Source organism: Pseudopipra pipra, chromosome 11, assembly GCF_036250125.1.
Source record: "Pseudopipra pipra isolate bDixPip1 chromosome 11, bDixPip1.hap1, whole genome shotgun sequence".
Lineage (NCBI taxonomy): Eukaryota > Metazoa > Chordata > Aves > Passeriformes > Pipridae > Pseudopipra > Pseudopipra pipra.
The window spans coordinates 21,155,477-21,277,372 of record NC_087559.1 but is presented as its reverse complement, the minus strand read 5'-3'; the positions used below and the strand labels follow the sequence as shown (position 1 = coordinate 21,277,372).

The following is a 121,896-nucleotide window of genomic DNA, read 5'->3' as shown; positions in this document are numbered from 1 at the left end:
CACTGGGTTAAAAAAAAAAAAATCTGTATACATGAGAGTGTACAGTATGAACAGAGTACACAGTTAGGAAGCGCTGTCAGGGGAGGTTTAGGTGGGATATTAGGAAAAGGTTCTTCCCCCAGAGGGTGGCTGGGCACTGAACAGGCTCCCCAGGGCAGTGGGCCCAGAGCTCAAGGGGTGTTTGGCCGATGCCCTCTGGGACAGGGTGGGATTGTTGGCGTGTCCTGGAGTTGGGCTGGATGATTCTGGTGGGTCCCTCCCAACTCTGTGACTCTGTGGTTCACTCACAAGTAACAATCCACACAAAATTTAATCTGTGTCTTGCTGGAGGATGTCACTCCCCTCCATGGGTTATTATGCTGTGGCACAAACACAGTCCCAAAATGATGGTCAGAGCACAAAACCCAGTGTGCATATCAGTTTATTGTAACATTTAGTACACAGTGACTTGGGTTACAGTTCACAAAATCCATGTTTAATACCTGCAGTCTGTCTTGCAGATTTGTTGGCCACACAGCAAATGAACTTCAGTTGTTATTTCTTTGAGTATCCAAGCAGTAAAGTAGAAAACAGCTGCTTTGGAAACTCTGTCTGCATGAAAACAGGTATTGCACCTCGAAGTTTTTTCTTTATTGAAGGCAGGTGAAACCATCCCTCTGTGTCTCCAGGAGCTCAGCTGTAGAGGAGAGACACTGCTCTGCTCCTTATTCAAGGCTCTTGTAAAACCTGGGTCTGAACTGGGTAACTCTTCATGAGTTTAAGCAGACTTAAAAAAAAAAAATCAACTTAGAATTGAAAATCCATTTAACACAAGCACCTGAAATGTAGTGCTTTCTTATCATCACTAACAAGGACCTGAAATTAGTTCTACTAAGAGCTACTGCTCCAAACCCTTACTGCTTCTCATAAAAACAAACCTCAGAAGAAAACTTTGCCTGATTTAATTTTTTTCAATTACTACGTGTGTTACAGCTCTTTATTCTGCATGTAATGTTAGTAAAGAATTGGGGAAACTGTTGGGCTTTATGGAAAGATAAAAGCACTTACAGACACAGAGCCATATCTCCTTAGTCTCAGCTGCTTTAAGTAACACAAAAGTCAATGGCTGAGCTGCATAATCCCCTTTCAAACTGCAAACAACTAATCAAGTGCTGTATTCTGACCCTGTTCAGCAGAAAAGGTCATCTTGGAAATTTAGTTCCTGAAAATATTATCTTTAGGCCTCAAATTCTTAATTTCTTATGAGATTAATTTCAGGCAATAGATGTTGAATAGGCTGAAAGGTTTTTAAATGATACACTGGTGGAATAATTAATAATATTTACATGCAGCATATTCTATAGCCAGCAGAAAGTGGAAAGGTTGTGATTATGGATACATCTGCAAATGAAATTTTCCCCTTCACGATGCCATCTTTCTACACTTGAATGATATTTGATAACAGTGACAGGTGGAAAAGCTGATTGCAAAACACAGACTGATGCTCTCAAAAATTCTACACTTGTTAATACCAGGGCTAATGAAGACCTGCTATATGTAAATGCCCCTTATGCTCTTACACTTTAGGACATTCAGCCTTGACTCCATCAACAGAGACTTCTTTTTCCAGTGGGACAAGTAAACATGACACCTGATAAGGAGACCTCGAGCTGCTGCTGTCAATGTTATTAATTAGAGTTCTTCCTATTTTAGTTAACTGGGCACTGCAAGTCATGAGGAAACAGTGACTAGAACAATAATCAGAAGAAGTTAAACTTTGAAAAAAACTGGTTTCTTAAATTGATGTCTCGCATTCTTCAGCATGAGGAATTTTTCCCATCCAAAAAAAAATCTTTCTTAGTACAGACTGTAAAAAGAAATGAGCCAAACTCTTCTTTCTCCTCTTGGGAAGCCAGACCTTCATGTTTCAGAATATGAACTGCCTCCTCTCTGCATGATGCATTGCCTGTGACTTGCCCTACAACCACCAGAATATTGAGGAAGTCAGACCTAAGCCTTTGCCATAAGTTATGTATAAAATGACCTTCTGCAAAATATCTTCTTCTCTCATACCTTCAATTTTCTATGGATGAGGCTCAGTGTTTCTGGTGCTGTGATTCTACTCTGTGCCAGACATTTGGAAAAGAATTTGAGAGAAGCGTATTTTAAGCTGCTCTTTGTAACTGAGGCAGATCCTAGAGGATCAGTCTCAGCTTTCCTGTAGATAGGAAAGGCACAGAGATGAGAGAGAGAGTAGGAACTATTAGAAATGTCCTGACTCACCTCAATAATAAATAATTCTTCATGCCTCTGCTTTAAACATCCCGTTAAAACAATTTCACTGCTTCAAAGTTTCAAGAAAATTTTCCTATTGGTAGGAATCTGCCTATTTTGTCTTCTGTGCCTGAATCCTAACACCCAAACTGGTGCCACCTGTGTCTGAAAGAGTGCAGCAGCAATTCATAGCTGTCCCCTCTTGCCCTCCCACATACCCATCGTCAGGCTTCTGAAATCTCTGCCAGCAGAGTCAGGATCCACCTGCTGTTCTTCTTTCCTCTGGCACATCTTTGCACACCTAAATGTGCTGTTTGCCTTTTTATTCTATGGTTCTTCCGTCGCTGATTTTTTCTGTTCACCTTTAAGAAGTCATTGAGAAAAAAAAATTGATCAGCAGGTATGAAATTATGCATAATCTGGTACTTTTGTATCTTCTCCATTTGCCTTTCCAGTGGACTGGAGTCTGCAATAACACAGTCTCTCTTTTAGCTGGGAAAGACAAAGGAGGACTGGCACATGGCTGTACCTTTTAGTAAGGGAATGCCATAAAATGTGACAGTATTCTCTTTTTGGCTCTTGAAACAATGAGATGTTGCTTTTGGTGGGCATAGAGAGGTGGTGTTTTACAACAATTTAGTTTCCTGCTCTGTCAGCTGAGTTCCATTTTGACCCAATTTCAGGTTATAAATCTACAGGTATTGGCTTGAGGTCAACTAAGTGATGATTGGGAATCAACTGCTGATGAGTCACAGATGCAAAGAAATTATTTTAGTAAGAGGAGTTTCTTCAGTACTAAAGTACTGCAACATACTTAAAAATAGTAACAAAAGGAATATATTTCTGGTTCGAAAGAAAATGGCAAAAAACAAAGCAGTAAAAAAAAAAAATCTTTGGATACTTTTCAACACTGCACAGAAATGCAACTTGGCTGGAACATCTGCAGTATCACATCATCTGCTCTGCAGGAACCTTGTTGAAGGCAATTAATTTTTAATTAGCAATGTGCCAGCAGACAGCTCAGGAAAGGATTGTTTGCTGAGTTAGTCCAAGTTGTCATATGTAATTTATGTGGCAGAGCAGTTGCAGTAGCACAGTCTCTGTAGGAATATCCTAGGGCTGCTTCAGGGAACTTAACACACACTACTTAAAGTCTTGTTCCGGTGCTTAAATGCTGACAGTGCTAAAGTATAGCGAAATACTGAATATGATAGGGCATGTTTGATAAGAGCTGATCAATATTATTCAGACAGTTACTTTACTGACATTCAGCTTCAGGCAAAGAGACTTCAATAAAGGAAATATTCTGGAAACATGGGACCTCTTTTTTTAATTGATGTTACACTTTATTTCAAAGACATGCCAAAAATAAAAAATGCGATTGAGTTGAAATTTTTTGGGGGGTAATACGTATTTCTTATTATTTTGCATTGGAGTGGGAAAGGTAAGTCATCTTCCTTATAGATTGACCTGTCTTTTGGAGCTTTTCTCCTGTTTCAGGTCTAAACCTGAACCAAACCACTCCCTCATTCACATCTTAGGATTGCATTTCTTAGGGTAACTTGTCGTTGTTCCTCCTAAGGTATTTTAAAATGACATTTACCAGACTGTGCAGCGTTGCTGCCACCCCTCACTGAACATGAGTATTGCACAGGTCACCATGTTTGGGAGGGACCTGCACTGGACCTTGAAGATTAAACATTGTCTATAGGTGATCATACTGAGCTGTTGAATCAGGGCAGGAGAAATTAATTGCAAAAGATTTACACTTCCATGTTTATTTACTTTAGCTATTGATGATTAGTTTCATCTATCAGATGGAAAATATGTATTTTTTTTTTTTAATTACTGTACTACAGGCTTAGCCTAAAGCCTGAAACCCAAGTCAGGTTGTGTGAAATTCCAGGATTAATCCAGCTTGGCTAGGTGGGCTGTTTGTAAGAAGTGCACTGGAGCACTGCTTAGGGCTTGTGGGAGATGCTTCTTCCTGTCAGGTTCACTCTTTTCCACACGGGGTGTGGATTTAAAGTTAAATTTTTTAAACTTTGTGAATCCCAGCAGTCTTCCCAGATAAACCTGGAGTGCACAAAGTAACACCCACTTTCTTATGCAGCAAGAAAGAATGTCTGGGATGAGATAAAGGACTTTAGGTGCCTGCAGAGAGCATCTATAATCCGAATTATATTCTGACGTTATTCACTGAGTACCTTTATTAGTACAAATTCTGAAATCTTGATATAGTTGAAAATACGTCCAGAGGATCTGAGCACAAACTCTTCTCAGAGTTCACTCCTTTTCCAGGTTGTAACACCTCTCAATAATTATGAGTTAGATGTGCTGATGACACTTATGTCTGCATGAAGACTGGAAATTCAGTTTCTGATCTGGAAAGATGATTGACTGCAACTGTTAGTGGGAAGACAGTTTTGTGGTGGTGTGTGTCTAGTTCTTCTGAGGTGTATAATTGGTATTTTTTTATTTAGTGTCATTTGTAAGTAACATTAGAACACCATTCCATAGGTGTGTTCTGGTTTAGTGCTGTCATTTATAGATGCTTCCAAGGTCTTGATTCAGTTGCAGAGGTGACTGCTCACTTGGAAGTTGTGCATAAACCTCACTATTGGGGGTTCTGTCCAAGTGCTGGCTCTCTGTAAAACTCATGTTTAGGAAGCTCAAGATACTGAAAGATAAAATATACATAGCAAAGAAAATATGGATCTCAGACTGACAGCAAGGGACAAGAAAAGGCCCCCAAAGGGCAACATAAATAGATGAAAAAGTGATTTTTGCTGCTCCCTTCAATTCTAAATTCAGGATCTCAACCATTGTGTGTCACAGGCAATAAATTAAGTAGAGAGATATCTACAATGATAATGGTTAAGCCTTTCTAAATAGAAGCCCATCAGTTGTTGCTTTACTTAAAGTTATCTACAACAAATAAATCTTTTTTTCTCCTTGCAGAAAACTGATTAGGCACAAATCAGACAACCAATTGCTTTGTGACTGAAGTCCATTCTGTAACAGAATAGCTAAAGGCATCTTATATGTTCACAAATTGCTTTGTGATTTGAGGCTTTTGATCCAAAATATTGTGTCAGATTGTTATCACTAATGAAATCCTTATTGTATTTCTTTGCTTTTGTGTAGCTATTTACCCATGAAGAGTCCAACTTTGTGAAGTCATTGTGTAAAGGCTTGTGCAGATTCTGCTTACATCAAATCTAAACTGAAGTTTTTAAATCTGGAGAGGATTGTTGTTCCCTCCTCCCCTCAATTATACTGTCACAGGGTTCTGAATTGCAGAAACAACACAGAAAATAACAGAGTTACAATAAGGAGAAGAAAAGGAGCCAAGGCCAAGGTTTTTAATTTCCAAAGCTGTATCACATACTTTTGCTGCCATTAATCACTTGTGTGAACATTGCATTGATCTCTCTATTACCTGTGCTGGTATTTCCATGCTGTGTGTTTGTGTCTTCAAACTATGGACCAGGCAGAAATCCTAGAACAGAACAAATTAATATGAGCTCTGGAAGTAACCAAAGAGGCTTGGATAGAGTGATTATTCCTCTGGGAATATCTATGTACATCTGGGCCACGTGTTTTAGCATCCTGTCAGAATCCTGTGGGAACGTGGCTTTTCTTGGAGTTTGTTTTCTCATGTTACTCTAGATATAAATTCCCCTAACTCTATTAATTTCAGTTTACAATCTAAATAAATGTAGCCTTAGAACATTTGGTATTTCCCAGCACCAAGTAGAAACATCTAATTTCCACTCCCACCCCTGTACTGTCTGCATAGAGTTGTAAAGTTTTCCTTGGGGACAAACCTGAATAAAGCAGAACTTGAATTGCTTTGTTAAGGCACAGCATTTGCTTTGTGGGGCCTGAAAGCAATGGCCAGGAAACTTGTGGTGAGTGAGCTGGGGGCAACACTCCTAAAGCTTTCTGCAGAACTGATGCTCCATTATGAGGAGCAGACAAGGCAGAAGGAATCTGCTTGGACATAACTGGAATACTTGATGTGTGATACTGCAGGTCCTTCTATGAATATGTACTAATGTTTTAGGTAGTGTACTGATGTTTTAGGAGTAGTTATTGTTTTTACTAGTAACAACCTTCTGATACTGCTGGTTATTGGTCTCCTGCCTTACAGTTCCAAGGTTGCTGTCATCCCACCCCTGAGCTGAGCTCTGATTGCAGGTCACATGCAGGTCTCCCAACATGCTGGAAAAGCAGGCATGAATTCATGATGAGGAGCATGACATACATCAGTTAGTGAGTGAACTGAGACATAGCCTGTAATCCAGAGAATTTTTTTCATTGCTATAGAGAAGATTCCACCTGAATAATAATTAAAAAAAACCCCAGGGTTATCAAACCATTCTAAAATTTGTGAAGTTTTCTGTTGCAAATAAGGTGCTGCATTTCACTGAAGTGTTCACAAAGATTAGCAGCTAACAATTACTTCCATGAACACTTCAATTGGTGGGAGACTGAATGGGAATCAGTGCAAGAATACAGCAGTGGATAAAACACTTGACAACAGGAATTAAACTTTTCAAATACTGAACAAATCATCACTGATTAATCACCTTTTTCATCTGCCCATAGACTGTCCTTTGCAGCAGGACCCTTCAATTTGGTATCATTAGTCTATTTGAAGAAGACTGGTCTCTCCCCTGTATTGGATCATCAGTCAAATATTTACTGCCCCTTAGCTTGCCTCCATTTTTAGAATTACTCACAGGAACGAAATGAGAATTCAGTTTTAGCTTTGATGTTTAAGTGTCTCCTATTGAGCCTGCTAAGCCTGGCTGGAATACAGAAAAACAGTGTCTGTTTTGATCCCTGCTGAAAACTAAAGGAAGAAGGGGGGGGGGGGGTGTAGAAAAATAAAACAACAAAAAAAACCCTCAAAGCTGAGTTTGATTTGTGCAAAGCCAGGTTGGAAAAAATTGATCTATTCCATCCTCAATTAATGAATACCAGCTGCATTAAAAACAAAGACAAGCCACAAAAAACCCCACCCAGCATCAAGCCCAGCACTGGTAATGATATCTCTGGGAAGGATGCTTTAAAAACAAAATCAGAATTCTGCAGTTTTATCAACTCTGGCAGTCTTTCATTTCACAATACAGGTTTGACTGGTGCTATATATGTTGGTAGGAAGAAGAAATGGAAGAGCCTCATCCTGCACCTGTTAGGTGCAAGAGTTTATGTGAGAGAGAGTTGACAGAGAATGTAGGGTGAGGCCCCAGCGCCCACGCCTGTGACATGCATAACTTACAAGCAAAATTCTAAAAACTTAAACCACAGTAGGAGCTTCAATGATAAACACTCTGAGGCTACATGTACAAGCAGAGTATGATCCAGCTCTAGGTTCCTCAGCTCAAGTTAATATAAAATCTATCCATGAGAATCTTTCCGTTGTCTTCCATTAAGCGCTGGCAAACGGATTTCCTAGCAGGGTGAAAAGTCCACGGGGATGTAGAGGAAGAGAATTCACATGGAAGAGCAGGCTGTCTCTGGGACAGCGTTCTCCAGCATGCCTAAATGGAATCCCAGGTTTAGGAGACTGTGTTCTGAAGTGCATCTCCTGGAGTTGCAGAGCAAAGCCTTGGTGATCATACCTGCAACTTAGTGTGGATCCAAGGGAAGATCTGAACCTGGAACCTGCCTCTGGTCCTGCCACTTGCCAAGGAGAAACTGCAGAGACGAAGAACAGAAGAGGTATTTAGTTTGGGTTGAGAAACCTGGGCTGGAAATGAGAGAACTACTACAAAAATAAAAGGGCGTGTGAGATTTAACAGGTAAAAAACCTCTTTCTTTGAGACGTTTTATTTAACCTGAAACAAAACCATTTGCATGCATAGGAGGAAGTATCCTCCTATTCTTGCTTCTCTTTTAGACTCATTTTGCTTGAATTTTAAGCCAAACCCTGGTTAGAAGTGCCCACACGGGCTGCTCTTCTGCATTTTCCTCCTAGTGTAACTGGAAAGCGCCCACATTGTTTCCACACTTTCCAAATGTTCCCCTTAGGTTTCTTTTTTATCCCGTCTGTCCCTCAACCCCTCCTCCTCCCTCCTCCCCCCCCCCAGCCCTTTCCAACTGAAATCGGTGTTGTGGCGGGTTCCTTTTTTTAACCCGCCAGGCCTGCGCTAGACCCCCCATCGCATCCCATCCCATCCCACCCCATCGCATCCCATCCCATCCCACCCCGGCTGCGGCGGGGGCCGGGCCGGGCGGGCTCTGCGGTGCCGCAGGTGCGGGGCGGGCGCTCCCGCACGGCCACAGCGCACCCCCCCCGCCGCATGCGGGACAGCCCCGGCTCGGGGGAGAGAGGAGCGGCGCTGGGAACCGCCCTGAGGACCGGGAACCACCCGCAGGGCTGGGAGCTGCCGGGAGCTCGGCCCTGGCTGGCCCCCGCGGGGCGGGCGAGCGGAGGCTGGGGATGCTCGGCTGGTGATGCTGGTGGCGGAGGAGGAGGAAGAGGAGGAGGGGGGAGCTGGCGGGACAGCCTGAGGTGGGCGGAGGGGGGAGGCGGGTGTTATACCATCGCTCCGGGGAAGGGCTGAGCATTTGCAAATCCCGGCTGCAGCGAGAGCGGGGAGCATCCTACCCCCGCCGGGCCGGGCAGGGCGAGCTTCCCTCGGTATCCTAACGCCGTCCGCCTTCTCCCCGCCTTCCCCTGCCCGCCCGTGCCGCCCCGTGTCTCCCGGGCGGCGGAGCGGAGAGAGGCAGCTCGGGGCGATCGGCGCGGAGCGCAGCGCTGAGCCACCGCCGGCCCCTGTCCCCGCCGCCAGGCACGGGCAGAGCCCTGGGTGAGTAGTCCCGGAGCTTCCCTGCTCCTCCAGACAGGCCAGAACCGTCCAGGCCCCCTCCTCCACATCCCCGTCTGCTTCTGCTCTCAGTTGGGTGCCCGCAAGGTGCAGCTCATCTCTGTCCTCTGGTAGGTTGGTCAAGCTGGGATCCTTGCTTGGGGAGGGATTTTTGAAAGGCTTCACTATCCTCTCCTAAGTTATCTGTCTCAACTTGGAAATCAACTCCTTCTCTTCTATATAAGCTTCTCTTTTCCCCCCCATCTTTTCCTTTTTTGCCTGCTTTACAACTTTTCCAGCTTCCTTCACTTGCACCTGCCAATTTACATGGGTGCCAATGACATGCTGAGAGACTTTAGTCACTGAAGATTAGTACTAGCAAGTGTCTCAAAACATCTGTGTGTTTTCCTTTTGTTCTCCCCAAGGCTGAAAAGACATGACAGCTGAAAAGACTATTCCTATAATTAATGGCAAGCCAGAAGATGCTTTGGACCCGGAAGCCTCAAGCACCAACCTTGTCCACAGCAACGATAAGAAAGTTCATGAAAGAGGTCACTGGAACAATAAAGTTGAATTTGTGCTTTCTGTGGCAGGGGAGATTATTGGGTTGGGAAACGTATGGAGATTCCCATATCTTTGCTACAAGAACGGAGGAGGTAAGATGGCATCATATGTTGATTTACTGCTCACCCTAAACGTGGGAAATAAACAGTTAAGGACGCTTTGCAGTGATTTATTACGCTAGGAAGAGATACGAGCTCAAGATTTCAGCATATGTGCAGAGAGGGAAGTGCAAAACATCTGACAACTAAGAAAAAAAATCATATTTCTCTTTCCTTTTCTAGAAACACTGTGTGGGTTACTTTTACGAGTTGCTTTTACGTTAGTAAATTGCTGTATGTTTTTTCATGAGATATTTAATATAGAAGAAGCCAGTGTTCCCTCAGAGTAATACGGTCTGTGTTTTCTTCTACGTGGCAATCAGACCTAAGCATACTTCAATAAGTTTGTTTGACACAGGAAAGAATGTAACAGTTTATTTTTCAAGCAGAATACTTTGGAGAAGATGCATGTTTTTTCTGATAATGCCACAAAGACGAAATTCTTCATCGTGTAGAAATTTTTGTTACTCAATGTACCTGTTTTCTTCCTCAGTGCTTCCCCAGTTCCTACAGTAAGGTAGGGGAAGATGTCAAAACTGATGGTTGCTCGAAGAAGAGAGCAAACCCTAATAAATTTAAAATATGAATGTTATTTGAGAGAGAAAAGAGCAGACTTAACTTGTACAGAAGTAAGACCACGTGGCATGTACTGTCATAGTTAAGTACAAACTGTGTAAGATATATGATAGTTGAGAATAAGCACATCATCTGTGACTTATGAAGCAACAAAGAAAGAAAAGTAAATTAAAAACTCAGTTTAGAATTCTGTGGACTGGGTTCAACATTCTCCCCGCTTAAGGCAGTGTGAGTGTAACCCCATGGGCTGGGAGGAAAACTGTATGTCAGTGGCTGAGATGCAAAGATCTGTCCCATGAGGGGTTTCCTCGCTAACAACGCTGCACCAAATTAATTTTCCCTGTCCCTCCTTGTCCCAATTCAGGCATGGTTTTGGCCCATTTTGTCTGCTGTTTCTCTAAGACTGATAGTGCTGTGGAAGACATGTTTGTTTGCAGTGCCTTTCTCTATATGTCTGTACTTGGGCAAAACTAAGATAGCAGGAGTTCACCTCTTTCCAGAGTGATGTTACCAAATACTGCTGTTAGTACATAAATATTAACATGCTGGATATGATATACAGGACAGTTTCTCGTTGATTGTCAAAGTGTTCCCAGAGAACTTCTGGAAGAGGAAAAAATAGAAATGTATCTTTGGTGTGTCATTTTCTTGTCCGCACAGCCACCTTTCCATGTCCATTTGTAGGCGTGTGCTACCTTGTCCAAACATCATTTTTTAAAGGCTCTAACATTAGGTAGGAAGAATTCTAATCATGGTTTTGGGTTATTCGATGGTAAAGTATGTACTCAAATATCACATTGAATCACTACTCTATTCCTTAAGAATAGAATTAGTGTGTGTGATCTAGTTGGTCATGTCCTGGCACCTCGGGGAATTTGCCATTGACCAGTTTTATTCAATGAAGGCTTGGTCTGTGACCTGTGGGTTTGTAATTCTCCAGAGTGCCCTGGTGGAATTAGACCAGTTTGTTTTCAGTGTTTACATCTGATGCACCAAACTGCTTAGTGTGTGGTAAGTGAAGACAGTGGTAAAATACATGAGTTAGCCATGAAATAACTTGCTAGATACAGAACAAACCTAGAAGCTCTAGTATGGAACCTGGGAGCTGTGACCTCCCTCTGGCACTTCCTCTGAGTCATGACAGGTTGTGTAAGCATAAGCTTCTATAATTTTAGGTTGTTCTTGTAGATATTTATTTGGAGATTTTAGGAAAATTAATTTCTTTTTATTAGGATTCGATATTTCTTGGGATATGGTCTTTTTACAAGCTGGGAAACCTGACTTTCATGATGTATACCTGCGGTAGAACAGTGTTGGAAAAACAGTCAAAGCAAATACTTTGGATTTCAACAAGTTGCCACGTTAAACTCACTGTGATTGTGAGCTGGATGTGACACTGGCCAGCAGTTCCCCTGGCCTATACAGATCTTGTTCAAAACAATATGCACAGTAAATTCTGCAGAGAAGTCATGTTTTAGCTGTAAGGATTCCAGTCTTTGTGAAATCCTCATGGATTGCTTGAGAGGCAGATGAGATTCAGCTATAGGAAAATTTCCCAGCTGAGGGAAGAGACTACTAGTGAAGAGACCTCTGGTGCTGTGCTGGCTCTGAAGAAACAAACTGCAAGTAAAAGCAATTGGTTTTAGTTGTCTTAACTTTCTAATCAAGATGACTAAAGCACAGCAGTTGTTACTGGTTGTGTTTGAGTTTTGATGTGGTTCATAAGCTATACTGCAGTTTGCTGGGGGTACTGACAGAATTGTTGATGCTTTGTTATTTCCCTAGAATTTCACATTAATGTTTCTAGCTGATCAGGCAAAATCCTGCTTTCCTGCTCTTATAAGTAGTTCTAAAGTCTGTTCCTTTTCCATAATCTTTATCATGAGATTTATGTAAATAATATACAAAGGACTTCTTGGATTTAGTTTCTTCATTCCTTCTTTCCGGGGAAAAGCAAGGAAGAGAAGATAGTGTAGACTGATGTGGTTGATGATCAGTGCAGGACTTCGTGGCTGAGCAAGACTTTTCAGTGTTTGAGAGACACATGAGCAGACTTTAGTCTATGCTGAGGAACTTTGATCTGGCCTTTTTTAGTCCAAGACATTGGCTTACAGGTCAACTTTGGATATTTGGGGCCAGGAGTAAATGCTTCCTGCACTGTCAGCTTGATGCCTGAGAGAGAGCTAAAGGATCCTTCCTTTACTAGGAGAATTCTCACTCAGTTGTCAAGGAACTGCATTCGTTATAACCAACACCCACTCAATATTCCCTTGTAGGAGCTTTCCTCATCCCGTATGTGGTTTTTTTCATTTGCTGTGGAATACCAGTATTTTTCCTGGAGACGGCCTTGGGACAGTTCACTAGTGAAGGAGGCATTACATGCTGGAGGAAAGTTTGCCCTCTGTTTGAAGGTAACAAACACTTCTACGTTCTACTGCAAAAGAGTGCGTTGACCTTGAAGTAAAATGAAATAAATTGTATCAAAATTGAAGTTAAGATATATTTAAAATAGTAAGCATTTGTTTTTAAATTACCTGAAAAGCAGGAGTTTTCTCTCATGTCTAACTTATTTTTTTTTTCTTTAGGCATTGGCTATGCTACCCAAGTGATAGAGGCACACCTAAATGTATATTACATCATTATTTTAGCATGGGCTATCTTCTATTTGTTTAACTGCTTTACTACAGAACTTCCCTGGGCTACCTGTGGGCATGAGTGGAATACAGGTATGACCTCAGTGGAGATTATCCCTATACAAAAACCTTCCAAATAATTGATTAATACATTAAAATGCCATGAGCAAAACTATTCTTGTAGAAAAGTCACTGCAAATGGGCCAATCACATCCCATGATAAAGGAAACCTGGAGTGAACACTTACTCATACCTTTTTGGTTTAGGTCATTGTATAAGCATTTGTTCCTGTAGAACATATTGCAGAAGAAGAAGATTTTGGATTTTTTTAATTCTGTAAGATATTCTGGCTAAATCCCAAGACTCTCATTTGCAATCATACCTATTCTCCCCAAATTCAGTGAGTGAATTCTGCTGCAGAGAGGGACCTGATGACAGGTTGCAATCTTGCTCTTTCACTCTAATGAAATCAGGAGGCATTTGAATGGAGAGAAAAATGTTAGATGTGGATCTTTGGATTTGCTCTTTCAAACGCCAGATGTTGAGGGAAAATGTTCATCAAGCTCCTTCTGGAAATTTAGTTGCATGCATAATTCTTACAGCATGCAAAGTAGCCTCCTGCATGAACAATGTGTGTTTGTGAGGGTTTGCAGCACAGGGCTCTTCATCTGTCTCCCTTCACTGATATTTTTATGTGTAATTCTCTACTTATTGCATTCCTGGATCACAAACACCTATGGGGAGGATTTCCTATCAATGCCCTTATTTCCATTATTCCTGAAGTTTGTGTATTTATTCCTTATATCGCTCTCCTATTTCAAACCACGTACCAATTGTACTGTCTTTCATGTTTTTCTGTTAAATGGCTTTTGAGCATACCTAAAACTGCCTGAAATCTTACAGTTAATGTTAGGGAACTAGTCTTGGGCCCAGTGGATGTGGAAGGCTTTGGTGTCAGTTGTGGCAACCCAGCAGAGGAGCTTGGCCAGCGTTGTTGGCTGTTCAAATACGACACATCAACTCAGCAGTGCTGAGCTGCTTTGGCCTCCCTTCTCTGTGCTGGAGATGATAATAATAAAAAGCCAGAGGAATTATTCACTTGCCATATTAGGGCAAAGTGGAAGCTTGTTGCTGGCCATGTTCCATGAACCATTTGTTGCCATAAGCCACTGAACTTGGAATATGCTGTAATTCCCAATCCATTGCCTCGGTTTCTCAACATGTCTTTCTGCCTGAGGGGTTTTATTGGCCCTTGCCATTGAAATGTGCCTTTGGGAAGTGCTACAGGAGAGTGGTCATGGATGTTTTTCTGGGATAGGCCTGTGGTCTGGTGATCAAAACACAGTACAGCAAATGTATTGTAGAATGGTGGCTTCACAAGGTGCACGAAGAAGAAAAAGATGTACTTGTACTCAATATAACAAACACTTTTTTTTTTGTTCTTTTATAGAAAACTGTGTGGAATTTCAGAAACTTAACATGAGCAACTGCAGTCAAGTCTCTTTACAAAATGCCACTTCTCCAGTGATGGAATTCTGGGAGTAAGTGCACATGAACCTAATGTTTGATCAGACTATTCGTTATCTTCCAATAACTCGATTGTTTACACTTGATTAGATACCTTGTAACCCTATTATGGTACTTGATGTGAGTTCCTTTGGAAATTTTCTTATACAGCCAAAGAGAGTCAGGATGAGGGTTTTTAACTCTTTTTTTTTTAGAGGAGGGGTTTTTTTTAACTCTTTTTTTCCTACAAGGAAAGGAATTCCATATCCTGAAAGAACACAGAACAAAGTGTGCCACTTGCTCGGGAGCTTGGCTCCTGCTGCTGGAGGAAAGAGCCTCAAACCCATACTAATGAGGAGGCAGAGGTGGAAAAAAAGAGGAGGATTTAAAATATTTTTGTAATTTTTTTTTTTTCCCAAATGTTTCTTAAGAGTTTGAGAGTTGCATCTTCATCCTTGTTTCAGCTAATACTCTGTGTTCTGCATCTCATTATATTTTAAAGCACTATGTAAGTGTTAGTTATTCAGCTGGAATAATGGGAGAGTTTAACTCTCTAGTGTCTCCTGGATTCTGATTTCTAGTTAGGCTGTTAGAAGAAAAGTATATCTTTGCAAAGCATGGTCTGCTTTTGTGGTGGCACATTTTTTTTCTCACTATAAATACTTAATCAATGCAGTTCAGTAGCATATTTGTTTCTTGCAGGGCACAGTGTGTGTTCAGACAGTCATAGAAATGGAATGTTACTTTTAATACTCAATGATCTCACAATTTAACGTGTGTCACACAATTCTGGGTAACTAGAATTTCTTGAGGACCTATTAATTTTATTGTTAAGACAGAGCCTTAATCTAAGGTTGTATGTTTAGAGCTCTGTTTTATGTTCAGGACAGCAACAGCTACACTTCAAAAGAACCAAGAATTAAGAGTGCCCTTGAAGGAGGAACTGTACATTGACACAATTACCTTGAATATGGGCATGTGCTATTGTCTCTCTCTGAACCTTTTTGTCTTGCTACATCAGTTAATTTAGCCTTCATGGGCAGTAAGTGTTGCTTTAGTAAATAATACTGTTTTATTTAAAAATAAAATAAAAAACCCCCCAAACTAAATTAAACCTGAACAATGTGAAAGATGCATAAACTCTCTGGGTAAAATTATAACTTCATTTTCTGTTAAAATTTTCAATAATCTGAACGCACTTGAAGTATTAAATCAAAGTATATCAACTCTACCCACTCCCTAGATAATGTTTCAGACTAAATAAGAGTTTCTTAGGGGACATCTTTTATTGCTATGACTTCATCATTGTACCAAAAATATCTTACGGCTCTTTAGGATAACTTGAATTAAGATTTCATATAATTAGAGTAAATGAGGAAAGTATTTTCTCCAGTACTAACATAATTTACCTGCTGTATTTTTTTGCTCATTCAAAAATATTCACAATTCAGCTGCTGAATGGTAGCTCCAGTTATCCAGAGGAGTAAGCAACATTTAATTAAATTATATAGAGGGCACAGACTAAGTTTTGTCTCCTCATGTTTCTAGGGTTTTGTGGGGTTTTGTCAGTGTTCACCTTTGAATTGCCTAAATTCCTATGTCAGTTTATTTTGATGCACATACAAATACATTTTAAGCATGTCCCTTCTCAGAGTCCTCTAAAAATGAAGCAAAACATGAGTCTACAGCTAAACTCGAATGCAAATTACAGTGGAGTTGAAATCCTTAAAATTTGGGGCACATGTGCCTACCTGATTTTGGATAAGTTAGGAATGGCTTATGAAACTAGAAGGGATAATCAGATTTAGTCTTTTCTCAAACTTGTTTTACAGTCTTGTGTATATATATTCCTACACTTTTAAAATAAAAAAAAAATAAAAAAAAAGACAAGGTAAACAAAATAATTTGTCATTTATTTGGAACTTCTTTCTTTGTTGTGCTATGGACAAACTTTTCGTAATACTAACAGCCTGCTGCCTAAAATAGCTTAAGATATTAAACTTATCTACTTTCTCCAAGCAAAACTGAAGTTACCCAGTTTTTCACCCTTAGAAAATAAATGTAGTCCTTTCCTGCTGAGAAAATTACTTGCCTTGTTAAAATTGAAGCAGGTATGATGTTGCATGGCTTCAAAATTTAAAATAGATATGAGACACTAGTTTGAGAATGAGCTTTAATAAGTGTCAGGACTCATGTTGCATTAAAATAACTAATCAGAATTAAGAGAAGATTGTAATTAATTATGTGTCTTAAATATCAGATATAAATGCACAGTGGAGGTTTTTATGTATAGATGTGCAAGGCAGATCAGAGAATAATTAATACAAAGTAAACTAGACGAGTTAATTTGCCCAGAAAATCATCTTCTAATCTGTAGATGAGTGTTACCAGCAATATTATTTCACTTAGCCAGAGGTCTTGTTCCTGTCACGTTGCTTTACTACTTTGTAAATTCTGATTTTTTTGGAGCAGTAAATTTATTGAAAGACTTGTTGAAACAAATAGCAAGAGGAAAGATGCTCGTGTGGACTGCACTGAGCACCTGCTCTTTGCTATTTTCAGAGCTCCTGTTGACAGTGTGTGAGAATCCTCAATCCCCAATCCCAGAGCTGAGTTCATTTGCATAACGACCGGGTTCCTTAGTAGTAATTAAGGTGGTGCCCGTGAGGGGAAGAGGGAAGGCTCTGGGTTTCTTCTGAACAACCGTAGCATTCAGAACCTTTACACTTTGCTCTCTGCCATGCCAAGGCTGCAACTGAGATTTCTCTAAGTTGTGGCCATATAAAGCCAAATTATTGTGTGAGGGGTCAGCTGCTGGGGAAAAAAATTTGTGGCTTTTTGTTTGTTTGTTTGTTTGTTTTTTGTTTTCTTGTGGTTTTTTGGTTTTGTTTTGATTTTTTTTTTTTTAATCTGTTACCATCCAATCTTGAGTTAATCTGTGGATTAGAGTGGTAATTATTGTGAATAGTGATCCTATTTACTTACTGAATGGGGAGCTCGTTTACATGAAGGACTCAATCCTGCATTTGTAAACTGTCAGGCTGATGTTACAGCTTTCCTTTGACAGCAGCTTACCACAGTCTCCTACAGTAGTTACCATATCTTCAGGGTTTTTTTTAATTAACCCCAACCTAACAAGAAAAATGCTTGGGGGAGCCTCAGTCATTACCCAGTGCATGTTTTAGCAGTGCTGTGTGTTGCTTTGAAGCCCGATGGTGTCAGTGTGAGAGTTACCAATGGTGAGGGAGGCACAGGTTCCTGTGTATCACACAGAATTTACATCATAGAAGTGCAGGGGAACAAGATGGATTCGGTTTTATCTGTGCAAAAATGAATACACCAGGCCCAAAAGAATGTCTTCATTTCTGGCTTTGGAAAGGAGCCTTCTCTCTTTTAACTAGTGCTACTGTGTCTTTTTTATTATCTAGTCTATAAGACTCAGCCCCTATTTACTCGTGACTGGAAGCAAATCCAAGTCCTCAGCTGGGCTGGGGATTGCAAACAAAGCCTTCAGCTTTTCTGCTGAAATATTTGTAGCTTTTTTTGCTTCTGTAGCTTTGGTTGCTCCTAAATCTATTCCTCAAGCTGAGCATCATCTCACCCAAGTGCAGCAATGACTGAGAGGATGTTTTGCAGTTTTATGAAGCTTTTCTGGCCTGCAGACCAAGAGTTCCCCTTCCTCAGGTCTGTACAGAGGATGCTGCCTCTGATACTTCAGCATTCTCCACCTGCTTTGATAGCTGGGTCACCCAGAGATTTAATTATTGTCCTGGATGGATTGTTCTTTGTTTAAAAAAATAGCAAAAGACTACAGAGACAAATACTGCAGTAGGTTCTGAATGCCTTTTGCTACGCTCAGAAGAATCTCATTGCACAGGCAGCAAGTTCAAAACTTAAAATATTTTTAGGAGCCCGTAATTGATAACTGGCTCTGTAGCTCTCCAGTGAAAAGGGTCTGATCCTGCTGGAGGAGCAGCAGGCAAAGTTTGGGAGTTTGGACACTCTTTTCTTGTTTTCCTACTTAAAAAAGGCTCTCGCTGTTAATGTTTTAAATGTGAGCAGACTTGCCACTGACCACTGGTATCAATGTTGACAACTGGGAAAAATTAGGAGATTTAAGGATTTTTTTACCATAATTCAAAAGCCATAGCCTTGAGAAGTCTCACATTCCATCTGCACGTACAGCTTTTTAAGGTAAGCATCTAAATTGATAAAAATTCACTTCTTATTCTTCAAACTCTCTGTTGCTGTGTTCCAAAGGACAGGCAAGAGTCTGAAACTTCACTTTTCACTTCTTACTGGTGCCAGCATGCAGAGAATGGCCTGTTGACTCCCATTTATGGCTTTTCCCTCATCCACTGTTTAAGGATTTTCTAAGAAAAAGTAATAATCATAGTTTCTAGGCACAGCACATGGAATTTTCAGTGTCCAAACATTAAACAGTTAACAGTAGCAGCTTCAGTGTTGATAATTCCCGATATGTTAAAGCAGCCCAATGGAAGAGAGCTGTGGCATTAGGTGAGGATGCATTTATAGCCTGGGAAACAGAATAGAAAGGAGAGGATGCTCTGCTCCATTGTTTTTTCTGCTTTCCTAGGAGAAGAAATTGCCTGGCAGGTGTGGGGGGCATCAGCCATGTCTGTGTGCTCTTTTGGCAGCTCCTCCAGTCTGTCACCATGGTCAGGAATTTGAGGTTTCCAGTGCCTGGGAAAGGAGCTGGGCAGAAAGAGGACCCTTGGTTGATTCCACCTCAATAGTTTTTTATTGGCTGTATAACAACAGCTTAGTCCTCTGTTAAAGAAGGTCTAGTTGTTGGCCTGTCACTCTCTGGAGAGGGTGAGACATCCTTAGCGTTTCCAAGTAAAGCCCAGTGAGAAAAAAAACATTGGTTTTGTCTAGGGAAAAGAAAAGGGGCTGTTCTCAGCAAAAAGGAAAAGGCACAAACCCATTCCTTGCAAAGTCAAAAAGAGGTTTTTCCTGTTTCATTCAGGCTGCAAATGAGTGCAGGAGTCACATTGTGGCTAATCCCCACCACACTAGGAGAAGTCATTAGCAAGTTGAGCCTGATCCTGCAGTGCTCAGTACCCAGAGACCTCCAGCACCCCTCAGAACCAGGCCCTTTGTGCAGGTCTTGTAGAACATTGAGTCGTGCCAGACTTGCTTGTTTCTGCTCAGTTCATAAGAGGCCGTGTGAAAATTGCTTTTTTGTTGGGAGTCATGTGAGCTCTTCATCTGGTTTTGCCTCCAGATCACTGACTTTTCCTGAGCTCAGCTGAAAGGAGTAAATGGGATAGGTGACAAAATGCAAAGTGGATTTCTTCTATATCGAGGGACGAACCCTGAAGCAGAAAGATGAACTTCCATGGTTTTTGATTTTTGTATTGAATATTGTACCTAGCAATTTTACTATGGAGAAAAAAAATGACCTTAGAAATTGCAAAGTCAAGTATTTGTGTATTAGGAAATAAAACTGCACAACATCATTGCTATTAAGTCCACACCTTTTATGAACATGATCATCTTGAGATGAAGGACTGCCTAATATTTTGTCAACATATCTGCTTTGATCTTGTTAGAGGATGGATAGGGAGCAAACACTGTGCAGGTATTCAATATTTGTTCTTTTTGTCAGCAGAGCAGGAACCTAATAATAAGGAGAAGATAGAACATAAGAAAGTGAACAAAGTTATTAATTTAATCAAGGCTTCTTCGGGTGCTCGTGGTGTCTGTGGTTGTACCATCATGGTTTTCTTGATTATTTACATGTTCATTCATCCTCACAAAATTTCAATGAGTTCAAATTATTCCCATTTTATAGAACGGGATCTGAGCTACAGAGAGAGTAAAAGTGCTAAGTATGGGGGTGGGCAAGACACTTTTTTAGCATTAAGGTTGCACAATTTTTATTCCAACAAAGGAACAAGAAAATGTATGAAAGTCAGCTTTGGCCAAGTATTAACATAAAGTTACTTAATTGAAGACACCATGGTTGAAACAATAACTGCTATTTCATTCCAAACAAAACATTTTTTTGGTACACTTGCATGAATATTTAAAAAAAAAAAGCAGTAATTTTTGTTGTCTTTTCTCTAGTGACTATTTAGAAAGCTCTCCTTTCTGTATTTTGTTGGCAAAAAATTGAATATATGTTTCACTTCCTTGAATGTGTTCTGTACAGGTTGGGAACTTCACTGTCTTCTCTTGAGCTCACTCAGCCTTGTATAAAAGTTAAATAATCCTGGAGTATGGACTGGGATTTAACGTCTGGCTTCTCAGGGTGCTGCCACAACTAGAATTGGACAGGATCATTCTCTCACTGTCACAGTATTTATTGAGATGGTTCAGATTGAAAAGGTTACCTGAGAATAATTGAGGGGAGACTATTCTGATACTCAATATGTTAATGGGTAATAGTTAGACCATCCAGTTCAGGCTTTGTGGCAAAGAAATTGCTGTTTATACACAGCACTAACAGAAGAGAGGGATAACTCTGACTGAGCCTCCTGCAGAGCAGCAGGAAGTTTAATAGCTCTGGAGTTCTCCTTGTAGCCTTTAGGCTAAAGGAGGGCAGGGAAGGTGGGTTTCCAGCAGGAGGGCTCAGCTTTTTGCCTGTTTCCTGTCCTGGTCTCTTCTCTGAGTTTGTGGAAATCAACTCTTCATTCGGCACGTTTCTAATCTTAGATCTTGGAAAGGTCTCTTCAGAGGGCCCTGAACACCAGCCTGCTGCTGGGCCAGGGGGGAGATCTCAGTGCTGATTTTAATTCCTGAGTTGATGTGTTAACCCCTGATCCATGCTAATGCCTGCATGGCATTTCCACCACAACTATCCAGTTTAGCATCATTCCTTATGATTACATCCAATCCTGCCATTCCCAAATATGCCTCCCACTGCTGCCCCTTCTTTGGGCAGTTCAGTTTAATCTCTTTTCTTGGGCAATTCCTGGTATTCTAACTTGTCTCTAAGTCAGGTATAGTTCTGTTTCCCACCTCCAGCCACCCAGTCCTGATCATTTGCTCCAGCCAGCTGACTGCTTCCCAAAATTACACTTGGTCTCCAGCCTTAGCTCCCTAAACAGTTTGCCTCTGCTCCCTAAATTCCTTGGCCAGCTAATCACAGGCTGCTCTTCCTTCTGCTCATTTCTCCTCCTCCTCTCCCCATGCCTGTGTGCTGCTCTGAGGGCCTGGGCTCCTTGTCCAGACAGACTCACTCCAATTTATCCAGTCTCCCTAATTCCCGCTCCTCCAAGTGTTTTCTTCTTCCCAATATTCTGTAAATTATGCAAAGTTAGTAAACATGCAGCTCTGTAGTATTTTTATGGAGGAATCCAGGAGGGTTTCATCCATCTCTTGATGAAGTCTGTTGGCAATGTGTGCATTTCTTTTTAGTTCAACTATAAGGCTGTGAGCTTATCACAATAAATATTATTTTCTTATGCAGTCAAGAATTGCCATTAGCTTTTTTGAAGCTAATCATCATAAAAAAACCCCTTTGTTTAAACAGTCTGCAACAAGTCTGAATAAATACACTTGTATCTGAATATAGGATTTTGTAATGGGAAGTTTTAAATAATAAAAACTTGGTGTTAGGAGACAACTTCATGTTTTGGAAAAGTAACTCTAAAATGTTACCAACTTCTTTTCAGTAGTTGTATGTACTTAAGGTAGTAATAAACCTTTCTATGATTGTGATTTAATCTGTTATTTGCCTATATATTTAGAATGATACTGTTAATTTTTTATGAGTGATATCTGAAATATTTCACTATCTACTACTTAAAGTGCATTTTGGGAATTTGTAGCATTTGGTTGGTTCTTATACTAAAATATGGCAAAATTTTGGCCTGCACTGTGGCCAAAAATAGAAAGTACATTTTTGTAGCAAAGATCTTACATGAGCTATTTAAAATATCACTTAGTTACAGACTTGTAAAAGTTCTAGCAATGAAATTATTTTCTACTCATAGTTGGAAAACATACACAGGGAGATGAGTGAGGTGCTTAAAAACCTGACCTTTAGAAGCTGCTGGCTTAGACATTCAGTTTTGCTGAAGAATGGTAATTTTTTTTAAGAATTGGGAACATTATGGACATTTTTATTATTGTTATTAACATAGGAAAGTGTGTCTAAAGATGTGTATATATCTGTATATGCACTTTTTTCTATTATAAGGAAAGAACTCCATGAAAAAAGCACAATTTGCTTGGAGGGGTAAAATGAAAAAAAGTCAAAGGTCTAAATTAGCAAAAACTTGGTTGTGCCATGACAGGTTTGGCCAAATCAGTCAATAGCAGCACATGCCAAAATAACCAGGCACGTTTCTTCTGGCTTTGCTGGGGGTTTAATTGGTTTCTCATAAGTTGTTGGTTTGTTGTGTTCGGGGGTTTTTTTTCCATCTGCTTTTTTTTTCTATGTTTGGGGTTTTTTTTTTGAGTTGTTTTTTTTTAATTTTTTTTTTTTATTTATGTCAGAAAAAACCTCTACTGAAAGGCCTCGTTTCAGTTATGTTTGGGTTTGTGCAATTAAAAAAGTGAGCTCATCCCCTCCTCTGTGAGTTATCTACAGCCTCCTACAAGTGCCCAAGCAAACTTTAAATCCAGAAAACTAAAAGCACAATACAATTGGTGGCATTTGCTGCCTGAAACCAATTAGTCCCTCCTGTAACTCCCCTAAAGAAGAGAGGTCTTGCACAGGACAGGCTGAAAAGTTACATTCCAGATGACAAAATGCAAAGTGGATTTCTTCTACACTGAGGGATGAATCCTGAAGCAGAAAGATAAACTTCCATGTTTTTTGATTTTTGTATTGAATATTGTACATAGCAATTTTATTATGGAGAAAAAAAATTACCTTAGAAATTGTGAAGTCAAGTATTTGTGTATTAGGAAATAAAACTAAAAGAACTAATAAAAAAAAAAAGAACTATTTCCTTCCCCAGTTCCCCATGGGAATTGGATTTGTGAGACTAGATGTGCAAACAAATTGCATGTAACTCTTCCAAGGCATGTTTTTCAATAGCTGTGGAATCCTTTAAATGTGCCTGTGGCCTTGTAAATAATAGCCTGTTATTTTCAGCTGTCCAAGAATGCATCCATTAGATTTTCTCCCCATTAGATTTTCTCCCCATTAGATTTTCTCCCCATTAGATTTTTCTCCCCATTAGATTTTTCTCCCCATTAGATTTTTCTCCCCATTAGATTTTCTCCCCATTAGATTTTCTCCCCATTAGATTTTTCTCCCCATTAGATTTTTCTCCCCATTAGATTTTTCTCCCCATTAGATTTTTCTCCCCATTAGATTTTTCTCCCCATTAGATTTTTCTCCCCATTAGATTTTTCTCCCCATTAGATTTTTCTCCCCATTAGATTTTTCTCCCCATTAGATTTTTCTCCCCATTAGATTTTCTCCCCATCTTGAAATTGAGAATCTGAAGGACTTTGGTGCAAGAGATTTTACAGCCACTCGAGCAACTGAAAAGAACATTAAAGAGCAGTCACATTCATCTTCTTGGCTATCTCAGCATGGGGACTGTGTCAAGCACAGAGTTCCATGCAGTTGAGAAAGCCTCTATCTATTTTTGGCTCTTGAAAAAGTGTCATTACAAGAGGAAAAAAAAAAAGTTTAGACATGTTTTAAAAGTGTTTTCTAAGTACAGCCTTGTAGATTCAGGGCATTAACAGAAAGAGTGGTTGCTTGGGGTTTGAAATCAAATTAAAGGAGAGATTTTCTTGTGTGCAAAAAATTAGAGTGAACACAGGCTGGAAAAAAAACAAGCAACAAAACAAAAAAAGAACAACACTTTTTTTTTTGTTAATTTTTTTCACTATTTTCCATTACGTTCTTATATAGCAGCAAAATTGTTTTGCTGTGTCAGGAGGACTTCCTGAGGAAGACTCACTAAATACTGCTATGGAATTCTTACAAAAGCTACAGAATATTCATCAGTGCAGGCCTTGAAATATGCACAGTTGTCCTCTGTGTGGAAAGGGAAATAACTGATGCCTTTCCAAAGTCCCTGCAACAACTATTGTTGAATTATTTGAACTCTAACTATTGGTTTTAGTTCATAAATGAAAAACTGAACCGTTAGAATTTACCTGAATTTAATTAAGAATCATACTGTAATTTGCAACTGGTATTTTATGAAGACCCAGGAGCCATAAATGTGGACAAAGGATTTGGGACCTCCCAAAATAGCTCCTGTCTGTTTGCAGCTTTCTTTTTTCTCTTTTGACCTGTAAGTTTTTCTTTATTGCCTTTTCCCCCTGCTTCTTTTCATGTCTTAGGGGTTATTTTTGTAACTAGGGTTTAGTACAGGACCAGTGATTGTGAGAAATATGTTGACAGAGTAATTTTTTCAATTTTTTTTTATTTTTTTGCCAGTCAGGTAATGGTTTTATTTTGACCTGTTCTGTGTGGAAGAGATAAGAGCTTACCATTACTTTTTACATGAGCTTGTAGCCAAGAGCTCACTATGAAAGACTGTTTTACAAGCTCATGCAATGGTTTGCAATATTTTCTGTCTGTAGTTCTCATTATGAAGGTTTAATCAATAGTGCATGACAGAATACAACTCTACAGACTGTCTAAAAGGCTCAACACAAATTTTGAGAGCCACCCATTTTGTCTGGGTGCTCTCAGTTGGCAGCTGGAGCTGTGTGCTGAGCTCATTTATGCCACTCAAGGTGAATAAAAAGAGAGATTTTTGTCACTGGATGACTCCTTCAGAGATGAGTAGAGGGAAAATTGCAAAAAGACTGAAGGATTCATTGGATATATTGAGAGAGCACCAAGAAACTCCAGAGCAGAGGTGAGTGGAACAGCACAAAGAAGTTATTTGACAGGATTAAACACTCAGGCTTGGTTAAGAAGAAGTTGCCATGACTTCAGTGAAAGAGGTGGAAGGAAAATAGGTCAGGAATGGCTACAGAAGTGGGGTGTTCTGTGTTCATCCATCACTCTCTGTCTCATACAGATATACAAAAACATGCACACATGAAAAAATGAAAAAGGTAATATATGTATCTCCACAGTAGCTGCTAAGTAATGCCACGTTATATTCAGATAATTTAAGTGCTGACTTTAATGAGACAAGGGTTGAGGCAAGAAATGTGGGTTGTTATTTACAATAACAAGTTTTAGAGAAAAATCTGCAGTGGAAAGTTTAATCTTACTTTTTCATTTAATATGCACAGAAATGGGTAATAAATGGAACAACATTGAACCCTATCAGACAGTTAAGAAGAAGGAAGCAGGGTGAATAGCAGCGAATACGGCTCAACTAGAAATAATTCATTGTGTTATGTGTAGGTCACACTGAATATACTGTAAGAGGTAAATATTTTAGAGCTGTGCAGCTCTAGCTCAAGGATCCTTGCTAATGTGACCACTGGGAGTTGTCTGTCTGCTGCTTTGAGGGGAAAAAAAGCCAAGTGTGGAACTAAGTGGATTTCCTGAAATTAAACCTTACGCTTTGAGAGAAATTTATTGGAGATTCTTTAATGTATAACCTATAGATTATCTTCTAAAAGCTGAAATACTTCCTAATCATTGAAAACTGATGGCTGGAGAATACAAGCAGCTATCCAGGATAATTTGTAGCACTTTTAGAAACTGATAGATGGTATATTCTCTATTTTAGAGTTTACATGAAACCTTAAAAAGAGATGTTTATACAGTGCACAGGGTCTGTATCCCTTGCCACTTCTGGATATTTGACTTTCAGAAAAGTCAAAGTGTCAGCCCATGTTGACCTGCAGTGAGAGTTTGGCACCCACACTGTTCATTTCACATGCTTGTAGTGACTAAATCTGCTACAAATTCACCTGGAGTTTGTGTTTGTTTAACTTAACAGTTGTATCCATGCTCGTTCTGGAGGTATTTCAGGGATTGCCACACTGCTGCACTGGTAAAAAACCTGACACAACCAGCTCATTTTTTTAGTTTCCTAAGTACTGGACTAAGTATTCCTAAGTATTAGGGGAAACAAGAAAGCCTGAAAGAAAATGCCTTGAAGAGAAATTATTCTTTTATCAGAGATATATGTCCTCTAAATGGTATTAACACTGTCAGTATGTCATTCTTGCCCATGTCATCATCTGAGCTCCTCAGGTGAGGAAGCCAAAGCAGGTTTCATGCACTGGCTAGTGGTGCAGTGGGTCTTCTGAAAGCTTTTCCCCTTCATTCCTGCTAATTCCAGATTGTATTTTTTGGCAGCAGGTAAGATCAGAACCAATCTCATACGCAGCCTGAGTCACGTCTTGCCATGTTTTGATGTTGGTTTAGGTGATGCAGTGTTGAGGTGATGTTATGTGCACTACAGGAGCAGTACCCAGCTCTGGGGTCCCCAGCACAGGGAAGATGTGAACCTGTTGAAGTGAGTTCAGAGGAGGCACCAAGCTGGTCAGAGGGATGGAGCAGCTCTGCTGGGAGGAAAGGCTGAGGGAATTGGGATTATCACCTAATTGCAGCCTACCAGAGCCTGGGGGGAGCCCACAGGAAAGAGAGAGAGAGACTGTTTACGAGGGCCTGGAGTGACAGGACAAGGGGGAATGACTTCAAACTGACGGAGAGTAGGGTTAGATTGGATATTAGGAAGCAATTCTTCCCTGGGAAGGTGGTGAGGCCCTGGCACAGGTTGCCCAGAGAAGCTGTGGATGCCCCATGCCTGGAAAAGTTCAAGGCCAGGATGGATGGAGCTCTGAACTTGGACTGGTGAAAGCTGTCCCTGCCCACAGCAGATGATCTTTAAGATCCCTTCCAACCCAAACCATCCTAGGATTCTATTATACTCTGGGGCTTGCAGTCATAAGGGTGATCCCTGCTCAGATATACCTTCTCCTCCTATAAAAGGGAGAGGTGTCCCACACATTTTTGTCCGAGTCCCTCATCAGGGGATGATTCTTCTAACAAGAATTTCCTTCACACTGTTAATTTTTGCTCAGGCAGTGAAGCTCAGAAATTTGACAGCTATCTTTCAATATGCAGTCCTGTAATGTATAGAAAAGGCTGTTTGATTTATGTATGAAAAATTATTCCCAGCTTTGATATCGCTATTACATAGAATATTCTTTACCCATTATCTAAGACAATATTGTACCATTCTTTAAGTTTTGAGTGTCAAAAGATAACAAATTGCACCAGAAAAGAGAAGTCCTGGAAAACAGTACAAGTAAGAAATACAATAATAAATTGACAAGAGAACTAACAAGACTCTTTTTAGGTTCATTTTATTGAAGGGTAATTTTTCTTTTCACTTTGTCCTATATGCAATATGTATATTTTTAGTAATAAGTTCTGAGAAGCTTAGAAAGTAAATCACTAGCTTTTTGTTTCATAGAGTTTTATATTTAGCATTCACCATAAATTTTGTTAAAGTTTATCATATGAGTAAGTTAGTGGAGAACACTGTCTCAGATCTTTAGCATCTTGTGTGCTCTGTTGAGTTCTTTTAAAAGTGTGTGTTCCTTCTTAGCTGTTTCTTTTTCACCTGTTCGTTATGCAGTCTGGATGCATGGATCAGCCTCTCCCAGACTGGACAACAATTAGCACAGATTAGACAGTCACAGGGAAATGTTACAACTTCCTAAGGGCATTTCAGTATGGGAAAGCTTCTGTGCTGGTCAGCAGAGTGTAGTGGTTTAATAGAAAGAAAGGAGTGATTTTGCTACCTGAGAGATCCCTTAAAGCTTCTTGAGATGAAGAGAGTTGAGGGAGAGTTGCTTCCCAAGCAGAGAAGGGAAGAGTCAAGTGAGTCTCAACATTAAAGTGTCAAGATTCTCTATGAGATGACGGAAAAGCTGCAGTGACTCAAACAAGAAAGAGCAAATGCTGCTGGTGGTGAAACAACTCCAAACAGCTGTTTCTAAGCTTTCCTACAGTTGTCTGGCTGGCTGATCAGTATAATGTGTCACAAACATTAGGTAAGCAGCTGCCTCTGACCTCTGTGACAAAAAGAATGTCACTTTTTACTTTCTTGTGTGTCTCTGGCAAACATTTGAGCCTTCCAGTGTGTCTGTGAGCACTGCAATGATTCTGGTGTTATGAGTGAAGCTGATTTTATGGCTGCTAACCAGTTGAATAAGCATCTGGCAGTGTAGCAATTCCCAGTGTGGTTGTTGTCTTCATGCAGATGTTTATCAGAGCCTTGGATGCTGGTAGCTGTCTGACCCAGCCCTTCAAGCACCCACAGAGGGTTCTGGAACATGGAATCTGAATCCCACCATTTTCAGAGTTCAGTAATATCTGCTCGAGTTTCTGCACGTCAGAAACTATATTTGCACAGGATCCTTGGATACATTTGGGTATGAAATACTCAAATAAGTTTTCATAGAAACTATAGAACGTTGATTGCAGGAAGTGCAATGAGAGAAGGAAACACGACAGTTTAGAAAACGTGTCTTTAGAAGAAAACTTAAACTCACTTTCATGCAGGAATGGAGAACGTCTTAAAGGTGTGAATATTTTCTAGTAAAAGTAGAAATCTGTGCAGCACTGATACTCAAGTACATTATGTTTTTTATACAAGGAGCTCAGCAACAAGCTTCACAAGGTAAATATGGACTAGGTCTGAAAAGACAGCAGGGATGGAAGGAGCACACCAAAACATAAAATAAGAAAGGCCATTCTACAGTAGCACCAGTTCGTGGCATCATTTTGTTGTCCTTTCATCCCCCACAGAATACTCTGAGGACAGAGTCTGGCTCAGAGTAAAAGGAAACATTGCCACCTGTGTTCCTGGCTGGGCAGATGCAGATGGAGGAGTGACCTCAAGAGGCTGTTTGGGTGGTGTTTGTTCGGGTTTTTTTAAAGAAAAGTGTCTTGGACACTGCTCCAAATCAGAAAGGGAACATGAAGGGACCTTCCTCAAATAGATTGAATCTGTTCTTCATCTTTCCAGATCATGAAATAACGCAATAAGTACCCCAGTACATTCCTTTCAACAATGTGTTGGCAGCTAATAATCCTCTTTCCGTTCAAGAGCCCGGTACAACTCCTCACAGTGGAACACTTGAATAAAGGCACTCTTTCTCAGGGAAATGCAGTGTTCTCTCAGCCAATAATACAGTGCCCTGAGCTCTCAGAATGTTTGTTTTCAAATTGGGATGGAAAGGTTGCTTTTCAGCCAGGAGTATTCAGGAGTAGCAGTTATCTCTTAACATGCCCCTCTTCAGCAATTCCAAAAACAGAGAGGCCCTTCTTCCTCTCAAATGTATTGAGCTACTAAATTGAAAGGGCTTTTAGTACATTCTCGAACAAATTAAAACCATTTTCAGTAAGTATATAATACTCATTGAAATAATTTCCTCATGGGATTTTATCTTTTTAAATTTTGTTAGGTGTACACGTGCAATGATATTAATTGACAAAACAGAGGTAACCCTTAGCAACAGTATATTCCTGGGATGTAGGTGGCTAAAGGTCCTTTCATGTTGTCTAGTTTCTTGTTAGGTGTGTTATTTTGTTTACCCAAAGTATGCTGAAATTTGCTTTATGTCTCTGTTATATCTTCCTGACTGGCCATTTTTATTTTTTTTAATCCACACTTGCATTTAGATTCAAGTTAAACTTAAGGCTTACAATATGTGGTACTGTCAGCAGAATAAATCCACACTGTAGTAATAGTGTTGTGATTTTGTTCAGTCTCACTTAAAGAACCTTATGACCAAACCTCAGCATTTCTGGCAGCCACCCCTCAGAGATGTGTCCTATTATTCCACTTAAAGCTATCTTTTTTTTTCATTAGGCTCCTGTAACTTTTATCACTTTTCTTTTGTGTTATGTGCAGGAAGAAGAGAAAAATCTTTCTCCAGTAACATTGAATCAATTTAATTGTGTGTGACTAGAGGCAGTGAAACCTTCAAGCAGAGTGTCTTTGGGTGTGAGACACACTGCAAAGCCACTCTGGCTGGGATTTAATATTCCACTTGCAAGCAAAATATCCTGTGTAGAATTCATGCTTTGCTAGGACCAAATCGAAGCCCTTGCTCTGGTTTGAGTTAACCTTTGCTTTCCAGACCCACCCTAACAGCAGTGGGGTTTTGTTTGCTGCAATATTCTGCTCGAGATGTTCAAATGCCACCAGTGCCTGGCTCCTTTCCCGGGCTGTTGGATGGTTCAAGGAACTGAACTGCTGTGTATTTTTAAACAACAAAACAACACCCTCCTCATACAACAACAACAACAAAACAAACTCAGTACCTACAATAAATATTTTCAAAATTTCATCAGTTTCTATTTTCAAGGAGATTCTAAAGTAATCAATGATTTTTGCCTTCAGTGCAAGACAAATCTTTCTCTGCTTAAAATGGCTTGTACTAACCAGTGATTTTATGTTCTGGAGTAATTCAAATGGTTACCTACAGCTCCCTTCAGTTTGTTGTACTGGCAGTTATAGTGGCTTTTATTTATCAAGGAATATTGTTGATTTTTTTATTTATTTCTTTAAAAATGTGGCAGTAATGAATTCTAGTGATTAAAGTTTCGAGACATTTCAGTGAATAGCTGTTAAGATACTTCTCATTTAATTATGAGTATTTTACTTAAAGATATTCAGCTTTAGTAAGTCTCTCTATGTATAAGGACAGAGTTATTTCTTTTCACCAAAGTATGATGCAAACCAGCTGAACCACAGAACTCACTGTAGACTTCTATTCTTCAAATGCTTGCCATTTGAAAACAGAGAGGAGAGCATTCAGTGCTGGTTTTCCTGCTCTTGTTCATTCTGTGCATTCAGATTTGAGGAGAACAAAGTACTGCAGGGGACTTGCAGGGCTGGAGAAGAGGAGGAAGGCCTAGAGGAAGCTCCACTATCTTTTATTTTTTTGTTGTCTCTGTGATTTATGTAAGGTCATGACAGCTTTTGGATTAAAGCAGAACTGCTGAGGAGCAAAAAGCTGCGATCTGCCCACTGACTACCCCAACCTCACTTCTTGGATGCAGGGCAGAGTCGTGTATTTTTAAAATGCTCCTCCTTTTTTGTTTTATTTCAGTTGAATAATAAAAGAATAGGGGCAGATATCTACTGTCAGACTTAACTGAGGCTTTGTGAGAAGAATTTCATATTCTGGTTGCCTCCTCTTCTCAAAACCAGCATCCACTGCTGCTATTCCAGAAGGTTTCAGCAGGAGAGTTTGGGAGAGCTGTGTTGTACCTGCTGAGGAAATCACTCCTGGCCACTGGGCAAGACTTTCTGCTCCTTGGATCTATTCTTTGCATACATTGTATGTTATAGTTTAATTATAAGTTCTGGACTTGTTGCTGTAGCAAGGGAAACACTAACCCTTTGTTCTGCTCGAACAAAGAAAATGCAAAACAATTAAATACTCATTATGGTGCTAACAGTTCGAGCAGATTGGCACCACGTGTCTTTTTTTAAACAGGAGCAGCAGGGATAATTGTGTTGAGGCTATCAATTTGCTCTTTACTTTCTGTGGTGCTCTTTACAAAAGTAACAGGCCAAGACTTCTGAATGGGTAAAGGAGGTGTCTCTGATATTTGGGACTTCTCCCAAAGCGTTCAGAAAAGCCTGAGCATTGACTTGGTGCAGGGAGCTCTGAGAAATTGGGGCAGAGAAGAGCAACGAGGCTGGGGAAGGGACTTGAACACAAGTCCTATGAGGAGAGGCTGAGGGAGCTGGGGCTGTTCAGCCTGGAGAAGAGGAGGCTCAGGGGAGACCTCCTCACTCTCTGCAACTCCCTGACAGGAGGGGGGAGCCAGGGGGGGTTGGTCTCTTCTCCCAGGCACCTCTCAGTAAGACAAGAGGGCTCAGTCTTAAGCTGTGCCAGGGGAGGGTTAGCTTGGATATCAGGAAGAAATTCTTTCCAGAGAGAGTGATCAGCCATTGGAATGGGCTGCCCAGGGAAGTGGTGCATTCTCTGTTCCTGGAGGTTTTTAAGAGGAGACTGGATACGGCATCAGTGCCATGGGCTGGGAACCGAGGTGGTGGTGGATCAAGGGTTGGACTTGATGATCTCAGAGGTCTTTTCCAACCCAGCTGATTCTATGATGCTATGATTCTATGATCTTTGTCTCAAGCCTTCAGTGAAAATTTTGTTCTTAAAGGCAAAGATGTCTTTTGGTGTGTGAAACACTTTATTCATGAGAGAGAGAGTAATGACATTTATTTATGAGGAAGTTGTTCTGCAGTCAGGGAAGGACAGGGTAAGAATTGAAAGGAGTGGCTGCTGAACTGGGTTACTTTAACAGCTGGACGTGGAATATGGTGCAAGTTCAAACTCATTCTGCAAGTTCTGCTGCTGGGGGGGTGTCCTGTCAAAGGTTCTGTCATGAAGTTCACCCCTACATGGTGTGATAGTCTTCTGCAGAGGATCCAGGCTGTTTGAACTGGCTCATGCCCCACAGCAGCACAGCAATATCCACGGAATTTGTGCTTCAAGCAAGTAACTCCTGGTGCTGTTTAGCCCAGGCAGAGCTGTGTTAACTTGGCTCTACAGCCATTAGATCAGTGATCCTCCAAATTCCTCCTTAGCACTGGTTTCTTTTACTTACAGCAATCTGACATGTGTTCACACCTCCTTATTCTGGAATATAAACTCTACTCATGTTTAGATGCACACATATATAAACATAACCCCAAAAGCCATAAAAAACCTGGTTTGATTAAAACAGGAGGAAGTTTGTTTGTTGTTCTTTTACGGTGACAATAAAGCTAAATGACAAAGGTTTCCATTTCACAATTTTGTTTTGGTTTTCTTTTTCATTATATTTTTTATAAGGTAGAATGTGACTTCAAAATGAGAATTAGAAACTTTTTAAGCAAAGCAAGACTTAAAATTCTTTAGGATGCCCCTGTCTGTTTTATGAGTTTCTCTTGCTTAATCTGTTTGTAAACTTCAAGCTGAATTTGTGTCAGTATCTTTCCAACCTGCATCTATAGTCAGTATATTATTATCTTTTATTAAGTTGAATAATAAAAGAATAGGGACAGATATTAGAGTTATCTAGTGTCAGACCTTTCTTATCATATTATGCCACTTTTACTTATCATATTATGCCACTTTTTGTCTTGATTCTCTTGCAAGTAACACCCTATTCCAGGTGAGCTTAGAATTCCAGGACTTCTTTTACTTTTTGAATGGGAATTTGTAAAGAGGGTGGACTTAATCCTAAGTAAAATTCCACATGATATCATCTGTCAAACGTCTTAGAAGATCTTGAATGTTCAAGTATCTCTTTCATCAGTCTTTCCGTATAATTATGACTCTATAATGTTATTTTCAATTCTAGCAAATACAAAATATGCTTCCTCTTCTTGATTAAAATCCATCCTTCATTAAAAGCTACTTCTCTTCATTTTTGCCTGAATTTTGATGACAGTACTTCAGGTTCTTTGCAGGTCTTGGCTGGCTGAGGGTGTGCTATGCTAGAACACTTCTCTTCCCAATTAGATGGTGGCAGAAGCTTTGAAGAATAAAGCTATTTATTGGATGAGGAGGAAATATGGATGAGGTGACAATAATTTTACATTTAAGCAGATAACACTTTCTAGTGGAAAAAATTTGAGTTAACCCCCTGCCCTTTCCTTTTTTCCTCTTTTTTTTTTTTTTTTTTTTTTTTTTTTTTTTGACTGGGAAGATCTTCCCCTGTGCTCATTGGAAAATAAGGAGACAAACCTTGGCCTTTAGGGTTTGGGGGGTTTATTTGTGGTTTTTTTTTTTTTCTTTAATCTGTTACATTCTGTCCTCCCTCTCCTCCATCACTAGAGGCAGGTGGAGGAACTTCTCTTCACCCTCCACCTGCTGCTGGTGAAAGCAAAGAGAACCCCACCAGACCCCTCCCCAGGAAGCCCCAACCTTTATTTTAGGAATATCGTGACCAGATTTTATATCCCTGATATAAAATATTTTATATTAATATTTTATATTAACATTTTATTTTATATTTTGTATGCCTGGGACAATAACAGAGTCAAATACCAAAGGAAGAACTCTTCCATATGGATAACTATAGGCTGGACCTTTTTAAACTTAACACTCACCTTTTATCCTAAATGTATTTTACTGCAATGAAATTATCTGTATTCCTTATATATATAAGGAATTATATTTATACTTATATTTATATAACTTATATAATTATATATAATCATATAATTATATAATAATTTTATATATTACTTATATTTATAACACTGTGATTATTGTAGGGTTTTAAACTCTATCAGAGTAGCAGTGAAATTCAGTTAATTTGTTTTCACCCACATCATGGGAGGGAGATTAGTGCAAGTCTGAAGTCCCTGAGGTTGTACAGAGACCTTGTAATATGGATTTCAGAGAAAACCTTGCTCAGGATAATTTCTGTGGAGTTGAGTGTTGAAAACTTTTATGGGAACGTGTCTGTGTGTGCATCCGTTGCTTTAAGGTGTTTAAAAATGCTTGGGTGTTTCCAAATCTCCAAGTGTGTGGAATTTAAATCCATATCAATGTCACATACCGGTTAAATCTTTATTTTTAATTGTTCTGGAAAATTGAGATTCCTCAAAAAAATATTTTAATTATCTCTGGCATTTCTTTCGGGCTTTTAAATTGAAAAATCTCAGGTGAATTCACCAAATATTGAGTGTTATGGGGGTAAATTTTTGCTCTTGCTTATAACCTTTTCATCCATACAACCAGGACTACTCATGTTTTATGTACAGGCTGGTAAATAATTGACATTTTGTTTAATCTGAGTGTTTATTTCAAGTAAAAAAAAAAGGATTATTCATACGCCAGAGAAGAGCATCATTCTTACATAAGAAAGTCACTCTCTCAAATAAAATGCTAGTCCAGATTTATGCAAATTAGAATTTAATTCAGTTGATTTTTCAGTTGCCATAATATTCTTTAACACATCCAACTCCCCCAAACAGCCTCTTCACTCTCTCTCTTTACCTTATTTCCTTAGTTAGTAAATACTTTATCCCCACACAATGACATGTGAGGAGTGTTCATAAAACACAAAGATTTAGTTTCTTTAGAATTGACTGGCTAGTTTTTCAAAAAATAAATGCAATACATATTTCTGCTAACCACTTTTCACAAAACAAGGGCTTGCTTTTGAAATATTAACATTTTAAGAGTTAGCATTTCCTAAATAAAATATCTGGAAAACATCGTGATCTTTGCCAGTTTTGAAAAGAAATATTTTAGTATTATAGTTCCAATTACAAAAGAAAATTAATGGAAGTAGATGTTAAAAAGAAAGAATAAAGGTTAATTTTGTTTTCCTGGAAAACCAGTAAAATTGAAAAATCCCCCATTTATTAACAAAGTGTTTTATTTTTGGCTCACATATGGTGGCAATTATTTCAAACAAATTTTTTTTCTTTGACTTTATAAAAAACCTGTCTTAAAATCTTTTGTATTTTGTTGCTGACCTCAAAAAGTTAAACTTTGTAAGCAGATACAAAATCCACCTGAAATATTCAGCTTTTTATCTTCTCTCTTCCTTTCCACCTCGACGTGGTGCATTTTCTTGGGCAATAACTAGGAGTCCTTGTTTGAAATTAATCTCATTTTATCCCAGTGCTGGTTTTCTTCGAGATAATAATCTTTTCCTTTCTTTTTTGTTTGTTTTTTTTTGTTTGTTTGTTTGTTTTTTCCCCTTGAAAGACGAAGGGTGTTGGCAATTTCTGATGGAATTGAACACATCGGGAATCTGCGCTGGGAACTCGCCCTGTGCCTCCTCGCTGCTTGGACTATCTGCTATTTTTGCATTTGGAAAGGGACAAAGTCTACTGGAAAGGTGAGGTTCAAATCCTGAAAATTATATGTGATTCTTGTGCTCCAAACCTGTGTCGTCCTTCATAATTATTTAAATCAGTGGAACTCCACGTGCTGTGAGCAACTGTCCTCGGGGGTGTATAAATTGTAAAACTAATTGTAACCAAGAATCAGTCGTATGTTTTAGATTGTTTTGTTTCTCTTGCTTTCATTATTTGCCTTTTCCCTAATTCTGGCAGGTGAGGCTGGTTGGTTTGGTTTTGGTTTTAATTTAGCAGGTGGCACTGCTGGCCAGTCCTTGAAACCTGAAACCAGCACTGGGTTGGTTTCTGTGCACAATATACGTAAAATTTGAGTTTTGCTTCGCACTGACAGGAGCTCAAACTCTCAGTCACACAAAAGAGTCACCGAGAGCTTCAACACGGAGGGAATTTAGAAATGCAAACGGAACACCAAAAGCAGAAATAATGAAAGCACCCAAAGGCAGATAAAGATGGACATGTTGTGGGGAAAAAAGAAGAGTATTTAGTACTTTTTGAGTGAATGCCATTCAGTGCTGGACACCCAACGGAGAGACACTGGTTCCCAGCCTCAGCCAGTCATGGGATGATGGAGAGGTTGCCCCTGGAGTAGTATCAGACAGAGCTCTGAGTGGAATCTATGAATAATCAACTACATACACGAAAAGAGACACAGTTCTAGAGGGAGGATCTAATAAAAGCCCTGGTTTCTCATGTGGTAACCAAAGGAAAAAGCTTGGTGGATTGCAACACTTTGTACATTTAATTTTCAGTTGTGTGCTAGTTTGGAAGGTGTGGTTGGGCTTTTCGTTTTGGTTTCAGTGGCCTATGTTTGTAAATTTGAAACTCTTTGAAATGTAGTGGTTTTTTAAATTTAGAAAACGCCAGAGAGAAACTTTTCAGCTTTGTCAGCCACACACACATCTTTCATACCATCAGGATTTTGGCTGAAACTAATTGCTGGGTTCTGTCTGTGTTTGCCAACTGTGTCAGTCAATCTGGTGCCGCGTTTTGCACACACGGATTTCTGCAGCCCACTTTTATCAAGTCACTGCAGGAAAAACGCTGAGAAAGACTGTCTAGGGATATGTATGAGCATGAATAGTTTAGAGGAGAGAGGGGGAAAGATCCTAAAGAGAGGAATACAGAGAAGCAAAAGTGATATAAGTGAATGACAAGATAAATGTCCGCATGTCTTTGATGTGTGGGCTCTGGGGAGGGACAGAAGTGCTTGGGACTTGTCTGAGGAGCTGCAGCCTGGCAGGGAAGAAATAAAACTGAGCAAAACCGATTTTTTTTTTTTTCCCATCAGAAAGAATGTCTGAAGATGGGAGGTCTATTCTACCATGGTATAATGTGACCCAGGGGTGCAGGGGAAAACGTGTTGTGTGGCTGCACACGTGTGCACACATGCAAGGCTGGGCAAGGCTGCTCTGGGCTCCAAACAGGAGCACAGGGAGAGCTCCTTTGCTGGTAGGGAGAGGCTGTGGGGATTTTAAAAAAAAAAGATATATTTTACATTTCTGCTGTTTACTCTCCGAATTTTATCGTTGAGGCGTGAGATTCCTTCGGTTTGTACCATTTCCTCAGAAATAGATCTCGGGTTTTGGAAGTAATTAACCTGTTTGACCTTTTATTTTTCCCCCTTTTTTTTTTTTCTTTTTCTGATAGCTTAGCTAAAACCTCAGCTTACTGGTAGGTGGAATAAATTGTATTTGATTTCACCTCAGTATGATTTTGATAAACATCTTTCTGATGAGATCAGGAGAAACAGCCTGAGAAAGAGATGTGTCTTGCCCACTTGAAGCTTTTCAAATAAGCAGAAAAAAACATAGTCTTGCATCAGAAATGCGAAGAAAACGGAATTAATATCCAGTGTTCAGCTTCAGAGGCCTCAAGCTTAAAAAATTTAGATCAGGGCTCTGTAAGAGGTATACCCATCAAACATTTGCACTCTTTAGATCTGTTTGACACGAGCAGCAGTTCTGTTTCCAAGATCCTGAGGAGTCAGACTGGTGGATCCCCACATCCCTTAGGATACACTGTGCTGTTCACCAGTCTGCCTGTGCACAGGGTCCATGGCTGCTCAAGAAATACGCAGTGAGGGGCTTTCCTAGCCAATATTGATCATTTCTTTTTTCCAGTTCCATTCCTGTAATTAGTAAAGGAAGCTTTTTTCCTGATGAATGTGTGACATTGCAGTTTGTTTCCAGAGATTTTTTTTTTTCGCCCTGGACGTAAGTTTACTGTTTAGATGTATTTAAGAATTTTAATGTTTTTGCCACTTATTACAGCCAAAGTTACTGGAAATCTGTGCCATGCCACTGCCCTCCCAGACCAGCTATACAGAGACAGCAATCAGGTGTTGTGGATGCTAAAAAGGAACTAAATGTTCCAAAATATAAATAATGGAGCAGGTTTCTGGGCTGCAGTTTCCATTTCTGATATATTGGCATTTCTAAAATTCATATTTAAGCTCATCCAATCGTAGCCCTTCCCTCTAAATTGAATTAATTACATGCTCATTTCCAGGAAACATTTAAAATTGACTCCTGGGTTTTTTATCATAACAATAAAAGTGGGTTTAGACCAGCCTGTTAAATTAGTGATATACTTTAACTGGATTGAATAATTTCAATGAAACAACAAATTTATTCAAAGCATACTCCAAGTTTTATCACCTTTGGAAACATTTTCAAAGGAAGGTGTCTGTGGGACAGAATGGAGAGAAAGAGGACAAGGGAAACAGAAGGGTAATGGAGAAGGTGAGAGAGAGATTCATCTTCACACAGTTGTGCTCTCTGAAATATCCCAGAAAAGGATTTACTCTTTTTCCTTTTTTTACTCTGCATCCTAACACATGGTGGAAAAAAAACCCCAAGCCTTAAAAGCTTTCATAAAATAAACCCATCCTTCTCCAACCAGCACTATCACAAAACCCATCTCCTCAGACTATCAATATTTTATATTTTAAGGTATTTAATATGTTAAATGTAACATAAAGTTTAACTCCAACTGAAGTGCTTATGACACTCTGAACAAGGTCTTCCAAACTTTGCCATTACTGTTCTTGAAATTCATTACTTTCTCACAAAGCACTTCAGCTTTTACATTCCAACAGATGTGGAATATCAGAATCATTTCAGGGGATTCTGGCAGCTTTCAGGTGAAATACATCTGTGCCTTTTCAGAAGTTTTTGCCCTTAATTATCCAGTCTTGGTCATCTGTCTGCTGGCTTTCACTTTGAAAACCTTGCACAGATGCAAAATGCAGGGTCTTTCAATGAGAAAGCCAAATTCAAAGGGGGAAAATGCGACAATGCAAAGTTATCATAATGTGATGTGTGTGTTGCAACTTGCCAAGATTATCACTTTCTGATATCCATCTTGTGGAGAAGTGTTTTCAGTAGATGGGATCAAATGCTTCCAAAGATGAGGTAAGAACTGTGCAGAAGACTGAAGGAAGTTAATTTGCTAAAGGTTTAAATTGTTGTTCCAGTCTGTGATTATTAGGGCTTGGTTTAGTATCTTATTTTTCTAAAATATTTTTGATTGCTAGCCAGGACAATTCTGAGTATTCCTGTAATTACATCCCTACATAGTTGCTGAGCCTTGTTAACATACAACATCAGTAAAATCCTCAGGTATAAGGGGACCAGTTCCTTTTTGGATCTTGACTATCCATTTTTTTAATTTAACTAAATATCCTTGTGCTTTAAACTTTGACAGAGGAGTACCAGAAGCTGGTAATGTATTTTTCGTAAATTGCTTACTGAAGGAAGTAATTTTAATATTTTCTTTTTTTTTTTTTCTTTTTGTTTTCACAAAAATATGAGAGCTTTTTCAGGCAGTGATCATTCCACTGAGCTCATAGTCACACCTCACTTACAGCAACTTTTGCCTAATTCCTTTTGACCTGAGGAGTCAGCTGGACTCAGAAAGGCATTTTAAGTCTGTCTTATTCACCAGCCCATTCCTTTCCCCCTCAAGAATCTTGGTTACTTTTTGGATGCATCAACACACCCCTGTCTTCTGCTGATATTCCTCATTTGAAAACCCTGTCAGGGACTTGCATTTACAGAATCACTAAATGATGCAGGTTGGGAGGGATCTTGGAATGTGTCTTGTCCAGCTTCTTGGGCAGAGAAAGTTCAACACTGAACTTGGAACAGTCATCTTAGTGCTTGACTGGCTGCACCTTAAAATCCTCCAAGTTCAGAGATTTCTCATGTCTTGGGGCAACCTCTTCCAGTGCTTAATTTCCCTCATGGTCTGAGTCATTAATCACTTCTTGCCTACATGTGGGTTCATTCCAATATTTAATCTTTTTACTGAATTATCCTCTTTTTTTAATACCTCATTATATTTCTGTTATTCACTCCAGATCAACCCCTGCTTTTGTATCATCTGTTATACCACAGAGCATGGGTTTGAGTGTCTCTAATTATCGATGCCCACAAACTGCCTTGAAAATACTTCTATAATAACAAGCTAAATTAATAAACTCAAGAAAAAAAAAAATCCAGTTTTTTTTCCTAGACAGCATCACTGTCCTATTCCTGAGTGAGAATGACATCTGATCAGTATTTAGTGTGTCACACAGACATGGGATAACTGAACAAAATTGCTCATGTCTTTATATTCTCAAAGCATGATGTGCTTCAGCTCAGTGCTGTATAAAGGAGCAGTACTTCTGCCTGCCCTGCAGATGAGGAAGGGTTGAATCAAATGTGTTAAAAAGTAACCCACAGTCTTGCTATAATTTTCAAGTTATGGGTATTAGAAGATTTTACCCCACCCACAGACATCTCAGGGTCTGTTGTAAAACTGCAGGTCAGGTTTTGTCATTTTATGCCTCAACACAAAGTCAGCATATTCTGATTTGACGTGTTAAAAGAACATTGTTTGTACTGTCAGGGTTTTATTTAGTACTAGAACATCACACTGCTTGTATGACCACTAAGACCAACACTCACATAATTTTGGGGTCTTTTTGAATGGGTTCCAATTAGTATCATAAAGATAATCCTGTACCAGAGCTAATCCTAAATAGTTCTTCCACATTGTTTTGTACTTGCCCGTTGGTTGCTGGTCAATATGTGATGAGAAATCCTTCCCACATTACCAGGATCATCTTAAAGAGGGAAAAATCTCATAGGGATCCATCCCTCAAATTTTTCTGGAACTAATCTACGTCCCACAAAGACTGACTTCAGTAATCACTGAATATTATTCTATTCTGACTTCTGAATCTTTTGATCCTTTCTCATTCTTGGTGTTCAGTTCACTGAAGTTCAAAAGAAACAAAGAAAACATCCCTCTGTTTGAGACTCACTCAAAAAGCTTTTAGGATTAGGATCAGCTTATTCACTGGAAAGCTGCACGAAGTAGTAAGAAAATCAGATTTATGAAATAAATAAAAATAAAAGAAAGAAAAACACCAAAACCGTAATACAAGTGAATAATTTTTTCAATCCTGACTAGAAATAGTGCTGAAATCCTTCCATAGGCCCCCAAACAAGATTTGTTTTTCAATGTGATGAAGCCTTCAAGACAGTGCAAAAAACCTGCAGAATTCAAGCATGTCATCACACATGTGATATGTGTATTGAAATGTTTTAAAACAATTTGGAGCCCTTTCTTCACCACCTATAGAAGCTTCATTTTGCAGCAAATGACATTCCAGTAATTGACAGTTAAATTTAAGGAACTGAAAATAAAAATGAGGTGTTTTTTTTCTACTGACTGACTCACAATAAAGTCATCACATATGTTGTTATTAAAAAGGGAAAAAAAAAAAAAAAGTCATGCTGCTCGAAAGAGTAATTTTCTGTTTGAGAACTCATCCTGCTATTAGAAAGTGTTAATTTTATGTTGTTTCTCCACTTGATGTGCTTTCCAACTCCCACGGGGGCAGGGGGGGAGAGAGGCTGAGAAATCCCGAGGGTGCTGCTGAAAGGGGAGATCAGGAATGTTGCAGACCCGGAGCTAAAAGCTGGGGATGTTGCTCTGAAACAAATCATGATTTTTTTTTAGCTCATAAGCAACCTTGGAAATGTTTTGCACGCTGTCTCGTGAAGCTTCTGACATTAATATGGTTCTGTCTGTCACTTCCTACCCCTTCTCACTCTGGAGCTCCTCTCTCGACCAGAGGGCACTGCTGGAGGGTTTCTCTGTGCTTGTGTCCCTTCAAGTGCTCCATGAGAAAAGGCACTGGCACAGCTCCTCTCTCTGCATAAACATGAGTTGCCCAAGATTCTTGATTAAATAGCCCTGCAAGTCAAAAAGCTAAAATAATAGATTAATGATTGCACAGTATCTCCTCATGAAACATTTATGGCTTTTCTCCTAATTTCTCAGTGCAGAGCCTCGTGTTATCCCTTGCATCTCTGAAAAGGATACTGTGCAGTTTGCAGCCCATCCCTGGAAACTATCAGAAATGACCTCAGGAGCTTTCTTGGTGATGTAGTTGTTGTATATAAAGAGAAAAGGATGAGGTGCTCTGATATTTTACTTGTCGCTTCCATTATTCATTGAAGTTTTTCACTTTCTACTATGACACCAGTGGAAAAATTACAAGCACCTTAGGAAAGCAGAGAACTTTCTTTTCTCAAAGGAGCAGCAGTGCTGCTTCACCTACCACAAATAAGCAGGATATTGGGTTGAATATGTGCAAGTGGTGGCATAATTTCTTATTTAACTCTTATGCTATTGTTTTTTTTTATTTTTCCTGTGTGTGTGCCTGGTGCCTTAACCTTCAATGTTCTCCCCCTGTCTCACTCTAAATGTGATGTTTGCAAACTTGGTTAGATTCCCTATGCACTTCCAGAGTTTTCCTGGTTTGAGTCTTTTGTTTAAACTCTACATGCAAAACTTAGACAAGAGTCTTGTAGAGGCTACTGAGGTGCATTTAAAGCTCTGGTCAGTATGAGGGTTTTAAGATGTACTTTGTGAGGGAGCTGGGGTTGTTCAACCTGGAGGAAAGGAGTCTCAGGGGGGACCTTCTGTCCTCTCCAGCTCCCTGACAGAAGGGGTGAGCCAGGGGGGTGTCAAGTTGTGCCAGGGGAGGTTTAAATTTAATATTAGGGAAAACATCACCAAAAGGGTGATGGAGCACTGGAACAGGCTGGGCAGGGAGGTGGTGGAATCACCATCCCTGCAGGTGTTCCAAAGGATGTGGCACTTGGGGACATGGTTCAGTGGTGAACACAGCAGTGGTGGTTAGTGGTTGGACTGGATCTTGGAGGTCTTTCCCAGCCTTAATGATCCTGTGGCACCGTGAAATGAATTTTGTAACTGCAAGGCTGTTGTTCTTTTCTGAAGTGCTGCACTGTTCCTCACTTAATTATTTCCACTGATCAGTTTGATTTGCTGAGCTGAACGCAGTGAAGGGCCACTTGAGTGTCAAGACATTTTCTGGAAGCCTATATTAATCATACATATTAAAAACCTAGAGATAACAGAAAAAAGTAAGGTACAGCCTGTTTGGCTGGGGCATCTTGACATAAACCTAATAATAATGATAGAAGAAGGGCTTGGTAAGGAGTTTTGACATTATTGTTGATCTATCAATGTGGTGGGCAGGAACAGTCACTGTAAACTGTACCATTTATAATGGATAAATGAGATAGCCATCAAAATGTACTAATACATACTTATTTCACACCCACATCTTGGTAAGGTTTAACTAAAGGTGGAGAGCCCTGGGATTTTTAATTCTATAGTGATTCTGAAGGCTGCCTGTCCCAAGTTGTCATTCTGATAGGCCTGAATAATTCAATATAAAATAGACACCTGAGCTGTTGGAAGGTGCATTAGGTATTACCAGGAAAAAAAAAAATAAAGCTGCAACTGTATTTAACCATTGGTTACGTTTTATTTTGCATTTTTCTGTTAAGGAAAATCCCCAGAATTTATGTGAACAATTTTAAAATGCAAAATAGAAGCTCTCAGGCTCTGGCTAGCTGAGTGTAGGGTCATCTCTCACTGCTGAGCACCACTTTTCCCCCTTAATTTGTTTGTGTGGTCCTGCTCCCTCCTCCACCTGCATTTTCACTGCAGGAGAGTGTAGGATGGTTTATGGATGTTTCACTGTCAATCCCCCAAACAACTTCGTTATCCAGACACACTAATAGTAAATTATTTTCACACCCCCCTCCACACACACTCAGCTTACATTTCTTCTTATTTTGTGAATGATTTATACGGTTCTCAGAAGTTCAAGATTTGAAGGTTTCCTCCTTTTTTTCCAAACTTTAGCTTTTTGTTCTGGTTCTGGGGCAAAGTGCAGTGCACTCAGTTTGAATCCAGCTTTAGTGCCTTTAAAATAATCTATCATGCTATCAGCAGACCTGAATAGTGTTTATGTTTCTGACTGTGGATAATTTTGTATTAATTGAGAGGACCCAATTTTGCATCTCTTTCGTAGCAGTGCCTCCCTCTTGATGTCAGAGTGCCTTCTGATTTACAATTGTGCAAAAAAAGGACTGGCATGTGGACCCAAACCAAGGAAAAAAAACTGAAGAGAGCATATTGATCTGCTTGAAAATATGAGCACAAAGGGAATTCGGGGTATCAAGACTAATGCATGAAAGAAGTGGGAAAACTGCTAGGATTAGGTTGTTCCTTTTCCTTGAGCTAATGACCTGCAAGGTATCCACTGTGCTCAAAGACCCCAAATTCAGAGATGGACTTTTCATACCTTCTACCCATCATTTTCTCTGCCCTCCCCTCAGGAGTTAAGCTCTGCTTGCCAGCAGTTAAGACTCAGTCACTAGTCCCAAAGAAAATTTATTTCTCAATAGCGGGCTATATAAAGGTCTTAATGGATTCAATGAGGCAGAAAGAAGGAGTAAAAGGACAGAAGCAAAAAAAAAATAAGAGAAAGATGTGTGGAAGGAAAAAAAAAAAAATAACTAGGGCCCATTGTAGGAGCCCAGGAAAAGGAACTAGGCAGCAACGATTGTATCTCCTGAAGTGTCTTTTGTTTCAGCCTGAAGTAACAGCAAAGAATAGCCCTTCACGGAGAGGCTTTAACACTCTGTCCAAGACTGATCTCTGTATTCAAAGGGGGAAAGTAGAACATTCATGAGATGCATGCAGATTCCTGCTCTCCTCCTCCTCCTCTGTGTGAGGTTTGAAAACTATTTTTTTCCACCCTCCTGTGCTCTGAGCATTTAAGGACATCTCGGATTTGTTAAAAAAATAAAAAATAAAATATTTGTGCCTCTCTGTGGTTTTACCAAATTTGTGTTTGACAGCTGGGGAAAGTATCAAATATTAAGCTTAAATCAAAATCCTGCTTTCATGGTCTCATTTCTTCCCAGTTGCACCTTAGCAGCAGAGATCCACTTTTGTCTGAATGTTTGGACTGGATCTAAGCCCTGGCCCACAGCTGAAGCAAGTCAAAAGTGTGTCTCAGTGCACTGAAGGACAGTTCAGGGCACATGCAGATGGGAGAGTTTTTGGACAGAGAAATCACCTGGTCTGTCAACTTAATGTATAAAAATGAGGGGGAGAGGTGGAAGGGGGCAGAGTGTGGAAGGCCAGCTGTGATATTTGCAGTGGTAATGCAGTGAGATTGGCTGCAAAATTAAAGGGGAAGCCAAAAGGCACAGATTAACATCGAGGTATCTCTACAGGAGAAATGCATTGGTTGGCTAAAAGTAACATGTGCAGGTTATTTTGTCCATTGAGGTTACCAGGCATTCTTAGCCCATTATGAAAAACTAAATACACCAACCCGACAAAGAGATTTTAGAACTATGATAGTTGAAGTCATTTGTACCTGTACAACCTCTTAACAGTTGTTTTCTCCTTCCACAGAACTTGCCCTTCCTTGTCAATTCTCTTCCCCCCAGCCCAGTAATCAGTGAACAATTCCATACAGCAGAACAGGAGCCAAAGCAGGAGTTGTTCTGGTTACTAGGATCACTGGTGATGCACATGTGTCAGGGCTCAGCATTCCTTCAGGTGCATGACACTGCTCCCAGCTATGATTTCCAACTGCTGTGCTTTTATGAAGCTGTGTTTCACAAAACCCTGTGGTTGCCCCTGTCCTGGTCTCTTTCTGTGTGCCCAGAGGATATTGCTTTTGTTGAATCTTAATTTAATGTGTTTGGAATATTACTTGCACTTTACCTCATATACTTTTGCTGAAGAAATCTCCTTGGTCCCTCAACTGCAATACAGAAATACAAGCCTTGATGTCCATTTATAGCTCTGACTCTCTTAATGATGCTTCAACTTCATGTTTTTTCAGCTGAAGTGGAATAGATATAATCCCCTACTCTCACACAGGTAGTTTGTCCTCAGCTGCTGCAAATGTATGTAGCTTCAGGACTGGGTCATTATTTGCAGTTTGCAAAGCAGTTTTAGGTGTCCATCCCCATGGCACTGGATGCCAAGGTTATATTATATCAAATTTCTGCCCGTAGGAAGGTGGTCTCTTTAGTTTCTGCAGTCAGCACAGGCCAGATTTTTGGCTTTACCTACAGTATGAGGATGTCTTTGTAGTACAAGTTTTGTTTACAAGTCTGTCCTTGGGAGATTTACAAACTTTAATTCTGTATCCCACCCCAGTGTCAGCTCACGTGGAGTGAATCCAAACTCCCTCTTAAGAATGGAGAGCTGAATGAAATAAATTGCCACACGAGCAACAAAGGCAGCTCCAGGCAGCTGCTGGCGCTGTGCTGGTAACTAAAACACATCCCCAGGAGTGAGTTGGCTGCCTTGCACCTGCTATTCACTTCTGCTGCTGGGCAGTTGAAACACTTCTTTGGTTAAAAAAAAGAAAAGAAAAAGCTCAAAACATCCTTTATAAGCTCACATAAAGTGGACACTTTCTGTGTCTACAAGACAACGAGTAGGTAGTTGTGTTGTAGTAAGACACTGCTCTTAATTAACTGCAATAAAAAACCTTCTGAGTTCTTTCCTGTGGGTATAAAATGTGTCCGTTGCTGTTTGAGACAACTCACTGTGGTTCAGGTCAGCGAGGATTTTTGTGGTTTGGTTTGTATGCCCCTTATTCCTGGAGTGCCTTACTGGGATCAGAACCTTGGTGCTGCAGGTCTTGGATGAAAACAGGGAGATACCTCAATTCCCCTGAGCCCTTGCCTTTACACCCACAGAGCAGCCAGGGATCTCTGCTGGGCTGAAGGTAGAGCAGAGAGATCAAAGCATTTGCCTAAAAGAGAAAAATAAATCTGTGGCAGCAGCATACTCTTCAGTCACACTGTCTTCCAGCCTAATCTTTTTATAATGTGACTCCTCTCATTTTTCCTTTTCTTCTCAGACTGAAAATCTGCTCAAAACCACGAGGAAATTGCATCACACTGTCAAACCAGTGTCCTACAAGTCAGCCCCTAGGTGATTTAGAGGTTGGTTAGTAGGGAAGTTCCAGTGCAAGAAACCTTTCATCAGGGTGTGACTAACTGCATCCTAACATATGTGGGAGCTATAGGGAATGGAAATGTGGAGAATGAGGGTCTGGATGATAAGGAGACTTGTTGGTTTAGGTGATAAAGCTATTTATTATACTATTTCATTCTACATAGCACAGAAGTAGTATTGCAAATGCTTTCTGGTGAATACATTTCTCAGCTGTCACCATGGTGACAAGAGCTCATATTCCTCAGTGGAGAATATCCTCTGGGTAGACAAAACCCCACCTTTTTGAATAATAAACGATGAGCTCTTTATTATCCTGTAAATGTCTTGTAGTTCCCAGTAGAATCATGGAATGGTTGTGGTTATAAGGGATTTTTCAGGGTCATCTAGGCAATACACAAGACAGCTCACAGAATCACAGAATATCCCAAGCTTTAAGGGACCCACAAGGATCACTGAGTTCAACTTGCTGGACAAGATTAAATTTGGAAGATTGATAGACCACATCTCAAAACACATTCAGTTTTCAAAACACATTTCGATACATTCCTATTGTATTGATGTTTCAGGTGTTTAACATTTGCAATTATTTATAGTATCATGCATTTATTTGCTGACTTCTCGTGTGCTGCCCATAGTGCCTCCTCATCTCCTTGCCAGTGGCAATAGTAGACTCTGGTCAATATATTGATTTTTGCTGGCTGACACCTTTTACCTTTTTTGGCTACCTGAAGGAGGAGTTCTAGCCGGGAAACCTCACCTATACTCTTTTTTTGGTTGTAGAATTTTATCCACTTCCCAGACTGCATCCTTTTTTCATCAGTGGTGGTGTTCATTTGGGGGTATGTGCTTTGTTGTTGTTTCTGTTTGTTTGAGGTTTTCTTTAAAGACAAGTGAGGAAAATCAAGCAGAACAAGAAACAAATTTTTTTGTAAAGCTCTATGTTTTTTTCTTTACTGTTCTTTGGGTTGGAAGAATGAGTTGGCCAAAAACTCTGAGTTAATTCCATTGCACATTTAAGATCTTACACATTTTGGAGTGACAGGAAAAATCATCTCCTGTCCTGTTCTGACCCTTGCATCTCATCTACTTTAGAGATCAAATGCTTTTAGAATATGTCAGAACCTAATCAGTGGTGCCTGCAGTGACAACTGCAAGGTCTTTTTAGAGTAACTAAGAATTTAAATTCATGTAGTGCCTTATTTGTCTCCCATTTTTGCCTGTGTAAAATCAGTAACACAACTGGAAATACGGGTGCTCGTGTGGGATAGTTCTGACCCACTGGAAATTATTTTCATAGAAGTGGGGTTGTCCTATATGAAGAATTAGTCATCCCATATTAAACATTTTTTAAGCAAAATGAAGGCACCTGTACATATGTGTAATTAATATCAGTATCTGTTGTGTATAAAAGCAAACTAGATGGCCTTCAGAGGTCTGAAAACCCTGCAAGGTTCTGGAGAGGAACAGCTTTGATTTATAAAAGCTTGAACATTTTAAAGACCTTTATAAAACAGAAAAAAAAACCCCTCAGTTGATTAATTAGCCCTAATTTATATTTAAAATTCTTCCTGGCTGATTTTTTTTAAAGTTCATTTTTACTTGATTAAATAGCAGTCTTTAATTTCGAGGTATTTGTGGCTCTGCAAATTCCCTACTTGATGTGAGCTCGACATAAACACTTGGCTTGCAGTGATGAGCCTTAGCCAACATGCTGAGGTTCCCTTCCTCCTCTCCCTGCCCACAACCAGAGGGCACCTCTTCCTCTTTGTGCACTTGATTGTTAAAAAAAAGCCAAATCATTACAGTTATAGGGTGCCATTATTTCATTTGCCATTCTAGTTCTAGGCTGGCCCATTTATGGTGGAGATAAAATAACGAACTTCAATAATGAACTTCAATAATCAGCTTCAATTCAAGCCTCTTCAGGGTAGAAAAACTGTCAAAACCAAAACATACACCCCTCTTAACCAAAATACACCCCACTCTCTACGTCCCAGGGACAATAATTGTACCCACAGCTTGCTGCTTTTGTATTTACACTGCTAGAGCTGTGTCTGCTTGCCAAGTTCTAGTGCTCATTTTGCTAAAGGTTCTCTGCAACTTTCTGCATTTAAAAAATGACACTGCAAACCTCCACTTGCTTCACAGAATTATTTTGGGCACACTGTGTTTACAACTGTTGGAATTTCTGCATTAGCAGCGTGTTAACAGTGTAATAAACACACTTTCTAACTAATGGAGAGCACACTCTTTGGCATGCTGGTGTTGAGAAGTGTTGCAGCCTTTATTTTATTCATCAGTGTAACTCCTCTGAGGGCACTCAGGCAGTTGGTAAGTGTAGGATTAATGTTGATAAATTTTGGAGGCTGAGGAAGCACTGGGAGGAGGGAGGTTATTGCACTGAGCTCCCGAGAGTCCTCTGAGTTGTATTCACTGTAGGTAGTAGTCTTCCTACTAGGAAGTTAAGTCTTCCTGATTTCCTACTTTAGCATTTAATAGCAGCAAAAATGGAATGGCATTAATGAAACAGTATGTCCAAAAAGTCTTGCCCTTTCTGAGTTCAGGCTGTGTCCCTGTTTTTAGGCTGGCAGAGCTAGTGTGGATTCACCGGTGAATCTTTATCTACATATCAGAGCAGAGTCACCAAAAACTACTGAAAACCTCTGCACTAGTTTGCAAACTTAGGGTAAGCATATAAATAGTTTCCTATGAGCTTTACTCTAAGAAAGTGAAACTTTTTCTTAGGACCCAAGGGAACAGCTGGAGCTGTGTCAGGCCAGGATCAGGTTGGATTTTAGGAAGAGGTTCTTCCCCCAGAGGCTGGTTGGGCACTGCCCAGGCTCCCCAGGGCAGTGGGCACAGCCCCAGGGCTGCCAGAGCTCCAGGAATGTTTAAACAATGCCCTCAGCCATTTTTGGGGTGCAGGGCCAACAGTTGGAGTTCAATGATCCTTGTGGGTCCCTTCCAGATCAGCATATTCTATAATTTCCTTGATGCCTTGAATCAAATTTTACTATGAATTTGCCCAAGGCCTGTTCAGACTGTAGGAGATTCTTGAAATATAAGGAACTGTGATTTAAAGACATTCTTTCAGGATCCAGCCCACTGTTATGATCACTCCCACATTTTTAGAAGCTGTTGGCACGTTATTTGTCAGTGATTAGGTCTTTATTAAGCTGTGAATGTATCAGGAAAGAATCTGGGTATCTGCATTTACCATTATTTAGTGCTTAAATGCAGGTGCTCACATAATTAATTTCAATTATATGATAATTTTATCTGCTTCTACATGTTATATAGGCATTTTGGGTCTTCTGGTCCCCATAATTTGGCTTTTCTGAATATGTCTGCATGGAGGGAAAATCTGTTCTTGTAGTCAACAAATGAATGTTTTGGGGCAGGATCTGTTCATTAGAGAATTTTTCCCCAAATATGCCTGAGTCTGTCTTTGCATTTGGTCTAGACAGTATATTTTTTGATTAAATAGGAGGCCTGTAGACCTTATTAAAAGAACCACCAAGCTAGAAGAGCAATTTTAGCAGAACAAAGACAGATCTTGATTTTAATGGTCCTGGGCAACCAGCTGTGGTAATTAGCTGGGAAATAGTTTCAAGTAACAAATATTTAGAAAACCTGACGCTGCTTAAGGAATACTTATGGGGAGAAATAGCTCATCATCTGAAGGAATTGTTCACTCCAATGAGCTGGGAATGTGAGCTGCTGCAGTGCCTGGATGCTGTCTGCCTTTGGTGCTTTCTCACTGATTTCCAGTTTTTTACCAGTATTCCTGAATTGGTCAGGTAGAGGCTATTTTAGAGCACTTCTGGCTCAGCCCTTCACCATACTTTTTCTTCCCCTCCTTTTGGAACTTTTGACTGCAGGAAGGCAGAGGTTTTTTTGAAAGCAGAATATTCGAAATGGAATTTGGGAAGTGCTGAGAAGTGTTTAAAGTCAGACCCAACGTAAAGAATAACCCTTGCTGCAAAAAAAAAACATAGGAAACTTTTTCTTTGCCCATTTTTAATGTGGTATTAAAGCTTCTAAATAATGACTTCTACTTGTTAAAGCATTTTTCATTCTAGAGATACCTCCCACGCATTCAGCAAAAAGGATGTCAAATCAAAATGAAATAGAATGTAGATATTTGTTTTTAGTGACTCAATGAATTTGGGAGTGAAGCTTTCACTTCATTGTAAAAGAAAGTGTTTTAGTGTGACTCAGGCTTTTAGTCACCTGTTTATTGCCTTCATCACCACGTGGATAAAAATAAGGCCTTGCAGAGCTTTGACAGGTACCAATTTTGATGTGTCCCAGCCAATGACCTCAGCGTGGTGTGGTATTAGTAGTGTATATTCCTTTCTGCTCTTATTATTTCATGTAGAATTTTTTGCTTCCTGTGATCACTGTGCATTTAACAAGGTTATTGTACCCCTTCACTAAGTGTCCTCTCCTGGCCCTTATTTTCTGGCTCATCTCACATTCCCAGTGATTTTTGCTTACTTTGATACTTATTCTCAGCTCTCAGATCTCATTAAATTTTCTGAGCTGTTGGTTTTTGAATTTATTTCTGCTCTGAGTGAAGCTGTCTGCATTCACACATGAGTCAGTAGTAATTTAGAAGAAATTCTGCAGTTTACAGGCAATCTGGTTAAAGGATGGTTTACTAGATTATTCTGGAGCAAGATTCCCTCTGTGGATAAACAAAGATGACAAACAGAAGATGATGCTGAATAAGCCTATAAAACACCAAGAGAAAACAGAAAAAACAGCCATTTTGCTGATTCTATCCCCCTACCCCCTCCCAGTCATACAAATCCACTCACCTGGTGTCTGTTGGGTTTTTCTTTTAGTTTCTTTTTCTGCATGTGAAGTTTTAACTTTAAAACACAGGTTGATCTAGAATGTTTTTCTCCCTTTTGACACGCTTTTTTAAAACCTTGTAAATAATTCCTTTATACTGCTTTACACAATTTTTTTTGTAGATCCAATTAATGTGGAAAACATCTCTTTTCAGTTGGCATTTGTATGTAGAGTCAGACCAGCAAAAGCCCCTTTGTGCTGGATGGAACATTTCACAGGATACCATGGCATTTGAAAAACAAAATGTTTTATAGTGTTCTCATCTGCTCTTAAACATCTAGGACGTTAGAATTTGTGAAAGTGGCAAATATTAGTGGAGCCAAGATGCCTGGGTTGACTGTGGCATGTAGGACTACTTTTACAATTTTGATGGAAATCGTGCCCAAATTGGTGATATCAAAGTGTGTCTACACAGACACCAGATGTTGGTGCTTTCAGTCTGGTTCTCCATGGTCACAGTGTCACTAAATCCATGGGCTAAATGACAGCAGGCTGAAAACACTCAGTGAAAAATAAGGATGAGGGGGGTGTGGGGTCAGGTTATATTTTCCATATATGTTCATATACAGTCATTATTTAACATTATTTGAGTTAAGGCAAATCACTGTCAATTCCTGCTTTGATACCACCTGTGTTTATAGCCTGAGGGAGCAATAGAGGATTTTAGGGGTAGGAGATTAGCAAGCTGGGATTTTTCTGAAGCATCAAGTGAACTATTATTCCATTTATAAAGCGCGGTCAGCTCGTTATAGTGCAAAGGGACTTGAACATTGCAGCTTGTAGGACAGAATTCCCTCAGCTTCCCAGCCTCAAAGTTATGTTCTGGTCATGGAATTCTAGTTCAGGTGTGTTCTCAGCATGAGCCAAGCAAAGGACTAAAATTCACTACTTTTCCTATTCCCGTGACTCCCCTGCTTTGAAGTTGCTGTGAGGGATCAGTGTGTGAACCCGAGGCTGCTGTGCTCTGGAGCAGCTTTAGCCAGAGAAATCTGTGTTGGGGTTTTCAGATTTCTGTGGGCTCGTGGCTCAATTCATTGCTTGCAGGGCTTCCTCCTTCCTCTCATCAGGTATTTCTTCTTCATTCTCTCACCTTCACTCAAAGCCCTGGCTGGAGTATTCAGGAAAGCACCTTTTCATCTGGGGCAAGAAGTTCAGCAGCCCCAGGAGCCATGTGAACCTGTGCACACATCTGTGCTTTAAAGATGCTTAGGTATGGAAAGATTGAAACTGGCACCTCCTTCAGTTCTCGTGATCTTTCTGGTGCTTCACTCGTGAAATCATTGCAAAGGTACCTAAATATCATACAATTAATGTCGAGTGAGACAGACATCTAAGTCTCCTAAAGTTTTGCTATTTAAACTTCCAGTACTCAACTTGCTTCCTATACTTTGATACTTAAAACTCACAAATGAAATATCTATTCTCAGGATCTTTGATCTTACTGTACTTTCAGTTAAGCACCTTAGTAGAGTTAAGAGTGGTTAGGTGTCCCTGTAGGTGCCTTTCCACATATTTGTATGTCTAAATATCTTTGTAAACTTGTCTTTCAACGACATTGCAAAGGAGAACTCGGTGCAAAAACCAGCACGCCAGAAATTTTTATTTTCTTTCCAACTGCTTCAACGTTGGCATTGCTCTGACAAGGGTTTAAAAAAAGCAGTTTGAGTATTGGGATGCAAATTAACATAGCAAGCAATTAAAGTCAATTAAAACAGGATGCAGTGTAATTAGAAACAGTTGTGTTCACATTGATATTCAGAGAGCTTCGATGTGTTGAAAGAAAAGAGAACAATTCAGGAAACTTTTAATGCCTACAGATGTGATGATGATACTAATAATGGCACTGATTTTGAAAACACCCCATCCTCCCTCACCTCGTGAGCTCTTGGAATGCATGAGAAAATGAGAATCGATGCAATGGAATTACTGGGAGACTCCAACACGGCCTGCAAGTGGTGCCTTCTCTTCCCTCTGAACTCAGGGAACTTACCTGTGACAGTGCAAGACAAGCTGCACTTTTGCAGCCTCATTAATTGTGTGAACATCAACACCAGTGAGTTGTCAGCCGTGTCAGCTGGCTGGGGAAGGGTGTATCTCTCCCACACGTGCTTCCTTGGTATCTCTTTCATTGTTGTTCTGGATATCTGCACTGGTATTTATGGCCAGAAATACCGAGCCAATTGAGCTGTATTTATATCCTCTTTCTGCATGGCAACCACAAAGGAAGGGAGAGTCTTCAATGCTCTAAAGCAGAGGCAGAACTACCCTGAAGGCAAAAAAAACCCTAGAGGTTGTGGTTGTAGCTCTTGCAATGTTAGTAGGTGTGGATGGGCTGGGGAAGGCATTTGGAAAAGCAAACAGAGGTGTTTGACTCTGCAAACCTGGATTAGGGACTGGGATTAGAAAACTCCCTTCACGAGACCTCTCTTGGGTACAGAGGTGAGTGGTTTGGGCTCTTCCTTGCTCGAGCTGAGTGAGGGAATACGCCCTAAGGAACCTGGGCAGAAATGTGCCTCTGCAAGATTGCAATCTGTGGGCTCTGGGGAAACGTTTCTGGGCAGTGGTGGGATGGACAAGGCAGCAGGAGATGTGCTGCACACCAGGGTGGTGAATGAAGCACCACACAGGGAAATGTTTTTACAGATATTCAGGTGCAATACCTTTCATGTCATCAAATATATGTGTCTGTTGACTACCCTCTATTAAGCAACTATTGATTTAAAACAAGTAGAAAAAAAACCAGCTGGCAAAGGACTAAATACAGAAACATGAGAACCATTAGTGGCTACACCATCCTATCCACCCAATATAAGACTCAGAGCAGGACCATGTCCATTCTGGCTATTTCTTTTTTAGTTCTCATTGCCTGATGATCCGTTTTCATTTGAAACTTAAATGTGTAGAGACAAGTTCTATTTGAACTCAGCCAGGCGGATCAGTTTGCCTTTCCACTAATAGTCAATAATGTAGGCAGTGGGATAAAGCTTTCCATCTGCCATTGTATTGATTTAGGAATTCATCAATTCAGATGCCTGAGACCTTATAGGATTATAATGGTGGGCTCCATTTCCCGGGAAAATGACGGTTTGTGTTTTCAAAAGGGATAAGGCACCTGAAAGATAAGTAGATGCTTAAAGTCAGTGAGAGTGAAGTGTCTAAATATCTCTTCTGGTTTTAAGTTCCTCCATTTCTGAGTGTACCTGCCCACAAGATCATTTCATGTTTGGGGTTAAATACTCAGCATGGTCTGAAAATCAGATTTCAGCTCATTAGTTATGAAAATGTGTTTAAGAACACCTTCATAGGTCCATTCTCTGATGTATGGCTTTCATTCACACAGGCATGAGACTTTTGAATTTATAATGCATATTTTTCAGGGCCATACAGGTTGTATTTTTCACCAAATGATTTTTCCCATTCTTGCAGCATGTAAAGTAATTTTGGCTTGTGGAAGGCAGATGTGTAAGAGTATCATCTCACATTACAATAGTTACACCTACTCTGCTATAAAGAATTGTGGAGATTTAATTTTAAGGTAGTTATTATTTAAAGAAATATTTATAGTGACATGGGATTTATCATTGAATCCATCCCTGAGTTTGAACAGCCATGTACTGCTCTCAGGTTTTTGACTGTAAAATGGGACTAAGTCTGCTCCATTTTTCCTTGGGAAAACATCACTTCTTGCAGCTTTCCAGAAAAACTCAGTCATTCCTCATGTAGAGAATAAACTGATTTCTGAAAAAAAAAAAAAACCAACCAACAACAAGGGCCATATATGTGAAAACAGAAATTGCTGGGCTTGAGCACCTCAGAAATTTTGCCTGAAGGTGTTTTGTGTGATGAAGTTTCCCTTAACAAATCTCAAGGAGAGATACATAGCACTGGTCCTTTAGGCTTGCTGAGATGTTTATTCCTCAAGCACAGGCACGCAGACAAAGCAGTCTTATGAGAGGACAGTTTAGTGATTACCATAACATATATAATTAATTAACTGCTCTTATGAGTCCACTTCCCTGTACCTATGTTTGGAATAGTACGTGGGATAGTAATAGCAGAGCATCTGGTCACTTGTCACCAAGGGAGGGTAAATAAGATACTTAAAGAGAGCTTCCCAATCTCTCTGTAAAAAAAAGTAATGATCTTTCCTACAAGACTTAAAGAATTCAGAAAGGAATATGTTGGAGGACAAAACTCACCTACACGAACAAAAGCATCAAATTCCACCAGAAAAGAACTTGAGTTTTGTTTGGTTTTTTTTTTAATCTAATGGCCAAGTGGATGTGGAACTGAAGTTTTGTTGCAGTTGGAAGAAAATGTTTCTCTAAAGTTTGTTTCTTCTCACTAGGTTGTATATGTCACAGCCACCTTCCCCTACATCATGCTGATGATTCTCCTGATCCGTGGAGTAACGTTACCAGGTGCTTCCGAGGGGATAAAATTCTACTTGTACCCCGACATTTCTCGGCTCTCTGACCCACAGGTAGGATTCCATGGATTTATTTGCCTCTCTGACTGGGAAAAGCTGCAAGGGTTTCTTGATTTTGAAGTTTGAACACAGGTGATTGCTGGATAGTGGTTCAGAAATGTGGATGAGGCTTTAAACCCATCACTGCTTAGATGCGTTTTACTTTTTGAGTTGTAAAGTACCTTGGTTGATAAATGAGAATTTCCAGAACTGTGCAGTTGCAGTTGGTGCTTCTGCTGCTGAGGGGAAAGAGCATTGCTATGTGTTGAACAGGAATAGATTTAACTGAGACTTAACCATGTTATGGTTCTTTGCTCACTCCAAATCTAAATTGCAGTCAAGATTAGTAGAGAACTTATTAATTGAGATGATTGCTGTCTTTGAAGTAGATGTCTCTACATGCAACCAAAGAGGAATGAAATACTCAAACCAGGAACCCTGCCTGTTTTGTTGTTTCCAGAGTAGGGTTGAACATGGAAATAATGGATTAAGTTGGTTTTTTTCCAGTGATAGATAAGTAAAATAAAACAGTTACTATAAATAATTTGTCTGATATTGAAGAGGGAACATTACAAGATCTCTGTAGAACCTGACACGTTGCAGGCAGTATTTTATTTATCTGGTTTGGCAATGTAGAAGACATTATACAGTGTTGCTCCTATGGCTATTACAATATTAAATAGATCCTGAGGTGGAGATAGAAAGGAATTTGGAAATATTTGTCAAAATGAATTTTTTTTAATCTGCTTAATGAAAATGTGTCAGCATAATTTCTTTTTTTTTTTGTCTCTGGTTACTGCAAATGTGTATTTTGTTGCAAAAGACAATAGAGGGGACCCTTTCCTTGAAGTTTCTGAAATGGCTGATTTGTATAAAGTTTGCTTTAAGCGAGTAACATTTCTACAGAAGAAAAAAAAAAACCAGAAAGTAAAAGATTCATTTAAAATATTGAACATTTCAGTTGAAAAATTAATCACGTTGCCTCTTTTGGCTTCAACAACATTTTCATTGTTCTGTGTCAGCACAGGTGGGAAGTGAGAGAAGGGCTTTGGAAGTGGTGTTTGAGCAGCAGATTTCCAATGTCCACCTTGCTTAGAGGTGGCCCCAGGGCACCTGAGAAATTAGCACTGTACCAGAGGAAAACAACAGGACTCTCTGACACAATCCCAGTTATTTGTTTGCAACAGATCATTGATTCAGACTGGAGTCAGTCTACTTTCAACTGAACCCCAAGTGTCTGAACTCATTGTGCCTGAGACACAATGAGTCTGTCATAAACTTATCTGAGACCATGGGTGGCCTTGGTTTGTTTTCTGCAGTTGGTGTTTGACCCACTGTGTGGTTCTGAGAGCTGAAGTTACCCTCTGCCTTAACCAGGAGTGGCACTGAGTGCCCTTCTTTTGTGCCACACCGTGGTCATTGTTCCACCTGCAAAGTCTCTCAGCCTGGTGTGGAATCCTGGAAGGGCCTGGATTGGAAGGGACCCTACAGACCATCTCTTTCCACCACCCTGCTGTAGGTGGGACACATTCCACTGCATCAGGTTGCTCCAAGCATTGTCCAGCCTGGCCTTCAACACTTTCCAGGGATGGGGCATTCACAGCTTCTCTGGGCAACCTGTGCCAGGGCCTCACCTCTCTCACAGGGAAGAATTTCTGTCTAATATCCCGTCTAAACCTACTCTCCTTCAATTTGAAGCCATTCCCCTTTGTCCTGTCACTACATGCTCTTCTAAATTCTCTCCCTCAATCTTTCCCTGCAGCTCCCTTCAGGTCCTGGAAGGCCACAATTATGTCACCTCCTCTTTTCCAGGCTGAACAATCCCAGTTTCTCCAGCCTTTCCTTGTAGGACAAATGCACTTCCTTGTAGGAACAGGAGGCAGTTCTTACATCCTAAGTGTTGGTTCCTTCCCTTTTGCAGTGGTGGACAAGGGGCCTGTTAACAGGATTTTGCCCTGAGTGTGGTTTTTTCACGTGCCACTGCCACCCTTCCTTCTGTTTGTCATTGAAGGAGGGCATGCAAGCTTAATGGACATTATTGTCAGCTACAAGGGGGGTTTATATGCCTATTTACCACCCTGTTTCCACTTGTAAAGAAGTATGTCGTTACCATGACAATTTGCAAAACACACAGTATTAGTGTAGCAGTCTGGGAAGCACAAAACACTTCAGACACGTGTGTGTGTGTCTGCTTGTCCCACACGTATAGCTCAGCTAAATTCCCTAAAATGCCTTTTGGGAGTGCTCAGTGGGTGCTTTAATGAGCCAAATTCCTCCTCCAGTTCTTCAGCCACGGTATTTTAAGCACCTTTTAGCAGGAAAGAAGCTGAAGTAAAACACACCGTAACAGAGATGGTGAACACTGATGCAGGCTGAATTGGTTTTAGAGAGTTATTTTGGCGTTGGGAAAAGGCTGTTCCATCAAAATGGAAATATTTTGAAGTTCAATATTGGAAGAAAGGTTTCAGAATCGTGGGTGGGATCTCTGGTCAGTTTTCAAGAAATAAAGGAAGTTAAGCTTTTCAGTCATAAAAATAGAATTTAGCACAACTCTTTTGATCAAAAAACAGCAGTAAACCAGCATTGGTTAGGTTTATTGCAGCTTTTAGTGCTAACAAGATAGATATAGAGACATTTTCCATTTTATGGAAATGTAGAACTTAATGTTCAAACTCAAAATATTTGAACAACCCCCCCATTCCACAAGCCTTTTCTGAACTGGTCCTTGAGCTTTTTGCCAAGAAGCACGTATAGGACAACTGAAATAACCTTGAGATTTGTGCTTCTTTCCATCTTTACTCTTGGGTTTTTTTTATTTACTCCACAATATCAAAGCCTAAAGCATGTGTAGTATCAGAGGCTGTTTTCCTCTTCAGCTGGAAGCCTGTTTCAGTCCCATTCCAGGGGTACTGTGTCTGCATTAGGAGAGTGGTATTTGAACCCCAGTGCCAGCTCTGTTTGCTGTGGATTAAAGAAATTAAGTTTCTCTCCGAGGCTCACTTTAGTTTGAAGTTCTTGAATCTTCTGTCTTTGCGTAATTTGCATTTCACAGTTTGTTAGAGCTCTGTGAGCAGCTATTCATCTGCCTTTTCAGTCCCTCTCAGCTCTCCAGTGCCGTGTTCTCCATTTCATTTTTATATTCTATCTCTTCAGCAGACCGAATCCTCTCGCTCTGAAAATGCCAGCTTTTGTCCTGTGTGTCTGTAGAGCTCATCCCAATCACTTTTTGTTGTAACAGAGGAAGCATTAACAGCCCCAAGCTCTATTTAAGCCCCAGAAATGCTTTGCTTCATCAACACTAAGGTCTCAATAGCTTTCATGCTCAAATTGCCTTGAAATACATCCCTCTCCCTTAATCTGGATGATACAGGTGCTGTTTGTAGCTTAAACATGGGATCTTTCCCGAGTTATAACTCACACAAAAGAAGGACTTTATCAAATTAATAGGATTGTTATGGTTTTTGTATGCAAGTCTGACTCAGAGTATGGTTCTGGTTGTCCCTCAACAGATTTAAGTCACTTAATATGTAGTTGTACTTGTGTGTGGTGCCCAATGCTCCTTTTTTTGGGAAAGCATTTGGCTCTTTGTGATAGGATTTTACAAACATTTGTGCATGGAAGAGGTTAAATGTGTCTAGTACTAGCAGACATACCAGTTTGATGGATCAGGAAGTTGGACAATGATATGGAAAAACACACACATGTAACTTTAAACTCTTCTGTAGCAGTGAATTCTTAAAATGAGAAGGCAAATAGAGATTTCATGTTTACTGGCTGAGTTACTGGCTGAATTACTCTCTTTTTTAATTAAAAATATGTATTGTTTTAATGAAGATTCTCATGAGAGCAGCTGTAGGGATGGGCATGTCAGCACAGACAGACTTGCACACTCCTCTGAACAAGTTGGTGCTTACCAAAACCTTGAACAAGTTTACATTTCTATGTGGAAACAACACAGGTTGCCCTGCTCTCTGATACACCCTCATGTGAACATTAAACATGATAACCAAGGCCAAATTACATATAAAATACAGGAAATTAGGAGCCATGACAGGTAGGATAGATTTGATATTTCTCTCATCTTTTGTTTACAATGGGAAAGTGTTAAAATTGCAATAAAATTTCTGAAGGCAGAATACTGCAATACTTCAGCTGTGAGAGTTCACTCGTAGGTAGCCATGACTGTGCATGTCATGGGCTTCCAGGTATTTCTGTGGGCATTCCCACCCAACGGGAAAATGGCTTCCAGAAGGACTTCTTCCATAAATTTGAAATTTGGTTGTCTGGACTGTAGCTCACTGGACCTTCCTTCTCGAAAATAAGAACCAAAACACAAATGCACAGCAATGAGCATCAACCTAACCTCAAAAGGCCTTACACTTAACAGATTTATAATACAAAGGTGACTTTCTTCCCTACATTGCCCTCCAGCTCAAAACATGACTTCTTCCTGCATTTTTCTGTGTGGCACTTAAGCTAACTTTTCATAGTCTGTGTGTTTGTAGAGAAAGGAACATGTTAGTGCACTGGATATTTGATTTAGAGAAAACACTTTTTTTTTTTATTGGTAGAAAATAACTTGGAATAAATGCATGTTTTTTTTCCTGAAGATTGTATTTTTCCTTATGTACTCCTCAATTTTTATATTAGCATGAGTTTATTTTGCTAGTTATTTACTCCTTAGCATGATCCCAGTATGTTTCAGCATCTACATAAAATTCTACTTTTAAAAAGTTGCTGAAACTGGAAAAGATTGCTTTCCAGTTTGGCTGATTACAATATACATAAGTGAGAGACATTTGGGAATGCTATACAGATCTAGAGGTAATATTTTCTTAAATCCTGATCTGAAAATCCAAACGGGAAAAGCACTGGAGAATTTCTCTTCCCTTAACTTTTTATTCTCCGTGTCTGGGAATGCTGAGTTACCTCAGCAAGAAGAAATGACCCAGAGTGATTCAGATTTAGGACTTGCAGCCTTGGAATCGAGCGACTCCCACAATCCTATCGCCACCTGGAGGCCAAGGAAACCTTTTCCAAAGGCAGAGGAAAATCCTTCCTGCCTTTGAAATTGAAACATAACTGTTAAGTCTCTCTGCTTTCTTTAAAAGTAAAGAAAAAATATTGTAGAAGAAATTTTGATTTTATTTTTGGGTGATTTCATGCTCAGAAAATCAGGGAAACTGCACAGATTCCTGAGTAGTGGATTTTTGACCTGAACTGCATCTAAGCATCCTGATCCTTAAAACAGAAACCTGGGAGTTTTCATATGTTGGCAATGAAATGATGCCTAATTGCTGGAGAATTTTGGGATGCTTTTATTGTTTTGAAACATGATAAGTAATGATCTTAGAGGTCTTTTCCAACCTTAATGGTTCCATGATTCCCTAAGTGAAAAATGTGTAGTCTAATTAGAAATCTGCTTCATGGGTTATATTCAGTAGATAGTCAGCCTAGTTTTTAGGCACAGTCCTTGGAAAAGTGGTTCAGAGGCAGGTCACAGGTCCCAAATCTTACCATGCTTTTAACATCTCTGAGTCTAGTCCTACCTTCACCAATTTGACTGTAATAAGATTTTGTGCACTTTTGTTTTTTTAAAAAAACCCCAACATTTAGTTAGTATTAAATAGCAATGAGAGGAGAATGTCCAGTTCCCATCACACTCATGCAATTCTACTAAAAGTTTTGGAATTTACTCTTGTTTTTCCCACCAGTTTCTGCCCATTCTCCGTGTTCTTTGTTTCATCAGGTATTGACTTTCTGAACCAGGCAATTGTGATACACACACGTGAGTTGCAGTAAATTTAAAAACCAGGGCTGAAAGTATGAAAATCCTCAGCTGAATTTATTATCTGTATAAGTAGAACTCCCACTTTGAACAAACAGTTCTTTTGTCCATTTGATGTGGACACTAAATTTCAAACCATTCTTTCAGTGAAAGGATAAAAGTATTGCTGCTGATTGTGAGGCTCTTGTGTTGCTGTTAGGTAGGAAATCTCCACCCAAACTTTTAAAATTTAGACTGGAAAAAGCATGAATTCTTTCTCCAACTCTGCTGTTCACACCATCATTACAAATTACTGAGGTTTGAAATCATAAGGGAAGTCCAGATGTAGCCCAGTAAAATGCTCAGAAACATTTTACCCTACAATGCAGTTTATAATCTCCACAATGAGGAACTATTTCATTTACTTTGTACTACAGCTTTTGCATTACAGATTGTTTATGTGGTTTTAAAGAGCAGGAAGACCAGGAAATTGCAGAGATGCTCAACAAGGCCATAAATCGCTCCTGGGATGGATTCTGTTCCCATTTTTCCCAAAGAAAGCCTGAAGGGCAAGTCTGAGAGCACATCACATTTCCCCTGCTCAAAGGCACATCCACAGTGTTCCCTGGCAGGGAATCTGCATTATAGGGATTGGGAACATGCATTTCCAAAGGATGGGATGAAAACATCTGAGGGCTTTTCCTATGACAGAAAATGACTCTTTGTGATGCCTGGAGCACCTTAGTATTTGCTCACCACACGAGTTGTGGCACTGCAAAGGTTTTGGGTGTATTTAAACATGCTGTGGGAAAGGCATGATCTAAATTTCCTGTATCATTGCTGTTCTGTTGGGGGGTGTGAGTGAACACCACACGCCTTTCCACACCTCAGCAGACAACGCTGGTTTATTCATCAGCATAACATTGTGACTATTAATTTTTATGGAGCAAATGTGCTTTCTGAAGTCTAGTTATTGCTTTGGGGAGTTATTCCAAGCCCTGAACAAATAGTTTGCCTCCTCCTGCCCATGCTCTCTCCTTGTGTTTTTTTGCTATTGCTACACAAGTAACAGCAAGCTGAGCAGGTTTTGGAAATGAGAAGGGACTTGTTGAAAGAATGGGGTCATTTTGTAATTTCTCAGGGACTTTTGGGCCACGTGGAATCTCTCCCAGCTATCCTTGCAACCCCTTAGCAACCTTGGCAACGGAGAGACATCATCTGAGTTTCAGGGAAGCTCTAATTGCACCTTAATATTAGACTTTGTGGCTGGTGTGATGTGCCACTGGAGGGAGACAGGATCCACACATTAAGGCAGTGTATTGGCATAGCAGGTGGAGATTTTTCACTGTTTTCATGATGGCACCTGAAAAGAAGTACTAGTGAAACCTGAAGGGCCAGTTGGTGCATAAATTAAATAACATTCTCAGGGACATTTAAAGAATTATAAATACTACCAATGACTTCATCCTGTCATCCTTTAGAAGTTAATTCTTCTAGGAAGAGAAAAGCTGTTGTTAAAAATACGTGATCCAGACAAAATTAAAAATTGGTACAAAAAATGCAAAGTGATATATGGATATAAATGAGGAAATAATAAGAGGGGAGCTTGCACACAGTGAGTCAGTAAGTGAAGCAAATAAATATTCCATGCTACTTCTGTGACAGTCATAAGTGGGTTTATGATTCCATAGAAATAGAGGCATTGGAAATATTTAGTTATTTTAAGAATTACTAATAGGATTCTTGTTAATCCTGTTATTCCAGAGGAACGAGAGAAAAAAGTAAAGGAGGAGATTACTACACTAGTGGAATGATGTGCAGCTTGCAGAAAATCTGTGATTTACTGTTTAAAAAACTGAGTATTCCTAAAGATTATTATTTGAAGACCTGTACCAAAAAAAAATGCTTTCTAATCCCCTTGATATTTTTGAGGCTCTTTTTATTTCCATCCTAGAACTGGAATAACAGTTGAATTCTCAAAACAGTCCAACAGAAAGGCTGGGCAAGCATTGGCAAAGAAGTGTAGTGTGCCCTTGGAGAGGTGCCACTGTAGGGACTGGCTGTGAGCCTGGAAAGGTGCCTACCTTGGGCTGCTGAGGAAATGGAGTGGGGCTAATGGGTTCTTTCCTCAGGGGTACTAAAGTTTTCCCCTGAAGGTATTCTCTGAACTCCTGGAAATCCAGCCACACGTGCCTTCCCGCAGCTCTTCCTGCTCTTCCCTCTTCCTGTCAGGCTTTTTGTACCCACTGGCACTTAGTTTGTATAACACTCTGCACACATATGTGATTTACTGCAGGGGAAGTGTGGGAAAGAGAGAAAAAAGGGATAGAAAGCAAGGAGAGGGAAGCTGGGAAGAGGAGGCGGGAGGCGAGCAGTGACACTTGCTGGCACACTGCCCTAATGGATGTGGGAAAACGAGCTGCTTCTCCCATCCTGGACTGTCACCAGCAAGGATCCAGATCCAGGAGAGCAAACTGGGAAGATGGGGAGATGTGTGTATTGGCAAGGATCCAGATCCAGGAGAGCAAACTGGGAAGATGGGGAGATGTGTGTATTGGCAGCCCTGACTTTCTGATGTTCTCCACCCTGTCTGTGCTGAATTGTTGACTAATCCTTCCTTACAGATAAAGATCTTGATTGTATTAGTGTGTTTTTTCCTTAGGCCATTGAAGTTGGGTTGACTATGAACTGCTTTACCAAGCTTTGAATACTTGTTTCTGCCTTAAAATGTTTATATACACTACAGTTATGTCATGAAAATTGCCCCAAAGATAAATTATAAAATGGGATAACAATGTGTTTTCTTAGTGTCAGATTCTGCATGACTTGGGGATACAGTTTGTATTCTTTCTTCTAAAATAAATTCTCATGTGCTGATGTTAAATTCCAGAATTTAACATCAATTCCAGGAATTCCTGCGAAGGTCATTAATATTTTTAGAGGTATCTTCCTTAACTGTGTTCACAGCCTTAATTTCCATCTGTTAACATATTTCCCCATATGGATGTTTGTAGACAGCTACTTTAAACACCGAGGCTCAGTAAACTGAGCATTCTGTGACCATTTGCAGCAAAATCCTGGCTGCAGGAGTAGCTTTTCAGTGCCACTGGAGAACAGAGGCAATAACATGTGCTTTGTCACACCAGTGCCAGCCCAACACTGCTGCTTCAATTTAGGGCTGGAAATAAAGAGAAGGGGAAAGAAGTGTCCAACCATTGCAGAGAGAGAGGCAATAAAAATGCATTGAGCAAACGTGTTACAAACTTGGCAGGAAATCATGAGATGTTGATGCAGTTTGTGATAAAGGTTCACTGATCTTTCACTCGTTTGTGGTCAACTCTTGAACTTTTCAGGGAACACTTGAGTCAAAGGTCTGTGTTTGCCTGCTGATATTTTAACAGAAAAAAACCCCCACAAAACATTTCACACAGACCAGATCTTTAAAAAATATTTTTAACAGGTGGGTGGGGTTTTTTTGTTATTTTTACTACTACTACATTTTGAAACCAGATCTTGTTTAGGAATTAAAAATGGAATGCTTCATTTAAAAAAACAGAGACATAACATTTGAGTTCTCAAAAGAACCTTTCAGTATTTGACCAAATGCTTTTACTATTTGCCACAAATTTGCAAATAATGCAAATTAAACTGAATCTTCATCCTCCTGTGAAATTAAAAATTTGATCCGTATGTTCAGTAGCTCCCTGAGTGTCAAGAAGTGGGGTCCTGAATACAGTTCCTAAATGGCATTTTTTATTCTAGCACTTTTTTCGTCTTGATCCCAGCTTTACTTTACGTTTCTGCCAGCTCTGTGGCACACAGAGTGGAAAACACAAGGTTTTCCACTGCCCAGCTCTCTTTAAAAAGGACCAGGCTCACAGCAGAATTTCACTGAACGTTGAGTGGCTTGTTTACTAAAATTTGCCAGTTGGGTATACAGCTCCTGTCACTCTAAAAAAACCCCGTGCTTTTAAAATACTCTAAATCCCTCTGTGCAAAATAATAAAACCACATGGTGACTCTAAGGGATGTTCACAAAAAGTATAGTCTAAGCTGGTACTTTCCCAGCCTGGAGGTCTCAATGAACTTGTTTATCCATCCACAAAAGTGAGCAGAACATGGGTGGCAGATGATTGCAGCAGTTGAAGCAATGGAAAATGTGCACGTGGGGAAGTAGCATTCAGAGAGTGACTGGTTTATGAAGGAAGGCAGAAAATGGGGCACAGGATTAGGGATTACAAATTAAAGTGATCTGTTCTGTATCTTGATCTTCACAATAAAGCAGGCGCTCCAGAGTCATTGTATAGAACATGGCTTGTTCTTCCATCAGAGGAGAGGGAAGTGTTCACCCAGCATTTGCATCAGTCCAAAAAGTTCCTTTTTGCTGGAATGACCAGTGTCACAGCCAGAGCAGACATAGATTCCTCATCTTGACTGAATGAGGCAGAGGCTGAATAACATAGGGGTAATTTACTTCCATGCATATTTTGAGACTGACCAGGATGAGTTCCAGTGCTGGTATATCACTGATAAATGTATCTTTGTATTTTTATAACACCACTCACCTGCAGATTTTGAAGTAGTTCAGTTTTGGAGTAGTTTTAGGTGTTTGGGGGTTTATGCTCTGGCTTAAATTTTTACTTCAGTGACATGGTCATAGACATGCAAATAGAAGTAAGAGATAATACTAAAATATACAGGTGAAGAATGCAAGACTAAATGAGTTGGCAGCAAGTGGGAAAGGGCAAGAAATAAACAAAAACACAGCACCTTTTCTGTCTTTTTGCCATCCCGTTGTGCTGAGCACTGCAGATGAGAGATATCAGCCTTCAGGTGGAGGGGGAACATGGAAGAAGTGATTCTGAGGAACAAACACAGCATCAAAGATGTTTGTGGGTTGGAAACACCTCTACATCTTTCTCTGCTCCTGGCTGGGTATGAGGAAGAACATTTGCCAGCACATCAGCTCTGAACAATTCAGATAAGCATTTCAAATAAGCCCAGGATCTCAGGAGTACATTGTTTGTTTCCCAAACTAACTCCCCCGAGACAAATCTGTTACAGGGAAGAGAAGACAAGCTTATCCCTGTAGGTGTTTTACTTTGCCTTTCTCCATCCCTCCTTGTATTTATTTATAAAAACTATCCAGGGAGCTCATTCTGATTTTTAACTCTGGAGCTGAATGCTGTTAGTAGCTCCTTACCTGGTGTGAGCTTCCTTAAACTGTCAAGGGGAATCTTATTGACTTGTAAATAAGAACAAGGAGAAATCCCAAATGCCCCTTTAAAAAAAAATTTAAATCCTAAGGTCTGAGATTGATTGGATAAACTGTTGCTCTAGGCTTGCTACAGCAATCTCAGAGGTTCTTGGCACATAATCCTGGGTAGATGCCAGGCCCTTGGTTTGGTTCCAAGCAAATTCCAGCTCCCATTCACCGGCAATTAACTCTGAGACACAGAGTCAGCTGGGACATCCCAAGTTATCATCTCTGTATCAGTGCAGTGCTGTCCTGACAGTCACAGAGATATGGCCATGCTCATCCACCCACAGAATTCCCTTTGTCCCATTCCACAGGACAAGCCAGTGGCTGGTCCTCCTACCCTGAGGTGCCACCCCAAATTCCTTCCTGGTGGCCTTGTTTGCACACCCTCCATAGCTGTGCCTGGGGGCTTTTGAAGATGCTACAAGACTTTCCACCTGGCCATTACCTTTATGACTGGAGGTTTCTGGCTTGCAGGCAGGTTAAGAGTAAGAGGAAAGGGGAATTTAAAGCTTAACTTAGTCATTCTACAGTTCTAGAAACACCAAAATTAACCACTGTGGCTTGCTCTGTCCTTCATCACTGGTGAAATTCAAGAACAAAGAAGTAGAGTTTCTGTTTGTCTTTGAGGCTGCAGTAAATAAATATACATGGTTTTATGACTTACACTTAGAGAAGATCTCACTGTAATGCTCAGGATTCTGAAAAAAATTACTATTGGGCAGTGCTGCCCAGAATTGTTGATATAATTGATATTATTGATATTCTAGGGGTTTAGCTGGGAGGTAACAATGGATTTTTTTTTTGCCTCCTAGAATTGCTGGGGGTTCTTTGACTGAGAAAGATAAGTAATATGAAGCCTTTTGAATATCAAACCTTGTCTGAATTCATTTTGGTGTTTGCTGTACACAGAGGGGTGCATCCATCTATCCTCTAGGGTTGCTTGAAGACATTTTTTGGCTTTCCATTTGTATGTGCAGACAGTTCTGGGTATCCTTGACCTGTTAGTTACCTGTGACCTGCAGCCAGAAGATTTGGGGCAGGGGCAAGTGAGGTGGGAGTCCCAGAGCTTCCTGTGCAGACAACGGAAAGATAAAGCCTCCTGTCATTTGAATTGTGATACAGTTTAACAGATCAGATTATAATTCGAATTTATTGGTTTGGTAGAGGTTTGTTCCACTCTTTCCCCAAACATCTGGTTTTGGCAACAATGAAAAGAGGACAGTGGGTGATCTCTGCACTGATTGAACATACTCATGCTTTTATGCTGTATTTATATCAAAATAAATGTCTTTTATGCAGTAGCTAAAGTGAGCAAAATGTGCTTTAGTGCCTTGAGAGGAATTTGAATCCTTTGCATTCTACTGTCTTCAGTCATATTAAACAGAAAGTGACAGTTCTCAAATGAAAAGAGGATTTCAGATGTTTTTAGTACAGTGGTTAATGCTCTAGGATAACTATATGGTATTCATGGTTCTCTGAGGCAATTTTTGCTGAGTTGGGATGGGATTATCCACATCTGTAGCTTTGCTGAAGGCTGACTGACTGAAATGTGATTAAATTATAATAAAATTATATACTTTCTTGTCTGTCCTTTTGGATTCTCGACCTATACTGTCAGTACCAGTATTTGAAGGAATATGTTGCACAAGATCTGTGTTTTGAAATTACTATTTAGAAAAGATAATTAACTTTTAATTATGTCTTTATTAGTATTTATTCTGCCTAAGCATTCAATTCTTCTTATGCTTGTGAAGGGCAATATTTAGGCTATTATGTGGGCAGTGTGAAATCAATGCTGCCTTCAATTAAGCATTTCTTTGTGTAACAGAATGGCTGGTCAGAAGTTGTCACTTGGCATCTTTAATTGATTTATTAAACAATGGTTTCAGCTGAGGGATTTTCTGGAGACATTCCTGGTAAATTTAAACACATTTTTTTCATTTTTCTTTTTGCACTTTAGGCAAGAGGTTGTTTGCTTTTTTAATAAATAAAATATAGATATTTTCTGGAAGCTGGACCCTGGTTTGGGGAGTATTGTATAAAACTTAGTAGTTGGAGTAGCTGTTCAGAGATTTGTATTGTATTTGTGATGGCCTTAAGAAGACTGATTTGTTCATTAAATAGCAGTGGTAGCTCTGCAGGGCACTATATACCCAACAGTCACTGGTGGTATATATTTTTTTTTGTGAAAAGGCAAAGAAAAAAAAGGAAAAAAGCTTTTACACCCTGTCAAACATGAAAATGGAGCTCAGCCCTCCTGGTTCTGCAGCCAAGGCACTAGTCCCTGTTTGGGTAGCAGTCAGCCAGGAACTCAGGAGGTCCTGCTGGAACCCTGCCTTAGGTTTGGCAAAAGTCTATAAAAATGGAGATGTAGTGGGTTTAGAAAAACACAAAAGAAAGTGCTATTTCACACCATGACTGAATGGTGGAACTCACTGCTAGAGGATGTGGGAGGCTGAAAGTATAAATTAATTCCATTAATTATGGATGGGTCAGTTGGGAACTGTTAAACACAAAAGTCCACATATAACTTGGGGGTCCAGCTTGTTTCTGCTGGAGAATTTCTGTCCAGATTCCAGTGGCAGGTTCCCTGCCCTGGGGTGCCCACCCTGCAGGTGCAAGCTCCTGTGACCGTACTAGAAAATAAGGTGAAGTAAATGCCAACTTGTCAGAACTATGTTCATTTGCATAGAAAATAACACATTAGTGGCTGGTTGTTACAGACACGTGGTGTAATTTATATCTTTAATCTTTGGATGGCAATTAGTCATCATTTTCATTATCCTATGCATGGATTGGTGGGGGAAGTTGTGACAAAAGTTCTATAGGCATAGAAATATAGTAGTCAGAATAGTCAGTTTGGGTACTGACTTTATCAGATTAAGAGAATTATTATAAAAATAAGTGCAAGAAAATAGATAATGTTAGTAGTGTAAGAAAACAGTGGAATGGACAGTCAACTCAACATGAGAATTTCTTCTGTAGAACAGGGACCATCAGACAAAGTTATTTGAAAGTATTTAAGATTATGCTTTACATAAAAACTTACTTAGAACAAAGATCATATAGCCCAGTGTGCTGTCTCCAGTAGTGGGCCCAAGAGGATTCCTGGGGGAATATCTGATCTCTTGTCTCTTGAGTTCTTTGGACAGCCAAATATTTTCAGCTCAGGTGATTTCCTGAAGCCTGTGTGACTTTTCACGTTCAGAAATCCCCCATGGATTTCCCTGCCATGAAGTTTTCTGGTCTCCTCTAGAGCCCATGAAGAATTTTTGGTATCCCCAATCTCTCCTGGCACCAAGTTCAACAGGTCTGTTAATTGTGTCAGAAAGAGCTACCTCCTTTCATTAGCTTGGAACTGGATTCCAAGAAGCTTCATCTGATGATTCAAAAGTTCTTACACTGGAAGAAACAGTGAACAAAGTGTCCCTTTTCTTACTTGCCTTCTGAATCATGACCTGTTAAACTGCACTGACATCCCACCCCAGCTGAAGAAGCCCACTCAGTCTGTTCCATGCAAAATGACAGGATAGTTGAGGCTGGAGGGCACCTTTGGAGATCTTCTCCTCCAACCTTCCATCCCAAAGCAGCTGCAACTAGAACAGGTTGTTCAGGACCATAGAATCACTTAGGTTGGAAAAGACCTTTAAGATTCAGTCCAACCACACAAAGTCTATGTCTGGTCAGGTTTTGAGTTCTCCAAGGGTGGTGACTCACAAATTCTCTGTGGGCAACCTGATACCCTGTTTGATCACCCTCACCCCAAAAGTTTTTTCTGAAGTTTAAATGGAATTTGCTGTGTTTCAGTTTGTGCCCTTTGCCTCTTGTCCTGCTGTCAGCACCACTGATTCCCTCTTCTTTACTCCCTCCAACCACATATTTGTACACATCTGAGTCTTCTCTCCTGAGTCTTCTCTCCTCCAGTTTGAACAGTCCCAGCTCTCCCAACCTCTGATTTCACGGTGGATGCAACAGTCCCTTGGTCATATTTGTAGCCCTTCACTGGACTTATTCCAGTCTGTGTCTCTCATGAACTGGGGCCCCAGCACCTGGGGGTGCTTGGCAGAGTCAAAGGATCACCCACCTCTCTAAATGGGCTTTTCCTTGTGCTTAGCCCAGGATCCTGTTGGTCATCTTTGCCCCAGGGACACACTATTGGCTCACAGTTAGCTTGTCTTCTAGTGCCTTTCAGAAGATTGTCCCCTAGAGATTTTTCCAGCTCTAACTCTTTTAAGTCACAATTGCTTAATTTTCTAAAGAGCCTTTGGTGACCCATTTTTCCCAAATACTTCTGTAAATCAGAATAGGCTTCCATCACCTTCCATCACCTTCAACCACGTGGTTGCCAACCCCTTAAAAAAAAATTAGGAACAACAATCTCTCTTGGGGGAGTTAATCTTTTTTTTTTGCAGTTTCCAAGTTCTACCAGCAGCTTCTGTCATGTCTCCAATTCCAAGAATAGAAGGACAAGAAGGAGCTGGCTGTGGAAATAGAGAGAGATGAATTCTGCACTGGTAATGCTATAGGAACTTGATTGGATTCTTAATTTTTGAAACGCAGCTGCCAGTGGCACAATTCCAGCAGCTGGGCCAGACTCCAGTGTTGAGGTTCCTGCCTGTGGCACTGTGCCAGTGTAGCTGAGAAGGGGAAATATGGTCTTCACCTCTGGGCAAGGCAACATTCCCAATTCCAGCTTCATTTGCTTTGGGGCTTTTCTGGTTTTGGCAGCAGCTGGAGAAAGGTGATGCTGTGGGTTGGGAGCTGTGCTCTCGTACTGCTTACTCTGCTCCCCAGGAAGAGACAGAGCATTTTTTTACAATCACCTCTGAGTAAAAACAGAGATTGTGAGTAGAACTACAGTCTTAAAAGAGATGACTCCATCTCTCAATGCCATCTTGCCCAACACCATCGGGGAAAGGCAGGAATGTGATCTGATCTGAGAAAGTGTGAACGAAATGTTTGGTGCATCCATTGCCCCAAACATCCTTTAATGCTGGTGCTGCTGCTGTAGGAAATGCAAGAGCAAACAAAGGAGAAAAAAATAGGTAAAAGTGAAAAACACATTTTAAGAGAGCTGTTTCCACTCTGTCTGTTCTTGCTCTGTATTGACAGTGCCTGTCTGCACACCCTCCTCTAAGGAATGGAGTTGTTCTGCCTCATGGCAGGATGCAAACTGAGTAAAAGAATATAGTATTGGTGCACAGAACCAATTCACTTACACATGTCCCTTGAGACAAACTCTCCAGCTGAAGACAGTTCTTTTTGTCAGGAATTAATGAGATGTTTGTGTGCATATGCAAAGAGAGAATTAATACCTTGGGTGACCTAAGGTCATGCAGTGACCTGAAGAGGGAGTTTCTCTGTCTTTGGGACAGTGTATATAAGGGTAGACATTCTGTATAAGCCTATTTTACCATATTTGCTATAATTATTCCAGTACCCAACTGCCACCTTTGGGGTTCCTTCTGCAAGAGCTTTGCAGTCAAGGAAATGTTTTGTTGTGTCAGGGATTTCTCAAGTGAACAAAGATAAAATGAACATAGATAAACTTTTGGGGGATAAACTTTGATTTTCTGCTTAGAAAATTTAAATATGTTCCTGAGGGCTTTTTTTTTTTTTTTAGGTTAGAATTTATAGCATCCATTTGATTATTCCAACACAGCTCAACTTCAAAATCTTTATAATGATAAGTATTTTTTTAATTTTTACTCTGCCTATTGTGTCCTCAAGCCCATAATTTTCTAAATGTTACTTTAGAATAGTAGAATATATATATGCATATATTAACTCTTCACATATTTCAAACTTTAACTTGATAAATATTTCTGCAAGGAAATGAAGCCAATAAGCCGGTCCTTTAGTTGCATTTTTTATTTTTATGAATTCTGATTCTGTCAAAACTATCAAGGTAAAATCTTGGCCCCTGGAAATTAAGGGGGAAATTTCCTTTAAGTTTTGTGCCCTAACATTACAAAAGCTTTACCTGTTCAAATTGAACTGTAGCAATTTTTAAGCATTCAGTAGAGAGGCAGCAGTTTTTTTTCTCTTCTGAGTTTCCTTTCCTTTTCCTACTTTTTTTTTTAAACTGTATAGTGCTAAATATAAGTGTGCCTTAAACAGGGAAATTTTCACATGGTGAAGCAGACATTAAATATGTCAGAGGTGAAATATGTGACTTGAGTAGAACCTTCAGGACTCAAAGTGCTCTGGGATCTTCAGATCCCACAGGAGTCACTGCAAATCACTGGGGACTCCTGAAGAGCAGATATTCCATTTGATATTGGGCAACTTGCTGAGGAACCCTAATGCAGAGCTTTTAATTCCCCATAAAAGCAACAGAGAGAGAATTACTTCATTAATATGTCTGATTCCTTTGGATCAGCATCCTACAGCAATAACTGTTTAAATAATATCACATATACAATACACAGCATTTCACTTCTCAGTCAAACTCTGCCTCAATTGGGGTTTATGTGTAATTTTAACATTCATCAGTGATTACTTGAACAGTATCTAACTTGCTGAAATGAATGGAAATCCCCTTGTGGGAAACTCAGGTTGTTTTCAGTCAGAAGAATTTGAGATCAAACTATCTTCATGCTTCTATAACTGCATTTTCTTTTGTCTCAAACTCTGAGGTTTTTAGATACTTTTTTTTTTTTAAAGTGCAGTTTGTAGGATAAGTATTCTTAAGATTGCTTAAAAAGAATTGTTGAGAATTATTATTTTTAAAGCAGTTAGGTTAAATAACGTTTCACCTAACATTATATAACCTAAGTATAATTTCATCTTAATTTCTGAGTGAAGTTTCAAACAATGATTCATTTGCAAATATTTCAAATATCAGGGCTGAATCCTGTGTTTAGTATCTCCAGTGTTCCAATATCTCCAGCTTCAGGAATGCTGAATAAGAAACTTAAAAACATAAGAGGAGTGAAAAAAAAGGTATTGGAGAAGGGTTTGTTTTGTCACTGTGATATCACAGTTGAGCTGCTCTGTAACAGCAATTGGGTATCTTGAAGTGAACAACTTGCTGAGAGGAAATAGAACCCTACTACATCTGCTAAAACTCTTGCCTGCCCCTGAAAACCTAAAAGCAAAACCACCTCAGAGCCCAGCTTTCTGGCAAATGTAATTCAAACAGAATATTTGAAGAAAGAAAACTTTGAACCCCTCTTGGTTTGGATTCAGAATACTGCAGAAATTAGTCAGGGTGACCTCTCTCATCAATGTCTCAATGCAAGTGAGTGTAAATATTTTGATGCTCCCCTGAGTGCATGATGTGGGAGCTGCCAAATATCTCATTCTGAGAGCATTTGTTGGTAGTGTTTTAGTGAAGTGGAACACTAATCAACACCCTCATTTTAAAAATTAGTTACCTGCACTTCCTGCACTCATTTAAAAAAATTAAGCATCTTTATTTATCATTTATAGGAAATGACATTAACATGCTCCCCAACAGATCTGGTAAATTCTGCTATCTCTGAGATACTGAAAAGAGAAAGGCAGTGACTGTTCTCTGTGCTTTTTTATATCATGCACAGAATGAAAAAAAACCCTTTTATTTCCAAATGCTTGAAGCTTTACATAGTGAAAATGTAGGAGAAGGCAAAACTTCTGATGCTTTTAAGACACGCTGCAAGAGAGCTCTGGGGCACAACTAGAACATGGGGATGCTCAGCAGTCAGTGATTTTACCTTTCCAGAATGTGGGATTGTTTTCCATACCCAAGAACTGTTCATACAAACAGCTTCATCACAGAGGCACAACATAAACCATCCTGCCGCCCTGAACTCCCCACATTTGAATTGCACTTAAGAGAAATGAGTCAGTGAAAAAGCAAATGCTGCTCCCAAGAGATATTGTTATTCAGTGGCATTTTACCTCTTATCAATACCTTTTTAAAGAGGTTCCCAACTTGCCAGATTCCCAAACACAAGCTGCTGAAGATAATTTTCATTTCTTATTGCTCAGACACAAAACAAGTCTTCTAGCTATGATTTTCCCCCCCCAAAAATTGTGTTCATCATAGACACATAATCATTTTTATGAGTGATATCTCTTGAATATTCTGTGCACCTTATGCTGTCATGCATCTCCTTACTGTATGCTTCAGAACTAAAATAATGGAAAACTGGAATATATTTCAAGGGATTTGAGTCCTGCCATCAGAATAGGCTGACTGGGAAGTGAATCCAACACCTCTGGTCTCATTCCTGTCTCCTTTGTATCAGGCTGAGTGAGGTAACTTTGGAGATGTCGACTGACAAACCCGTAATCAAAGTGATTTGCAGGCCCAGAAGACTGAAATTGAAGTTTGTAAATCAAAGATGCTTTTTAAAACCCCCAAAACCTTGCAGTGGATTCGCTGCCCTTCCCACAACCACACACACCTGCCCTGTCCAGGGAGCATTCCAGCCCCAGTGATCTCAGCCAGCACCCTGCAGTGGAAAGGGATTTTGGGATAATGTTTATTTCTCTTTTTTTGATGCACATACAGTCACAGAATGGTTTGGGTTGGAAGGGCCCTTAAAGCTCATCTTGTTCCAACTCACTGCCATGGGCAGGGACACCTTCTACTTATTCCAGGTTGCTCCAAGCCCTGTCCAACCTGGTCTTGGACACTTCCAGGGATGGGGCAGCCACAGCTTCTCTGGGCAACCTGTGCCAGGGCCTCCCCACCCTCCCAGGGAAGAATTTTATACCCCCCAATCTGTGTGAACCCACTCAGGATCACACAGACAGGGAAGTCCAACAGCACCTTGTGGCTGCTTATTTTGGAACCACACAAAGGCAATTAAGATATCCCGGAAATTTTGGGTTGAGGAGTTCGGGAAATAAAACCACTCTCATAATAAACGCTATTTTAGCCAGGAGGAGCAGTGAGAGGGCGTGAAAGGGTTTCTCCTCCAAGTCCCTGAAAGACCCTCAGCACGCTTTGCTCCAGCACCTGACTTTCCCCATTGGCTGCCGACACAGAAACATGCTACTGGTGTGGCTCCTGCCTCGAGGAAGGTCCTGTCCCATTTAAACAGGGTGGTACTTGGCTGAAAACTGCCTCGGAAAATTAGCATTTCAATACGTGTAAAGTAATCCCAGCTATAGTGTTGGTCTCCAAATGCAGCGATGAATAAACAAAACTTCAAGTATTTAGGTCCTTCTCCCCCTCAGCTTCCATTCTCAGAATGAATATGCTGTATTCAGCCCGCCTGTAAGTAACATTAGCAGAAGGTAGGAGAGACACTGCCTAGCAACCCACAGAAATCCCAAAGAGAGGTGGAAAGGAAGTGATTTTCATGTAATTATTCACTTCTACAAAAGCTGTTGTCAGGTAGACACTAGAAACATAGCTGTTTTATTATTCCCCTAACCTACTTTTAATCTTTTGAGAATCACTACCATTAAAGAGAGGGAAAAAAGAGCTTAATTCAGCCATTTTCTGCCTGGTCGTTTAAGTTGTGTTTTCCTGCTCTAATGAAGGCTGTGCTTTCAGAAGCTGTGTTGTTTAAAAAGCCCTGGGTAGTAAACTTCAGAAACAAACTCACTCCCGTATCCAAAATTCAGCATTTTGGCTGCTGCTTCCCCACAATACACAGTTCATATTTTGTTTTGGTTTGGTTCCCCATTTAACGGCACTTCTCACTGAGCTGGGAGAGCAACGAGATAATCTCTTATTTATTTATTTTCTAAAAAGGCATTTGGGGACAGGGGGCAGGGGCTAAAGAGCTTATTTATTTTAGGTAACACAGTCGGTGCCAGCGTGCTTGGGTCCAGCAGGTTTTTTTCCTTTACTTTTCTAAGACAGGCATCCCAGCTTTGCCCTCAGCCACGATTCCTTGGAGCTGACTGAGGCTGCATGGAGATAACTGAGGGATATTTTAGTCCTATTCTTGCCATCTGGATGAGCCTGGAGGAGTTGAGCTTCGCTTGTACATCACACTAAATGCTCTTTTACATCAGGGATTGTCAGAACAGTTGCCACTTCAAGTAGCCCGAGGACAGGCACATTTTCAGTGGATTGTCTGATTTATATCCTTATTTTTCTACATTCCCACTTCTAGCATAGGTTCAATAAATGTGGATAGCAAAACAGATATTGGAAGTTTACTTTTAAAGGGGTACATTTAATGGAAAATAATTATATCAAAAGTATCTAGAACGACTACTGAAGGTGTATTTGGTGAGGCATCATGAAGGACATCATGACAGTTCTCAGAGCCTTTAACCTGTGTCTTCAGTCAAAGTAACATTCTACTCAGAAAAGTTACTTTAAAGTTGCAAATGAAAACTAAAAATAAAAATAGTCTGTTCTGCTCACTGGTTATTCCAAGATTTCGGTTCCATGTGAGAAGTTGTATTTTCCTACTCAGCAAAAAGGTTTTTATTGTGACCCCGGGTATTAATTAGTTTAATTTTGTGAAATAATTCTTTTGGTCTGTTCTCTAAACAAATATGTCTTTTTATATTAGCTCTGTTTAAAAGATTTGTAGGTTTTTTTAAAAACTAAACATATGCCAGGACTATTTTATAGTCAAATATGAAAAACTATGCAGGTACAATAACTGTGTTGATTATGCAGGAAAATGAAAATAGTAAAGTTTATTGTTCCCTCTTTGATTTTGCCTGAAGGATTCATTGTAACAAGACACATCGTTAGGAGAAGAGCATGCAAGGAATAGATTTATTCACTTTGAATGTCTGCATCTTCTGAGTGTTTGGGTTGTTTTTCAGAATAGAACAGAACTTTGCCCTCTGAGTTCCTTATTTTGGCAGTTGCACAGCTCAGGCATTCAGCTGATTTTTGTGTCAGCTGCTATTGAAGAAAAAAATTCAGCTGATTGCAAGAGAGTGGCTAAAGAATAAATGCAAGCTCGTTGCTTTTCTTTTTCATGCCTTTGAACAGAGATTTCAGTTGATGGCAGTGAGTTGTCTTTGCACTTCGTGCAAGAGAATCTGAAGGCGATGCAAGTGTGGCCTCTGGGGCAGATATGGTGTTTGGCCTCTTGTGCATCCATTTGACAAGGCATCCTGCATTGAAAATATCCAGAATGGATCTCTGGCTGCCTTTCTGGTGGGATGTCACGTGAATGTATTGCATTTCTTGCCTTGGTTAGCACGTGAGGAACACAGCAAGGGCCAAAAACCCCCCAAAAGCCACACAGAGACCTTTTGCCTTCCTCCCAGTGTGTACATACTCAGCCTGTTTATCATCCTGGTGTGTCCTCCTGCTGCTGGCAGCTGTCCTAAACCGTGCTCAGCAGAACAGGTTGTGATGTAGTTGAATATTCTTCATAATGAGAAAGCCAGAAAAAAAATGACTTTAATTGGAATAAGATCGGGGTAAAATTCTCAGCCCTCCACTGCTGCCTACTTTAGCATTTTTCTTGGAAGTAACATTCATATATACACAGGAATGCAACTCATAGCAGAGGAATGGAATGAGCTGTAATTTAAGGAATGATTCTTACAGTTGCATATCACCCTATGCTGGGTAGGCACTCTGCAATCAGCAGAATAATCCTGGTGTTGTCAAGAGTTCATCTCAGTGACAATATTGTCCTTTATAAAAGAGGCTTGAGGTCTAAGGCTTGGAAAAATAGTCTTGGTAAATTAAAAATGGTAAAGCTCACCAGGAAACTTCAGGCTGTGTGGCACTGTCCTGTGGCAGGAGAGTGTGTACTCTCTCTGTTCTTAAAATCAGAATATTATTCTGAATAGCAGAGTCCTGTGGCTCTGGAGTCCTGTTTGCTACATGGAGGAGTTACAGTCAGGAGCCTCAGGAACTGTACATCAAGTCTTCCTGTTCATTATATATGAACATGGCTTGGTTTTTTTTCATGTAACCAAGTTATTCATGTTAGTTTCGTAGGTACAATCACAGCTATTTTTATGAGTTTCAACGTAAAACAAAGGCCTTTTAATCAGGAGAGGAAAGAAAGGTTCCAGGTGGACCTTGCAACAAGGTGGAAACATCTTGGTGGGATCTGCCTCTCCATGTGAGTGTTCTCTGAACTGTGTGTGTGGGCTCAGCACGAGCACCTGATGTTTTCTGCAACAGCAGAAAGGTTCCCTTTGTTTTCAATTCCAGCTCCTTCCAGTAAGGGATTTTAACTGGGAGCTGAAAGCATCCTGAATGATGAACAAATAGAAAAGAAACACCCAGGAGATGAAAGGCAGGGTGAAATTGGGACTTGGGGTTTTTTTCTCAGAGCTATCAGAAACAGCATTTTTTTTCATCATGTTATGCTCAGTATCTATTTTTCCTACTCAGTATCTAGGTTTTCCTACAGTTTTATGTCAGAAATTCTTAGCCCTATTCCGACCTGGTGCAGCAGTGCTTGGAGCTGTGGTTGGCATGGCCAAAGGCAGCACTCCCTGAAATGCTCTTACCTCATTCCAGTGGCAGGAGGAGAGGAAGGAAGCCTGTGTTAGGGTTACTTTTGAAATGGTTTGATTCTCCAAAAGCTTCTTTCAGTGATCACAATTAAACATGTTCTTAATTGCCTCATCCCTTACTCATTAAGTGCAGGTACTACTTCAATATCAAGGCTCACATTTTATAGTTTCTTCCAGTCCTGTCACACCTAAACCTATTTGGCAACAGGTTGATTTATTCAGGCATTATTAGTGTGATGAAATTCTGCAACTATTCTATGCCTTTACCTTGAAATTTCATTTATTATCTCCTGACAGCAAAGGCTTTATTTTTAAAATTCTTCTTTGAAACCAAAGGCAATCCACTTCTTAAAATACAAACTGCTGAGATTCATCAAAAAGTAATGAATAAATTAAAAGAAAACCTGAAGTGATTGCTTCTCCTCTGATAACAAAATGGAAAATAAATGACTGTCAACACTTGGAACATCATGTTTTAAAGAATGAGTGCAGCATTGAGCTGGCTTGTGAGGTCTCCCATATTCTCAGAAGGGGCTTCATGATAGGATTGTCATTAACCACCCTGTAGTTAAGGGTGCTTTGAGCTTTTCAGTTCAAGTGGGTGTTCAATCTCACTGTTAAAAATGCAGGGGAAAAAAAGGTACATATTCATGATGCTGCTCCCCTGAGATGCATATTCCAGCCAGTACTTGGGCACCAGTGTGAAATGAATCCCCTTGGGTTTTATAGGAATACTGAAGGAAGTAAACTGAACTGTGTGGGTGCAAACATTAACAGCCCTGATGTGCATCATTTCTATCAGATCTGTCAGCTGAGGGGTTGTAGGAAAGGCCATGGACAGACAGACCAACAATATATACATTTTGTTTAATGGAAGAACCTTCAGGGTGCTTGATTGTTGTTCCTGTTATATACAGAGAAACTCGGATGTTGCAGTTCTTTTAGCTCAGCCATTGCATTGAAACTCTAAACTGTCACCTGAACAGTCTCACCATGGTTTAGTACCATTAAGAAATCTGTGAAATATAATTTAGAAGGCTGCAAAAAGAGAAAGGGTGAGGTGTGTTTTTTTACCTACACGAATCTCTGAAACTGTAACCCACCACTCCTACCTGATCTGTCAGTCAGACCAGGATAACAGGGAGCAAGGATAGGACGTGGCTGAGGTGATTTAGTGCTGCACTGGGGCATTTCTAAAAATGCATATTCTCTTTTTTCCGCTCCTTGAGCAGCAGACTGAAAAATCAAAGCACCAGCTGGTGTTTACCCCAAGAGCTTTTGCCTCCAGCCCCAGGATGGATCCTCAGGGGCAGAGCAATGCAGGCTGACCGGGGGCCTTTGGCCTCCAGGGCTCAGACACAGAGGTGGGAGATCCTGGATGGGGATTTGAACACACAAACATAATTTCTGACTATCACATCTCTAACTAACCCCTCCCATTTCCACTCAATATGTCCTCAACGTGCATTTTAGGCATCTGGCATTTTTCCTGTATGAGCAGACATGCTCACTGAGACAGAATAAAGAAACTCCATGAGTAGCTTCCTAGCTGAGGTGTAAAATGATTTGCTTCTCAGGTGACAACATATTTAAAAAAACCCCCAACCTAAATATATTTTAGGAGGGTCAGACTATAAAATAGCTGCCTAATTTTCCCGTGTTCCTCAGACACAAACCAGTTTTACACCTTTTGAGTTATTCTGCTGTTTGACACGACTCTAAAAGCTCATGGAAGTACCAGGTAAAGCCAGTTTATGCTGGGAGATATTTCCTGCTGTCACGGGAGGATTTCATAACAGCTGCATAACAGTGTATACAAAATATATACAGAGAATACAGAAAGCAAAGGGAAGGTACAAAGTTAGAGAAAACCCTGGACTCTAATTATATTCCTTCAGGTGAGCAACACTAATTTTTATTCCGTGCATTATGGAAATAATCAATGTCAACACACAATAGGTTTTCCCTAAGGTCTCTGCTTTGTTTGGGTACAGCACCAGCTAAGCTCATTTCAGGACAGTTATGCAATATTTTTTTTTATCCTTTTCACTCCTTGCTTGGCCCTGTAAATATGCTTGATATAGAGCTGGATCATCACAAAGAATGGCTCAGCCTTTCAAAGTGACTTATTTCTGCACTGTCCACACACTTCATAAACCTCAGTTATTTTGCTTTCAGTGTATGGCATGACCTCATCTTGCTGACATTGAGACTAAACTGAGAGGACCTCATTCTTGTTGGGATTTTCTGTCTGAAATTGGTTTCTTATACTGCCTTTTTTTTAAGTTGTTCAAGACATGCCTTCCATTCACCTTAACTGCAACAGTGAGTGCTCAGTAACTTTGCACTTCACTTTGGACACCAGTTAAAGGAGGAGAACCCAGTTAATGAACATTCTCAAAGGTTGGTTGAAGTGATTTATGGACATAAGGTCACACTTATGTGACACTTTAAAGCTGGGCCATGAAAAGAACTGAATTCTCTAGAGCAGTGTTCTTCACTTCTTCTTTATCCTTCATTCATTACATGAGCTAAAATCATGGCAACAAAGGAGGCACGGGATGCTCCAGGCATCAGGATTGACCAGCTCACTTCACCTCCCTGGGCAGAGAGAAGAATATTCCTGTTAACGAGGATTGTGTCCTAGACCTACACACAAGAAGGCCAAATTTGAGTTACCTGGGCTGATTTCATTTGCCAGCTGAAATTTTGGGAACTTTGATTTTTTAGTAAAAAATGTTCTGTCCTGTGGGATTGTTTGTACCAACAGGAGTTATCATGCTGAGACTGCTGGGTGTGAGCTCATGGTGTGAGTCAGGAAAGCTGTTAATGAAGTGTGGGAAAGCCCCAGAGTGGGGATCAGGACACAGACAGCTCTGCTGTTCCCTTCCCACTCAGAAAATGGGAAGTGGAGGAGCTCACAGTCTCTCACTGCCAGGCCTCCTTCCTACCTGGAGAAAGCAGGCAGTACCATAAAGCTGGGGCTTGGTTATATCACTTTCTCCCTTTGGGAACAGAGCTCCATTCCATGGGCTTGGTGAACAGCCCTGAGCCAGCAGGAATGATTCCCATTCCAGGAATGGGAGGAGTGACTGTGCTGTTGTGTGGGGGTGCAAAAATGTGAGCACAGATTCTGTCCTTTGGCATTGGGATTTTTTAAATATTAGGGTATAATAAAGGTTTAGTGGTTTAATTTTAATCTTCTTTTGGCATGAAAACCTTTATATGAGATGAGGAAAAAAAAAAGACTTATTTCCACCTTTTAAAGTAGGAGCTGATAGAAACTATAAAACACTTTAAGTCCCCAAAGTTATGAATACACACTGTTGAATTGACTTAATTGTCACTAAGCAAAGGATTTTCAAGCTACCAAGTTCATAAAGCATGAACAGGATGTTCTCTGGAATTTGCTCCTGCCAGGAATGTATTGAGCCATGTCTCCTTTCAGACCCATGTCCTCCTTTTGTCCCATCCTCTCACCAGCTGCTGCTCCGGCTTTGCAGCTTGCTGGCAATGTTCTCTTTGTCTCTGTCCCTCAGAATTTCATTGTTCTGCAGAATTGTGCTATGTCCATTCCGTGTATTTGGAAAATGTAACAACTTCTAGGCTAAGCCAGACAGTGCAGATTCAGCATTCTCTGAAAAAAAAATCAATAATGGTTTTGTGACCATAAAGGAGATGGATGGCACCTGGATTTGGGAGGGGTGTCCACAAGAGCCCATCTGTATCCACCACAAGTTTTAACGAGAACAGCTTCCCCTGAGGAGCAGTTTGGGAGTGACTAAGAGTGGTGTGACCCAGACTAATACACAATTTGTGTACCTCGCCAGGTTCTCCAGCCACAGCTGAGTACTGCAGCCTGATCCTAAATGTCAAATGCCCATCAGCTGTTGGGGCAAGGATATGAAGAACTGATCTGAAATATCAACCACATGGCTTTGAAGTGTTGGCATGTCTGGGCTTGTGGCAAAAAAATACACCAGAGTTATTCCAGCTCTTGTATTTTTCCAGCTACTGAAAATCTTCCTGTGGTCCTAAATTTATTTCCCTATTTCCTACTTTGTTGATCAGTTTTTGCCATTTCAGAAACCTGAAATTGAAGTATTAATGGTGATCACAAGTTAAATGTTACTGGTCCTGTGAGTATACAACCCAAAAGAAGCTGTGCTGATTCTATTATTCCATGCAGTAAATAAAATGACTTTCTCCTTCCTGTTTAAACATCAGCCATAAGTTCTGATAGAATTTCTAGTGCAGGAGTATGACTGTGTGGTATGATGTGATATAGTGCAACGATATGACTCTTCAACCTAATTGAACTTCTTTAGAATACGTGAACATTTGCTTGCAGAACAGTTTCTCATAAAGTATTTGCCACTTTTTAGGTTGAATCACTCTCAGATGTCATGGTGTTTAGAGCAGGTTTTTTTGGAGGAAATAGTTATTACCTCTGGCCAGCATTTTATCTGTTTTTCTGTCTGGCTACACAGGACCTCCAGAGGGACGTGCTCCCTGCTCCTCTTCCCTGGCAGCTCTGGAGCTTCTCCCTTCAGAACACAGTTCTCCTTTGCCCCCATTTCCACTAGGACTTGCTGTCCAAGGAATAATCAGACTTGTGTGGGGCTGGTGGATGCCAACAGGAAAGGCTGTTGCTCATCTGAGTGCCTCACAATGCCCTGCCCCAGCGCCGTGTGGAAGAACGGAAAGGGAACGATCCTCGTGCTGATCCAGTTTCCCAGCTTTTGTCTGTGCCTCACAAGGCCGTGCATTTTCAGTTGACCTCTGCTACTCACAGCTTTTTGGGAGCTTCCAATCTTGTTAAAGAGCCTGTCTGTCAAAAGCCTTTCTCTGTGCAGTTTTTTCCTTACCAAGTGGTGAAACTCTGGGATGTAACCCAGCTGTGTCTTATTCAGCATGACAGGAATGGAACCATTTAAGCCACTGATGTAAATCAAATGTGATCTTAATGTTATTTCTAAACAGAAACACTCAACCACTCCAGAGACCAAGGTCTCACTTGATCACATGTAAAACAAACACATCTCCTTCATATATTTACGAGTATCTGATTGCTGTTATTAGTCACAGAGTCATTACCTGTGTGCCCTGTATTCCCTCTTTTCCTGCTGCACAGTCATTGCCTCTGGTTATCAGTCAGGGTCTTGGTACTTCTCTGGAAAGCACTTTGATTGCTCTGCTTTAACAAAAAAACTTACAGAGATCATTTATCCCAGGAATAACCAGGAGTAGGAACTTATTGGACTGGAAATAATAGTGTAGATGTGGGTTCTACACATCATTCTCATGGCCAAACCAGGAGTTCAAAGGGTACATTCACCTCCAATGAGAACACACCCAGGCTGGTCAAATGCAACAAACTGCTTTGTTGGAGTGCTTTTAAAGTAAAAAAAAAAGCCTATTAATGTTCTGAGATTGCTGTGAGGAGAAGAATCTGTCAGCCAAAGCTTCCTTTTGCTTTCCCCTGATTTAGAATTAAGTGTTTGCAACACTTTAGGATATAAATGTTATCATGATGATATGATAAAGCTACTGACTTGTTAAACTCTTCAGAACTTTTATTTGTTAATTGTACAGTGACTAGAACCATGGTTTCATGCCTAATTGGAACCACTAAGTATTGCTAAAAACCTCCTTTCCCTGGATAAGTTACCCCTTCTCTTTACCCAGCCTAATTAATAAGTTATCTATGAAAAGAATATTTTGTCTTTAGAATATTTATTCACACTAGATTTTTTAATTTGAGTAAATACCTATCAAATGGGAATGAGATAAATGGAGATTATTTTATTTAGGTTGCAATAACTAACACCTTATAATGCTAATAAAACCATTAAAGAATTTGCACTGGTTGAGGTTCTTCTCCAGAAATGCTGTCTCACTTTCTACTTCAATTAGGTTGAACCTGTAAAGACCAGCTGAGCTTTATACCCCTGAGAAGGAGAGGGGAATTTCACTTAAATAATAATTTTTTTTTAAGGTTGTGATTCGTAAAAGGTTTCCTAGACCCTCTTAACCTCTGCAAATTCCCAGCCAATAAATGCACACAGGTGATTTCTGCTCGACCTTTTTAAGCCCTTCATGTTTTCTGTCCCCAGGTGTGGGTGGATGCTGGCACACAGATATTTTTCTCTTATGCCATTTGCTTGGGGTGCCTGACAGCCCTGGGAAGCTACAATAACTACAACAACAACTGCTACAGGTAATTCCTTCCACGTTCTCATTCTGCATTTGTTTTCAGTGATGGAAGTGTCCACACGCCCAGCTTCACTCGGAATTGCTTCCATTTTCCTTTGGCTGTTTGCGTGAATATTCATAAGCATTTCGTAGAACAGAGATCTATAATGTTCCTCATAACTGTCTGAGAGGAAAACCTCCCCAAAATTTGGTGTTTTCATCCCTTTTGATCATATCTGACCCTCGGTGCACATCAGGATACACAATTGCATGGGAAAATGCAGAATTCCAGATGTGTGTAACTGCACATGGGTGTGTTATTTGATCTGCTTTAAAAAAAATCCCACTCAAAAACTATTATTAAAACTCACCTAAGTTGGGTCTCTACTCTGAGTGTCACTTTACCCCAGAGTTTGCAGGCCCAGAGCAGAGGGAATGGGCAGCATTTCATGGCTTATCTCTGTAGAAATCAGTGAGGGAATTGCTGATGACTTCAGTAGGTTTTAACCTTTCCTGAATTAATACCAAAAGGATATGACTCTCACAAAGTCCTCATTCCGTGTCACTGGCATGGGCAGGAATACCAGCAGTGCTTTTTTCTTCTGGCATCAGTGATTATTGAATTCATTTTCCTACAGTTCCTACCAGGTATTAAAGGACACTTTGTGTTGAGTCCATTATGGTCTCCAGACGGAGAATTAAAATTTCACTTTTCTGTAAAAGAAATAATACAGTCCAAAAGCAAAAGAACCCCAAACACACCACCCCTTAAAGCCCTGAAAGTGTAAGTATTTAAATTCTAAGTTACAGTGTTACTTGGAGAGTTTTAGGAAACACCTCCTTCTTTCCATGTTTGCTCTTCTGTCAGAGAAACACCGACCTATAGGACTGTTCAGACACAGACATACAAAACAGCTATGCTGTGAAAAGCAGAATTAAATTTATATTCTAATTACTACTTAAAAAAAAAAACAAAACCAAGATATGGGTTTTCCTCCTGCAATCCCATTGTCTGATCATAATATTGATTTTTTTTTTCCCTCTGTTTTCCTACATTTTTTTCCTAGGGGAAAGTTGCTGTGGAAAATAATGACATGAGGTATTTTAGTGCAAAAAAAAGAAATCTAAACTGCACGAGGGTCTTGTGAATTAAAGAGTCAAACCTGATTTAATTCATTACCATTGTAAATGAATTGTAAGCAAGTCACTTCGCATCTTTGAATAGGAGATTAGTTTTTATTGTCCTTACTTAGCTTTCACTGTAACAGATAAATACAGATCCTCCCTGGATTTACCACAGTTTATATTAAAAGTAACTCTAGTGAAAGGATGAAATTAGTGGCAGTGCCATCACCAGGCAGTGTTTTCCCCTCATAAATAAGAGAAAGGTGTACTGAGGTTTCCTCTAATTTTTATCAAGCTCAGAATGCTCTTTAGTTTCTATAGTTTTTATTCTGTTAGTAATAAATTTTGATATAATTCCCCCGTGCTGAGTTTGCTGCCTGTCTGAAAACTTCTCTTCATGCAGGCTCTGATGCCTTTCTACCAAGGGTGCTCATAAAAAATTCCAGTGGTCCTTGGGCATTAGTGTTTTAAAGTTTATTTGTTTCACAACCAACAGATCCAGACTCCCCCTCTCAATTTTTCCTTCTCAAAGTGGCAAAAAAGGACTAAACTGCAGGTTACACACATCTGTCAGCAGGGAAAAAAAAACCAAAGAGTTGAGGGGTTAGTAGAATTCCTGCAAAGACAAAAGAGGGATGGAAATTAAAATTGGAGATTATAGGAGTGGAAACACTGGTGGGTTCCCAGAGAACCTGCATTTGGTCTGTGACTTCTTCACTGGGGGATGAAAATGATTCAGCTGCAGTTCTGTTACATGGAAAGAACAGGTACTGGAGGGGATGAAAATCCCCTTAGGTTGCCTTTTGCCCATTCTCTTGGAGAAATCTGTACCTACCCTCTGGATATTTTGGGCCAAGGTGCTGTGGTTTTTAGGACTTCCCTGTGAGTGGAGGAATGGCTGTGACCCTCCTGTTCAGTGGGATAGTCCAGCTCCAACCATTTGGACCTTCCTTCAAGAGTGAGCAGCAGTCACAGACTGGGGCTCTGAAGGTGCCCAGGAGTGATGTGTCTCCACCTCCAGCCTTTATCTCCTGTTCAGGAATCAGCAGTCTCAAATGTCCTGTGCCATCATTCAGCAGCAAAAAAAAAAAATAAATATCTTGTTGTTTGGACTGCATTTGAAGCCTGGGAATTATCTAAAAATAAATCTTATCTGCAGAAAGCAGGCTGTGCCAAGTGGAAGCATCATATGGCTGGTGAGCAGCCAGCTCCACCCCACTGAAGCAGTATCTCTTTTTCCCCCCAGAAGTTTAAAAAATCCATCTTTCTGACCTTTCTTATCGACAGGTTTTCGTCACATTGAGTTTTAATTTCTCAGCACTGAACTCACCAGTTTCTGAGGTGAGAGAGGCTGCAGTGAGAATCCCTCCAGAGCTTAACTCAGAGCTGAAATACACTGAGAAGGTCAGGAAGCTGGTGTTTTGCTTTGTTTTATTTTCTGTAAAGCACAAAGGACTCTGTGCTCCTGGTTCCTTCCTTTTAGATTCTTTTTGATTGCTACTTTGCTTTAAAACATCCAAAGCCTATAACTGACCTGGCTGGGAATAACTGCAGGATGCAATTTCATATGAAAAGCAAATAAAGAACAGGTTAGAGTTCTGATTATTTTCAGAAAGTATTTTAAGGAACCTATTTACCCTTGACAATAAACAGGGTTAGAGGGAGTTCAAGCAAGAAATAAGTGTGAACATCACAGGACTGGTCCATGTCTGAGTATTAATCCACAAATTTTTCATTCCTGGCATATTTTAGTAATTTGTAGATGATGAGACAAATATTTTTTTTTTTTTTTTTACTATGAAATGGTTATGAAAACATAAAATCTTCTCAAATTAACTGTAGCTAAAGTGATGAGAGAGAGCCAAAGCCTCTCATGGCCCTTTGGCCATGGTTGAGCTGATCTCTCACCTCGCAGCACAGAAACGTCAGGCTGTTCCCCTGCCAGTTGGAATGTGTGTGTCTGATGCTCAGGTGAGTCTCAGCTGGTATCAGGAAGAGTTTTGGAGAGATGTGGGGCAGTGTGGGCTTGTCAGTGAAGGAACAAGATGCTGGAACTGGTCACCTCACTTCATAAACTCATGAGGTGAAGTTACAGGATAAAAATACGAAACCAGCCACAAAACAGAGAGAGAAGCAAAGGAGTTTTGCAGGAACATATGCCAAGAATTTAAAGTATGAATTGTCTCTGATTCTCAAAAAGTCCCAACAAATCTGTGACAAAGATGTGAACCATTACTGAAGCTGTGAATTTTATAGAGTCCTTTCTTCCAGCTGACAGCTTGTGCAAAAACTTGCTTCAGAGCCATAGTAGGATGAGAATAAACCAGACTAAGGGATAGGCTTGAGACAGCTACAGGCTTGTCTTGTGTTTCAGTGGTTTAGGATTCTAACTTACTTTCAGACATCTGGGTTAGATCATTGCTTTCTCAAGTACACAGCTTTCTCTCCTGGCAAATAGTCTTAATAGACTGACTGTCATGATAAATCATTCTTGCCCCATCGTCCCTCATGCCTGGAGAGCCATCTGAGGGCAGGATGAACAACCATATTTCACTGAGCTCTGGGGAAAGTCACCCTTTTCTGCAAGAATATCTTCCCTTTTTTTTAAAGTGATTTACTTCTGCGACGTTTCCATTCTGGGGAAAGAAATACTTCTTCACCTTGGCCTTGTCATTGTCACAGTTTGATAGGTAGGATATGTTTGTCTGAGAGGTCCCTACACAGTCTTGGCCTTTCTTGGGCACTTTTTCAGGCATGCACAGATTTCCTAGACTATCTACAATTCTTTTCATACCCACAGCTTCTTAAAAAAAGGTTATAAACCATACTGGAGTTGTATTTTGTATGGATATATATTGCCAATATAACTGAAATAGAAGGAGCTAAGATCTGACCATAGGATTTTTTTTTCCCCAGGAAGAAAATACCACTTTCATATAGTTTATAAATGAATTTGTGTCCTATGGAATATATTATTGCAACTACTCTGGAGTTCTTAACGTCATTCTTGCAATAGTTTTACATATTTTCTAAAGATTCTGTTGGAAAAGAGCAAACAGGTTTGCAATTCCATCAGTTAGAACACAGCCAGGGTTTTATCATGGTATCCTCCTGCATGTGTTTATTCCTGGCTGGTTGCTCCCAGTCACAATATGAGTTGGGAGCTTACTCTTAATGAGCAATCTACTGTTCATTCCTGCAGCCTGGTGTTCTGTTAGTCCTGTGGCTCAGTGTTGGAAGGGAAACCCCTGCTCTGGAGATCAACAGCAGTGTTTTTTATTTATATTTTCAGAGACTGCATCATGCTCTGCTGCTTGAACAGTGGCACAAGTTTTGTTGCTGGTTTTGCTATCTTTTCAGTTCTTGGATTTATGGCTTATGAACAAGGCGTGCCCATTGCAGAAGTTGCAGAGTCAGGTAAGTTCCAAAACCAGTTTTCTGAGTTAACAAAAAATGCTCAGAGGTTGTAGTCAAAGTCCTTAGTCTGTGCCATGGCTTGTGGATAAGATGACTCGTTAGAATAATTGCTGTAAGAAGACTCCTTAACTATTCTTTTGGTCAGATATTTATGTGTGAAAAATATTAATGTGAAAAAATATTATAGTACCAAATTGATAAAGTCAAAGAGCCACTGTTAAACAAACCTACCCCAGCTGATTATTTAGCAGTGATAAATTGCTCAGTTGTGAGTGTTACATCCTCACCCTCATCTGCATTCTGTTTTCTTCCAATGAGACAGACTGAAATCCACAGATATTTTTTCCTTCTGAAAACAAAAAGTTAGAAAGGATATATAAGGAAAAAAAGCTGTGGCTATTAAGGTAATGCGAAAACAGCTTTTAGGAGAAGTCTTTGGAAGTACTCTGAGGTCTTGCTTGATGTATACAATGCAAATACAGATTTCCAGCAGTCAGATTGCCAACACCCTCTGCTGATGTCAGTAAGCTTGTCTCTGAGGAACATACACTGAGACACTCTGTTTATTAAGCATAAAAGTTTTAGTTTTGAGTCCAGAAGGGCTCAAAGGCCCAGCTTTATGAGAAATCAACCATCTACATTCATTATTGGACTTGGACATCCAGTGGAAGTTAAGTGCTCTTTAACATATTTGTGGTTGTAACATCTTTAAAAATCAGTTAAAATTCAGCAGAAGAAAAAGAAGAGGGTGCTGCCCAAAAAGAAAAACAATGTAATGCTGAGCTGTTAAGGAGAAGAAATGACTCATGGAGTTAGACCAAATTAGCAGGCAAACTGCAGAACAATTAGAGCTTCACTAATACTCTCGTGGAAAATATTTCTCTTTTACTGAAATGCTCAAGACAACTGGCTTATAGTGTTTTAGAAACTGTACAGGAAAAAAAAAGGTTAAAAGACAGCAGTAACTCTGGAATTTTTAGGAGTTTGTAACTACTGTGTTAAGTGAAAAAGCAGTGGTGGGTTAACAGGACTTCAGTGAAGTTATTGCAGCAGGAGGATCAAGGTGCTCCTTTATCAGCCTGTGATACTGCCTTGGTACCCTGCTTTAAAGGCTGGCTGACTTCATTGAAAGCAGCTGAAAAATGAGCAGAGGTAAATAAAAATAAGAACAGGAGAAGATGAAGCAGGTGAGATGATATCTTAGCAGGTCTGAGAAGTTCACAGTGCTGTTATAAAAATGTTCTATTTTGAAGATTTTTGGAAATGTGCAGCCCATGAATAGATGTTACACACCACCAGCAGCACTCAAAAGCATAGAGCAGAACAGGAAACAGCCTGTAGATATTTGCCTTGCACCAGGCATGGCTCCCAAAATTCAGCTCCTCCCACTGACTGTATTCCTGCACAAGTTGTCAGATATAGTCCTGTCTTAGGAAAAAATACAGATTCCAGGATATGTTAATAAGTTCTGTAAGGCAATCACAGGACCACAGGCTATTTTTTTTGGGAGGTTGGTACTGCTGCACATCCACCCAAAAAAGGAGAACACAAAGCACTGTGAAGTCTTAACAGAAGTTCACCTTCAAACATCTGTGCAGGACACAGGCAGTCTCTTCATCACTAATTTGACTCCTCACCTAATGTTCAGACTCTGAGAGACAAAAAGTTTGTCAAGGTTCTCAGCCTTGTATTTATCCCCTCTCATCTGCCATAAAATAAGAATTGAGTTGTGGTGGGTTGACCCTCAGCAGCAGCTGAGCATCCACATTGCTGTTCACTCCCTCACCCTCCCCAGTGGGATGGGGAAGGGAACAGGAAGAGAAAATGGGAGAAAACTGGTGCATTCAGCCACAGCAGTTTAATAAGTGGTGCTGTGGAAAGCCTGGCCAGCAATAGCCACAGTGTTGGTGTCAGTAAAGCTGTGCTGCCCTCAGCACTGCACAGGCTGCTCTGGAGGAACTGAACTCCAGCCCAGCCAGACCCACACACAAGAATAAACCATTTCCTTTCTTCTCTTCTTTTTCAGGACCAGGACTTGCATTTATAGCTTACCCTAAAGCTGTTACTATGATGCCTCTGTCTCCACTGTGGGCAGCTCTGTTCTTCATGATGCTCATATTCCTTGGATTAGATAGTCAGGTATGAAAAAAATGCTATTTAAATGTTCTGTCAGATTCCCTGGAATGTGGGTATCAGCACCCTGGGTGTAAACATCGTCTAACCTGATTTAAAACCCAACACTAACTCAGCTCTTCACTTGACAGCTTTAATTCAAGTTCCTATTTTAAATCTCAGTTATGTGATGCTGGAGATTTCTTCATGATTAACTATGAAGGCTGGTTCAGCTTCTCTCCAGCTTTCATTATTAACATGGAAATCAGTTTGAACTTAAACAAGGGTAATTAAAATTCACAGTTCAGTAAAATACCAGAGTGTCTTCTTTCCCCGTTTTAAAAGCACTTTGCAATGAATTTTGAAACTGAATATCAGATAGTGATAATGTAATTTTCTGTGATTTATTTTTACTTCAAGATACCATAGCAAGAAATGTGTAGTCATATCCTGAAACAAAGGGGCAGCATAGAATTTGTCCTTCCCATGTGATCATAAAAAATGCAAAAGCTGCTTGAAGAGAAATGTAAAGTGGCTGGAATTTTCAGCATGCAGCTCAGCTCTTAGTATGATTGGGTTCAGAGAGTTTATCATTATAGAATAAAGCTCACCAGTTCTTATTTTGCCTGACATTTCCAATCACTGAACTTAATGTTTTAGTAACTGCTCTTTTTCCTGATCTCACAGCTTTTTAAAAGTCTTTTTTTTTTTTAATTGAGCAATTCCTGAATTCTGCTCTTGACTGTTCCAATGAAACAGGCTTTATATTGTCTACTTTTGAGCACTAGTTTTGGTTCCTACTTCAGAAACCTTGCTCCAAAGCCCTGGCTCAGAAGCTCAGGCCTCTTGCTTTCTGCTGATGTTTAAAGACAGTGAGAGTGTTCCTGCCCTCTTTATTAGAAGTGATTGGGCACTCAACAGCTTTGTGGAACTTCTTTCTTCTGGTGAATGGAGAGAACTTCTCCAAAAATCTGTTCCAAGGTGCATTGGCACTCTGTGTCACTCCTTGGAGTGGCAAAGATGCAGGATGCTTAGAGTGACACCACCTTGCAACCCCACGAGTGGTTTGCACATTATTTAATTCCTATTTGTCTCAGTTGAATGAGACTGAAGTGTTTTGCTAAGGAGGATGAGTTATGAGGAAGACCAAGCTCCTCCCTCTAAGCAATTGTAAATCCAAAATTGAGAGGCTCCAGTAGGGAGATAGAAAAGATAGCAGCCCTTTATTGAAGGATATATGTGTATTGACAGAACAACAAAAGAACACAAAACCAACTAAACAATAATTCTGCACCCAAAGTTCCCTCCAAAAAAATAAAAACAGTTCAGTACTTTCCACCTTCTGGCATAATTCTAACCACAGACAGCAAGGGGCTGGTTCACTTGGTGTTTTAGAGTAAGTAAATCTATGACACTATTTAAGCCACATTTGGAAGGTTTAATTTTTATTTAAGCCATCTGCTACAGGGCAATTGCATTCTGAGGTAACACTAGTGTACTCAACTGTTTGGATTCGATGGTGGGCTGAAAATCCATAACTTTGGAGTTTTTATTCTGAAAAATTTCTCTTCTGTGTTTGAGCTTCTACCTGTTGAGCGTCCCCAGGGATAATCCGCTCCCTATGATGAGAACAGAGAAGGATATTTGAAGGGTTTGGTAGCAAATCCAAATCTCAGCAGCAGAGGAGACACAGATTTCATTTGTGCTTTCCTGCCCTTTGTTGCAGTTCGTGTGCGTGGAAAGCATCGTGACAGCTGTGGTGGACATGTACCCAAAGGTGTTTCGAAGGGGCTACAGGAGAGAACTGCTCATCCTTGGCCTCTCCATTGTCTCATATTTCCTTGGCCTAATAATGTTAACTGAGGTAAGAGGTGCGTTGTTGCAGAGAGCAGGAAATGGGGTTCTGTTTATCATCATGACAGTATAAAAGGAAGAACATTTGCCACAGACAAATTTCCCTGCCAGAAAAAAAAAAAACCTACAAAATCCTTGAGAGACTGTTCTCAGCTACTGTGTAACATCCGAAATGCAAAAGGTCCCCTCAGTTTTCCAGCTGAGCTCAGGAAATATTTTATTTAAAAATACATAGGAAATTCCATCTGCTTTGCACCAGCCAACCAAATACACTGGCCACGGTTTCTGCTGACTTACTTTGGGCAGAAACAACTACATTTGGGATGAAAAGATCGATAATGGAGTTGAAGTAAAGTGAAAAGAGAAAATAAAAACATCTTTGGTTTTTCTATCACTAGGCCAGCTCCATCAGTGCAGCACATCTCTGAGCTGAAATTGTTTTGGTAAGAGTAGGGGGGGAAAAAAAGGAATTTTTTTTTCCCAAACGGACCAGGGTGTTTGCTTTGGGATGTTCTAAACCGAGAATTCCAAGGGTGTCAGTCGATCCCATCAATTCACGACGTCTGCCAACGCTGTGTTTGCAAGCCAGGTGGGGAGAGATTCTCTGGCACTTGTTAGGAGTTCAGCACTTGTTTTTATCAACAGCCTCCACCTCCCTCACTTTCCCCTCCCAGGACAGGAAGGAGAGGGGCAGGATCCACACTCTACCCATATTTCTCCCGGCTGGGCCACTAAGGCCTTCCTGTACCCAGCAGGGCAAAGGACCTCAGAATCATAGAATCACAGAATCATAGAATCATAGAATCAGCTGGGTTGGAAGGGACCTCCGAGATCATCACGTCCAACCCTTGATCCAACCCCGCTGTGGTTCCCAGCCCATGGCACTGATGCCACATCCAGTCTCAGCTTAAAAACCTCCAGGGATGGAGAATCCACCCCTTCCCTGGGCAGCCCATTCCAATGGCTGAGCACTCTCTCTGGAAAGAAATTCTTCCTAATATCCAACCTAAACCTCCCCTGGCACAGCTCAAGACCCAGCCCTCTTGTCTTGCTGATGGTTGCCTGGGAAAAGAGACCAACCCCCCCCGGCTCCCCCCTCCTGTCAGGGAGTTGCAGAGAGTGAGGAGGTCTCCCCTGAGCCTCCTCTTCTCCAGGCTGAACAGCCCCAGCTCCCTCAGCCTCTCCTCCCAGCACTTGTGCTCCAGTCCCTTCCCCAGCCTTGTTGCCCTTCTCTGCACCTGCTCCAGCCCCTCCATGTCCTTCCTGAGCTGAGGGCCCAGAACTGGACACAGCACTCCAGGGGTGGCCTCACCAGGGCTGAGTCCAGGGGAAGAATCACTTCCTTGGACCTGTTGGCCACACTGTTCCTGACACAGGCCAGGATCCATTGGCCTTCTTGGCCACCTGGGCACACTCTGGCTCCTGTTCAGCTTCCTGGCAATCCAGGTTCCTTCCATACCTGAGGAGCTGCAGGATGCAGTGCCCGAGGCAGCCTGACTGTACTGACCATGCAGGGCCACCACTTGTCTTTGTTGTGCACTGACTGCAGCAACCAGCTCATCCAGGGACTGAAATTCCCTCCACGGAGATCCACAGGCCTCTGACCATGTGCTTTTCCAACTGCTTTGTTAGTGAAAATGAGCACATTTCACCCAAAAGAAATGTTTGGTGATTTTAAGCACATTATTCTGCTGTCCTCAGTACACAAGTCCTTACAACTAAGAGAATAAATGAACTAAACAAAATATATTTGCTTTAGATGCACTTTTAGGGAAAGGAAAACAAAGATAGGGGAGCAAGTGGAGACTAGGACAAAATAAAATGTTATTTTAGTGACAGGTCTTGCCAGACTAATCAGATGTCCCTGTATGATGCTCTGTATGAAGCAAATGCAGTTGAAGAGAAGCTTTAAATGCTTATATACTTTATATTTACCTGTTATCCTTCTTACCCTCATTAAGATAAATTGTCTTTGCTATGTAAAATGGGAAATCTTGAAATAAATCCCTCCCACAATGCAAGTGTTGAGCACAGCACTGAAAGACATATTAATAAGATATACAGATTAAAAGAAATATAAACATGAAGAATGAAGAAGATGCAAGTTCTCCAAACTGACAGGAATATTCTTGGAAGAGCTTTGTGGAGTTGTTATTCTTATATTGTACTGTCTTAGTTGGTTGATCTCTAACTTTGCAGTTTGCTCAGGTGTTTGCTGAGCTTCACCACGAGCACTTTGCAGTAGAGAATCAGTTTTCTTCACTTGCAGAAAATTGTCCAAGATGCAATGGATCCCACGAGCTCCCCAAATAGCAGTACATTCAAACTGAAGGGCTGATCTCAAGCCCCTATTTCCTTTACACAGCTCTCTGTGGAGGGAAGTCTTAGAATTCCTTTCTGTGGAAATGCTCTTTGTGAATCTCCTCCTCATTATTTCAATATGGAATTTATATGCTATAAAAGATGAAGTATCTCTCACAAAAAGTAGTGCAATATAATTCATATAATTTTAATAGTCAGGTCAGACACAGAACCAAGCCCCTGCATCTTCATGGGCAGCACCAGTGGATGTCTGCAGAGGAAATTAAAAGCAGGGAGGTGGGAGAGCATTTAGAAACCAGACAAATGTAGTTCTCTCCACTCCAGACTTACTGCCCTAAAGCAAGTGCACAGTAAAAAAAAAACAGAAACCAAAACACAGAAAACCCCAAAAAACTTTCACAATAAGAAATCACTGAGAAATGAATATTCTTTGTTCAAGAAGTAACCAACTTGAGCAGGAAGGTTGCCAGGGAACCCACAGATTGACTGTGGAACCGAAGCATATTTGCTGCGAAATATTCCCGCTGGTGCCAACACAATATTTTTTTCCCTTTCCCCTTTTTGTCTTCCAGGGTGGGATGTATGTCTTTCAGCTGTTTGACTCCTATGCAGCCAGTGGCATGTGCCTTCTCTTTGTTGCCATATTTGAATGTGTCTGCATAGGCTGGGTGTATGGTGAGTTGCCTGAAAATTCCTGCCATCTTCACTTTTCCTAGAAGTTTTCTATTTGTATAAAAGCAAAGTGGAAGCCTTGTACCCTTATGGAGTGGGGCCCTCCACATTCCCATGCCCTGCCAAAAGTCAGGAATGGCTTTTTTTTCCACTCTAAATAAACAAGGGAGTGGAATAGGTGTTTATTTTTTCCCCCCCTTGGTCCTAGTCAGGATTGACCTCCACCTTCACTGTGGAAGTCCTTTGCTGCCTTGGAGAGTAGGGGTGGCTATAAGCCTTTTTCTCTCAGGAATGGTCTCTGCAGGGTGTGTTCCCCTCCAATTTACAGCCCTCACAGATAAACCCAGGGAAGGTGGACTCCATCCTCATTAACACAGAAGGGACACAGTGGGTGGCCTCAGCTCTGCTGCTTCTGTCTCCAGCAAAGCCCAGGGAAAAACCCTACAATGCTCAAAATGCTCATGGTTACACCCTCAAGCAGTGTTGGCACACAAAGGAAGGACAATTTCACTTGGTAAAACATCATATGAACTGCAGATCACACATGTGCCCAGCTATCCAGAGATTCACATACAAGCTTGTAGCATATAAATATATGTATATAATGCTCTTTAACCAGGGATGCTCAGACTGTTCCTGACAAGAAGCCCTTTCTGTTTGACATCTCACCCACTCCCTCCTGCTGTTCATGGTGGTCACACACAGGTGTGGGCAGCTCTGCCAGGAGCATGAAGCAGATGGCAGGGAGGTGTGTCAGAGAAAGGCAGCAGCTTCAGTCCTCACAGCTCTGTGTGTGGTTTTCTCCTCATTGTTTGAAAATACTGACTGTACCACCTCTTAGTCTACATTCTACATCTGCTTTTCTCTTGTTTGTTTTTTTTTTTGGGGGGGGGACAGGCAGCAATCGCTTTTATGAGAACATTGAAGATATGATTGGGTACAAACCCCTGTCATTGATTAAATGGTGCTGGATGGTCCTAACTCCAGGTATTTGTGCAGTAAGTATAGAACATACAAACGATTTGTTTTAGACATAAAGAGGGGGTATTGTACATGTTTTTATAATTTTGTTGCTGGTAATGATTGAGAAAAAGTGCCTATTGATTTGTAGCATATATTTCAAATAAAAAACACTCTGTAGGTACTGTAAAAATGGTTAAATGTTCTGTGAATAGTGAGAAAATTCAGCATGCCCATTCATAGGGAAAGAAATAATCCCAGAGCCCTAAACAAATATTTGCCAGTACAAGGGAGGTGTTTTTCCCTGCATGGTTAGGACACTGAGTATTAGCAGATAGCTTGAGCTTCTCCAGACTTGTGCTGGTTCCTTTGCTGCTCCAGCCTCCTTTCTCCTCTCTCTCTGGGTAAACAGACATTTTTCAAAGGAGACAGGACATTTTTTCTTCTAGCAAAAGTAGAAGAGGCTCAAAGCACATCCCATGTGCACGAAGAAGGGGAGGGAACTTGCCATAGCAGAAGTTGGCAGTACTGGTGCCAGCTGTGCTGATCTGTGGCTGCATAACAGGGCAAAGTCACAAAAGCAGCATGATCAAATTGTCCAGAAACTTGATCCTGAAAGCTTTCAGTTCTCCAATACACAAATGATAAGCAACTGCAAAACCACAGGTGCTGCAGCACCCGGAGATGCAGGTTCCCTTGGGCTCTGCAAACTCAGGACAATTTCAGACTCACTGCCACCAGCTCTGAAATGAACTTTTAACCCAGTGTCTCCTTTAACCACTTTGGAGAAAAGTGCATGGTAGCTTTTTTATGTTTCATAAATATAAATGGTCCAAACTGCTTGATTTGACACCTGTCAAATTTAGAGGGATCTATTGGAGCTTTTGGGAGGATGAAAGCGTTGGCCTGCAGAACTGCAGAGACACACAGTGGATCGAGGCAACTTTGAAAATTTGGGCTTTCCTTTTTCATCCTGACAGGTTAGAGAGAACACAGCTTGTGTTACTTAATCACAGCTGGTTCATGGTGGCAAAGCCTAATCTTTCCTGCCCAGGTACTCTTTGCTATCAAAGTGCAGGACTTATTGTCATCAAGAGGTAAATAGGATTTAAACTTGAAACGTTGTTCATTCCTCTGGGAGCTACTGAGATATGTTGCTTAAGCTGTACATAAAAGGAGATATTGCTGGTGGGTTTTTTTCTCTGAGTGAAGAGTTTTGCCTCCTGAGGGAGCCTGGCCTTGCCTAAACACTCAGTCACTATCTTGTTATGCAGGCAGGGCTTTCTCAAATACCACTGATAATGTTTCTGCTTGTTTCAGGGAATCTTCATCTTTTTCCTGGTGAAATACAAGCCTCTGAAATACAACAATGTGTATATATACCCTGACTGGGGCTATGGCATAGGGTGGATGATGGCACTCTCTTCCATGGTCTGTATCCCTTTGTGGATCTGCATTAAGCTGTGGAAGACAGAAGGCACTGTCATGGAGGTGAGATATATATTTTCAGATTAATGATGCTGAAGAAAGAATGGAAAGAATGTGTGAATCCTCACCTAGGTGAGACCAGGAACCATTTAATCTGAGCAGCAAAGCCTGTTACAGTGGCAGCCTGAGTTAGCCCTCTCAGTCAGTGCTGGAAAGAGGGATCTGAACTTCCTCTATTTTCTTCTGAAATCCTGTTGGGGTTTTTTTGGTGCTCTGTTTCAGCTCAGTTTGCAGCTTAAAATGTCTGTAACGTCAGCTAAATGCATCAGGAGGGTTTGTACCAGCCATTCCCTCAGCTCAGCTGCCTTCTTTCCATGGTTTTGGTAACTAATGTTTGTGGTGCCAGGGTTTTCCTCCAGGAGGTGGGTATCAAACACTCAGGTGTGTTTTCTGGACAGTTTTCCTGAATACAGTTCCCTGAATGAGAAATATGGGCAAACAGAAACATTCAGTGCAATTTACTGACAGTTGGTATCAGGTCAGCTCAGGTTTAGGCTGAGGTTAAGATTATTAAAAGTGTTACCTTTAAACTTGAAAGGCTTTTCATTTTATGTGGGAACTCCAAAGAAAAACAGTGAAGGTGGCAATAATGGAAGAAAAGAGAATATAAATTTTATTCAGCCATTTGGGATTTCTGATATTGCAGAAAAGCCTAATTATATCCATATTGCAATGACTCCATTTAGCTGATTAAACACGGCATGGAGACTGCCTGGGAAATTTTTGCTGTGGATATATAAACAAAAAAACCAGTTTTCCATAATACAGTTTTCTTAACATGTCAAAAAAGGAAGTTTTCATGACTCTAAGCATGAAATATTTCCTTTATGCATCACCCTCACATATCTCTGCAAGTAAACAGTCTTTAAACTGTGTAATCTACAGCACTGCAGGCAGGTCATAATCTTCTATATACAAGGATGACAAGAGGATTTTTTTAATCCCAGTTGGAAGCTTCTTGGGAAACCAACTTCCTACATCTCTGCTCCCAAGCTGTGAGCTTGTGGACGTTGTTGCTAGAAAAGGGAAAGCTCTTGGATGAACATGGATATTTTTCTTTGTTCTTAGATAAATATGGATATTTTGCTTTGTTCCTTAGCTTAACACTTGGATGTCTCTTGTTTAGTTGCTTTTTCTGGTGTATGTCCTACTACAACATGAGAAGTAAAACCTGCTCATTGAACAGGCATCGTGTTGAGTTTCTTCATGGAAGGGGATGTTGCTCTAAAGCAGCAGAAAACCTCAGTTTGACTTTAGATTTGCCTTCATTCTCTATAACCTTTGGCCTGGAGTGATTTGTCCAGAATTGTTCAACGTGCAAGTCTGTGACTAGAACAGGGAAAGAGCAGCAGACATTCAAGAGACAGGGCTTTTATAATCAATCTGTTGATGAGATGGGTGTCTGTGACCGAGAAAAATGCGCTGATTTCCATTTTCTCCGATTTTCCAGAAATTCAGGAAGTTGGTTACGCCCAGCTCAGACCTGAAAATGCGGGGGAAGCTTGGAGGAGGAGCCTACATTGCAGCAATAAATGACTGCGACGCCAAACTGAAAGGAGACGGCACCATTTCAACCATCACAGAAAAGGAGACACATTTCTAAAAGAACTATCTTTTTTTTTCTTTTTTTTTTGGGTTGTTTTATTTTTTTTGTATAAATAAATAAATAAATTCACTTAATTATAGAGGCTGGCTTGTTTTGCACAAAATTTTATTAACCAGTTAATTTTAAAGTGAAAATTGTATACTTGTTTAAAAGTGATTTTTTTGAAATTATAAGTAATGATTATGTAAAAGAAAAAGAAATAGTGTTATATGGTCTGTTAGTGATGACTCCTTGTAATATGGTGATTTCAGTAAATGTTCTTTTTTAGAAGTTAGAGGGACCTGTATAATGTGCTGTAAAACTTTTCTACTTTGATTTCTGGCAGGTGTTAATGTTGTATAGATCTCTGCCTTCTAACCTGTAAGCATTTCAGACCATTTCAGCTTTTCGTGTATGTATATAAAGGGAACCAGACTGTCCTGTTATTTGTTCCAGAAGAAATGATGAGGGGATGGGGCTGACTTGTGGCTGCTGTTGCATCTCTGTGTCTGTGTGTGGGCAGGACTCAGCTCCCAGCTGAGGGCAGTGGCTTTGTCCCCTGTGATCCAGCCCCTGCCCAGGCTAATCCTGAGTCCTGCCCATAACAAGGCTCTTCTTTAGGGTAAGTTTTGTGACCCTGACAGCACCTCAGCTGTTCCTGTCGCCTTCCCTCCACCTCCCATTGGCTTCAACAGGTCAAAAATGTGTGGCCCATTTCTGAGTCACTGTTTTTCTAGAGATTGGATAGAGTTTATTTCTGAAGGGCTCTGAATTTTGCTGCTCTCGTAGGCCAGTGGTCTCTAAGAGGATGTGCACTACTTCAGGAAACACCCCAAACTTTTTAATTTTATTTAATATCTGTGTGGCCAGTACTTCATTTTTGGCTGGCATTTACCATCCCCTGGAGTGAAATGTGTTTGTTGGAGGTCAAGGTTGCTTTATAGACTTGGAGATGTTCTGAGGAAAAAAAGAGCATGTTTAGAGGTCCATATATTGTGGCCTCTGTCTCTCACTTTATCTACTTTTCTACCCATTCCCCTCAACAGAAATCAAGGATCCTGCAGTGGCAAAGAGTAGCACTACATAGGTTTTCTCATGGCACATGGTGGGATAGTTTGGGTGTCCTGTGCAGGGTCAGGATTTGGACTTGTTCTCTTCCAACTCAGGATATTCTGTGTTTTCTCTTCAAGGTACTTTCTAGATACCCTCAGATTAGGCACTTATTCTTCTCCCCTGAACAGTATTGAGGCTTGCACTGAATTCAGAGTAGGAGTCTGTCTGGTGGAAGGTTGGAGTGGTGGTTCTTTTACCTCTAACAAGATTTCCAAGAGGTCATTTATATAGGGTGCAGCTGAAGGAATTAAGACAGGAATGTTGTGACTCCTCTGTGTCACAAAGTGAGCACTATTGGATTTGTCATATCAGGCCTTTTATTCCATCAGTTGTCTGAATTGACTCCCTCTGATTTAAAACTGATTTTGTATGTGAATCTAATGCCGGGTGGTTGTTCCATGAGGTGTGCAGATGCCCCAGTGTCAAAATCTCTAGACCTTATTTTGTGTTGGCTTTTTTTTTCTGACAATATTCCAAACACCATTATTTGTTCTTGCCAATTCTTCTTGTGCTGTTTTTGTTATTTAATGGTTTTATGAGAAACCTGTGGAGGAACAGTGTCCTACACTGCACAGTATTTGGGGGGGAGAGGCAAGCAACAGCCTAAGACAGCCATGAAGAAATGTCATAAAATCTGCTGCATTTCTGCAACTCAAAACCACCAAAGCTCAGACACTAATACCTGGAGTTGTTAGAACCAGAAGTGGCTTCTCCCAAGGGAACATTTCCCTAGAAGTCATAAAGTGTACCTAAATATTGAATGGATAGAACTGTACCTGCAAATCAGCATTTCTTTGAGACCTTGCTGATATCTCTTAAAAAAGAATTTTCATAAACTTGCTTTGTCTCACGTCACATCATTAAATCTAATAGATCTATTTCATTTTACTTTATCTTATTTGTAGGGGGTTTTCGTGTGGCAAGGTGGGAGTCCAAGGGAGAACTTCTCTACCACAATTCTGCTTCAAGTACTGTAAGTCCTGCTTGCCTTTGCACATCTCCATTGTGAGAAGCTTAGGATAGGACATTTGGAAGGAACCTGCCTTTAGGCAGGCACAGACCTACAATCTTGTGCCTTCTGGCCTCCCTCAGAGGGAGTCTGCAGCTTGTCATCCAGAGCTAGAGGGTACCACTGAAAATCACAGTCCCATGGGAAAATAATCCTGGAAAAGAAATGCTCCTAGAACTGAAACCACAGATGAGATCCATACAATGAAAGAAATGAAAGCTACATATGGTAGCATTGAGAAAATGCTCATTTCAAAACCTAGAAATCTATGTTTTTAGAAGTCCTAATGAGTCACAAATATTTTTGATTCAGTGTCCCTTCCTGGTTTTTCTCTCCACCCATCAGAGTTGCAGAACAATGGCCCCAAAGCCACATATGGGCCTGGGGGTGGATCGTGTTCTCTCTCAGAGCAAATGTGAAGATATTTTCTTACTGTTGAAGAATGTGCAAATACAGATGCAACTTAGGTTATGCTTGGCCCTGGTCTCTGTGGTATTCTCTTCAGCAATCAGGACTCATCAGGAACCTTTCCAGCCCCATGTGCCAAGAGGTGCAGCCCCAACCACTCCCCTGGCCACCCACGGACACAAAGGGAACCCCCACACAAGTCAGGGTTGCTCTTTGAGTCAGGACAGAGAAACTTGGCTCGTGCACTGTAGCTTGTCTGTGTTCTCTGAAGTGCTGTACTCATCCCAAAATCTCCACTGGAACTATATGTACTTTGTCTGGAACGTGCTTCCTCTTCTGCTGCTATGAACCATTTCACCCATGGCTTTATACACATACAGATGGCTCGCTGTGGTCTAAAGCATTTCACAGTGTTACTGATGTGCTGTGCTTGTACATGTGTGTGCTTAATACCTGACCTGTTTAACACTTTACTGATTTTTAAAAAAAAAAATAAAAAAATATTTTTCTTTTGCGGGGAGGGACGTGGGAGGGCAAATTTCCTAATAGGATTTGTGTTTTGTTTGGTTTTTTTTTTTTTTTTTTGAAACAATATGAGGGGGAGAGGGGGAAATGCAAAAAGCCCGGATATATTGTTATGGGGTTTTTTATGCAGTAGAAACAATACTGCCCTTTTCTGAAATATCTGCAGTATTATTAAAAATAATAAAAATGAACAACCACTAAGTTTCATGTAACATTTCACACAAAGAAAGAGTCTGTTTGGTTTTGAAGGGCAGAAGATTTCTTGTTTTCAAAAATTAAAGGAAATGGGCAAAACTCATTCTGTGTATTTTAGTTTATATTGCTGTACTTTATATGACACTCCCCTAACGAATTAAATAATCACAACTACCCTTTTAGGGCAGAAAAATACCCCTTGATTCTAAATGGGGAACTGAGAAAAAAGGAAAGATTTAGCAACTTTTTTAAGCTCACCCAGCAAACCTGTGGCTGAAAGAAACTAAAGTCCCCTGATCTCACAACTTCATGTCGCTGTTGTTTAACAGCAATTTAATATTTTAAATTCCTGTTGCCAGGGAAAAGTACAGACTTACTGCCACTTTCCTGCTTTCCTCCCCCTACCCTATCCCTCCCCACTTGTGGCTGGTTTTGCTGGGGCCTCTGTGTCACTGGCAGAGTTAAAGCCACGCAGAGAGTGGATGCAGGAACTTCTTGGGATGAAAGGACAAGCCTGTGATTGGCTTTCATAGAATCACAGAATCAGCTGGGTTGGAAGGCACCTCTGAGATCATCAAGTCCAACCCTTGATCCACTACCACTGTGGTTCCCAGCCCATGGCACTGATGCCACATCCAGTCTTGTCTTAAAAACCTCCAGGGATGGAGAATCCACCACTTCCCTGGGCAGCCCATTCCAATGTCTGACCACCCACTCTGGAAAGAAATTCTTCCTCATGTCCAACCTAACCCTCCCCTGGCACAGCTGCAGACCCAGCCCTCTTGTCTTGCTGATGGTTGTCTGGGAAAAGAGACCAACCCCTCCTGACTCCCCCCTCCTGTCAGGGAGTTGCAGAGAGTGAGGAGGTCTCCCCTGAGCCTCCTCCTCTCCAGGCTGAACAGCCCCAGCTCCCTCAGCCTCTCCTCACAGCACTTGTGCTCCAGTCCCTTCCCCAGCCTCGTTGCTCTCCTCTGGACCTGCTCCAGCCCCTCCATGTCCTTCCTGAGCTGAGGGCCCAGAACTGGACACAGCACTCCAGGGGTGGCCTCACCAGTGCTGAGTCCAGGGCAAGAATCACTTCCCTGGACCTGTTGGCCACACTGTTCCTGATCCAGGCCAGGATCCATTGGCCTTCTTGGCCACCTGGGCACACTCTGGCTCATGTTCAGCTTCCTGTTTCAGTGCCTGCAGCTCCCTGCCTGGCCAGACAGATGTCAGAGCTGGAGGGAGACACTACAGGGAGGGGGAGCCTTCCAGCTGCTCCAGACATTACACTGGATTAAAATAACCTCCCTACCGTGGCCTCACTCACAGGCTCTGCCCCTTTGACGATCTGTGCTATGATTTGATGCTTTTATACTCTTCTGTACCCCTGGAGCAACCTGTGCAGCTTTGGGACCTCCAGCATAAGGATGTGGAGCTGTTGGACAAGTCCAGAGGAGGCCACGAAGGTGATGAGAGGACTGGAGCCCCTCTGCTCTGGAGCCAGGCTGGGAGAGCTGGGGGTGTTCACCTGGAGAAGGCTCCAGGGGGACCTTAGAGCCCCTTCCAGTGCCTAATGGATCTCCAAGAGAGATGGAGAGGGATGTGGGACAAGGAACAGAGGGACAGGACAGGGGGGAATGGCTTCCCACTGCCACAGGGCAGGATTAGATGGGATAGTAAGAAAAAATTCTCCCCTGTGAGGGTGGGAGGCCCTGGCACAAGTTGCCCAGAGAATCTGTGGCTGCCCCATCCCTGGAAGTGTCCAAGGCCAGGTTGGACAGGGCTTGGAGAAACCCAGGCTAGTGGAAGGTGTCACTGCCCATGGCAGGGGGCTTGGAGTAAGATGAGCTTTAATGTCCTTTCCAACCCAGATTTGTCCATGATTCTTTTTTATATCAATGGCCCAGGTACAGGGAAAAAAATCTTACTTTAGTACATGACACACTGATGAGAAATTGTGATACTCTGCTCTGAGGCACCCTATATTATAGTTGCAACAGAGGAAATTAAGTTCTTTTCTTACAGGATGTTTCTCCTCTTGACTAGCCAAGCATTGCTATAGTAAGGAAAACGTGCTGTGGGTTTTGACAAAGATTTTAATTCCTCTCTGACTGTGCCCACTCCTGGTTCTTGTGCTGTTACACTGCATGATAAACCACAGCCAGGCCCCTGTTTCTCACAAAAATATTACTGTGAGCTGATGGAGAGGGTCCTTGCACAGCGTGATGAGCCCCTTGGCTTTTAAAATGAGGGAGTCCTGGCTACTGTGGTATTTCAATTAAACAAGAAGCATGAAGATGGTCAAGAGTTCCTTGCTGTAAATGGTTATTGACAAAATATCAGGGTGTGCTTTCTACTTCCATCAGCTGGCTGTTAATCCAGTCCATCAGTCCCCTCTCCATTCTCAGCACTATGGAAAAGGCACTTCAGCTTTTCTTAGATGTTATTGTAAAACATTTTAAGAGTAACACTGAGAGAGCTCTGGCTGATCTCTTTATTTAAATGAAAACACCCATTTATCATACTACACAGAGATGACTCATTCCCCTCCTCTTCCCAAAGGGCTCAGAACCGTCTGCAATTAAGGCATGACATGCTCAAAAGGGCAAACAGCAGCTATTCAGGCAGACACCTCCAGGGCCAAGGCCAAGTTTGGCTGCAGGCAGTGACGTGGGACTGTGCTGTGCTCTGCTCAGCACCCGTGTCAGGCAGCCCTGGCACCCGCACGCACGAGGGAGAGGCAGGGAAAAGGGGCACAGCCAAGACACGGGGCCCCCTGTGCCTCCACCAGCCTTGGAAAAAGGTTTCTGTGGGTAATTCTGTGGGTTTGTGTTTGCACTCAACCAGCTGTGAGCCAGCACAACTGGGGTTGTCAGCAGCAGGGGTTGAGCTGTGCCAGCTGCTGTGGAGCATTGCCTTGTTCTGAGGGCTGTGTAACAACCACCCAGACACTGATGGTCTCTAAAAGAGCCCTACCCTCAGCTTGCCCCAAAATTAATTTTGGAGAACAAATGTACGGGCCTCAATGGGAATATGCCCAGGAGTTACTGTGAGCTTTACCAAGGTCCTGAGTTTTTATTTTTTGGAGTGTTTTTCCTCTCTTCCAGAGAAATCAGCTTTGTTGTCTGTGTTGAAATTCAGGCAAAAATTACAAGCCAAAGAATGCAGGACCAGATCAGCAAGCTGAGATCAGAATGAGAACAGGCCATTAAGACAAGTAAGGGACAACAGATCTCGGATCTCTATGTGCTCTCTGCAGGGATGAAAGGCTGATGTATTACAAGTGCCACTTATATTAGCTTTTAATTTTTATTGCTTATTTATAGCTATTATTTCCAGAAAACCAGCCCAGGCTTTGTTTAAAAGTCTCTACTTGTTTGCCAGGCTTTTTACTCCGACTTCACAGAAAACATTTTGGTTTCTTTAGACACAAATTCCTCTTTCTCCTCCTCATACCAAGCTTTCAGACCCACTGCTCCTGTAGGTACCACTTTTTCCCTTCTCCCTCTATATCCATGAGCTTCCTCTTCAACACAACTCCAAATGCAGCCTCTACTCCTGGAGTAAAACGGGAAAGTGCTGGTGTTGGAGGCTATTAGCTAATTGGATTAATTAAAAGTAATTGGCTGCACATGGTGACCATGATTGGGGAAGGAAAGGGAAGTGATATAAGAGAAGGCAGGGAGGAGCAGCAGCTTTGAGAAGAAGTATTGAGGCTGTGTTTATTGGAGTTGAGATCATGGATATGGTGTTTGTGGTCTCCCTTTCTTGAGCACACACCAGGTAGGCCGTGGGAAATGTTGAGTGGGTGACAGAATTTCCTCTCATCTGGTTTTCCAGCTGTAACTTCTGGAGTGTATCATGTGTTTCTGGATTGTGCTGGAGGCCTTCGTGTGCCATGATCTGAACTGGCAAATTTGTTGCAGAGTTTGGGCTAACAGAGTGAGCAGGGTTTTCATCAATTAATCCCACCCTTGCTAGTCTCAGCCTGCACAAACTCCTCTATTATCTGTCCCACCTGTGCAGTTTCATTTGCAAGCCTGTATTGCAGTGCTGATATTAGTTAAAAAATCCTAATTACTTGGATTATTCTGGTGAGGTGGTTTAAAATTTCTTGGAATTAAGGTTTTTTGGTTTTGGTTTTTTTTTTCAGCAGATGCTCACAAAGCCTTGTATGTTCTTATTGGGAACTGTGATATCTGCTCTGGTGTGGTCCTATCACTTGCCTGTATGGGCTTAGGTATCCTTTGAGTTGGTGTACAAAAGTAGGGTAAACACAAGCTTTTATATATTCAGCAGAAGGAGTTTGATTTACCTGTATTTTTGTAGAGTTTGGGGGTTTTGTATGAAAATATCAAATGCTATTTGGAGCTATACTGATAGATCTCTTGAGAAAGAATATGCAGGTGAGTTGGTCTGAAGATGCAGCATTGAGGGCAGTAAATTCGGTTCTGCTTCTCTGGACTGGTTACTAAATAAGTACAAGCTACTCTGGTAACTTCATGGATTAATAGAACTGCCTGAGGAATCCTCAAAGTCAGTGCTATCTGCACACTGGAATGCTGCTTCCTGCAGCAGCCACCGTTCTGCATTCACATGCAATTAGCTTAAATGCTATTTCTTTCTATCAAGAAGGAAATGGTGAATGAAATCCGGCTTAAAAATTGGATTCTCCCCAGCTGAAACTCCCATTTCCAAATTGAAATTGGAGGAAGTTTATGCTTTTGCCAGTGTCTGCACTGTGCTGTGCAGGGATAGGGGGGTCCCCCGGGAAAGGTTTTCTCTCTCCATGTGGCAGAGTTGAGGCGAGGGAGAACCTCAGCCTCAGGCTGCCAGGTGCTCCAGAAAGACACCTCCTCACAGCATTCCTGTGGTGCAGTGGGGCCACCTTTTGGTTGAAATCCATCTGAACCTGCTGAACCCCTGTGTTTGGATACAAACCCCATCTGCACACCCGCTCTTCAATCATCAGCTTCTCCTAGTTCATCACGTGCACCTTTGCAGGCAATGAGATTTGCAAGTCCCTTCTGCAGCTGCACCTTTTTTTAGTGCAGTTCTGAGGGTTCTCGTCCAAAGCCTTGGTTTTCTGTGTCATTAGGTGGCAGCACATCCCAACACAAAATCAGTTTGTCCCCAGAGCTCAGCGACCAAACCAGGGGACAGGGAGTCAAGGGAGGTTTCTTTGGACCTGAACTGTGGTGTGAAGGGTGTAGTTATTCTTTGCAGAGAGATCTTCTCCGATGAAACTCTTTTTTATTAAGTATCTATAAAGGTTCATGCTGAAGCTGCCATGGGTTGCCAGTGAGACTGCAGTGGTACAGATTTTTTAATAATGGGAGATAATATGTGCTATAAGGAAAATTGATGACCTGCAATACATCCTGTGGAGAAGAGGAGGTAGATCTTCAAACAAGATTTTTTCTTGGGGATTGAGAGGCACTGTTACCCCGTTCAAATTGTTATCTCAAACAGTATTTGTTGTGTTCTCAAGAAAAAAATCTTTCGTGATATTGCCTTGGGAGCAGAATCAAATTGCAATTTCTGTATGAAATACAGAGAATAAAGAAAATAAGGGTGCCATGTTTGGCATTGAACAGACAAATATCAGGCAAAAAATCGGCTTAGCAGAAAAAAAGGCAGTAATGTGGCTTTTTGAAAATGTATAAGGAAATACTCCCAGTATGATCACTGTCAAGCATTTATACTCCTATCTGTGTCTGAGATGGCCCAGATCATAACATAGCTAATTCTCATGTGAGTTTTGATTAACTTTATCTGCTCAAGGCCACATTGAGGAAGAACAGGTAGTTGATGTCTACAGCACTTCACTGATGTTGTAGAGCCACAACTTTCTTGTTAGTAGTTGAAACAAGGGAATTTTAGGCTGTATCAGCCAAAGCACGTGGGGACTTGATTTGGGTTTTCTTCAAGTTGTTGTATTCCTGAATGCAGTAACTCTTCCTTCAGAGCTTTGGGAAGACTTGTAGAAAACTTATGGATCAGTGAATCTGAGATGGATCATTTTTCATTTAAAAAGATACAAAATCCACACACACACAAAACAAACTCAAAGAACCAGTTCACCCTCTAAAAACAGTTTCATTCCAAGGCCGCTCACATAAATTGATATGTGGATCTGTTGCTTAGGTCTGGGTTACATGAACACTGAAACTCAAGGCAAAATTCTAGTTTTTCAGTCATAACATCATTCTTATTCTGTCTCAGTTCTATAAAATGTTTCTGAAGAACCCCTCAGAACATCCACACTACAGAAGGAAAATGTCCCTGTTGTCAGCCAGTCCTCATTCGTAGCTGCAGCTCTGAGGTGCTTCATGGAATGTCTGGGAATCAGAGAATTATTAACTTAAGTAAACCTCCTATTAAATTAGGAGAAGGTGTAATTAGTACCTGCAGACAGTTGTGTGTACAGCTGTAAGGTGATGAGGTGTGTGTGATAAGAAGGAGGAAAAGGAAAATGGGAGCAAGGTGCAGATATGTATTTAATTGTGCATTTAGTGCATACAAAACAAAGCTTTCCCTATCTCTGTATTCTTTGTGAACCCCTGGGTCTGAGAGGGGAAAAAGCCACCTGAGATGGGCCAGCATGTTGCTTAAATAAAGGGAAGAAAGAAACAATTCACACTGAGGCTTCAGCTGAGACCGTAACTGGTGGTGGGGGGGTTCTCATCAAAGCAGTTGTGCAACAGGACCTTTGGGCCTTCAGACCCAGTTTATCAGTTCTTTGAAAGAACTGATTAAAAACTGAGCCTCAGGATCTGCCCGAAGAATTTTTGTGACTCTGCAAAGCAGCTGCAATTTTGAGTTTCTGTCAGATAAAACTTCCCTGTTTTCTCAATTCCCCCTTCCCTCAAACATTGTTAGTGCCTCCAAGCCCAGCCTTGGATTGGAGCCCTGAGCACCTTTAAATAATCTGAATTGCCCTGTCACCTTTGACTAGAATTTTTCTTTCTCAAGCATAATTGAATATGTATTCCTTACAAACCTCACATGAAATTTAATTCCAATGCAGTTCTGAGTAGAGACTAATTTGCAATCCTAAGGTGGCCTTCCTTCCACTACTGCTAATAAACTATAAAACATGGTGAGTATTTAAAGCTCCAAATTCCCCCTCCCTTTCTCCTGACAAGCCTGCACATTCATTCTGACATGCAGACTGACAGCTTCATGGCATTTTTGGGAATGTTCCGACTACACTAAAGATGTGGTACTATTTATTTTAGTTCCCCCATTCCCAGAGCAGCCACTGACTCACTGAAAAAGCTAAGAGCAATATTTGGCATTTGTTTCCTGTGCAGTACAATTTGCCTGGTTCATTAACCTTCTTTATGTGGATGTAAATTCTGAGTCTGACATGGCTATTTTTGGGGAACATGTCAAAACCAGATTTGTCTGTCTGAGCAACTTTTTCTTCTGAAAAATGTTTAAAATTCCTTCAGTAATTTGGTCTTCTAAAGCAAATTTTGTGTTGGATTCTAAATTGTGTTTATGTTGCACATTTGAATCTTTAGCACCATTAAACTTGCAGAGCAGGGACAGGAGACAGGGGAGTGTATAAAACACCAGCTGTGTGATAGTAGCCTGTACCTGTTGAAGAAATCTCTTTTTTTTTCCTTATGCAACACAGAATTACTGTGGATTGATAGAGACTGAGCATAAATTCTGCTATCACTTGTACCAGGACAGTGCTGGGTTAATGGCTGGACTCAATCTTAAGGGTCTTTTTCAACCTAAATAGTTCTGTTATCCCTCAATATTTTTCCCTGCATTGTGACAAGAACCATGTGGGGAAAGAGGGTGGGGAGACAGATACAGTGGCCTGTTTTGCTGTTACTTTTCAGGCTTTTGTCTCCCCAGTTGTTTGATACAAGCTCTGTCTCCCCACTCCAGTGGAAAAGTTGATGCTCAAAACTTCCCCCTTCCCTACACACACTCCTCTGGCCTCGGGCTCAGCCTTGCTCTCCTCCCCACCAAGGAAATTGCATTAGGAGTTGGCTCCTCAGTGACCTGGCCCTCGGTAGCACCAGCAGCTCAGCAGATGTCTCAGCCCCTGCCATGGCAGAACTGAGGCTCCAGCTGCTGCCAAGGTGCAATTGGATTTGTTTCAGCTCATTTTCTATGGTGACCTTAAAACCGGCCCCTCGCTCCGAGTTCAGGACTCGGTTTGGTTTTGGCAGCTGCCTGGATAAACAGCTTTGGGGAGGGTTTGGAGACCAGGGTAGAAAGGAAGTACTCCCATAATCCTGGGAAGGATGTGATCTCATGTAATACCTTCTCAATGGGAAAGGTTGGTTACAAAGATCCAAAAGGCTGCAATGTGTGAAATCTGAGCACGGGATCCCCTCTGCCAGGCTTTCATACTGAACCAGGCACTCCCTTTCTGTCCTTCTTATGTTTTTTTTGGATCACCACTTTACATTGAGGGTCTGGACTCAGGTGGGAGCATATTCTCCACATCAATGCAAAATTTGTTTCAAATAGGAAATATTTACTGAACTGAGCAAAGGTGTGTACAGGGCTCTGTTTTTGAGGCTCTGCTGCCATTTCCATCAGAACAGCTGGATTAAAAAACTGCCAGAAGAATGTCTTTTCAGGTTTAATTCTGCAGTTCCCAGCAGAGTAAGAGATTGTTTCATAAATGTGTACAGTTTGGAGTTTGGTGAGGGGATGACTTAAAGATGTCTTTGAAACCAAAGAGCTGGGATTTTTCAGGAGTGGATACCAGATCCTTGCTTTCAGACATTTCAATCACCCACAAATTCCCCAACCAAGTGGGTTGTTCTACTTTTCTCAGCACTAGGTGATCATTTATGTAGATATGTGAAAGATCACTTTCTGCATCCTACTTCAGGCACCCCAGTCTGGAGATCTCAGCTGATTCTCTTCCTTCTACTGTCCCAGTTACTGACCTGATAACAAAAAGAAATGTTTCTACAGCTGGTAGTGCACAAATAGAGATTTATCTGCTGCATTCTGCCACAAGCATGAAAACTTCATGTGCCACTTGGTGTCACTCTTACAAAGCTCAAAGTCCTTCAGCAGTACAAATCTTTACACTTCCATTGTAAACCAGTGAACAGAATGTTATATGCAGCTTCCTCAGCAAAAGGGGGGTGAAATAATACAGAGGTGGTCATATTGGCTGTCCCATGGGGAACATGGGGACAACTCAACTGTTGTATCAGGCAAAAAACACCTAGGTTTCATTTTGGTGGGTTTAGTCAATTATTAGGGATGACAAATCGACATTGAATCCATCACCTTGAATGTTTCAGGCTTGCTTTCTAGAACCTTGCTTTGCTGCATGGGTTGTTTTGGGCATAGAAGGATGGCAAGTGTCAATTCTCTTTTCCTGTCTCATCGTGTTTGAGAGTTTGTGGAGAGGATGGAAATTGAATATTCGAGTCCAATTAAAAGTCAATAAAATCTAACCCTCTCTTCAACTTTATATTTTCAAAGAGTGGCAAGAAGCTGTAGGTCAGGAACCTGCCAGAAGGTAGTTTAGCTCAGGAGCCAAGAATGCTGCCATTGTGAGCTTCATACATGAAATGTCTTGAGAAGGGAATCATCTGAGGACAAACAGTAATTAATGGCATTAACTTGCACAGAGAACTTGAGTCAAAAATCATTAAAAGCTATAAATTGAGGGGGTGTGCTCTGGCATCCTTTCAAGATGCCAGCGAGGGTAGACAAGAACAGAGGTACACCAACAGAGAATTTCCATTCATGAAAGACTGTAAGAATAACTTGGATAATATGTTTTAAATTATCCAAGTACAGTTTGAGGCACAGTGACATCTTCATCTCTGCTGAACACTGTGGCTGTGATTCTACCACTGTGATTCTGCATAAAACACTGACCATGTTCACTTTGACACGGGCTGGGCTAGTCCTCCCTCCCTCTTCCACCATCCTTCTAGTCCCACTATGAAAAAAGTGGTACATGTTTGCACAGAGGCTGCAGGCACTGCTTAAACCAAAACAGACTTACAAATCTCTCCTCAAATATATCTAATACCTGATAAAGTTAGCCAGAAAATTGATTAAGTGCTGTTAAAAATGTAAGTACTGTAGCAAGCTGGGTAATTTTTGCATGTTGTACAATAGAACAATAGAATTTTTTGACTGAGCCAGACATCTTTCCCTATTAACTTGAGCCCTACTATAGATGATTTTGGCATGTACCAAGTTATTACCTGGTATGGCTTATCTGGGTGGCTGTTCCTTTCGAACTTTGATACCATTGTAGTCCAGGGCTCTTTTTGTAGAGGTGATTCCAGATGAGGTCACGGTGAGATTTGCATTAATGATCTAAGATTGCTTCACATACACTCCTGCAAGGCAATGGGATGACTCTTTTGTTTCATCCATGACCTGCAGTTGATTTAGTGGCTACAAATGAAAATCTCCGAATTCCATTACCCAGCTCATCTGTAAAATCAATGAACGTTTCCCTGATAATCCATAAATAGCTCAACCCTTTTAATAAGTGTCAGAAAGGGGCACTGAATTTCCCCATGTGTCTCTTTATCATTCATTTAAATAGGCAGAAAAATTGAGCCCTCAATCATTTCCAGGTTTCCAAAGCCTCATTTATACAAAATGCAAGACACACAGAGCTCTCTTTCCCAAGAAAATCCCCTAACACATATCTCCCTGTGGCACATGTAATGGTTGCCATCAAAGGTGAGACATGCATGTTATTCCAAAAATATTCCCACAGAGATTTAATGCCATTTCTCATTACTAAGATTCTGCCAGCTTGTGATCATGAGGTGCCCCTTAAAGAAGCTGTGTGGACTGGCGTGACAGCCTCTGCAAAAACACCATTTTACACCCATTTAGAAGGACTGGGTCTGTTAAGCTCAGTTTCAAATTTTGGTTTGTGGTAAGAAAGGAGAACAGAGCAGCACCTGCGTGTTGCAGTCCTATGAACCAGAGCAGAAATATGTTTTGTGACTTTTGTGTCTTATCACCTTCTGCCCCAGGTGGGGAGATTCAACAGCTTAACATGGAAGGATGAAAGGCTGCTGCCAAACTCTTCTGAAATGAGTCAAATACCAGCAATGCTGCTGGAGAGTTTGGGGCTGGGGTAGATAAAAGTTCTTGTGAGGCAGCAGTGACACAGTGAATGCCTTTTTTTTTTTTTTTTTTTTGTGCTGGATCCTTGTTTCCTTCAACACCACAGAGTTGTCCTGTTTTATTTACCAAGTAATGTTGGCCTCATTTAGTTATAAATATATTAATACCTGGCCTTGCTTCAGCGACTTCCTCCCTAGGGCATTTTATGGTTCTGTCTTTCCTTTACTGCTTATCACCAGGGTTTGATTAAGACAGTAATAAAAAGAAAATAAAACCTAATTTTAAACAGGTAGTTGTGGTGTGTTGCAAGCTATTTTGGTTACTTTCCTGATTAGAAGCCTGATTACACTGGCTGATTTTTGGTGCCTTTAGCTGCAAGTGTTACAAACCACAGCTGGCTCAAACTATTGGTCTTGAATGTCATTACCATGTTAGATGCCTGAAGCAGCAAAGAAAGCCCTTCCTAGCAGCCCTTTTAGGAAAGGGATTGGCTCCTTGCATTATTTTAGCATTCTTGACATGCAAAAATCTTACTGGGTATATATGGGTTGTTCTCTGTGGGACATGGCTCTGGTTGAAGCTTTACTGATGCAAAAAGAACTCAAGAGCTGTCTTGTCTAAAGTTTTGGTCTCTCAGGTCTCGTCTGTTCATGTCACACAAAAGCTCAAAGCCACCCCAGCTTTGTCTAAACAGATTCCCAATATATATATATATATATAAACATCCCCTGAGCTGGGATTACAAACAAAGCTAGGAAGGAACCAAGTTTCCTACCAACAAGGCTTCTTTTTGCTTTCAGATTTATTTGCTGGCTCTGCCAGCAATACTCTTGTCCTTGTAAATATCTGCAGTTTCGTATCTCTCAGAAATCTGGATGGACCAAACTCCTAAAAAGAAATTTGCAGGCTGAGTAGTCTAGAAAGGCTTTCCATGAAAAGTTTCTTGTGACTTCAGGAAAATATCCTTAAGAGATTTCATGAAAATATTCCTGCTTAATCTAGCAGAGTTCTTAAATCAGAAATAGTGGGATAGTGTTTCTGGGCTAAGTTTAATTTTGCATCTGCAGTGGATTGTGAAGTGAGATCTCTCCTGCATATGGGTGAAGCTACAGATTTTGCCCTCAGTCTGATGGGGTTAAAATGTTATTTATTTCTTGTGCATATTTAGGATGATTTGGATTGAGAGAATTATTTAATTTGCATCGTAATGTCAGAAGTGCAGTCAGATCCACAGACCAAGAACTTATGGTGCACAGTGAGTCATGGCATCGTAGAAGGGTTTGGGTTGGAAGGGACCACTAAAGGCCACCCAGTGCAAACCCCCTGCCATGGACAGGAACATCTTCAACTACCCCAGGTTGCTCAGAGCCCCATCCAACCTGGCCTATAAGTCTAGTTATTTGTGGGTTTATATAAAGGTTTCACACAGCTCTTACCAGTGAGAGGCTGGCAATCATAGATTGCAGAGCACGAATATTGTTTTTGGTAAAGCACACTGTACTGTTTGAATTCTACTGAACATTTCAAATTAGAGCTGCTCCTCTTGATAAAAGGAAGCAGACTGTAGCCATCTTTTGTCCTTTTCTATAACTTTTTAAGTGAAAAGCTCTAAAAACTTGATTGGTCATCGTGGTAAAATTTAGATCCTTAGTTTACTCCTCTTGCTGTGTGAAGCCCATACCACCCTGTAACATTAATTTAATTACTGCTGTTCCTTTAGGCTTTCTGAACTGACTGAGTGTTGACCTGGCAATAGCTGAGGGGTTTCTTCCCTTCTTATAGGAAATCTTCCAGTAGTTTCCCATAAAAAGACATCTGGCCTCTGCCTACCACACACTGTGTATTTCACACAGGGATTGCTGCTCTAAGTTGAGTAACTTCTCATGTTTTAGAGAGGTTTGAAGCTGGTGTAAAGGCCCCAGTGGTGATGTGTGTGTTCCTTCCCTTGCTAAGCTGTTCTAACAGTCAATTACTCTCTGATAGTCTTAGAGGGTCAAGTGATATGGTTGTGGCTTCATCTTACAATCTAATTATAGGAAGAAGCATTTATAGCTCATCAAAGTCCTTCTCAAATAAGATCTCTATTTAAAGTGGGGGTTTTTTTTGATCACTGAGATTTTAAATTGCAGTTGACTATGGATTAAATGCCCTGCTTATGGCAGGCCTTACATAAAACTAACACTGACCACTTTGCATCAGCAAAGACTTTCATGTCATTAATACATCCAAGCTCTGTTACAGGAGTCATTCTTTATGTATAAACACAGACAATGCAGTATTTGACCGACCTACTCACATGCCAAATGTGTGTCAGAATGAAGAAGAGGTGCAAAAATCCTAATTTACTACTTGAAAAGAAGCCAATAATTTAATTGCTACAGAAACTGTAATTAGAAATCATTAACTGTTTATAATGCGTTTAGGAGACTCAAAGCAATACTTATGGTGAACTAGCATCCCCCCAACACATTTGCATGCTAGACAAGCTTTAAGAATTTAAGCAAGAAGATTTCATGGTGACATAAGAAAAAAAACTAAGAAAATTTTCTAATCCTCCATTTCCTTCCATTTTACCACAGTTGGTACCACTGACTTTTTGGCTGGAAAGATTCCTTTTCCAAAATTAAAGTGATTAATTTCTGAAGACTGAAGTAACAAGCCTTTGTTAAAGAATATTTGCCAGCTCTTTATTATATTTGCACTTCTTTCTGAATCTGGCACAGTTTTACCGATGATAAAACCAGTTTTAGTCTCCACTAAAACCTACAGTTAAATTTTGAGCTACCACAGTAGGAACCACCAGCACTTTTATCACAGAAACATTCAGGATTTTGTTGGATCTTATACAAAATTTTAACATAAAGTTCTCTTAGTAAACTGTGATCTCTTACCTGCAGAAGTCTTCGCTGGAGAGAGCTGGGAGGAGATTAATAATTATCCTGAACACAGAATCAGATGACAGACCCCAGACTGCAAATGTAGAACACACAATGCAAATGTAGAACACACAAGCACCCCCTGCAATGGGGTTTATGAATTTCTGCACCTCAACTTAGTGTAGGCCACAGACACCTCTTCTTCCCTCACACTAAACACACAAAGTATAAATTTCAAACTCACATGTGAAAGTAGGATTGCAAAAGTAACATTTTGTCTGGGCTGGGAAGGCTCAGAAATACTTAAAGCCCTTGGGCTCACAGTCTGTTTGGAGGAAATACAAGGACCATACTTCCCAGTTGCAGCTGGGAATCACAGTTGAAGGCAACTCTAAATTCCAGACACAGTGACCATAAAGGCTGGAAAAAAGATGAGAGCTGTGTAGCAAGTCTTTGTGTGTCAGTGTCAAATATGGTCACCTTAAACAGGAAATAATTTAATATTCTTATTTCTTTCAGACCAAAAGAGCAGGAGATTTAGTAACCTGCCTAACTCAGGTTTTAGTTAGAGCAGCCCCATAGCAATAAAGTCAGAACAATAATCAAGCCATGTCAATCCCTGGTTTGTTGGATGTTTCCCTGGTTCCACTCTTCACTAGATGATACCCTATGCAGCACTTTTTCTTCTGTGTCAGAGGCTGCTCTCCTGGTCTGATGCACTGTTGTTATAAATCACTGATATCTCAAGGCTGTACATTCATATTGTTAAAGTAGACTTGTCTGCTTTTGTTAGCCTTCAAGAGAATTAAGATGTGTTGCTTAATCTATTGTTAATATTCATGAAAGAGTTTAGCAGATGCTTTGAGGGGTTTTTCTATTCCTTACTGTCACTGCTTATTTCATTATATATTTTTCTTCCATGGAAAGTAAACATAAATATCTTCCTATCAAAGTAGAGGATGATAGACGGGGAAGAAGAGATTATTTAAATCTGGCTGTTCTACTTGGAAAAGAAAGGTTGGGAATTGTCCTGCCTATCAAGCCAGCAATAAAATGCCCCAATGTTCCAAACTCTTGAGCACATAGGACAAAGCTGTTGGTATGAGGAATCCTAGAACTCCTAGGAAACATGTTGCTTTTTGATGCTAAAGCAATTCGCTTTAAATTTATTGCAGAAATCATCTGGTAACATATTCAATGGGTTTAAACTTCTGTGTTTAAATGGTCTGCTTATGTGAATCTCAGGAAAGATTCGAAAATGCCATCTAAAAATGCCAAACAAAACAAAGACATTTTTCTAGAATAAAAGGAAGTGTAGAACCAAACTTATAACTGATAGAATGAGCAAAAAGGTCCACCTGAATGACTTAAAATGCACAGTGACTCTTCCCATGAGAAAAATTGCACAAAGCACACATGGCCTGCCCTTTTTGCAAGAGGACCAAGCCAGTCAGTCAAAGTAAAGGACTTGTTGGTATAATCTTCAATAGCAACTCAAAATCATTGCTAGAAATGATGAAAAAGATGCAATTCAAAATACATAAGCCCAAGGATGAAGGAAAGTAGCAACAAAGCATCAAAAAATAAATATAAAAATTAAAACAAGATCCACTCCCCTGCCATGGGCTGGAACTTCCACTGGACCAGGTACCCAGAGCTCCCTCCAGCCTGACCCTGAACGCTTTCAGTGGAATTTCCATCCCTGGAAGTGTTCAAGGCCGGGTTGGATGGGGCTTGGAGAAACCTGGTCTAGTGGAGGGGTGAAACAAGATGGTTTTAAGGTCCCTTCCAAACCAAACAACTTTGATTCTGTCATAACAACCTGTTGCATCATTAAAGATTGAGGCAGACTGAGCTAATTTTTGAATTAAATCCATCAGTTTCTGACATGGAGATTCACATAATATGTGTGTATATAAATACCTTTGGGCTTTTGAGGTCTTTGGCAGCTTCTCATAGAGGAAAAACCCCTCATGCAGACAAGGGGTCCATCTGAGTTGTGAAAGCAAGCGGGTCTACTGCTGACCAAGAGATGAATTCACTTAAATATTTTACCCAAGCTGTGTCTCTGACCTAGAAACAGCTTTTGACAGTTGTTGCATTAAGCATCCAGTGGTTGCAGAGAAAATTACATACTAACCTTTCCCTATCTATACATTAGAGAAGTGTTGAAGTAGTTTTATTTCTGGAAATGTATAATCTTCTTACATGAACCTTCTGCCTTTGTGGAAAGGATTACTTGCACGGAGTAGCTGGGTCTGTGACAGGCTTGCAAGGAGAGAGTGGTGAGGGTGGTGCCTGCTCCCAAATTGCCTCCTCAGTTGCTTAGTAACAGATGAGAGGGGGAGCCCCAGAACACACAGAAGAGAAGGACAACTCTTCTGTGGACAACAACGAGCAGATGGAGCTGGTTCAGCCCTGCAAGGCCATCCATCTAAGAGAAGGTCACTCTAAACAAACCTACATCCTGAGGACCTCGAAGACTGGCCATGGTGCTTAGTAAGGGATGCTCAGCTCTCAAGGGACTGGGAGCAGGGGGATTGTTTGGCTGGAGGGGACTGCTGACTCCTGCACTGCAGATTGAGGCCTCAGTCTTTAATGATACAACAGGTTGTT

At 40.7% G+C, this 121,896-nt stretch overlaps 1 protein-coding gene and 1 long non-coding RNA gene across 4 annotated transcripts; one reads left to right on the top strand and one right to left on the bottom strand.

The window, feature by feature from the left end:
- Positions 1–1,837: 1,837 nt before the first annotated feature.
- LOC135420543 (uncharacterized) lies at positions 1,838–8,897 on the bottom strand. Its single transcript, XR_010433589.1, has 4 exons — positions 8,810–8,897; positions 7,887–7,962; positions 5,696–5,755; positions 1,838–2,615 (listed from the first exon to the last, which is right to left on the bottom strand). It is a non-coding gene; the product is annotated as an uncharacterized LOC135420543 (long non-coding RNA).
- Positions 8,898–8,963: 66 nt separating this feature from the next.
- Positions 8,964–105,336, top strand: LOC135420541 (sodium- and chloride-dependent GABA transporter 3). 3 transcript variants are annotated; one of them, XM_064668142.1, is made up of 15 exons: positions 8,964–9,077; positions 9,500–9,730; positions 12,589–12,723; positions 12,898–13,038; positions 14,396–14,486; positions 36,064–36,196; positions 56,794–56,928; positions 86,456–86,559; positions 90,952–91,076; positions 93,103–93,215; positions 94,915–95,052; positions 97,937–98,039; positions 98,934–99,034; positions 100,317–100,487; positions 101,935–105,336. In XM_064668142.1, the coding sequence occupies exons 2-15, from the start codon at positions 9,511–9,513 to the stop codon at positions 102,085–102,087; spliced, it is 1,863 nt and encodes a 620-aa protein (XP_064524212.1). In that variant the 5' UTR covers positions 8,964–9,077; positions 9,500–9,510; the 3' UTR covers positions 102,088–105,336. The 3 variants fall into 3 exon arrangements, with proteins under 3 accessions (XP_064524212.1, XP_064524215.1, XP_064524214.1); XM_064668144.1 differs by lacking the exon at positions 8,964–9,077 and adding an exon at positions 9,094–9,205; XM_064668145.1 differs by lacking the exon at positions 56,794–56,928.
- The last annotated feature ends 16,560 nt before the right edge of the window (positions 105,337–121,896 follow it).

Bases quoted from the DNA above. Each gene is read 5' to 3' on its own strand.
- LOC135420541 (XM_064668142.1), top strand. From the start codon at position 9,511: ATGACAGCTGAAAAGACTATTCCTATAATTAATGGCAAGCCAGAAGAT. The intron at 56,929-86,455 runs GTAGGATTCCAT...TTCTGTCCCCAG, and splicing joins CTCGGCTCTCTGACCCACAG to GTGTGGGTGGATGCTGGCAC. The intron at 99,035-100,316 runs GTAAGTATAGAA...TGCTTGTTTCAG, and splicing joins TAACTCCAGGTATTTGTGCA to GGAATCTTCATCTTTTTCCT.